The 121,896-nt window shown below is 43.6% G+C and overlaps 3 protein-coding genes across 5 annotated transcripts in view; 2 read left to right on the top strand and 1 right to left on the bottom strand.

Annotated features, from left to right (window-relative positions):
• Positions 1–7,438: 7,438 nt before the first annotated feature.
• Positions 7,439–56,318, top strand: LOC147886751 (pentatricopeptide repeat-containing protein At1g06140, mitochondrial-like). 3 transcript variants are annotated; one of them, XR_015543309.1, is made up of 3 exons: positions 7,439–7,481; positions 37,655–37,791; positions 37,903–38,444. XR_015543309.1 is itself a non-coding variant. In XM_087395512.1 (3 exons), exon 1 carries the CDS (start codon positions 7,712–7,714, stop codon positions 10,043–10,045), a length of 2,334 nt encoding a protein of 777 aa, XP_087251638.1. In that variant the 5' UTR covers positions 7,702–7,711; the 3' UTR covers positions 10,046–10,076; positions 37,655–37,791; positions 56,054–56,318. The 3 variants fall into 3 exon arrangements, 2 of the variants coding, with proteins under 2 accessions (XP_087251638.1, XP_087251637.1); XM_087395512.1 differs by lacking the exons at positions 7,439–7,481; positions 37,903–38,444 and adding exons at positions 7,702–10,076; positions 56,054–56,318; XM_087395511.1 differs by lacking the exon at positions 7,439–7,481 and adding an exon at positions 7,702–10,076.
• Positions 56,319–83,721: 27,403 nt separating this feature from the next.
• LOC147886750 (fruit protein pKIWI502-like) lies at positions 83,722–102,074 on the bottom strand. Its single transcript, XM_087395998.1, has 4 exons — positions 101,375–102,074; positions 101,013–101,268; positions 100,585–100,814; positions 83,722–84,204 (listed from the first exon to the last, which is right to left on the bottom strand). Exons 1-4 carry the CDS (start codon positions 101,756–101,758, stop codon positions 83,959–83,961), a joined length of 1,116 nt encoding a protein of 371 aa, XP_087252124.1. The 5' UTR covers positions 101,759–102,074; the 3' UTR covers positions 83,722–83,958.
• A 15,585-nt stretch (positions 102,075–117,659) lies between these two features.
• LOC147886749 (OBERON-like protein) overlaps positions 117,660–121,896 on the top strand; it is an 18,888-nt gene continuing 14,651 nt past the window's right edge. The window contains exons 1-2 of the mRNA XM_087395404.1: positions 117,660–117,762; positions 117,933–119,240. Coding sequence (XP_087251530.1) covers positions 118,064–119,240 — 1,177 coding nt within the window. The 5' untranslated portion in view covers positions 117,660–117,762; positions 117,933–118,063. The remainder of the gene's footprint in view (positions 117,763–117,932; positions 119,241–121,896) is intronic.

The raw sequence follows: 121,896 nt of genomic DNA, 5'->3' as shown, positions 1-121,896 counted from the left end.
GGTGGATCTACGAGGATTTAGCACCATGGAAGAAAGACTGAATTTACTGGGAATTATTAGACACTGCAAAGCCATGAGCCTTGTTTCATGTTGTTATAAAGAGTGGCCGCTTATACATCGACCCATATACTCATGTTTCCAAACCAGTTCCGTATTCAGTATATGGGGGCTTTTGTAATTTTTGAAGTTTTATTGTACCTTAGAGCCAGACATAGATGTCCTCTTCGGATATGGAGACCATCCTTAAGTCACTAGACAAGATTACAATGGGTGAGTGCCACATCTTGTATTTTGCTACTGCGATAGTCAATGATTTTGACATCCCATTTCCATACTGGTCGTTTTGGGGATGGTGAGTGGATTGATTTTTTAGATTCATGAGACCAAGGTCGATAGTCTCAGCAAAACAAGTTTTAAAGCATGGCCAAACAAGTGAGTTCTACCAAGGCGAATTCTAACAGAGCATGTCTTCACGGAATCCTTTCAGGCCAGAAGTTGATTTGAAGCCTTGGGATGGGGAGCTCTGTGGTATCTTAAAAGGAGAGAAGGGAATACTATGGGAGAAAAGGGTTCTCACTGCTTTTTGTAAAGGAAATAGGTAGAAAGGTGGTGCTATCCACCGTGAAGGGCTTCAATGCTGCAATAAAGATCGTGGTGCCGAATTTGTTCATCAAGTGAACTGGTGGAAATATCTTGGGCTCTTGGCTATGGAAATGTCTTGCTCCTCTTGTATGAAAATGACTTTCAACATAGATCCCACAACAAAAGGACAACTACACTTGAGGTTGCCAGCCTCCTCTACGCACACCTATAGATTGACTAAAGTAATGAGAAGACCCACGAATTAAATCGATCAACCTTCCCCTCTCTTGGCACACCCAGCTACTCTACATCCTCCTAGAATGCTCACAAAATGAGTCAGATCGTGGGAAAAAAATATCTACCCACTACCCCTAATGGTGCATCCACAACCTTTGAAAAGATGAGCAAAACCCACCCTTGGTACAAGTGCAACCACCTCTCTTCAATGCTGGTGCACCACAGGAGATGTGGTGTTTGACAAACTATATTTTTTAAGATATATCATCTTCTCAATTTAGTTTCTAGGCAATTTTTAGGTGATTCGGGTAGTTGGACCCAAGTTGTGTGATTTTTTGTATGTTTTTTTGGAATTTCTTGAAATTCCACATGGCACTCATCCATTCACATTCTATTTTGTTTCGAGGCAATTTTGAGGTGATTCGGGCAGTTGGACCTAAGTTGTGTGATTTTCTGTATGTTTTTTTGGAATTTCTTGAAATTCCACATGGCGCTCATCCATTCACATTCTATTGAATGAATATTAAATATTCATTCAAAAGAAAGTGTAAGAATGAGATTCAAGGTGTTCTCATAAACTAAGACTCTAGCACCAATAATAAACTTTAAGTATTCTAATAAACTAAAACTAAAGCAAATTTTTTCCTTCAAAACTCTAAGATCATAGACCCAAAAAAGAGCAAAATTATATTTCTCACAAGAGATTTAAGAAACTCTTTGTATTCATTCACATTCTTTTGAACGAATATTACATATTCATTCAAAAGAAAGTGCAAGAATAAAACTCTAAGTGTCCTAATAAACTAATCTCCTATAGGACTCTAAGATTATAGACACAAACAAAGACCAAAGGAACAAGAGATCTAAGGAACTCAACAAGGAGAACCTAGAACTCCCACAAACAAATTTCACCTTACTATTAGACCTTATAGATTGTTTTTGCAACCTTGGAGGGTCTTCCTTCTTTTCTTTTCCTTGTTTGATATCTTCTGCTCGACTAGACAACCAAGCGTGAGATAAGGTATATTGGTAGATTGTGAGCTTAAATATAAGGAAATAAGACCTATTCATATGGATAAATTTTATTCATGCGAATATGATTGGATGACGTGTCGATTTATGAAAAAACAGTGATGTGAACGCTTTTTTGCATGATTTTGTCTCCCCATCGAACCATTCGTCCGAATTTCTGGCTTTTTTTTAATCACGAATTTGAATTTTTCTACTTAGCTGAGGAGGAGGAGGTTGTGGAGAGGAGGCTAAGGATGGGACTAAGTATAGGTTTTTGGAGATTTTTGAAAGTTCCACCAAGGAAGGGAATGAGGAGATTGTGAGAATGTACCCTACATAACAATACTCCAATGATGCAATGGAGGCACCACTCAGTAAATGCAGATGATTTATGGAGTCAACCAAATTATTAGTAAACATGACAAAGCAATTCACATACATGAAGTGAAAGGATTGCAATCCTTCATTCTCATGTGGGAAGTACGATGCAAAAATACCCATAGCAATCAGATGAAAACATGGAGATAATCAATTCAAAAGATTTCTTGTTGAATATCGAAAAGGAGAATAAAAATTATCAACCAAAGAATACTCAAATTTTATTTTAGCCACAACAAGGTGAGTCAAGAGGATATGAATTTGTTAGAGATACTATAACTAAAGATATGGGAAAAGATGAGAAATCCTTTTCACCTTGCATATTTTGTGGTAGGAAGGGTGCTAAGACAAAGTTAAGAGAGTTTGTAACATCTGACAAAATCCAAGAGAGTCTTCTTGTTGCCATTTGGGCACCTAATTTGAAATCAAACTTGGATGACTTGCAAAGTGGCTGTATTCAAGGCACAAATGTTGCTCAAAGAGCGAGGGATGGAATGGGAATCCCTATCAAGTTCGCAGCTTTGTGGTATGAACCAAAACCTTCAAAGAGTATCCCAAAAAATAATACAGTAAAACAACTTTATGAGGGTTATTTGTAAAAGAAACGTGAATGGATAGCAAATCAAGAGGACTTTAGTGAAGACATAGTGAGCAACATTTTTCGTTGTTGGAAATCATGCATGATTTTAAAGAACTCCAAGTACATCTACTATAATTGCTACTTGAGAGGTTGATTGAGAGTTTCTCTCCACCTCTGTGTCCTTTCTTGGGTTTTTGTGGAGGGATTTTGGGAGTGAGGTTACTCTCCCACCTCCATTGTGATTTGTCACGAGTCATCTTGAATGGAATATACTATTGTTTCTTGGGAGAATTTTTTTAAATCACGATACTTGAGAGCAACTCTTAGAGTTGTATATAGCTCGCCCACACTCAAACCCTAATCCTCAACTATATTTGTGATCTAGTGCATGAATATGATCATTCCTTGGGAGCATGCCTTGTCTTACCTCTCATGATTCATATATGGTTCAACATGGTATCAGAGCCCAGATGTTCTTTCTATTGCTGGATGCCTGGATATTCTTTGTGTTCCCAGATGATCATTTGCCTGACAACAATTGATGCAATATCTTCTTGATTCTTGAGAATCTCTATCATCTCTTGCCTAATAGCAATTGATGCCCATATACTTAGATGCCCAGATGTTCTTTGTGTTCCTTGATGCTTGGATGTCCTTTGTGTTCCTGGATGATCATTTGCCTAACAACAATTGATGCAATTCCTTCTTGATTCCCGAGGATCTCTGTCATTCTTTGCCTAGCAGTAATTGATGCCTATATGTTTTTTGTGTTTTCGGGTGATCATTTGCCTAATAGCAATTGATCCAATTCCTTCATAATTCATATGTTAACTGATCCCTGATGAGAATCTTTGTTATCTTTTGTAGGAAGTCTCCTATATTGCTCGCAAGAGATGCTCACTTGGTAAGAAGAAGGAGACACTTTTGTTCTATGTTTTTTAAATCTCTATTTTGATTCATATCTTCTTACTATCCTTTGCAGGAAAGGTTAGCTCACTAATTATTTCGATACCCTTTGCTAGGAAAGCTCTATTCACTAATCGTTTTGACTCATATCCTCTTGTCTTGATGAGAAATTTGGCCATGGTGATACAAAATCTCATCATGGTGATATGCAAGCTTGCTATTATGATGAAAAATTTGCATGACCTTTCATGGATCTTTATGGCGCCACCTTGCATGGAGATTTATAGCGCCCGTTTTCATAAATCAGGCTATGGTGAAACATAAGTATGGAGATCCACAGCGCCACCTTACATGCTATGGTGAAACATAAATCAGGCTATGGTGAAACATAAGTATGGAGATTCATAGCTCCACCTTTCATGGGTGCAAGCCTTCATAGATTCGAGCCCACGCCCATCTTTGGGAGAATGCCTAATTTTCTTGGTTGATGTTTTGCGACATCAACTTCATGAATTCCACATGGGTTGCACCAAGTCTCAACTATGCCACCCTTCATGGATTTGAGCCCATGCTCATGCATCTCAAGTTCTACATTGGTATTCATGGATTTTTCATGAGTATGTAATGGAGTTATGGACAGCTAATCGATCACTATCCTAGGCCTGCTCAAAGAGCTAGTTCACACCATGAAACAGATGAAAAGCTTGGCTTCCTGCCATTGAGCTAAAGTGGAAATTCTATGCTTGCTATCATTGCTATGGGATTAAGTGGCTCATACATTCACCACATTGATGGCTTTGAAACTTCACATGAAGCTTGGGATCATCATCTCACAGTATTTGGTGCACAAGGAAAATGCTTCAAATATATCTTGCTTATTATGTTCCTTTACCTACAATTGGAAAAGGGAATGTGTTATTCCATGAAGAAAGAGAATCAAGCATTTCTTATGAAGAAGGACTACTTCAACAACAAGGCAAATCTGGCTAAAGGAAGAACTTCATCAGCAAATGAAGAAAATAAAGACTATGCTTTTTAAGCACTTTGTCTTTTGAATTTTTGTTTATCATCACTTGGTCAAATTTTGAGGTTCTCTGCCCGGAGTAGTACTCCAAAAAGAATATCATATGTTATGTCTTTTGTAAATCACCTCTGGTCACCATATGATGTAGACCATGTGATATGTGTTTTGACTATCCCATTTCTGTGAACCTCACACCCTTGGGAACCCTTGCTAGCATGAGATCCTAGCCATAGATTTATCCTTGACCACCATGAGATGGCATGAGAAAGTATGAGACTAGATGTATCCTTGACACTGCAAGAGGCAACCCCTTGAGGGGGGTTATGTTGGGATAAGTATGATCAAGGGCTTGCTCTATGGTGCATGTGTGCATCTAGGGGAGTCACATGTGTGTTTGTGTGTGTTGTAAAGGCACATCAAGTGCTATGATGTGTCTAGTGTGTGACCTAAGTGATGATGTAAGCCAAAGGCCCCCACATGTGAGGTTCCTTTGATTTAGGCCAGTCCCACTGATGTAGGGACTGATTCCCACTGATGTAGGGGCTGATTGCCACTGATGTAGGGAAGGTATTACCTTCTCCCCCTTTCTATAAGAGAGAGTCCTCTCTCTCACAATCCATAATAGAGAACTACCATTTTGTTTCATTGTGCTCTCACACCTCTTCCAAGATGCATCTATTCTATCCTACAGGATTCTACAAAAATGGGACTCTAAAGTATAGCGAGTGAGCAATGAATGACCAAAGAGTGTGAAATATAGGGAGCCATCAATGAATGAATAAATCAATGTTAACAATGGACAAGAGATGTGATGATAAGAAATACACCATTCATAACATCAAAGTGGTGCCCATCAAGTCTTAAGCTACAAATTGGGTTATGTAGAGGCTATCCACTTTTAAGCAACCTTGAGTTTTTCAAACTACATGGATGCTCCTATAATTATGGAGCTTAACAAAAAAAAAAGAGGCATTTCTTTCAAATGTAGTATTAATGTCTGAAGTGTATGATCTTACAAATAACATTGTGTTATTGAAACTACAGAGCTCTAGGAATTTTTTAGGAAATTCTTTCAAAGGCATTGTTGATGTCTAGAGCCTCATAAGACAAAGCCAGTGCTTTTAGATTGGCAGGATCGGCCATGTCGTCTCACAAGTTCGAGATCCATACTAGAAACAATATGGATTTGCAAGGACAAAATGTTTATCGAGATTATCCACTAGATTCACAAGTGCAAAACATAATGCTCCACCTACCTTCGAATGGGGTTCCTCATAATAATGTTTTCTCGGGCTGTTCCCTACAATTACGTCAGGGTACTGGGGTCATGGCCAATGTAAGCAACATTTTGGTGATAGGTTTAACAACATCCTTGGAATGCCCGCTCTTAGGAAATGGCTGAGGCAGGACCCAAATCCTTCTCTAGAGAGCGAACCGGTCAGCTCATCTTGTCACTTTAAAGCGCCTATGTATGCTATTGGTGATCTTCAATCACTCTCTTTATCGATGAGCCCAGGGTTGCAATCCGACACTCTCGTACTCCAACAAACTGTCGATATGCCCATTCCCATAGAATCAAGGAAAAGAAAATCAAGCAAGTTGGTTAGGAGTAGGGAACCCAATCCTCATAAATCGATTGATATTTTTGGGTAGTGCACTTCCCAATTTCGCGATGTGACAAGGTATGTTGAGGGTATGTTACAATGTATTTGCTTGCCAAACAGGCTTTATGCCTGCCAATGAAAAGATTGTCGTCTACTGTTAAAAAGAAAGCCAAGTAAAGCTAAAAACAAGAGGCAAATAGTTGCCATCAATTCATCCAACTTTTGTCCTGGGAGACTTTAATATTGATATGCTATAAACTTCTCAAAAGCAATTGTGACTAAAAAATCTCATGGAAGAGAATCATCTGCAATTAGTAAACAAAACCTCAACAGAAGCCATTCGTTTTCATATACTAGGATGGTCGCAAGGCATATGCAAATAAAGCCAATGCTAAACCTTGTCACCATGATCTTGTCAAGAATTGACAACAATGGCTAGTAGGATTTAATGATATATTGGGTCTAATTTGTGTCTATCGGTATTTGGACCCAAAGTTAGATTTTAACTTAGTTAGGAGTTCAAATGTATGTCGGGTGCAAAATGAGTTGTTCACAACACTAGTGGAGAGTATTTTCCACCCCTAGGAATAGAGTTAGGATTAGGACTTCTAGTGTTAAACCTGCCACATTAATCATTTTGCATTGATTGCCACCACTTAGTCCTACCAAAAGCAAAAAAAAAGGTGTATTTGAATTGTCAAGGCTTCTTCCTTGTAGAGAAGCTATGGAGATTTGCACAATGTAGTTCATGCATGCAGATTTGGGATGAGGGATGGGCTGCCTCGAACCGTTTGGTGATGGTTCGAGTTCAATGTTCTCTCACCCAATTGGAAGATAAATCAATGGAGCGTTGGGGCAAAATCGAGCCTGCAGATGATCACTTATAGGCGGTTAGTGGGTTATGAGTTGCTTCCTTAAACAACAAGTGGAAGCTGAGGAAAGAGTGCTAGGTGGTGGAAAGCAGGGATGCTTGGCTACTGGAAGGCTCACTTTCGACTCCTAAGTTTCTGTTTTGGGAACCTGCGTACTCTCGTTGGCAAGCGTTTATCTGCTCTTGAGGGAGCACGAAATGGTGTTGACGGGCTGCAGTTACGCTGTTTATGGCATACGTAAAGCTATCTTGCTCTCGTCATAAATTCCGCTCTCAGTAAACCAAAAGGTAGTGCCACAACCACTTATGGTCTCTCTTTAATCTCTACTGCTTGCTGACCTTGTGAACCTGCTGTACCTGCTGTTATGGGCTGCAGGCTGCAGAGCTGCCAAGTGGACACATGACAGTAGAGGAAACTACCTATTCAATTTGATAGGGATTTCATAATGAATAATCCATACTTTGTATGATGGAGTTGATGGTTGTAGTCATGTGGATGAGGCTTTGGTTAGTTCTGCATGATGAGTGTGGGTATGCCCAAATTTTTTTTCTTTTCCTGGTTCGCAGGTTGGTGCACTTTGTTGCATGGATCTGACTTATCTGTTGTGTTTGGTTTGTCTTCTTTAGCAAATTTTGAGCCCATTGGAGATTTGAAACAAATGTGCAAGAAATATTGGTCTGATGAGGCAGTTCAGGCTGTGAAGCTTACGCAACAGCAAAGGATCCCTAAATTGAGGGACTTCATCTTAAGTCTCTTGCATGAATGTGCCATAAAGAAAGACGTAGCAGCTGGCAGGAATGTGCATTCCATAATGGTCACTTGTGGGCTTGAATCGGATGCCTTTCTAGGGGACCATCTTATCCGCTTGTTTGCTTTAAGTGGGAGCTTGAATGAAGTAAACCAAGTGTTTTGCAAGATATTAAGTCCAACTGTATACACTTGGAATACAATCATTTTTGCACATGTCAAGCTAGGAGAAGGTGAAAGGGCCCTTCAGCTGTACGATGAAATGCAGCAGGTGGGCATCAAAGCAAATGGAATTACGTTTTCCTGTATTTTGAAAGCTTGTAGTAGCGTAGGAGCCTTACTGCAAGGGAGGGTGATACACGAGCAGGTCACTAGAAATGGGTTTCAATCAGATGTTGTCATTGGGAGCACCATTGTTGATATGTATGCCAAATGTGGGAGGTTAGTGGAAGCGCTTAGGGTGTTTTATTACCTACCAAATCGAAATGTAGTGACATGGGGTGCACTAATTGCTGGATTTGTTGAGCATGGGCATGGTGTCGCTGCCCTTGAACTTTTTGAAAGAATGCAGCTAGAGGGTATCCAGCCAAGTAGTTTTAGTTTTTCATGCATTTTGAAAGCATGTGGGAGCATCAGAGCCATAGTACAGGGCAGGTTGATACATGAATGGATTACTCAAAGTGGACTTGAGTCAAATGTGGTCATTGGGAGCACACTCATAGATATGTATGCCAAATGCAGTAGTTTAAGGGAGGCTTGGGAAGTATTCAATGAATTGCCGAATCGAAATGCTGTAACTTGGGGTGCAATGATTGCAGGCTATGTCCAGCATGGTCATGATCTCCTTGCTTTGGAATTGTTTGAGTGGATGAAGCAGGACGGAATGCCTCCAGATAAATTTGTATTTTCATGTGTTTTGAAAGCGTGTGGTAACATAGGAGCCATAGCGCAGGGCAGGCTGTTACACGATGAGAGTACCTGTTTTGGATTCCAAACAGATGCGGTCATAGGAAACACCCTTATTGACATGTATGCTAGATGTGGGAGCCTAGAGGAGGCACGTCGAGTATTTGATCGATTGCTGGCTCGGGATTCAGTATCATGGGGTGCAATGATTTCCGGATATGTGCAGCATGGTCACAGTTTTCCAGCCTTTGAGCTTTTTGATAATATGCTACGGGATGGCGTAAAGCCAGGTAAAGTTGTATTTTTGTGCATTTTGAAAGCCTGTGCCAGTATAGGAGCCTTAGGGCGGGGCAGGCTGACACATAGCCACGTATTCACATCCAGGCTTGAAAAAGATGTGGCATTGGGGACTGCACTTATTGATATGTATGGCAACTGCGGAAGCGTTGAAGATGCGCAAACAGTTTTTGGAAATTTGACAGATCGAAATATGGTCTCATGGGGTGCAATGATTGCAGGATATGCCCAACATGGTAACTGCAGGCTAGTGAGACAATGTCTCAAGGAAATGCAGCAGCAAGGTTTTCAGCCCAATGATGTCATATTCACTAGTATTCTCAATGCTTGCAGTCGCGCCGGCCTTTTGGATGATGGCCATCAGTATTTCAAATCAATGAGAGCAGAACATGGCATTTCACCAAGAATTGAGCACTATAGTTGCATGGTTGACCTCCTGGGCCGTGCAGGGTATTTCAGTGCAGCTGAAGATTTACTCCAAACAATGCCAATGTCACCTGGTTTTACACCATGGATGTCTTTGCTCTCTGGTTGTAGAACACACGGAAACATGGAACTAGGAGGTCGATGCTTTGAAGAACTAGTGAGATTGGATTCTAGTGATGCTTCTGGCTATGTCCTGATGAGCAGCATCTATGCTGATGGTGAGATTTGGGAGAAAGCTGATATACTACAAGACTGGAGAAGATGTTTAGGGGCATGGAAGAAACCTGGGATGGCCTGGTTTGAGGTCAACAAGATGCTACATGGGTTCATTGTGGAGAGTCATCTTACAGAAAGTAATCAGATCCATATTAAGTTAAAGAGGTTGAGTCGAGTTGCCAAGGATGATGGATATGTGCCACAGTTGAACTTTGTCTCAACGCCCATCTCAATATCACAACAAGCTTTCTTGACGTGACGTCTACTCCAAAAGAAAAGATGAAGATATTGTGAGTAAAGGGAGCTCTGCCCATTCTTTGTCTATGTTCCTTCAGGCTGTCCTGCATCTGAATTAGGTAATGATGTCCTTCACCTTCCAGGCCTCTTAAAGTTTTGCCAGGATATGCTCTCAAATTTTTGAGTTGCTATAGGCACCTGCTGCTGCGGCTGTTAACGGCCATGCTGTTGTGTTTAGCCAATAATCGTAGTTGAATGTTTTCGTTGGGACTATGATATTGGATTCAGTTTAACCTCATCTTGCTGGCACTTCACACTCCTTTTGCCCTTGAAATTGATGCAAGGGATCTTTTGCATGCTTTTGTTTTCCCTCAAATAGAGAAAGCTGGGGAAGTAGGGGATGCATTAAAGGGCAGACTCTGATCATTTAGTTCAAGACTAGCCAGATGAGTTGACCTTATAATTCATGGATGAAGTGAGGACAAGAAAGGATTATGAGGCAAGTGCATGAAGAAAGGAAATAAAGCGTATTTATTTAGGCAATAATGTTCATACACGGCCCAAATAGGGTGCACTATCTATGGTAGTAGGGAGGGGACCGATGTTCAACGGCGGGTGGTTTGGAATCGTAAGGGTCTATGTACACATGTTTGGGAATATGGGATGCCATGTTGTCCATAGAAAAGGCATTTGAGACACATTGCCGAAATCAGATATTTGTGGGAGTCCATCAAAACACAAAATTGCTTCTAGCTTAAGGCTTTGTAGTACGAGCATGCGCTTTCAAATGTCTAAACGTGACAGCTAGTATTGCTCATATTTATCCTCACAGCTGGCCACATTATAATCACTCAATTCTTTGGAGTTTGAGGGCTCTTTATTTTAGATGCTATGCAATGTTGGCCTCATCTACAACTGAGCATTGCCATCACACTATAGATAGACAAGTTCCATAGAATAGTTGGTATTTGATGAATGCAAGGATTCCAAGTAGACCATCTATAGATAGCCAAGTTCCATAAAATAGTTGGTACATTGATGAATGCAAGGACTCCATGTAGACCATCTATAGATAGCCAAGTTCCATAGAATAGTTGGCACGTTGATGAATGCAAAGACTCCAAGTAGACCATCTTGATGTCTAGGCCTCTTTGTTGCTAGATGCTTTGCAATGTTGGCCCTCCCAGACTACATGCCGGGATGATCACTAGAAGTTTCCTAGAGTTATAGGACAAATCCTTATCTCTTTTCTTTACTATATTACCATCACCCTCAAGCTTCTAAAGCAAACCTAATTCTGTGTGTTCATTTAATCTTTTTTGTTCTTTTTAATAAAATAATAATCAAAAGGAAGGGTAAGAATGTTGTCTTTCTTTTCATGGAACTTCTCTTGCAAAATAGACAAATGGTCCACGTGAGACTACTGTTTTGTGCTAGCATCCCTCTTGATATTGTTGAGTGATACATGGAGGAATACATTGCCTTCAATTTCCCTTTACCAGCCTGAAATAGATGAACAATTGCGTGGTAAGTCCAATCCTCAATCCCTTACAGTGTATTTTTCCCTCGTACTCTCAAAGATACAATTGGTAATCTCCTGCCAAGGATCCAAGTAAATTGGCCATTATAAGGCCTCCAAATGTGGAAACCCTCACTTGAGGATTTGAACTTTCCTCAGTTTCTTCCTTTGCATGTACAAAAATAAGGAAAGAACACATTCCTTTGTTAACTAGAGTGGAAAATTGTGAATGACTTACCATAGGAATAGATTTTCCTGATACTCCTACTGAAATGTTAATATCTCTACCCTTATGTTGAAGGGTTAGAAGTTCTTTGTGTAATCAATCCGTGGGTTAACTTGCTTATGCTAGGGTATCCTGAGAATCATGTCATCCCCTTGGATTGGAGCCAACATGAAAGTTAAATGATCCAACGAGAGGGTACACCTTTTCTTCTTGGCTCCTGAAAGCCCCAAATGCTTCCTGGGCCTCTCCTTGGTCTTCTGAGACTATCCCCAAGTTATGTGCCAACTCATGAGAAATGAGTTATGAGTAGCACCACTATTCAATAGAAAAAGAGTGGATTGATCCTTTACTTGACCCCAAGTTTTGAGCAACTCGAACATCAGTGTCACCTTCTTTTTGTGGAGTGTTGTTGACCTCTGGAGTCTTCTTGTTTTGGGCTGCCTCTTTGTTGTTGTTGGGGTTGGGTTTGGTGGCCTTCGGGCATTCATAGAAGTTGTGGCCTCGTTCGTCGCACTTAAAGCACCTTCCCTTGTAGTAGTACTTTTGCTCTTGTTGAGGAGAAGGGGATTGACTCCCCCCTTTTGTTCTCCTTCGAAGAGTCTTTCTGTAACTTTTTCTTGTCTTCGGGGTTGCGTTTGCTGGAGAAGAGTTGCTTCTTCTCCACTTTCAAAGCCACATTGTCCTCCAGGAATTAGGACTGTTGATCTCCACTTCATTCTGAATGGTATATCTTAGTCCACCATAGAACTTTCTTTGTTGTTCGTTTTATCCTTTCTACTGAATGCATGAAATTTCAACAAAGTATCCAAAAAACGAGTAACATACTAACTTTCTCTTCTTGTCGTTGGCAGATTATGTCCATTGCACCATCATGTCCCTCTTGAACTCTTTGGGCAAGAAGTGGTCTTGCAACTTGTTACGTCCACAAGTAGATCTGATCGGCTATTGGGTTCGCCAACCCTAAGCTAATCTGACAGAGATCTAGGGTCAGTGCAAGGTCCATCCCAGGGTTAAGACTAACCTAGGGCTGAGACCTAAGCTAGTAGATGAGGTCTAGATCACTAGGGATGAGCTTGCCTAGCTAGAATTGTGGCTAGACTTGGATGGAGTGCTCCCCAAGTAAGGCAAAGCCTAACTTGGCAGTCCTAAAGCACGCTTTAGGATAAAGGAGGCTAAGTATGACTAGAGCCACATAAAGTAGGATACCAAGCTATAAGTATAGGCTAGGGGCTCAGTTGAGGGGGTCCTGAGGATGCATTCCTCAGTGACCAGGACTTGTTGGCTAGAGGGTGGTCGTTAGGTTGAAGGGCTTGTGGCATGGGACACAAGTTTGGATCTTGAGGTTGGCTAGCTCTCGTATCCAGGTGGTTTAGACTTCTAGCTTGGGGGTGGCTCGAATGAGCCTACGGCTGGGAAGTGAGCTCCTAGCCCCAACCCGGAATGGCGGATGTTTGACCCGGACGGGTTGCTTGCAGGTTTGGCCTGTGTTGTGTTAGGGTTTCTAGTTATGGAGTTGACGTGGATACCCCGCTAGGGCTAGAGTTGAATAGACCTGGTTAGGGATTGTTTCGTAACTGCTTCGTGAAGCGCTTCCAGGTATGAGCCTATTGTCCAGTACTTGCCATGGCTGCCCACCAAAGTGAAGCATTGTCTTGTAGACGTAAGGCCGCAAATCGGAGTTTGGCCTTCTCTTCATACTTGTCTTCTTCAAAGAAGTATTGGAGATCTGGGATCCAGACCAGCAAGACTTCGGGCTGATAACTTGAAGAGCTTATCTCCAAGGGGTACTTTGTATTTAGCATATTTGAATCTCCTTGTGTGCCCGGCAGCAGTAGGCCTCCATATCACATGATGTGCATAAGCGCCTCTCCCTAGGTATGCGCTCTGCTCTGCTGTTCTCTATACGAAGTCTATGTGAAGAGACCTGAAGCTGCCCAATAGAGATCCTCAATGAGTGGGGTAAGTGGATCCGCGTGTACCCTGGCGGGTCAATGAAACCCTCCTCTGTGATATGTAAGCAGTGATCTCTGTAGAAGCTAAGCTTCACTGGGAGTTCGCTCGGTGCCAACCAAATCCGGAAAGTGTGTAACTGTAAGAGATTTTTACGGATCACCATCCAAGCCGTAATGGAAGGGAGGAAGTCTGTCCATGTGAAGTGCCAACCCGGCTAACCATCTCTCTGTAGTGCATACTGTTACGCTTCAATCTGATTTCTTCCTGTTTGTCGTCTAATCACGGGCACAGGCACTTGGTTTCTCCTCCCAGCCAACCTCATTGGTAGCAAGCTCACAGATCAATCTGATTACGTAAAAGCTCATGCTTGCATATTCCCAACGAGCCCCAAAACTCCCTAGATGAATCTAGTATGCCACATGTCATAATTGTAGGGTCCTTCCTTAATGCATTATTTACCCCTCTCTTGGGATATCTTCAAAACATTTGCCCCTAGGCACATTTAATGCATTAAAGTCCCTTAGCCTTAGATTCACCTAGTCTAGTGCCATGTCACCCACACCAAGGACCTTGACCTTTATTCCTTTTTGATCATTTACATGAAGCCCAAACAAATATAGTACAAACATTGATCCTTTAAAGGAAAATGCCGACTGACCCTTCCGAGGTCATGTTACCTCGACTTGAGCATAACATTCCTTCCCTCTTCAGCATCAGCGTCCTCGATGATAAAGTTTGGGAACACTCTCTGTAACTGGTATACGGATTCCCAGGTAGCTTCTGATAGAGGTAGACCATGCCATGCAACCAACACCGGGGGTATCTTCCGATTGCGTACTTGCATTGTTCCTCGGTCCAGGATTCCTGTTGGTTTGCGTCTTGCATTATCCTCTATCTCCTGAAACAAAACAACGCCTTCGATTAGTGAGTCACCTGTATGCAAAAATTTCTTTAAACGAGAAACATGAAACACTGGGTGCACCTTACAACCCTATGGCAATTCTAATTTATAGGCTACCGTATCTATTCTTTTTAGAATTAACCATGGCCCACAATATCGAGGTGATAACTTAGCACACTCTCCTACAGTCAAAGACTTGAAGTGTGAAGGAACTCTGAGAAAAACTTTTTCTCCTTCCTTCAGTTCTCTAGCGGATCGATTTTCATCGGCATACGCCTTAGCTCTATCCATAGCTTGGCGGATGTTAGCTCTCGCAAGTACTAGCATCTCCCGCATCTGAACCACAAAGTTTGCGGCACTAGGCACTTTCTGAGGTATTCTAACTATAGTTGGATTCGTTGGTCTATAACCATAGTTCAGCTCAAACGGACTGAACCCTGTAGAGGAATGTTTTCTATCATTGTAGGCAAACTCCAACAATGGCAACCACTTGTCCCATGTATGTTGCCTCAATGATACATATGCTCTAAGCATATCCTCTAAAATTTGGTTGATTCTTTCCGTCTGACCATCCGTCTCTGGATGATCCCCACTACTCATTCCCAACTCAGTCCTTAGTGTCTCAAATACCGCAGTCCAAAAATGACCGGTAAATTTGGCATCTCTGTCTGACACTATGGATTTGGGTAATCTATGCAAACGAAATATATGTCTAATAAACAAATCTGCCACTTGCGGGGCATTAACGGACTCTCTAGTTGGAATGAAGTGAGCCATCTTGGTAAGACGATCAACCACCACAAGGATAGAATCATATCCACCTTGTGTCGTAGGCAGCCCTACAATAAAGTCCATGGAAATGCTCTCCCACTTACTTAGTGGTATCTCCAAGGGCTGTAAAAGTCCGGGTGGCTTCACCCGTTCTGCCTTACTTACCTGACACGAAAAACGTGTCACATATTCATGAATATGCTTTTTCATCTTTGGCCAAAAGAAATCTCGCTTCACGAGATCATATGTCTTCTCGACTCCTGGATGTCCCGCACATGGGCTATCATGGCATTGTCGAATGACTCTCTGCCTGAGATCATTCTGATTAGGTACTAATACCTTGCCATTTCTTTTCAGCATACCATCCCTTATGGCATATCTTGCATAAGTTTGGCCTTTTCTGGATGCCAGGTCATCCTTTTCTTCGGGTTTTAATACATGAGCCTTAGGCCAAAGGCTTTGGACGAACTCGTCCACCTTTTGAGTTTCTCTAATCTCGGTCATTAGAGCACTCTCTAATACCGTGAAACTCATGTTATGCATAATGCATGACAACGCATCAACAACTTTATTATCCTTCCCTCTTCGGTACCGAATCGTCAAATTAAACTCCTACATGAGTTCTGCCCACCTAGCTTGGCGGCCTCTCAAGTCAGGTTGTTTACAAAAATGTTTCAGAGTATCATGATCAAAATCCAGATCTATCTAGGGATTTGGGGTCTGCTAAGGCTAGTGAGAGAAGAGTAGGATGGGATTTACGTGATTTTGATGACAGATCTCTCTCTTGCTTGAAGTCTTGGCAGAATAGGCTGGGAGGAAAAATCAGGGTGCTACTCCCGTGATACGTAAGAAAAGGCTAGTATAGAGACAAGGATGGTGACACCAATGCTCCAGCTACATTCATCATGCTTATGAACGATTTACTACGTCTGTATATCGGAAAGTTTGTAGTACACTTTATTGACGATATTCTGGTATTCAGTAAAAGTATTACTGAGCATCACGAACACTTAAGAATAGTGTTCAGTACTTTGAGAAAAGCCAGTCTTTATGTAAATAAAAAGAAAACTATACTGTGTATGGTAAGACTAGAATATTTAGGATTCATAATTACTCCTAAGGGGATAGAAATGGATCCAAAGAAAGTGGCTATGATACAGACTTGGCCAATCCCTCAGAGTTTAACCGCTTTGCGATCATTCTTGGGATTTGTCCAATTTTATTGAAGGCATATCAAAGGATATTCTGAAATAGTATCGCCATTGATTGATCTGACCTCAGATAAAGTATCTTTTATATGGGGATAGAATCAACAGGAAAGTTTTAACACCATAAAACAAGCGGTCGTCACAGGACCGGTGTTAAAAATAGTTGATCCCCAGAAACCGTTTTTCCTTGAAACCAATGCAAGTGGCATTGCGGTAGGAGCAGTTCTCCTCCAAGAGGGAAGGCCAGTAGCCTTTGAAAGCAAGAAGCTTTCTCCCTCTCAACGAAATTGGCCAACTCATGAATTAGAGTTGTATGTTGTTGTCCATGCTTTGAAAACATGGAGACATTATTTGTATGGATCAGAGTTTTATGTAGATGCCACATGTCATCCATATAGGGCCTTCCTGATGCAACATTTCACCCCTCTCTTGGGATGCATTTAATTCCTTGCCCCTAGGCACAATCTTTGCACTAGGCCCTTGGTCTCAGATCTATCTAGTCTGGTGCTATCAGCCCTCACCTAAGACCTTGACATTAATCCCTCCCGATCATTTACATAAAGCGCAAACACATATATTACAAAGATAGATCCATAAGGGAAATGTCGACTGATTCTTCTGAGGTCATGCTACCTCGGCTAGAGCGTAACATTCCTTCCCTCTTCAGACATCAGCGTCCTCGATGATAAAGTCTGGGAACACTCTCCGCAACTGATATACGGATTCCCAGGTAGCTTCGGATAGAGGCTGACCATGCCATGCAACCAACACCGTGGGTATCTTCCGATTTCGTATTTGCATTGTTCCTCGGTCCAGGATTCTTGTTGGTTTGCGCCTTGCAATATCCTCTATCTCCTGAAACAAAACCACACCTTCGATTAGTGAGTCACCAGTATGTAAAAATTTCTTTAAACGTGAAACATGAAAAACCGGATGCACCTTACACCCCTGTGGCAATTCTAATTTATAGGCTACACTGCCTATTCTCTTTAGAATTAACCACGGCCCACAGTATCGAGGTGATAACTTAGCACACTCTCCTGAAGTCAACGACTTCGAGTGCGAAGGAATTCTGAGAAAAACTTTTTCTCCTTCTTCAAATACTCTTATAGACCGATTTTCATCTGCATACACCTTGGCTCTATCCATAGCCTGGCGGATATTAGCTCTCGCAAGTGCTAGCATCTCCCGCATCTGAACTACAAAGTTCGCGGCACTAGGCACTTTCTGAGGTACTCCAACTATAGTCGGATTGGCTGGTCTATAACCATAGTTCAGTTCAAACGGACTGAACCCAGTAGATGAATGTTTCCTATCATTGTAGGCAAACTCCAACAATGGCAACCACTTGTCCCATGTATGTTGCCTCAATGACACATATGCCCTCAGCATATCCTCTAAAGTCTGGTTGACTCTCTCCGTCTGACCATCCGTCTCAGGATGATCCCCACTACTCATTCCCAACTCAGTCCTTAGTGTCTCAAATACCGCTGTCCAAAAATGACCGGTAAATCTAACATCTCTGTCTGACACTATGGATCTAGGCAATCCATGCAGACGAAATATATGTCTAATGAACAAATCCGCTACTTGCGGGGCACTAATAGACTCTCTAGTCGGAATGAAGTGAGCCATCTTGGTTAGACGATCAACCACCACAAGGATAGAATTATACCCTCCTTGTGTTGCAGGTAGCCCTACAATAAAATCCATGGAAATGCTCTCCCACTTACTTAGTGGTATTTCCAAGGGCTGTAAAAGTCCGGGTGGCTTCACCCGCTCGGCCTTACTTACCTGACACGAGAAACACCGTGTCACATATTCATGAATATGCTTTTATATCTTTGGCCAAAAGAAATCTCGCTTCACGAGATCATATGTCTTCTCGACACCTGGATGTCCCGCACACGGGCTATCATGGCATTGTCGAATGACTCTCTGCCTGAGATCATTCTGACCAGGTACTACAACCTTGCCATTTCTAACTAGCATACCATCCCTTATGGTATATCTTGCATAAGTTTGGCCTTTTCTGGATGCCAGGTCATCCTTTTCATTTTCCCCGGGTTTTAACACATGAGCCTTAGGCCATAAGCTCTGGACAAACTCGTCCACCTTTTGAGTTTCTCTGATCTCGGTCATTAGAGCACTCTCTAATACCGTGAAACTCAGGTTATGCATAATGCGAGACAACGCATCAGCTACCTTATTGTCTTTTCCTCTTCGGTACCGAATCGTTAAATTAAACTCCTGCATGAGCTCTGCCCACCTAGCTTGGCGGCCCCTCAAGTCAGGCTGTTTACAGAAATGTTTCAGAGTATCATGATCCACATCCACATAAAACTCTGAACCATACAGATAATGCCTCCATGTTTTCAAAGCATGGATAACACCATACAACTCCAATTCATGAGTTGGCCAATTCCTTTGAGAGGGAGAAAGCTTCTTGCTTTCAAAGGCTACTGGCCTTCCCTCTTGAAGGAGGACTGCTCCTACCGCAATGCCACTTGCATCGGTTTCTAGGAACAACGGTTTCTGGGGATCAACTATTTTTAACACCGGTCCTGAGACCACAGCTTGTTTTATGGTGTTAAAACTTTCTTGTTGATTCTGTCCCCAAACAAAAGGTACTTTATCTGAGGTCAGATCAGTCAATGGCGATACTATTCCGGAATATCCTTTGATATGCCTTCTATAAAACTGGACAAATCCCAAGAATGATCGCAACGCGGTCAGACTCTGAGGGATTGGCCAAGTTAGTATCGCAGCCACTTTCTTCGGATCCATTTCTACCCCCTGTGGAGTAATTATGAACCCTAAGTACTCAAGCCTAACCATACACAGTATAGTTTTCTTTTTATTCACGTAAAGACTGGCTTTCCTCAAAGTACTGAACACTATCCTTAAGTGTTCATGATGCTCAGTAACACTTTTACTGAATATTAGGATATCGTCAATAAAATGTACTACGAACTTTCCGATATACGGACGTAGTAAATCGTTCATAAGCATGACGAAGGTCGCTGGAGCATTGGTAAGTCCGAAAGGCATTACCAAAAACTCATAATGACCAAACCTGCTCCTGAAAGCGGTTTTATGCACATCCTCGGCTCTAATCCGGATCTGATGATAGCCGCACTTAAGATCTATCTTGCTGAAAATCACGGCTCCATGTAATGCATCTAGCAAATCATCAATCCGAGCCATCGGATACCTGTGCTTAACAGTGATATTATTCAATGCTCTGTAATCTATACAGAGGCGAAACGTATCATCCTTTTTCCTCTTTAATATCACTGGCGAAGCAAAAGGTGAGAAACTTGGTTGAATCTGCCCCAACTTGAGGTATTCTTCCAGTTGCCTACGCACCTCCGCTTCTTCAGTAAAACTCATTCTGTAGGGAGGTCTATTTACAGGTTCTGCCCCCGGGATCAGCTCAATCTTATGCTGAACTTTCCGCTCTGGAGGTAACCCATAAGGTAGTTCATCCCTAAAACATTCAGAGAACTCCTCTGTTATAAGATTAGCCAGCTTGGCCATCTCATCACTTTGCATAACATCAGTGCTAGCCGAAGACTCATCCACCGACTCTACCGACGCTGTGCAAAGGTATAAAAACTCTACTTGAGCCTTTCTGATTTCCATCACGGAAACCAACGGTCCCTGAGGTATATCTTTTTCACCTCGCAAGACATAAAGCACATCATTCATCTTGAATTGATATACGTGCTTTTTCCAATCAATGGCTGGATTCTTCCTAGAATGCCACGCCATTCCCAGGGCTATATCCGCATGAGCAAGCTTGGTCATTTCAAAATCAAGCTTCTCAGCATAGTCCTGAATCCGAAGCTCCAACTGGGTAACCCTTTGGTCCCATACTTCAGTTGAACTTCCATCTGCCATCCTGACTGTGTACGCATAGTCAGATGGACTTGTCTTTAGTTTCAGCCTCTTCACGAGCTTGGAGTTGATCACATTGTGAGTTGACGCCGAGTCAAACAACACAATGACATCATGGCTGGCCACTTGCCCTTTCATTTTAATTAACTCCGTATCATTGAAGGCTGTATACCCCGTTGCTGCGGGCTTAGATAGGATGTTATCAGGTGCACTCGTCACTAACTTAGCAACAGATACACATAACAAACAAGGTACTAACCTCTGAGAAGATCCCGCTAGCTGAATCTGCATCTCTTCCGCTCTGGGACTTCCCTGCATCTCCACGTCGCACTCTGAGATCACCATCTCAGCCATCCGACGATCTTTATTACGTGGACAATCTTTCCACTGATGAGGTTGAAGGCAACCAAAGCATAAGCCTTCTCTCCTCGCTTTTTCCCTTTGTTCTGGGTTCAAGGGAGACTTAGACCAAGCCCGGGCTGCCATTGGAGTTACTTTCCTCTTCACTCCAATGGTGGTACTTGGTTTAGGAGTTTCAGCCGGTCTCGCCTGCTTGGCTTGACCACTCGGCTGCGAACCACTCCCTCTACTAGCCCACTTCTTCTTAAACCCAGATTTCTTTGGATACCCATACTGGGTTCCGACCTGTGCAAACCCACTTGGCTTGCTGCCCTTGGCATCCTCGTAGTTCAGGGCTATAGCTATTGCATCATCTAGCGTGTTCGCGTACTTAGCCCGAACTTCCATTTTTATTCGATCATTCAATCCAAATATGAAATCTTTGACTTGGATTGATTGGGGCAGGGGTTCATCAATCTTCATTACACTCTCTCGAAACTTATCAGTGTATTCTGCCACTGATAAATTTCTCTGACGAAGGTTCCTATATTGATCCCAAGCTCGGGATGCCTCGTCAGGAGGTAAGAAGTGTTTCCTGAACTCTCTTTTAAACCCCTCCCAGGTAGTGGATGCTATGCCATCTTTTTGTTGTTTAATCCACCACCGATCCGCTGCCTCACTAAACATATGGGTGGCCTCGCGGATCTTTTTGATGTCATTTCTGATCTCACAAATGGCGAACGCCTCGTCCCATTTGTGTAACCAGGTCTCAATGACATCGGAGCTACGGTCGTTCATCCGACCAGAATACTTTTCCGGTCTGTAATTAGCAATATTTGGCACTTTAGCCTTCCTAGGCTCGACCGTATGGACACTAGACTCCAGTTCCATTGGAGCCTTTCCCTTCTCTTCTCGAGAAGGTCTAGCAGACATACTCTGTAACGCTCTCCTAAGTTCAGATTGCCCTGCATTGGCTTGTAATTGCTGTGCTAACAACTGTTGCAAGGCATCCTCCAGCAATGCAATCCTGCCAGATAAAGTATGAGCTGCTGGGCGCGATCCCTGCTGGGTCGGCCGGACTCCTGATTCACCAGGGTCCCTCCTGAAAGCCCCTTCTTCTGCTTCCATTCAAATCAATGGGTGTTTTGCTTTTTAAAAAAAAAAAAAATAAATTTTAAACACCCCTAAAACACTGTACTTACAAACTGACACAATTCCCTATACTAGGGAATACCTGCAATCTGACAACTATACTGACCAAGTATTTGACACAAGCATATATCACAATATACCCCAAACCACTTTCCCTGTACTAGGGAAATTCCTGCATCAAACTGACTTGAGCACACAAGCATAATCTGAAAGACAGTCCACAAAATTTATTTTTTTTCACTTCAGATTCCCTTCTGCTGTATAGCAATAAATGAACTGTAAATTGAAATTTTGCACAGAAAGAAAAAGAGCTGCTCCCTGGTGGTTCGCTCCTGCATAACAGCAAATGAAACAATCTTTTGCAATCTCTCTGGTCTCCGTTGATTCCGAGTTCCGCTAGCTATAACAAATGATAAGCTGTCGACTGCTTTGAATAGCTGCTAGATGACCTGAAGGCCTCAGCGTGATTTTTTTTAAAAAGCGGGGGACCCGTCAACCAAGCATCGTTGTCGAGTCACCCATACGACCATACCGTCGCCCGTACGTCGCCCATTGGTATGCTTGAGCTCCACGAGGTAATTCTACGCTCTTGCTATTCTCACTGTTCCGTCAGGGTTACGTGAACCTTGCTCTCCGTTCCTGTCGATGAATCTCCCAACCAACGGAGCGTAGGTTCGTTAGTGCCAACCTACCAGCTAACCCCCACGCCACCAACCTGTGCATCGACAGTTCTGGCCAAGCCCCCGGACGACGTGCATACTAGGTCCTTCACGAGCTCACACGACCTTCGGACGGATCCCTGCTCACGCGACGGCCAACACTAATCCTTGGGCAATTGTCGAACATCCCGCTTGTGAGCTCTTGCATGCGCCATCAACCCGTCACTGCTCGTCGACCAGCCAGCCTTCAATTTCGCCGCTCACGGGCCGCTGCATCCAATCGGTGTCTCCCCTGGGACTTTCCGCTGACCAGCGTCGATTCGTTTCTATCTTACGCTCTGCGACAGCTACGTGAACCAGCGTTCATCCATTCTCTCCTTCCCAACCTTGGGCTCTGATACCAACTGTCACCATCCTTGTCTCTATACTAGCCTTTTCTTACGTATCACGGGAGTAGCACCCTGATTTTTCCTCCCAGCCTATTCTGCCAAGACTTCCAAGCAAGAGAGAGATCTGTCATCAAAATCACGTAAATCCCATCCTACTCTTCTCTCACTAGCCTTAGCAGACCCCAAATCCCTAGATAGATCTAGATGCCACATGTCGTCCATATAGGGCCTTCCTGATGCAACATTTCACCCCTCTCTTGGGATGCATTTAATTCCTTGCCCCTAGGCACAATCTTTGCACTAGGCCCTTGGTCTCAGATCTATCTAGTCTGGTGCTATCAGCCCTCACCTAGGACCTTGACATTAATCCCTCCCGATCATTTACATAAAGCGCAAACACATATATTACAAAGATAGATCCATAAGGGAAATGTCGACTGATTCTTCCGAGGTCATGCTACCTCGGCTAGAGCGTAACAATTGGTAAGTCCAAAGGGCATTACCAAAAACTCATAATGTCCAAACCTGCTTCTAAAAGCGGTTTTATGCACATCCTCGGCTCTAATACGGATCTAATGGTAGCCACACTTAAGATCTAACTTACTGAAAATTACGGCCCCATGTAATGCATCTAGCAAATCATCGATCCGAGCCATTGGATACCTGTGCTTAATAGTGATATTATTCAATGCTCTGTAATCTATACAAAGGCAAAAAGTATAATCTTTCTTCTTCTTTAATATCACTGGCGAAGCAAAAGGTGAAAAACTTGGTTGAATTTACCCCAACTTGAGGTATTCTTCTAGTTGTCTTCGTACTTCCGCCTCTTCGGTAAAACTCAACCTATAGGGAGGTCTATTTACAGGTTCTGCCCTCAGGATTAGTTCAATCTTATGCTGAACATTCCGCTCTGGAGGTAACCCATAAGGTAGCTCATCCCTAAAACAAAAAGAGAACTCCTCTGTTATTTGATCAGCCAGCTTGGCCATCTCTCCATTTTGAGCAACATCAGTGCTAGCCGAAGAATCATCAACCGGCTCTACCGATGCTGTACAAAGAAACAAAAACTCTTCTTGAGCTTTTCGGATTTTCATCACAGAAACCAACGGTCCTTGAGGTATATCCCTCTCACCTCGTAAGACATACATCACATCATTCATCTTGAATTGATAAATGTGCTTTTTCCAATCTATGGCTGGATTCTTCCTAGAATGCCAAGCCTTACCCAGGGCTATGTCTGCATGAGCAAGATTAGTCATTTCAAAATCAAGCTTCTCCACATAGTCCTGAATTCGAAGCTCCAACTGGGTAACCCTTTGGTCCCATACTTCAGTTGAACTTCCATCTGCCATCCTGACTGTATATGCATAGTCAGATGGGCTAGTCTTTAGTTTCAGCCTCTTTACGAGCTTGGAGTTAATTACATTGTGCGTTGACGCTGAGTCAAACAACACAATGACCCGATGATTAGCTACTTGCCCTTTCATCTTAATTAACTCCGTATCATTAAAGGCTGTATACCCTGTTGCTGCGGGCTTTGACATGATATTATCAGGTGCACTAATTACTAACTTAGCAATAGACACACATAACAAAAAAGGTACTGATCTTTGAGAAGATCCTGCTAGCTGAATCTGTATCTGTTCTGCTCTGGGACTTCCCTCCATTTCCACGTCGCATTCTGAGACCATCATCTCAGCCATGCGACGATCTTTGTTCCGTGGACAATCTTTCCACTGATGAGGCTGAAGGCAACCAAAACACAAGCCTTCTCTCCTCGCTTTTTCCCTTTGCTCTGGGTTTAAAGAAGACTTCGACCAAGCCCGGGCTGCCATTGGTGTTACTTGTTCTGCTCTGGGGCTTCCCTCCATTTCCACGTCACATTCTGAGACCATCATCTCAGCCATCCGACGATCTTTGTTCCGTGGACAATCTTTCCACTGATGAGGCTGAAGGCAACCAAAACACAAGCCTTCTCTCCTCGCTTTTTCCCTTTGCTCTGGGTTTAAAGAGGACTTCGACCAAGCCCGGGCTGCCATTGGTGTTACTTTTCTTTTCATTCCAATGGTGGTACTTGATTTAGGAGTCTCAACTAGTTTCGCCTGCTTGGCTTGACCACTAGACTGTGAGGCACCCCCTTTACTAATCCACTTCTTCTTAAACCCAGTTTTCTTTGGGTACCCATACTGAGTCCCAACCTGCACAAACCCACTTGGTCTGTTCCCTTTTGCATCTTCATAGTTCAGGGCTATGGCAATTGCTTCATCTAGCGTGTTCGCATACTTAGCTCGAACTTCCATCTTTATCCGATCATTCAATCCAAAGATAAAATCTTTTACTTGGATTGACTGTGGTAGGGGTTCATCAACCTTCATTACACTTTCTCTAAACTTATCAGTGTATTCTGCCACGGATAAATTTCGCTGACGAAGGTTTCGATATGGGGATGCTTCGTCAGGAGGTAGGAAGTGTTTTCTAAATTCCTTTTTAAACCCCTCCCAGGTAGTGGTTCTACTCCATCTTTCTGCTGTTTTATCCACCACCTATCCGCTGCCTCATTAAACATATGGGTGGCCTCGCGGATTTTCTTCATATCATCCCTGATTTCACAAATGGCGAATGCCTCATCCCATTTGTGTAACTAGGTGTCAATGATATCGGAACTACGGTCTGACATCCGACCAGAATACTTTTCTGGCCTATAATTGGCAATATTAGGCACCTTAGCCCTCCTAGGCTCAACCGTACGAACACTGGACTCCGGTTTCATCGGAGATTTACCTTTCTCCTCACGAGATGGTCTGGCAGACATACTATGCACCATTTTTCTGAGTTCAGACTGCCCCACATTTGTTTGTAACTGCTGCGCTAAAATCTGTTGCAAGGCATCTTCTAACATTGCAATTCTGCTAGACAGTGTATGACCTGCTGGGCGCGACACCTGCGGGGTCGGCCGGACTCCCGACTCTACGGGATCCATCTTGGAAGCTTCTTCTTCCACTTCCATTTAGGTCAATGGGTGTTTTTTTTTTTTAAATAATAATAAATAAAACACCGATTAAAACTGTAATTACAAATCGAAAGTCCAACTTCCAAGTTTACAGCTGTAAACTTCAAATACTCAAGACAACAGCTATCCCAACAAGTACCAAGCTGCAAACCACGAATACTTTTCCCTATGCTAGGGAAATAACTGCAAATACCAAAAACTGTAACCTGAAAAAAACTTAAAATTTTCAGAACTTTAAGAAACTCGGTAGAGAGCCCCCCTGATCAGATTGCTCTTTTTACCCCTCTCCTGGGTTCAATATGAATTTCGTCTCTCAACTTCAGCCAAGAAATCCTGCGCCTCATAACCTCCTCTAAAATTAACGTGATCGTTTACCACGTTCGCAGGTCTTTCACCCAGCATCGCTATTCACTTCGAAGAGTCTCCACGAAACGCAGATATCGGATTAATTTCCCTGGTCCTAAGCTAGCTGCAGACTAGCGGGTGTCCAAAACTGCTTCACGCCTGTCTTCCGAGATTCCTACGTGACCCGTACGCTCCTGCAATATCTCGGAGTCCTGGTCCCGAATTCCTTTGCGTGATACCAGGTATGAACCTGCGATGACATCCAACTACCAAATGTCAGATTCCAACAGCTGCGCTGTTCATCCACGCTATATCGTCGTCCTGAAGGTAACCACCTGTAATCCTTGCATGATGCCAACGGACGAGACAGCTAAACCCGTGACCACCTAATAGCACACGTCGCTCGCCGTCACACGCCCAATACAACCTGTGCTCCCTTCATACGCAACTCGTATGAATCCCATCATCTAGCCTGAGCGCTCTGATACCAAATGTTACGCTCCAATCTGATTTCTTCCTGTTTGTTGTCAAATCACGGGCACGGGCACTTGGTTTCTCCTCCCAGCCAACCTCGTTGGTAGCAAGCTCACAGATCAATTTGATTATGTAAAAGCTCATGCTTGCATATTCTTAACGAGCCCCAAAACTCCCTAGATGAATCTAGTATGCCACATGTCATAATTGTAGGGTCCTTCCTTAATGCATTATTTACCCCTCTCTTGGGATATCTTTAAAACATTTGCCCCTAGGCACATTTAATGCATTAAAGTCCCTTAGCCTTAGATTCACCTAGTCTAGTGCCATGTCATCCACACCAAGGACCTTGACCTTTATTCCTTTTTGATCATTTACATGAAGCCCAAACAAATATAATACAAACATTGATTTTTAAAAGGAAAATGCCAACTGACCCTTCCGAGGTCATGTTACCTCAACTTGAGCGTAACACATACCAACATCTCTGGTCACCCCTTGCTGAAAGTGTCATAGAGAAAGACAATGCCAACCATGGCAGCCTCCTGTGTCCGGAAGGGTAGTCCCCATACTCTCTGACTCGGTATAGATATGTGATAACCTGAAATGCAGCATCCAGCTGTAGTGGAGATGATCCAAACTCAGCCTGTATGATCTGGTGAGGACATATGGCTTACTGCGAATCATCTGTGATAGCATGAGCACCTGTACTCGTGCCCACTCGATAGATCTGGCCCCCAACAAGGGCTGCCATACATGCCTGATGGGCGGACCAAGGAGTCAAACAGCAACCCCTTAGTCCGTGGATCCTCGAAGTGTGAATGAAAAGACTGCCTCTCGAGTTTGGCCAATGATGCATATCCTCTGCCCAAGCGTGCCTACATCGTGGGTCTCATAGTGAAGATGGGCCCGAAAAAGACAACCCCCAGATATGTGTATGATGAAACTATCTCCACAAGTGACCCATCAAATGTGAACCACTCCTGGCGCATGGCGGCTCGAGATGTATTAAAGATCATAACCTTGGTTTTACCCAGGTTGACCTTCAGGTCATGTGTGTCACAGAAATACTGGAGCGCATCTAGGTGTCTCTGAAGCCCCTCTGCAGAGGAAGACAGAAGAGCCATGTCATCTATGTATAGCAATATCCGGATCAACGTGCCAGTGAGAGATCAACCAGCCCCCCCCTGTGCCTGCATCACTGTCTTGGACTCGTCAATGTAAAGGCTAAACAGAGTGGGCGATAAAGGACACCCCAATTTGATCCCGATAGTGCTCATGATCTTGTCTGTCCATCCAGCCCCTGTCCAAACTCTGCTTGCAACCCTCTCATAAAGTGCCATGACAGCCCAAATAATCTCCTGGCTATACTCCAAATCCTGTAGGCAACGTATGAGACGGGCTCTCGGGACTGTGTCAAATGCTTTGCGGAAATCCACAAAGCAATAGTAGACCCTCTATTTCCGTGCCCTCGCCTCCTCGATGACACACCTGAGCGTGAGGATGTGATCCATAGTGCCATGATCACGTCGGAAACCAGCCTGTCCTACTGCTCTAAGCCCTCGACACTCCGCAACATGGCTGACCTCGGAATCAAGTACGGATGCATAGATCTTGGACATCACATGTCCAATCATAATGGTCCTGTAGTTCTCCGAGCTCATGAGTTAATAGTCCAGGTGCGTGGAAACCCTAAGCAGACAGCTTCATTAAAAAGCTTTGCTAAGATCAGGGCCAGGATATTGATCCCATATGCAATGAACTCAATGCATAGCCACTCATGATCTTTCGCTCGGCCATTATGAAGTTTCATTACAGCATCCCTCACACCCCCCACAGTGAAGAGAGTACAGGAAGTGGGGCGTGGCATATGTGAGAGGTTTGGGGCTGGCTGGTTTTGGATGTCATATAATGTGCGTGCATAATCATATCAGACATGAGTGTCAGTGAGTGGTGAGGGGGACCGTTTGTCACGGGGGCATGAAATTCTAAGTACTTTAATGTACTACAAGACTGTGACAACTTTGGTTTTAAAAGTCCAAGTGTGGGCTTAAGAATGTGTAATTAAATGCAGCATGGTGCTAGCACATAAGTGTAATTAATCCCTAGGCCCAAAGGCATTCCAAGGAATTAAAAGAGTGGTTGTTGGGAAATGATGACGTGGCATTTTTAATGAGCCCCCTAGAGAGCCATGTACCTTCAGTGGCCCCCCTAGAGTTCCAGGTGGCTCTAGTGCCTTCTACATGCTCCTTTGCCATTCCTGGATCTTCCTGGGCCTTCTAAACTTCACATGTGTGGTTTTCTCTCTCATCTTCTTCCTTTGTTGAGATTTTGGACTGGTTTTTCAGCCTCCTTCAGCTGAATTCCGTTTTTCATCATAACTCCTCACCCGTTTGGATTCCTCAACTTTCATTTGGATTCCTCGACTTTCCCTCTGCCTCCCCTTCGCAGTGATATGCTTTTCCCTCCATGCGTTTGGTAGAACGGGTAGAGCTGAGCACTCCTTTTGCTGGTTGAATTTGCAAAAGTGGCTTTTTCTGGACCTTTTTGCTTCTACAGCCTCTTGCGCCTCTCCTCTTGCAAGGCTACAGCTTTTTGTTGAAATTCGAGTGGTCCCACGTGCTGGTTGACTGGTTTTTCTCAGTTTTGGAGGACTTTCCGGCGATGAAACTTCTCCAAAACCTTTTCAATGCATTTCTCTCTGAAGCACGCTTCTTTTGAGCCCAAGAACTCCCACTTCTTCACGATAGGAGTGCTTCTTTTTGCATTTTTCAGTGGAATTCTTGCTGGTCGGTTCTTGTAAATGCTCTTTCTTCATGCCTTTGCACTCCTCTTTGGCTGAGAATGCAATTGGGCATTGGCTACTATGTCCTCTTGGCGATTGAGGACTTGGTTCGAGTTTTCAGGGCTTGGTGAGTTGTGATTTTGCTGCTGCAATTTCTTTTTGCCATAAGCTATTGGTTAGCCTCGTGTGCCGCCTCTTTCTTAGTTCACAGGTGCCGAGGCAGTGCTACATGAGTCATTCTTTGGTTGGGTACTTTGCTGATTTTATTTTGGAGCTTTGAAAAGCTTTGTGAATGCCATATGGAAACCACTCAAAGAGAGTGCAGCTAGGGTGCAGTGTGATTGCATCTGGACAGCCAATGAACTCGGAAAAGAGAGTGCCTTTAAAATAAAAGAGTGATATATTCCATTCAAACAAATCATACAACAGGTGGGAGAGAAAGTACTCTATCCCTAGCCTCAACAATGTGGCAAAAAAGCCATGGAGGTGGTCTAAAATGCCACGACATTCCAAAAGGGGTCAAGTGAAAAAATAAAGAGCAGTCCCATGTCCTCATGAAGGATATAAGTCTCCCACGAGCTGCCAAAGAGGTGCCTGTACACCGCTCCCACTGACTCCTAAGAGTGAAGATAATCTCTGCCCAAATGGAAGCGAGAGTGTCAGCCTCCTAAGAGAATGCCTTTGGATTGAGCCTATGGGTTAAGTGCACTTATGTGATGGTGTTCTATGCTTGAAAGCCTTGCCAAGGCTCAGTGAATTGGGGCTGCATGCTCAGTTGCAGGGAAGGTCTCCCAGATGCAACTTTTATCATTTCACTGTGAAATATAAAGAAATACCGAAAGGGGCACCACAGTGTTTGGGGCCGATCGGGTGCACTTGTCTATGTTTGTTGAGCAGGCGCATTCTAGCCTCCATCCCTTTTTTAGTGGTTTTGTTTGTGAACAAATGGGTAGATGCCAAATGGTGATCATGCAATGGTTAATGGTTGTGATATATGCTTTGTGAGTTGTAAATAAGTGTAAAGGTTTAGTTCCACTGCCCTCTGAGTGATTAGAGGCCGTTTTCACCGTCCCTCTAGGAATCTTCGCCAGAAGTCTTTAGAGTTGTTACTGAACATAATGTTCAATAGTTCCTCCTCGTTCCGACAGATGAAATCTAGTTTCTTCCTGCGTACCAGTCTATGATACTCGCGTAGCGTCTCTGGTTCGCTGAGAAGGCTGTTTTTTGCTTTGAATCTAAGCTGACGGCGTAAAGCCTTACACTCTTCATCGTACCATTTATTACAGGGTATGGTCCCGGGGGATGGTGGGCGAGTGGAGCGAGTTGTGTGAGGTAAAGCATGGAGGGCAGCCTTATGTAGTGAGCGGGTGATCAAGGGTCCTATAATAGGGGTATAAAGTCAATGTAATCAAGGAGTATATATAGGCGGTCAGAGTAGGTTGGTGAGTGGTCACGGTCAAAGTGGATATTATGATATGAGGAGTAAGAGCTCACTGGGGTGGGAGGTGCTGTGCAATGGTGGGGAGTGAAGATGCTAAAGAAAAGGTAAGTGTGATCAGCCCCTGGAGGGAGAGGTGCTACAGTGAAATCACTGGGGTGGGAGGTACTGTGCAATGGTGGGGAGTGAAGACGCTAAAGAAAAGGTAAGTGTGATCAGCCCCCGGAGGGAGAGGTGCTACAGTGAAATCAGTGATGCGTGTAGTGAAGGCAGGGGATCCCATGATGTGGGAAGCACGTGAAACCACCTGAAGTGGGCCATCTGTCGAGACCATTATAGATAATGAGATCATGCATCCTGCCAAGGTCTAGTAGAGCCTGCCCATAAGATGTGACTGGCCCTTGTTTGTCAGCTGAAACCCTGCATCCTCAAGGTCAACGTCTAGTAGTAAAATGGAATCATCCCCGAAGTCAAGAAGTGGTACCTGACGGACGCCTGTCCGCGTGTTGAAGTCTCCAACTAGGAGGACTTCTCCGCGGCTCGAGAAATCAACAATGGACTGATATAGGGCAGCTAATGGAGATGTCTCCGTCTCATCTCGGATATCTCTCACAAAGTGGGAGGTCTCGAGGGGGAAGTAGCATACTGTAACAAATAGATCCCGACTGTCCATGTGTCGAATTTGGATCCAAAGAAATCTGGAATAAGTATCTCTTTGCTCTATCGAGATGATCCCAGAGAGGGTGGATCTGTAGAGAATTGCTACCTCACCTGATCCACGTACCCCTCATGTGTCCCTAGTCTCATCTCTATAGGCAGACTTCCATGTGTAACCGTTGACTACTGGTAATGGGCACTTTGGACTCTGATGTGTCTCCGTATAAAAGACTATGTTTCGACATGTATAAGATTACGAGAAATTTGTTGGTTCTGACCATAAGGTACCATTATAGTTCCAAATGGTGCAAGATAGGGTCTTAGAGCTCTGAGTCTCATAGACCCCGCCCCCTATGCGGAAGGGGAGGGGGAGGTGCCCGACGAGGGCCTGTGAGAAGTCAACCATCCTGAACTACTGCCCAATTCCCCGCCTTACGTGCTTGATCGCACTACTGCAATAGGGAGCGCCTCTTCTCAATCTGTAGTGGGGTGAGGTCCTCATCCATGGAGTTCGCTGGTTGATCTCGTAGTGCTGACCTGTGTCGTAAAATCGAAAGTCGGGCCCGAGCATCATGGAACCATCGTATGATCAAGGGCTGCTCTCGGTTGGGGTCTCTCCCGCTCGACCCTGTGCTCAGCTACACCCAGAGTAGTGGCCACGAAAGCCATCGCATCTGACATCGGTGTAGTGTCAGTGCGTGGGATCCCACGAACTCTAATGTTGAGAGCCTTACTGGCTCTCTGCTGCTGCTCCATGAGAGTAGCCAAACTGTGGCCCTTGCGGGTTCCCGTTTAGCTACGTCGACCCATCTGGAAGTCTCCTCTATCATAGATTGCATACTCGCAATCTGCGCCTCTACTACCGGTGTACTGCCTATGACAGTACGAGTAGAGGAGAACTCCTCCCTGAGCTGACCTATGTCCTATCTCAATGCCCGGATGATATTGGCTTGCTCCTGGATATGACGAGCCTGCTCCTGAACCACTGTAGCCAAGTCCTGGGCAAACCTGGCCTCTGGGCATATCGTGTTAGCTCCACTTCCCTGACCCATATACTATATACCTCCATGAGTAAAGTCTCCCATCTGTCTGGTGGGTCAATGAGACCTTGTCCTAGTTAGAACTAAAAGGGCTGAGGTACAAATGTAGGGGGGTATGGAACAATGGAAGAAGGCTCTTATTAGAGCTTATGGCACATCTAAAGGGCAGCAGTTCATTGTCCTGTTTGGTATGGGGAGTTCGAAGATGCTATCTCTCCTAGTAATCATGTTATAAACTGTACAAACAAGTATATGCATAAACACTTTCCCCTCCCTATTTTTCCTCAGACAAGAGAAACCCTACGATCAATAATGAATAAATTGTGCACATTTTATATATATCTAGATGAATCTAGGAACATGCCCAAACTCATCCTCTTAAAGCACACAGTGCAGTTTCAATCTCATGATAATCATTCGCAAGATAGAAACCATAAACGCCATCACTCATAGCAGGGACAAGCTACTAATGACATCCCCACTGACGTCATCAGCACCCAACAGTGGGTTTAGACCATAGTATAAAATATGCTCTCACACATACAAATCCACACACCCACACATACGTGAGCATTCATTTATACAAAGCTCTTCGTACTGAGTTTCTATCGGCACTCCAGAGGTGAAGGGCAGACTCAACCATGACAAAGGCTAGCACTAAAGGAGAAGGCTAATCAAAAAGTAGTCCACATTCTCTTCATTCAAGCTACAACTGCTTGTGAAGACTACACGATTTCATTTTAGTCTCTCCCAAACGAGCAACTAAGCAAAAAATATGCTTAGACCAACTAGCTGATAGGACAACGCACTAGTTAAGATGAAAGAATTATTGCAATACCAGGAGGCTGCAACATTGACGAAAACTTCACAAGGTGAAATTTGCATGTCTGCTAATAAGGCAGAAGCATACATCTAGATGAATCCAGGAACATGCCCAAACTCATCCTCTAGAAACACATAGTGCACAATTTCTTACTTGCATCACTTTTTCTAAGTATTTCTCTTTCTAGCCCCAAGCTCTCACTCATCCACGCAAGAGGGGCTCCAAATTGCACCAAGGGCTCCATAACCAAGGGAGCAGAAGTGGAAGGGGAGTTTGAATCTGAGATTTGCTTATTTGTAGTATACTTTTGCATTGAAATTTTTGCTTTTTCAAGAGATCCGGTGCATGCAACTAATGTGGGATGAAGTTGTGATGATTATGCAGCCATCTTCCTAGCAGATTGAGGTGCCTAAAAAGTTCAGTTCCCAGTAGTTCCATCTTTTGAGTCATTCCTTGCATATAGCTCGACTTGAGCATTCTTATCCTGCAGTAGCGTCTATATCCTCTCTCAAGAGTTTGAGTCCAAGTTTGTAAGGTGCATTGCACCTTGGTCTTGTATCGCCATTTGAGCAATCAAAATCTATGAGCATCTTGAAAAAAGTCTATAAAAATGGTCTATAAATTCCTGTCCAAATTGTTAAAAAGCACAAAGTGGTTTCACTGGTATCTAAGCCTAGGCAGGTCCAGTACATTGTACTCTCTTGTTAAGTCCTTTTAATTTGTTCCCTATTGATTCAATCCACCATCATGGCAACTCATGGTCCTGATCTCCTCCTAACCTCCATGAATTGAGTTTCCTCTTGTCCAATATAGCCCGGAAAATTCAAGTTCTAGAAAGTTACCAGGTGGCAACTCACGAATCAGGGCCCCAATCCCAAGGAAGAGGCAATGTAGACATCCACAACTCCAACAAAAAGGGCAAGTCATCTTTTGCTTTCCCTAGAAAGTGGCTCTGAAATTCATCAGGTTGAGACAGAGGAGAACTTCATCTTCAGGTGTCCCATCTATTATGGGATCCACGGGCGCTTCTATTGTCTCTTCAGAGATAGCTATGGGACCCTGTCCTGATTTCTCTCCTATCCAGATTAGAGATGCTTGGCAGGATTCATCCACGAGGCAGCCGGGCACCGTGAGAGGATACTTCGATCGAGGAGATAGGAATAGTCTTCCACCTCAGCAGAGCCCTCCCAGAGCTCTATCATGGAGTTCTTTCAGCCTGATCTCTGGGACCCTCTCGAGACGAGACCCCGACATGACGGGGACTCAGAGCGAGTGACCCGACAGCTCAGACAGAGGATGGACGCGTAGATTACACTCAGGGATATCTCCACCATGTTTACCATCGGAGCCTGGCCGAGAGGGGTTACCGTAGCCCTTATTAGGCGCAGAGCTATGACCAGGAGACATCATAGGACCACACCCTTGAGTGGTCGACAGCACTCTATCGCCGATTTCCTGCATCCAGTGCCTCGTCCTCCCCCGATTTGATGAGGACGCTGATGTTGATGTGACTGACTGATTTGTAGCTCGCCCACCGACATGACTATGTTGTACTTAGTACTATCATTCTGCTTTATTTTTTTACATTACATTATGCATTGGTGTGGATGCTCGTTTAGTAGCTCCACCCTCACAGCTTGATTGTACCAGGGTTTCATAGTCTCATAGACGCATCGGTCTTCTGAAGACTTTAATAAACTTTCTTTCTTTCTTTTTTTTCTCTCTCACCATCCCCAAGATAGTATTTTTTGCAAGCATTAAAGACAAATGGATCCGCGACTTTTCGTACAACACAATAGGATGATTGACAATCAAAAGTGACACTGCAATGCATGATGGAAGGAAGATAGCCTTCACGAATAGAGACAGAGAGCCTTTATTTGTCAAGCCAAAAGAAGGTGGATATCACGCCCTAGAAAACATAGTAGTTTTGAATAATTCTTTCTATCTTAAATGGTGCGTTGCCCTACCAGCTAGATTTAGATTTAGATGCTCGTTGGGGAGAGACTAAAATGAAAATGTTTATAGACTTCACAAGCAGTTGTAGCTTGAATGAAGAAAGTTTGGACTACCTTTTGATTAGCCTTCTCCTTTAGTGCTAGCCTTCGTCGTGGCTGAGTCTGCCCTTCAACTCCGGAGTGCCGACAGAAACTCAGTACGAAGACTTTGTATAAATGGATGCTCAAGTATGTGTGGGTGTGTGGATTTGTATGTGTGAGAGCATATTTTTATACTATGGTCTACACCCACTGTTGGGCGCTGATGACATCAGTGGGGATGTAATAGTAGCTAGTCCCTGCTATGCATGATGGAGTTTATGGTTTTCAACCTCGTGAGTGACTATCATGAGATTGAAACTGCACTATGTTGTGTTTTTAGAGGATGAGTTTGGGAATGTTCCTGGATTCATCTAGGTATATGCTTCTGCCGTATTAGTGGACATGCAAATTTCACCTTGTGAAGTTTTCGTCCAAGTTGCGGCCTGCTGGTATTGTGATAATTCTTTCTATCTTAAATGGTGCGTTGCCCTACCAGCTAGATTTAGATTTAGATGCTCGTTGGGGAGAGACTAAAATGAAAATGTTTATAGACTTCACAAGCAGTTGTAGCTTGAATGAAGAGATTTTGGACTACCTTTTGATTAGCCTTCTCCTTTAGTGCTAGCCTTCATCATGGCTGAGTTTGCCCTTCACCTCCAGAGTGCCGACAGAAACTCAGTACGAAGACTTTGTATAAATGGATGCTCAAGTATGTGTGGGTGTGTGGATTTGTATGTGTGAGAGCATATTTTTATACTATGGTCTACACCCACTGTTGGGCGCTGATGACGTCAGTGGGGATGTCATAGTAGCTAGTCCCTGCTATGCATTATGGAGTTTATGGTTTTCAACCTTGTGAGTGACTATCATGAGATTGAAACTGCACTATGTTGTGTTTTTAGAGGATGAGTTTGGGAATGTTCCTGGATTCATCTAGGTATATGCTTCTGTCGTATTAGCGGACATGCAAATTTCACCTTGTGAAGTTTTCGTCCAAGTTGCGGCCTGCTGGTATTGTGATAATTCTTTCTATCTTAAATGGTGCGTTGCCCTACCAGCTAGATTTAGATTTAGATGCTCGTTGGGGAGAGACTAAAATGAAAATGTTTATAGACTTCACAAGCAGTTGTAGCTTGAATGAAGGGATTTTGGACTACCTTTTGATTAGCCTTCTCCTTTAGTGCTAGCCTTCGTCATGGCTGAGTCTGCCCTTCACCTCGGGAGTCCCGAGAGAAACTCAGTACGAAGACTTTGTATAAATGGATGCTGAAGTATGTGTGGGTGTGTGGATTTGTATGTGTGAGAGCATATTTTTATACTATGGTCTACACCCACTGTTGGGCACTGATGACGTCAATGGGGATGTCATAGTAGCTAGTCCCTGCTATGCATGATGGAGTTTATGGTTTTCAACCTTGTGAGTGACTATCATGAGATTGAAACTGCACTGACTATCATGAGATTGAAACTGCACTATGTTGTGTTTTTAGAGGATGAGTTTGGGAATGTTCCTGGATTCATCTAGGTATATTGAACTCCACACATGTATGTAAAGCCATGAAGTCGACACTACAGAAGCTTGGATCAAATACAACCTGAACTCCATAACAGAACATAAAGCAAAATATGACGCAACCAAGAGTGAACCAAACTATGTGTCTGATGAGACTAAGACCGTACACAGTGTAGCTCAGACACACAGTTCCCACACTCGTGCATGTATGCACCAGGGCAGACTCTGGTTCCCCCCCTCTGGTTATTTTGTTTTCTCGATTATTGCCCTTGTTTCTCAGCAATACTCAATGTGTAAGATGTTTATGTCAGTCTTGCAGAGGTATGTGGATTCTGGAATATAGGCTTGGTGCACGGATGGATTTTGTGTCTGTAAAATCTAGGACGACTCCTCCACTTGAATACAACATGTCACATTTCAAGAGACAATCCAGGGCATATCTTAAGTTCTCATTTTGCTAAGAGTTATGACACTTGTTGGTGGTCTGCAGATTGTTCTCACAGAAGCACAAGCTTAAGCAGAGCTGGCTTTTCCAAAAAGTGAGCTAGAGAATGATGGTGATCCTGCAAAAGCTACAACATTCGTGAAGAAGTAGCACAGCTTGAAGAATTGCTAGCATCATTTGAGGTTCGACATTCTCTCAATGTTCTCCCTGTGTTCTGTGGTGCTATCATGTATTACTGCCAAGTCCATCTGTCTGATCATGGTTATTTTGCACTTTGATTGCTGTTTTCAAAGTGAATCAGAAACTAGCTGTTGCAATCAGCTCAAGGTGGGGGCACTGGGCACCCATTTGAAAGGAGGCAAGATGAAAATCCCTTGCCTAGTCCCTCTATGCCATACGCCGGTGCATATGAAGTAGAGAAGCTATTGAGGCAGAGAACGTGCATATGTAAGCAGAAAAGGCACATATGGAAGCAGAGAAGGCACATATGGAAGTAAGGTGCTTTTGGCAACGATTTTGGGAACTTCAAGAGTCATGGACGCGACATTGGTGGTGATAGAGTTGTCTCCTATGGAGATAATTGGGGAGGAGCAAGACAATTTTGAGGGATGTCTGAATGCTATACTTGTGGAGAGGTGAGCATAATCAGATTTTTAGATAAAATGGAAACTCCTTTGAAGACTCCTTTTACACACTTTCTTATGTGCTTGAAACATGCACTTCAGAATCATGTTTCAGCCAGTTCTTCTCTTGCGCCTCTTCTACTTCTAGTGAAGTAAGTAGGCTATCAGTCTCAAACAAAGTATTGGGATAAGTGCTGCTTCAAGTTATTGATACACCTCTCCTGCTTCTGTTGTCTTGAGTATGTCGTCTCGAGCGAAGGGCAGAATAAGTCAGGATAACTATAGCAGTATTCTACTTACGTTTAAGTATTCCACTACACCAATCCTAAAGGTTTATCAATCAGATTGGTGGCACTAAAGGTTGTTGAGTTTTTTCATCTCAAGCATGCAAAGTTTCAGTTCGGAGGTTCATATGGGAAGGGAGCACATGGATATCTTGGATACTCTTCCATTATGCAAATATTGCCTCTCAACGGCCAACACTTAGACCTTCTATTTTAAGTCCTGTTAAGTCTTGTTGTGAAATAGGGTCCTGGTGTAATGATGATACTAAATTGGTTTAAACCGAATATAGAGGAAGAGTTTGGGCATGTTCTTGGACTCTCTCTCTCTCTCTCTCTCTCTCTCTCTCTCTCGTCACATGGAGAGCCCCCTCCACTCCCACTTGTACGGGTCCACTTTGACCGGACCCTTGATCCCATTTATGTGAATCATTTGGCACAGGAGCTCCCAGGTTTACTACTTGGTGACGAGGTTGACCTCACCCACGCATCAGACACCCTTGCCACAGTGGTCATGGATGCAGCCATCAAAGCTTTCCCTACAACTCGGTTTGGACGCGTTTCAGTGGGAAGGATGCCTCAGAACCCCTGGTATGATGACGAGTGCAGTGAGATGAGAGCTCACCTCACACGTGAGCAAGCCATTGGCCATTTGACACCACCTAAGGCATAGAGGATCTCACGATGGCTGACACGCCGCAAGCGTCGGGCTTTTCTCACCCATAGGATGGACGAGGTGATTAGTTCGTTCAAAGGAGGGGACCCTACCATCGGATTGGGGCTCCTATCGGAGGGGAAGCCGCCTATTCCTATCACAGACCTGGGTGTTTGGCACACGTACTCATGCTCTCTCTATGATGTTCCGATGCAGGCACCGCATGATATGTCCACTATGCCCAGGCCCGCCATTTGTCACTTGCTCACTGCACAAATGTACGGGCTGCACTCCGCCGGGTCCATAACTAGAGAACACAAGATCATGAGGGGCTACGAATGGAGCATTTCGCCCACGGGCATGCGATTTTAGCCCCGATCCTAGTGCAGATGTTCAACCACGCCATATGCCACAGCTTCCGACTCTCTTGGAGCACTACCACCATCGTCCCAATACACAAGGCAGGTGACCCCATGGACATTGGGAACTACTGCACTTTGGCCAAGATCTATGGATCAATACTAGAGAGAGAGATCAGCAGTCACACAGAGGCACATGGGCAGCGCTCTCTAGGGCAGGCAAGATTTTCGAGACAACATTCCACCCTATCATTGAGGAGGTGAGGTCGAGACGTCGGAAAGTCTATGCTTGCTTTGTAGACTTTCGGAAGGCTTTTGATACTGTCCCACGATCCCGCATGATTAGGAGACTACAAGAGATGCGGATTCTAGAGGTTTTGATTTGGGAGGTGATGAGCCTATACGAGTCCGTCAGGGGACGAGTTTGTGCCCCAGGAGGCCTATCATACTGGGTGGAGAGCACGATTGGGGTGAAGCAGGGATGCCCTCTCTCACCGACTCTCTTTGGGCTCTACATTGATGAGATCATATCCTTCATAGACCGTCTCCCAGGCGAGGGATCACCGTTGGTTGATTTGTTGGTGCCGATACTATTATATGCGGATGACATAGTCCTCTTGTCGTCTTCAGCAGAGGGATTACAGAGACATCTAGAGGCCCTCGAGGTGTTTTGCACAAAGAGAGACATGACAGTTAACCTTGGGAAGACCAAGGTTATGATTTTCAATACCTCACGCTGAGTGCTCCATCGACATAGCTTCACATACCGAGGTCAGCCAGTAGAGATTGTGCAGTCCTACATATACTTGGGTGTGGTTTTCATAGGGCCAGTTTTCACGATGATCCATGTTGCTTGAGCACGACTCACACGAGGACATGGTGCTTTGGCCCGACTAGAGCGACAATGTTTTCAAGCGCATTTTCAGGATCCACCCACAAAGTGCTCTCTTTTCGACACTAGTGTGAGGCCAATCGCCATGTATGCAGCACCTTTCTAGGGGTGTGATATTTCAGTAGCAGAGTGGAGAAGATTTGAGCGGTTACAGGTAATTATGGGATCTAGGATGATTCACAATAAGCCCTCAATCCCCCATCAGATAGTACAGGCAGAGTTTGCTATGACCCCTCTTCAGGTCGATGCCACCTTTCAGATAATGACATTCCTTTATAGAGTTTGGGACCTATCTCGTGTGAGACTACCGAGACTGGCATTGGAGTCCTCTATTCGACTGGTAGAGAGTGGGTTTAATACAACATGGTATGCACACGTCTCTGCATGGTTTGCCAGTCATGGCATTCAGATGGATGCACCTCCCGAGCTGATTCCACGAGATGAGATCAACCGCATCATACGGATAGACCTCCTTCAATTTCACACATTTCGGACTTTGGGGGGGGACCAGGAGTTCCCCACCAAGACTTAGCTCTACTATGACCATTTTTTGAGAGTATCGGAGGATGGTCGCATCATCAGACCCCAGTATCTTGAGGACAGAGGAGTCTCACACGCACTGAGGATTGCCATTGATGATTGGACAAATGCGAGTCTCTTCCCATCAGCTGAGGATTGAGGCAGGGAGAGCTGCAAGCATACCCAGAGCGCAGCGGACTTGTAGGTTATGCACGATGGGTCAAGTCGAGACCGAGGAGCACTTTCTCTGTGTGTGCCCGGCCTACTATGAGATCCGAGGGCGCTACCATTGTCTCTTTCAAGAGGGACACGGTTTTGGCCCAGTCTCACGACTGATCCACTTCCAGGACTAGGTGTGTATTCGACTCTACTTGATGGAGATGCGATGACACAGGGAGACACTCTTGCGACGGATCAGAGAGCAGCAGGATGTGACCACCACGTCACAGGACACTGAGGTAGGCCGAGCATTGAGCCAGGTCACTTGCTTCTATGCATTTGAGTCAGCTCCAGGGCACTCGGGGGTAGAGGAGGAGGAGCTAGCTGACATGAGAGATAGATGGGCCAGTAGCGAGAGCCAACATCCAGTCCACAGTGGCTTGTATGAGTTACATTGATTCCGCACTTTTGTCCCATATGCCCCGAGGCCTCCCGTGGACGTTAATATATCTTTCTTTCTTTCTCTCTCTCTCTCTCTCTCTCTCTCTCTCTCTCTCTACAATCCTACAAGCTGAAAGGAACTAAGCTATGGATAGCTGAGGAACTTACAAGAGCTCAATTGAAGGATAAAGCAACAGAATTAGCCAAAGTTAAGGCTGCCAGGAAAGATGGAAAATGGGTAGAGTACCGTGGAGGAATAGCACTCATTAAGGAATTCAAATCAAAACCAAAAGACTCTCAGTCTTAAAATGATGTATGGCCAATTATATGTATTTGTTAGGATAGAATCTAGGTACTTTAAATAATTGGAGCTGCTTTATGCACTCCTTGGGAGCTGCCATGTGCCCTCCATTTTTTTTGGGAGAAAAAACAGTGCTGATTATATTACTTCGAAAAAACAAGATACATGGGGTCAGTTTTGCAGCTGACGGGGCTGTGTTCACAAATCGGACGCAGCCCTAAGTGGAAACAAAAAGCTCTCTCTCACGGAGGGATCAGGCGGGTGTGAATAAACAGCCAGAGAGGCGGTGAATAGCGCCACTGAAGGCCCTGAGAAGTATGCTCGAAGAAGAGGCCCTGCGTATCCCAATCTCGGAGGAAACGTCTCCGCTTCTCCCGGCCAGCCCGGGAATCCCCCTGTATCTGGTCCCACTGGCCTCTGAGTGTGTGGATAATCTCGCTCTAGATGTCGGCCATGACCTGGGCAGTCGAAAGAGAGGTACCACCGAGGATCTGCGCGCAGCGCGAGGTCCAAATGTGCCATCCGACGATGCTGCTAATAATCTCCCAGACTGGCTGCCTCTCCTGAGATCCTGTGTCCGCCTCTGCCAAGTGCTGCGGGATGCCCTCAAGCAGCCCCCAAGTCCCCTGTGTGATAAGGAACATGGGGTCCTGCGGGCCTGCCTCGAACAACTGATGATAGCCAGGTGTGGTGCTGCACCAGCAGAACGCGCCCCAGGTGATCAAACCTAACTCCGGTGCTGCGCGAGTAAGGATCCCGAAGGCCCACCTCCACACGTCCTGGGCGCGAGTGCAGCTCCACAGGCAGTGCTTTGGTGACTCCTCGTCCTCATGACAAATCTGACAAAGTCCATCCTGACCAATCTGCCGCAACCAGCTCCCCACTAGAAGACCCTTGTGGGCGAGTAGCCAAAGGAAGTAGGAAATCTTCCGCGGCCGCCAGCTCTCCCACAAGGCCTTCCAGAAGGCCTGCAAAAATAGCCTGGAGATACCCTGAGCATACCAACTGGGCCGCTGGGTGGGCGGTCGGCTCTGCATCCTCCCGAGAACTCTCCTGCCCAATGTCGTGCTGTAAGCGAAGAAAGGGGTCGGCCCCTGGCCTGCCACAACCTCTGGCCATCTCCACTCACCTGGGTCCCAATCAAGCTCTGACAGGGCCCGCCCCTCCCAAAGCCAGAGGCGCCATAACTGCAGCTGATCCTGTTCTATACTAGGATCGATATGCCAAACCTTCCCTACGAGGCCTACGACACGAACCCTCTGCCACGAGAGAAGGGGGTCGATGAGCACACCCTCTCTCCTGAGTCGGCCGTCCCCCAAAACCGCGAAGAAGGATACAGAGGTGTCGTCCAGCCGGCCTGCAACCACCAGTGGGATGCCACGGGGGGTGAACTGTCCAAGCCAACGGGCATCACCAGGCATGAGGATCTGAATCTCGGGTGGAACCAACCAACCGGCAGGAATCGCTCCGTCTATCTCTGTGCGTCTCGCCTGAGCTCCACGGACACCTCCGGCTGCGGCTGCTAGAGCAACGGTCTCCAAGTGTCTGTAAGTGTCTCTCCAAACTCGAAGGGACCGGGCTGGCCCCCGCATCCAGCCGTCCCACGAGATATGTGACCTCTCCCCCAGCTGAAGGCCCAAGGTATCTCTGACCTGATCGTTCCAGATGAGCGGCTGGCGGTCGATCTCCTCCTGACTGCTAGGAGGGGACTGGAGGAGACTGAGACGGAGTCGCCTCCAAACCGTGAGAAGGCTACGAATGAGCGGGGAGCGGGGGTGAGTAAGCGGTGCAGAGGTGAAGATCCACCGGAGGGACGGTAGCCACTCTCCACCTCGGCGTGGGACACAAGAACTGATCCCCTGCTGAAGTAACATCTTCCATGTTTGCCCCCTTGGGGTCAAACCGCGGATAACTAACTTGCCCAGTAGGGCCTGACTCTGAAGCTCAGGATCAATGACCCCCAAGCCACCCTCAGCCTGCGGAAGAATGACTGTCTGCCAGGCTACCCTGGCTCTGGTATCTCTGAGACCATCCCCCCCAGACCACAGGAAATTCCGGACCATCCTCCTGAGCTGTGCCACGCAGGATCTCGAGAAGCACCAACAAGAGGCCACATACCAGGCCGTGGCCAGGAGAACCTGGTTGACTACAAGAGCAGGACCTGCAAGAGAGAGCTTAGCAGTGCTCCAGAAAGCCAGCTTCCGTCGTATGGAATCTAGCACCGGGAGAAACTGCTGAGCTGGCGTGATGTCTAGGCCAACCTGAAAGCCGAGATATCTAGTAGTTTGCCCCCGCGGGATCCACCTGAAACCCAAAAACCTCCCCCACTGTGAGCATGCCCCAGGGTTTGTGAGAAAACCAACTGATTTGTTCCAGTTGATTTTCGCACCGGCTGCCGAGCAGAAGACCTCTAAGGCCAGCCTCACCCTCTCCAGCATCATGTCATCATCCTGAACATACAGCGCTGTGTCATCTGCATACTCTCGATGAAGAGGCTGGTATTTCGGAATGAAGGCGTTGACGCTTTTGTGAGGGTTTGGAGGGGGAGGCGGGGTCATCCTGCCCGTTCTTCAAAACTTTTAGCAAAGGCGTGAGGCCTTTGGTGCCATGGACAAACGCTTTCTCGAGCCAACTCGAGATCTCTGAGGTAGTCATCCCGTAGAAGGCGCGAAGTTTTTGAGGAGTCCAGGCTCTGACATCCTGGGGGAGGGGCCACGACAGAGGGGGCCTGAGGATCACAATCAATCTGAAACGCTTGGCGGCGCATCGCCACCGCAGGCGCACGTCACCCTCGGACCACTGAGTCTCGAGAAGCTGTCCACCCGACGGGCCTATCCAGGAGCAAATTTGAGCGTGCGTCTGCTCTCTGAGAGCCTCCCAGACCGAGTCGTCTGTCCAAATCTCGGTGCCGTCGCTGAGAAAAGTGAAAGCAAAGCTGGGGCCATCCCTCGGGGCCAAGGCTGCGATCTTCCCATCCGCCCCTTTACGAAGTAAGAAGATATTGATGTCGAGGCAAGCTGGGAAAGTCCCGAGGTCGGCCACATCCAAATAATCCCAGGGACCGGACCTGTAGAAGTCGCGAGGAAGCTCTCTCTCCTGGAGCTGAGGCCCGCCAGAGTCTGCAACTGAGGGGGCCGGGATAGCAGACAAGGAAGACTGCTCCAGGGGTGGTGCAGTCTCAGGGTGCCCTGCCTGGGGTGAGGAAGGGGAAGGAGGGTGAGGGATAGGCGACTCAGACTCCACGGAAGCGACTAGCGGGGGGGCGGAGGTGGGGGAGTGGGGGCTGCACGCGGCTGAGAAACCACCGGTGAAGTTGACACTGCGGAAGAGCTGAGAGGGGCGGGGGAGGAGGGATGGGACTGGGGCTGGGACTGGGGCTGAGGAGGAAGAGGAGGGGGCTGAAGAGGAAGAGGCGGGGGTTGATGCTGCGGGACGGAAGAAGGGGACTGCGGCTGGGGTAGGGGCTGGGGCTGGGTGGAAGGGAGCTGGGGATCGGAAGAGAGGGGGACCTGAGGCTGCAGAGGGCGGGCTACAGACGAAGAAGAAGCTTTCCCAGGACCCTGGGGCGGCTGCCTGTCAGGTCTCTAAGGCGCTGCTGCAGGCTGGGTAACCTCTGCCTCCTTGCCTTTGTCAGAAGTCTTCTTATTCTTTCCTCTTTTTCTTCTGACCTCAGTCCAGCCGCCAGCCACCTCTGGACCGGACTCCGGCTGCCTCTGCTCTTCCTGACGTGGCTGCCTGGAGGGAGGGGGAGGGGGCCCGAGAGGAGCTGGAGAAGAGTGGACAAGCAGCAGCCAGGTGCCCAAAGCCGTGACACCTCAGGCACTGGCCTGGCTGTCCTGTGACTACCATGCTTTGAGTAATGCTGCCAGCATCTGTCACGATCTCAATCACTGCAGGGAGGGACGCAGGGTCTGCCACAGCCACACGGACTCTGGGAGCTCCTGCCGCAGCAACCGCGTCGACGAAAGTGTCATGCATCACCCAGCCAAAGTGGGAACCCAGGTCCTTGACTATCGGCCGCAACTCAGCAGCAAGGCCTGGAAAAACTAGCGTCACTGGGTGGCGAGGTATGCGGAAACTAGCATCAAAGTCCGCTGCGCTGAATCCTCGGTACCAAGGGACTATCATGATGATCTTTCCATCCACAGATGTGGGGGAACCAGCAATCAGATTGCTCGCAGCTTTCGCAGTGGAGAGTTTAAGCCAGAAGATGCCCCTTCCCATAAGGGCCACCTCCTCGATATGGCTGTCCTCTAGCATAAGAGTGGATTGAAGCCAATCCCTGATGGCTGGTCTGGAGGGAGAGTGTCCAATGACTCTGCCATAGACTGAAGTGTGGGCAAAGTCATTGGCAACCTGTTGTACCCGAGACGACTGTTGCTCTGTCAAGATCACGCGGTAGGCTTCTGGAGAGGGAGGGTCCGGCTGGGCCTCCGATTCCGGGCAGGGAGCCGCCATACCGCCAAGACAAACTGCGAGACCTCCGATGAGGAAGAGGCTGCCACCAAAAAAGGGGGGGGGGGAGTTAGACGAGGGATGGAGCCTGGGTGTGACGGAGGAGGATAAGGCAAGGCGAGGCGAGACGGGGTGGAAGAAGAGGAGGCGATGGCGAGGTGAGGCAAGGCGGCGGGTAAAGGCGGGGGGGCGAAGGCGGGGGCAAGGCGAGGGCGAAGGCGGGGGCAAGGCGAGGGCGAAGGCGGAGGCAATGGCGAGGCGAGGTGAGGGCAAGGGGTGAAGGCGAGGGCGGGGCAAAATGTGGCGAGGGCGGAGGGCGGCGGGCGGAGGTGAGGGCGAAGGGCGGAGGCGAGGGCGTGGTGGCGAGGGGCGCAAGGCGAGGGGCGAGGGGAGCGAGGCGAGAACGAGGGGTGCAAGGCGAGGGCGAGGGGCGAGGGGCGCAAGGCGAGGGCGTAAGGTGAGGCGGAGGAAGGTAGGGAGGTAGAGGCTACGGCGAGGGGCTCGCAGGAGCAGTGCATGCTTCTGGTTCGAGATCCCATGTGCCCTCCATAAGCTGTTGTATTGCATGGTTTTTCTATTGTCCCATAGACCTTTGGTCTCCCGTGGACGTTAATAGACTTTCTTTCTTTCTTTCTCTCTCTCTTCCCCCCCCCCCCCCCCCTCCCTGGCACCCCTCCTTGTGTGTGTGTATAGTCTTATCCCCGCCAACATTTCTACCGCTCTTGGTGAGCACACTTGTTGGTTATGGGAGTGACTTTTGTTGGGTGTATTGAGTTCGATCCCAGATCAAGGTCTAATGACCCCTGCCTTGTGGTCTAAAGTTAAAAATTCTTATTCATCTCTCTCTCTCTCTCTCTCTCTCTCTCTATATATATATATATATATATATAGAGAGAGAGAGAGAGAGAGAGAGATAGATAGATAGATACATACATACATACATATCTATCTATCTATCTATCTATCTATCTATCTATATGTATGTATATATGTGTATATATGTGGGTGTGTGTGTGTGTGTGTGTGTGTGTGTAAATATATAGATATATATATGTATGTATGTATGTATATATTTATGTATGTCTATACATATATAGACATGCATACACACACACACACACACACACACACACACACACATCCCTATACATTGTACAGGTGAATCATTAATGGCAATATATATATGTATAATATGAGACTTTTAATTATATGAGATTTATATGTATAATATAAATCTCTCTTAGATTGTGGAGGAAATTCTGAGTTATAAATTATATATCTATATATATATTTATACCATACATGTATGTATAAGTATATGTATGTATATGCATGTCTATGTAATTATATATATGTATGCATATATATATGTGTGTGTGTGTGTGTGTGTGTGCGCGTATACAAATATATTTATTGATATATATGTGTATACATACATACATACATATATATAATATATATATAAATATGCATATATATATATTTATATATACACACACACATAAATAATACATACATGTATATGTATATGTGTGTGCGTGCGTGCGTGTGTGTGTGTGTCTCTCTCTCTCTATCTATCTATCTATATCTATATATCTATATATATATAGATATATAGATATAGATAAATAGATAGATAGAGAGAGAGAGAGAGAGAGAGAGAGAGAGAGAGAGATGTATATGTATTACATATACGGATTCTTCTTCTCACACACACACACGCACAGAGTCATGACAAGAGAAATCACAAATGCGTGATTAGTGGATATTATAACATCATTATATATTATACACCAATGGTGTAACATTTATTTATATTTATGATGGACACTGATCGAATTGTTATGGCGGTGGATCATCTTAGTAGATAGGACTACGAGCTAGAGCCATTGCTTTAGACGGCATCAAATTTGGACATGTATCACTAATTCTATTAATAAAGATGTGCACCAACGTGTCTAGGTCCTAGGGGCAATAAGAAGGGAAGGGTGCATTAAGGTGCATTGAATGGTAGATGCATAGGCTAAGGGTAGGTGTAAATGGGAAGATGGAACTTGAGTGATCTCAATGGACATTAATGAAAGCGTATCACCCTTTCATTGTGAATCTCACATAGCATTCTCTCTACCGCATTGCATTCATCCGCATCTCTCTCATACCTTGGATGTAGGTCGAAAAGAGAAACAAGTACTCTCACTAGGGCGCTCTTCCCCCATTGGAGAGCCAATTGGCATTCAAATTCTGCATGCATTGCACACATTTGCATTCTTGAGAAATTTGCTTCCTCACATTTGGTATCAGAGCCGTGACGATCCACCACTGGGACGGAAGAGGGAGCGAAGGAGCGCATGTGAAAAGAGAAGGCATGTGTTGGAGCAGGGTGGAACGCGAGCAAGAGACTCCGGTTGTCAAGGAGTTATGACTCACCATTATGAAGAATGGATAGAGAATAAAGGATTTTCTTCTCCATGTAGAGCATCTTATAGGATGAATAGGACTGAAACAGAAGAGTTGGAAAAAGAAATTAATGATCTATAGTTTCTATAGACTAAGCAGTTCTCCATCATAAAATCATCTATGACCAAGGTCTACCTAGTTCAATAACACATTTGGGTGAGATAATATTTTTAGTAATGATGACCAGTTTGTTGAGAATATGTTTCAACTTCTTAAGTAGGTTATTATAAGAGATTTTAGCAGCGTGGTATTTAGAAGGGGATTGTGAACACAAAGAGATATTGAAGAGACACTGCAGTGGGACTTCTGCATTTGGAATATTCAGCATCAAGAGGAAATAGAACTTGAAGATGAGATTTAAGTTCAGTTTGAAAAGAGATCATATACTATCAAGAGAAGAATATTTGTCTCCAAGGCTTTGGCCTAGTGGTTTGAGTGTTGGGCTACCAACCCTTTGGTCATGGGTTCAAGTCTTGGTGGTTGGCGCATGGAGTCCTAGCTTGTGGTTGAGTGCGTGTGTGTGGTGTGTGTGAGTGCCACAACTGTGGATCCATTGCCCCACCGGTCCAAGACGGCATGCCCCTTGATAGCACGGGTGCGTGAGTGGTGTGCGTGTTTTAAAAAAGGGAAAAAAAAGAGAAGAATATTTGCAGATTATGAAGAGGCGATGCAAATGTACAAGTAAAAGAGAAAAGCGCACGCAAGAAAAAGAGACAAGAGAGGATCCAGAGGAGGACTTCCACCCATTCAAGCAGGAGGAAGTGTCGTTACAAGAGAAATCACTAATCTGTGATTAGTGGACATTAGAACATTATTATGTATTATACACCAATGATGTAACATGTATTTGTATTTATGATGGACACCGACTGAATTGTTATGGCAATGGATCATCTGAGTAGATGGGACTAGTCAAGCTAGAGCCATTGCTTCAGACGGCATCAAATTTGAACATGTAACACTAATTCTATTAATAAAGATGTGCACCCGACCAAATTTCTCAAGAATGCAAATGTGTGCAATGCATGCAGAATTTGAATTCCAATTTGCCCTCCAATGGGGGAAGAGCGCCCTCATGAGAGTACTTGTTTCTTTTTTTGACCTACATGCAAGGTGTGAGAGAGATGCAGATTAATGCAATGTGGTAGAGAGAATGCTACATGAGATTCACAATGAAAGGCTGATACCCTTTCATTTAATGTTTCTTGAGATCACTCAAGTTCCATCTTCCCATTTACACCTACCCTTAGCCTATGACCCATGCATCTACCATTCAATGCACCTCAATGCACCCTTCCCTTCTTATTGACCCTAGGACCTAGACACGTACACACACACACACACACACACATATATGAATATACATATATATTTATATATAAAAATTAAATATATATGTGTATATTTACATATACATACATACATACATATGTATGTATGTATGTGTGTGTGTGTATATATATATATTTATGTCTATATATGTATATGTATATCTATGTGTGTGTGTGTGTGTGTGTATAGATGTGTGTGTGTGTGTGTGTGTGTGTGTGTGGCTGTCCTTCGTAAGAATTGTAAGGCGATCAAATGCTTACATTTTGATATTGGAGAAGTCGTTCATTTACAATCTTTTTTGGAAACCCGACGACTTACTATGGACGATTTAATCCTAGTATCTCGCATGGATTCCAAATGACATTTTGATCTTCAAGTCTCTTGGCTTTTGTCGGGATTCGCTCTTTTTTATTTTTAAGCATTGTACTTCATGATGGGTTTTCACTTCTTTTGAGGTTTCCCATTCAGTAATATAAAGTATTACCAAGAAAAAAAAGTGAGTGTGTGTGTGTATGCTATATATTCTCAAGCCTATTTAGGAAGCATTCTACAGAAATAAACTATCCATTATCAAGGATTGTCTTTGCCTCACCATGTATACATGTGCTTTTGTAGATGAAGGATTTACTATGGGAATTTCAAAGCTTGGGGTGAAACCTTTGTCTTGTCAGAGTAGTGCCAAATTTAATGTCTCTCCAGCAAACAAGTGGTGAATAGAGGCTAAAGGGTTGTGTTCTTATGGGAATAATGCAGTAGTTGGTAGAATTGGGTCCTGGAATTCATGCAGGGTTAGTTCAATACAATTGATGATGTCGATGAATTTTTTGCAAAGAGTTTGCAAGTGCTTTTTGGTTTGTGAAAGCATTAGTAAGAACTACAAACAGTAATTGATGATCTTGATGATTTTTTGTGGTCCTTTTAGTATAATCCTAGTTAAGCAGCATATGGACTACGTACGATTTAAGATATGGAAACATCTAAAGGGTCACATCAAGATAATATGAAATCAAGGAAGCTCAAAATAAAGATCTGTGTTATGTAACAAATGCAAATCTTGAATATTTGTGGACAAGGTTCAAAGCATTAAAGAGAAGGTGGACAAGCTAACAACATGCCTACTATAGTTGAGATTGTAATTAACTTAGACAAGGAGTCGTGTCTATGGTCCTATTGATAAGATGCGTTGAAGGCTGGTACATATGTTGCAACAGTACGGAAAGTGGCAGCTCCTCTAATGTGGAGCTTGCACAGGGCTTGGAAGAGGCCTGGTTAAGTGCTGTTAGAGGCTGCTGCAGGGCACCCCTGTGGCCAGGAAGGAGAGAAAAGGGCTGCGAAGAGTAGGCTCAGAAGCATTATATAGAGCCGTACCAGGTTGGTTGGTTGGCTGATCCAGTCCGCCAATCTGGGACTGGGATACCAGCCTATAAAAGGGGAGCCGTTGGGGCTCATATCCGGTCTATTATCCATTTTGAGCAGCATTTCAGGAGCAGATTCTAGCAACAGATCAACCAGACTTGGGCCATCAGCTAGGAGGACTAGGAGCTGCAAGGAAGAGGCTGATTGCTGTAGACAAAGATCTCAGAAAGCTGACATTCAGGGGAGCAAGGAGGACGGAACAAAGGGGGAGCTTGGGCCTCACCATTGGCTGTGTTCTAGAGGTCAAGCAACCAGCACTGCCTTACTTTGGCTGTCTAGGAGGACAAGTTTGAAGGTGTGTTTGTGGGGCGCGGCGATGAGGCCCACCTAAGCTCACAAGGAGCACGAAGGCCGAGTGTTTTGGGAGTGCCATGGAGGTAGGAGAACAACTGTTGGTATTGTATAGGGGTTCACATCTATATAGCACTTTGCTACTAGAGGGTGAGACATTGGACATACTTTGTCTATTGTGTCCATCTTGGACGGAAAAATCATTTTGTTGTGGAATTTAGTGTTTTTGACATCACCATTTTGTTTGAATTAGGTAAAAACTCTTAAAATGACTTTTGAGTCACTAAATTTGAACATTTGGAGGGGGCAAATTACCAAAGCAGTTTTTGCCAAAAAGCACCGTGCAATAGGAAGTGATTTGGGGAGCCTCCGAATAATATTGCTTCGAGGTCCCAAATCGCTTCCTATTGTACAATGTTTTTTGGCACCCGTTTTGGTCGTTTTGGCCCCAGTGATTTTGTGGGTTTTTGCCTGCTCCAAACAAAATGGTGATATAAAAATCACTAAATTCTATGTTGTGCTAGAGAAAGCAATTGGAGACCCAAATCGGTTTCTATAGCACGATGCTTTTTGGCACTTGTTTTGGTCGTTTTAATCCCTCTGGGTGTTCAAATTTAGTAATTGAAAAGTCATTTTGGGAGTTTTTTTTGGAAAATGTGTTACATGATGATGTCAACATCTTTTATGATGACAAAAAAATGCTTCAATGTACATGTACGAGGAACCTTCGATTGAATGCTCGATGGGTTGAAGTTGTGTTTCTCACTCTAGAACTTGTTAATTATGAGCTAAGAAAACAAGAAAAGCATGGATTCCTTATAGGGTCCCTAGATGAGCTCTGTATTTTTCTAATGATAGTGCAAGGGACATGACAGAAGGAAAGTGAGGCTAGAGGGATGCAATGGATGTAGAAGTTGGAATTGAGAGAAAGCTAGGATTGTGGATAATAGGTGAGATAGCAGCTACATCAGTGTGCAGTGTTGAGTTAGGCACTAAAGCGGTCACCAACGCTAACGAAGTGGCTATTGATGATGACATAGTTGCAAGAGAGAACGGGATGTCCTCTTGACCTTTGTGAGATTCAAATGCTTGCTTGCCTTCTTTACTTGCTCTCCGCTTTGCACGTCTTCTTTCCCTTCAAAGTCTTGAGTTGGATATGATCACCACTGGGTCTTGTTGGTCCAAGTAACTGAGAACCTTGATGAAGTTGGTAGCTCTGGCAACTACTCCAATGGTTCACTTTGTGCTTAGCTTGAAAACTTCCGAAATTTTCGCAGGTTAACACTTTGGTCTCTCTTCACTCTCCTTAAGTATCTTTGGCTCTCTTACTTGCTCCCTCAAAGTTGTCATAACTGCTTGGCATAAGATTTCTATCCCCTAAGATCCTAGTACACCAGTCCAGGGTTGGGCCTCGCATATCCTATGATCTTTGATTGATTCTAGGGTTAAGATGTAGTATACCTAAGGTTGAGACCACAATTATTGTGGATGAGGTTTAGATATTGTGGATTGAGCTAGTCTGAGAAAGGCACGACTATTCTAGGATTAGTAGACCTAATTAGGGGAAAGCATGGCTTTAGATAAAGTAAAGCTACTTCATGCATACATTTTACATTTAGGGCTAAATGCTAAATGTAGCTAGTAGTAGGCCTATAAGAGTGAGCCAAGATCTTAGTATTTGACTACGAGCCAAGTTATCTCTGAGTGCTTTGGTTTTTGTCCACTTAGTAGCATAATCTGTAGCCACAATAATGTAGTTGTTTTGTGTATACTACACTACAATTTTGAAAGGACCCATGAAATATAGGCTCCATCTTTTAAATGCTTCCTAAGCACATATCGAACCTATTGGTGGTCATATTAGAGGTGACTTGACCGCTCGAAAAAATTTCTAGGCAGGACTATGGCGGACTACTCTATTTCGAGATGCCCAGGCTTAGTGTGTCAAGTGTCATATCTCTCAAAGAACAAGTCGCCTACTTCCACAAGAGTACATGTCTTCAGCAAAGCCACTTCATTGAGTACTATTGGTCGTTCATGTCATCATCTTAGTACTCCATTTGCTCCTTAGCGGTGGAGTCGACCACTAATAAAATTTTATGTACATTCCATGCTTTCAGGCGTAATTGCTTGTGTCTATCCTATGATATATGCTCAGGAAACGTGCCATGAGACAGGTACTGTATTAATTCATCATATTTTCTTATAAAAATCATCAACAATACGTATCTATTCCGAGCTTTAGTGCTGATGCCTTGGTTTCCATCTGAGGCAGATAAAGGTGACAGACAATCTATTTCTGAATGAGACTTTCCTAGTTTGTGAATGATTTTTAAATTGAACTCTTGAATAATAAGATTGACCTAATTAGATGTCCATGAAACACTGTTTTGGTGATTAAATGAACTAAGGCCTAATGATTCCAATGAGTGGATTCCCATAGCTTAGGCCCTTTTTTGGATTCATCATCTTTCATAGAAGTTTTTTCAAGGACTTTGCCAAAATTCCAACTCCCTTATATGAAATGTCCAAAAACCAAGTTCTTGTGGACCGAGCAGCTATCAACAGAGTTTCACGAACGAAAGAAACGAGCCACTGAGACACGATTCTCCGATAGCCTAGGTGGGATGTGATCTTCAATGTTCATGTGGATGCTTCTGGGTATGCTATTGGTATCATCTTGACCAAACTAGATGGTAAACTAGATTATTCGATTTATTATGCCATCCGATGAATGACACCACCCGAGTGCAATTATAGCACTGTTGAGTGAGAGGCAACTAAGAGATAGGATATTTGGCTAGGCATCCTTTCAATGTCTTTGATCTTGCCTCGCTCGGTCGAATCCCTTCTTTTTGGAAAATGGCATGGCCGAGTAGCATGCTAACTCATACTTGGGTTTAGAGAAATCCCTACTTGCCTGCACCTGTCAAAGGATTTTCCAAGGTAGACAAGATGCACGAAAACTACCGAGTAGTAAACACAAAAAGGATCCAACTAATTAGTAGTGAACTCCGTCGGATGATCTTAAAAGTTTTACCCCATAAATCTCTGAAAAGTGGATGGCACATTTCCTAGTCCAAATGGCATAACTTTAGTGGCACAAGCAACTCATTCTTATATAGAAGCAGTTTTGGATTGTTCTTCTAATGCACTAGAAATTTGGTTATATGGCCATTATAGCCATCCACGAGCAAGTAGATCTCGTGGCTTGAAAGGTAGTCAAGTATCCCATCTGTAAATGGAATCGGAAATGGGTTTGGTACTATTTGGGCATTCAACTTTCTGTAGTAAACACACACTCGCACTTTGCCATTCTTTTTGGTCACCACTACTATCAGAAACAAGTAGTCACTCCAATGAATCCATAGATGAATTTAACACGGATGAGCTGGTAAAGCTCTGCTTTCATGCACTTGGCTTAGTTCGGGTTCATCCTATGCCTTGCGGTACAAGTGGTATGTGAAGCTGGTAGATTTATGGGGGAACTCCTCTTCAATTGGTGTAACTCCATGCAAATACATCCTTCGATTGTAAAAGCATACTTTTAACAGTTGGGAGTTGGTCATCTTACCACAACTGTGGGCGGCTCCTTTGTAGTACCCAAATTAAGCTTCTGTGTTGATTCTAGGACCAAGTGCTCAGTACAAGTAGAGTAACGATCATCGGTGCGTTGGCTCAATCCCTTTCCCCAATTACATCTTTAGTTAAGGTAGTAGGGTGTAGATGCTATTTCAATAGTAAATTATACATTTCATGTCAATAGAGTTCTAATTTTTAAAATGATAATTTTTAAATCATAATATTATACAATTATCTATATATTTTAACGCTTTTATGTATAAATGATGTTTACCAAATTAATATATTTTTATAAATATATCATATTTTAATATGGCTTGATATATTATGGATGAGAAATTTTATACAATTATAAATATTTTTATATCTATATGTTTTAAATTTTATTTATGATTAATAGTATTAAATTTATAATTTTGTATGAGATAAAATAAAAAGTTTTAGTTTTAGTTTGAAATTGTCTTCATGGAAGCAAGTCAACTCTTTCAAGGTTTTGCATTTGCAAGAGGTTTGGTTTTTAAAGGTTTCCATATGCAAGAGGTTGAAAGAAAATTTTGTTATTTTCAACATCAATGTTTTGAAAGAAGTACTAGATCATCGATAAGACAATAGTATTTGAGTAACTCATGAATATTTATATTGCATGTGTTTCGCACACACTAACCCTGTGTCACTATACAGGATGAGAGGAGTGAGGGTGCACATTCACCACCACCACACTTTGAGCTAGATGACCCTCTAGATGAGGATCAAGGTATGGCGGACATGATGGTATCTTGTTTTAGAGAAATGACATCACATGGGGGAGAGATGTTTGAGTCTAAGACTGTGATGCGAGATTTGGCAATCAACATGCTTATATGATGGTGCCGGGATGACAAAACTACAAGCTTGGCTCTCTATCTTGAATTTGCAGGCAAAGTATGGCTGGTCAGATACAAGTGTGCTAGCGCAAATTGTTTTAATTGTTTTAATTTTAGTATCTCAGTCTTAAGGTTTCTTGGATATGCAAATTGTTTTAATTAGTATCTCTTTCTTAACATTTCTTGGATATGCAAACTGCATATCTCATTCTTAACGTTTCTTGGATATGCAAACTGCAGCTTAGGTTACTACATGCCTGCCCCAAATACCATGCTCAATTCCAGAGATGCAGAGAAGATGATGTTGGCAATGGCTGGGATGGATTGTGACACCATTCACACTTGCCGTGATGATTGTATTTTGTTTTATCATGAGTATGGAAATTTGGTTAATTATTTAAAGTGTGGGACATAGCACTATAGACAGGACTTGTAGGGTGACAAGATCCCAGTAAAGGTCTTGAGACATTTTTCCATCATCCCTAGAATAAAACACATGTTCAGAGGCCCAGACATTACGCAACTGATGACATGGCATGCTACACACCGGTCTACGATAACCAGTGATACTTTAAGATCTCTCTAGATTGTTATGCTTGAAGCATATAGACACCATGTGGACAACGTTTGCGAGGGAGCTACACAATTTACATCTTGGGCTTGCAATGGACGGTGTGAACACTTTCAAGTCATGCTCCACATCTTGGTGGACATGGCCCATAGTCTTGGTGAACTACGATATCCCATCATGGTTCTCAATAAAGAAGGGGCATCTCATGCTTGCCCTACTTGTGCCAAGGCACTATAAGGCCAAGAATATGGACGTGTACATGGCACCCTTGATCAAGGAGATACAAACCCTACGGAGAGGCATACGTGTCTTTGATGTTTCTATAGCTCTGAGGTATACCACAAACATTTCCATCAGGGGAATTTTGATGTAGACAATGCATGACTATCCAGGATATGGAGAGTGTACAGTTATGTACTTGTGTGTGCCTAATATTACTTTTATGATTTGTAGTGTGATATATGCATGTCTAATGATCTTTTTGTGCATGTAGGACTCAAAACAAGTGCGTACACAGATTGTTTTATTTGTGGTTCTAGTATGAATGCACAACAATCCAAACATACGAGAAAGCTAGTTTATGAAGGCCATGCGAAATACCTTCTGCTTAACCATCCTGGATGTGAAGGTCAACTTGATCCACCAGTGACTTGTAGGAAGGCAAGTGATTGGATTGGGGCTTGGAGAACTAGAGAGATGCCTCCTCCTAGTATGGAACGGATGTTGATCTTTCATGAGCTTTCATATGTTGGATCCCATGCATATCTTTAAGAATGTGGGGGCTTCCATTTAGGAACACTTAATTGGTATGACAAAGACACAAAGGGAGTGCGAGAAGAGACTTGTGCGAGATGGATAGGATGCCTCACTTGTGGCCCCAAGAGCATGCTCGTAGAACCCAAGAGTGTGGTTCTCCAACCCAAGAGGGTGGTGTAGAACCCAAGAGGGTGCTTCAAAAAATCAAGAGGGTGCTTCAAGAACCCAAGAGCTCCCTCTTAGAATTTTTATCTCGAAGGCACCTTGGATCCTTTCCAAGAGATAGTAGGCAAGAGTCAAGGCCGACATTGCATCTTTTCGGGCACTCGCGGGACACATGTGCTGCTTGAGAGGAGCGTTTTACAGAGGATGATAAGATTAGTGGCCTCAAGTCCCATGATTGGCACAAGGTCTTACATGTATTCTACATGTTAGTTTGAATGCTTACTAGAACTAAGATTGTGATGCTTTTGTGTAAATACGATCGTGATACATTGTTAAAACTCCTCTATTTCTTGGATAGTTTATCATCCCAATTATAGTGAAATGATACTTATCAGAAGATGCTAGAAAAGCTATCTACAAGATCAGTGGCATTGTGAGGTATGCTTACTATCATATCATCTTCATTATATTTCATTCAATTTGAAATGATCGATAGAAAGTATTGAATCTTACATGTGCATGTGAAATAGGTGGATCTTGTAAAAAGAGATCTTTGTATCGAGAATCGAGGGGGCTAAGGTGGACTCCATCGAAGTTGTATGCTTGCTTAAGAAACACTTTTCCTCAAGCATTATGACGACGACTGAGGTGCACGTGGTTGATGAGGTCGCTATGTTGCAAGAACCGTTCATAGTCGTTGGATGTTTTTCCTTGAACGGTCTATGAAAATCCGTTGAAGGGATTTGCAAGGCAAATAGCTAGACCTGAAGCAAGCATGGCAGATGGATGGCTTGTGCAGGAGTCATTAGTATACATCACAAAGTTTCTTGCATCCATGGATCCCGGTATGCCACCCGGTTGGAATATCAAGGATGATGATGGTGTCGTTGCCAAGGTGCCCTAAGGAAAAGGGAAAGAGAAAAAGATAAGTGCAAAGAAAATGGATAAATTCAACAAGTTTTGTATCCTCAATAGTCCCAAGATTCAAAAATGGATTAAGAGATATGAAGAGGCCAAAGCAGAAATAATAAATGAGAGGACAAGATTTAGAGTCATGCATAGGCAAAGGGAACCATATCCACGGGACCTTGCTCTTCTCCTCAAACACATGTCACGTGATTGGTTACAACAAGTTCTTCGGAAAGCCAAAGATGATGGAGAGGATATAACCAGTCAAGAGTGGGTGATTGGAGTTGGATGGATGCCATATGTAAGATTCTTACCTTTCTACTTAATTTGGGTATTTAATTATGGTCACAATCGCTACAGATGCATCCTCGTTTTTTTCATGATGTTCTTTTGTAGTAAAAAAAGTAAAGTACATTATGGTCACATGGACGACATTTTCGTGTGGAACGCATCAATTCAAAGAGAGTCACCTATGACTGTGGAGTCATGGTGGCTAACTTTGTACAAGATAGCCAAGCAAGTTGATGCAAATCACTCACTAGAAATGTTTCCTAATTAGGCACTTCCACAATTCTATAAGGTCCATCATATCTCAATTTCAAATTTCCTAGATGAGGTCCAAGCTTCGAATTGTACATCAGCACCAAATCACCTCTTTTAAACAATTGGAACTTTATATTCCTATTAATCCAAGCTTGTCTTCTTCTCTAAATGATCTAAAAAATATCAGAACTGATAATTTGATCCTCATCCAACTTCAATAATTGTTGAATTCTAAAATTTATGGATTCTTCGTGAGATAATTTATGTGCCATAGCAATTCTCAAGCTCCCCACAATAAACTCCATTGGGACAACTGCCTCTATGACATACACCAATATGAAAGGAGTCATACCCATGGTTACCTTGAAAGCTGTTCTAAAAGCCCAAAGATCTGAATCTAACTTCTAATGCCAATTCTTATAGTTAGATTATTATGGGACAATGACATCTATGAAGTTGATTTTAGACAATTTAGTATTTTCATTCTTATGTCAAATGGTTTAGAACTATCTATAATGGTATGAATGCTACGGTCAGGAGAGATAATAGTGGTTTCTTTGCCATTGACTCCACCAGACTTTGGACCAATGAAAGTGATACTCTTATTCTCCCGAGCATTGTGAATAGGTACATAATAATAAATTGATTAAAAGCTAATGTCTTCATTTTCAAATCATTACTCTATGACAGACCCGCAAGAAACTTTATAGATGATTATACAAGTCTTCATCATCAGTACCCTTAAATTTTTGGATTTTTACCTTGATGTTTTGTATGGCTTTGGACTTCTTTGCCCACTTTTTGGGATCTTCTACTTGATCAAATATGGTACACAGGTTGTCCACTCATAACCATGGTATCCACTTGATCATCTCCTCGAGTTAGGTAAACATGACGTCTAAAAGGAGGAACAGGGTCTTCATGTCTCTTAACATAGGTACGATCGAGAGGTCGGTCCCCATGTCGATAATGTACTATATGCCACTCGATGCCCAAATATGGCCTCTCATGACTATCTTCATGCATGAGTGGTCACCTACGATCAATTCTGAGTCACTTTATCAAAACATCCTCAGGCCTTAAATGTACTAGTCGGTCAAATGTTTCACCTTGAAACCCAATAGACCTTCTATCTAGATGAAGAGGAACTTGGCCAAATTCCCTTAGTTGCTGCACATCCACCACTTCTTTAACCACGCCTTTCTCGACTATGTCCTTTCAAAGGAATAGACGAGTACTGAAGAAGCCTTTCTCTGTCATTTTGTGTGTGCTAATGTTCATGTTGAGGGTCAACAAAGGAAACAACCAACTAATCCAAGTCCAAAATATCCATATATGAGTGCTCGAACTCCATCTACCATGACGAACCTTCATCTGCCGGTCTTCTGGAGCACCTCAGCCGATTACCAGTGGTTCATCCTTCTTGCTCTACATAGTAATCAAATCTCGCCCCTGGGGTAGTGAGGTTGAGTCTCTCTCCTCATGCTTTGTGCTCTTGTTGGGTATTGATTGTTTTGCCAACCTTCCTCAGGAACCCATTTCAGGCTCTAAAACACACTAGCTCGCATGGTTGGATGTAGCCTCGATGTAGATAATTTAGGTACTCTTCACTCCTAGCTGTATATCTTTGTCTTCTTTTTTAGTGTGCATCAAATATTAGCTTGGAGGTATTCTTATAGTAGCTCGCAACACCTAGTATTTGCTTTAATTCACTAGACTGTGCCACACGTCTGTATTGACTCAGTGGTATTACGTGTAGTAGCTCACAACACCCAGCAAATGCTTTGATTCAGCATGAACTATTTTCTCAATGGTTGTTCACTCAATCCTAGGCTTCCCAAACTCAATCCACTCAATTCCCACAACTAACACCTTGTCAATACTCAAATTCTATTGACCCTTCCCATGCAAGATCACCAAATGTTGATGGCCTTGTTTGCTCACTACCCATGATTAGCTACAGGTGCTCGTCACTCGGCGCTCCCAAACCTTTAACCCAAACCCGTGCTACGCTCGGGTGAAAAGTGAGTGCAACGCTCATATAAAGATGCTCGCTTTTGTAGTCCTTAGAGAGCTAGGTGTGCAAACATGCTTGGTAGTGTGCAAATAGATGCCAATAGTAATAACTCGGAGGTCGGAGAGGGCTATAGTAGGGGCAATCGGATGATGATGAGGGATTGAGCAAGTAACAATGAATGAAAACAATACAATAGTACAGAAAGGAAGCAATCCCACACTTGTATTATTGAAAATCTTTGCTATAAGAAGCCGCCTCAGCTTGATTTGAACACACATGACTAAGCAAACTCCTAACCTAGCAAGCCCAAGATATCACACACAACCGTCTATCTTTGAATATTTTGAATGCTCTGAGCCATCAGCTCGATTACAATGTACTCTGCTAAGAATAAATACTGGACCAACTTTTAGTACTGACACTCGATGGCTACTAGAGCACTGCTTACAATTGGTCCACCGTCTTTAGCTTAAGGTGCCTCTTCATCGAACTCAGGAACACTAGCTGCTACTATAGCTCCTTTGCTGCTCGAGAAGTTAACCAAAGATGTGCTCAGTCCACCAAGCCACCCGCCCTTATGTCTCTACCAATTTCTTTCCCGATAGCATTAGTCGCTTCTTCATTTGTCTACCCCACAAGTGCTTGGCTCTATGTTGGCCTAACTGAGGGCCAACTCTCTAGCTCCTCCTCCCTAGCTACTCGTTTCACCTGTCCCCTCACTTCTCCTCTCTATTGTATCTAGGCCAACCCATCAACGTAATTGCATATGAGAGAGAGATACAAAGATGAGATTATCGTCAATTCCCTAGCTACCTCTCCCATCTACTTGCCCCTCCCCAGTGCCACCCATCTTGCTCCTTCAGCCCCCTAAGTTAGTTGTGCTAGTTAAGTTATTGAGCTAGTTGAATTACGTCGATTCCATTACTTTAGTATGATTACTTTAACCTAGTTAGTAATATTATATGTTTAGCTTATTCAAAGTGTAATTAATGTGGCATCCTCAATCAATCAATGGCGGTCAACCTGCCCATGCTCACCAGATCACCGTCATCGCAGCACTATATAGTCCCCTTGCTTGCAGTTCATCCATGGCTTCCTCACAGTACCTCCCATACATTTCTTTGCTGCTACTATTCCTCCTCCACCCCTCCGTAGCTGCCCTCCTTCCCCCCTCTCCTCTCATTCTCCCCTACCACAATGGCCCCCTCCTGTGCTCCCCAGACAATCATTTTTCCCTCCACGTCTACCTCCTTCTGAAGCTACCACTGCGTGTGCAGGTTCGTTTGAGACATGATCCTATCCAAGATATCCCGGACAACTGCTCATGGATAAGAAGACGAGGGAAAATTTTTCCAAATTTCCTAGAGGATAGGCCCATTGAATATAATTCACCTTATTTCAAGACTCACAATTTTGGTCCAAAAAAAGAGGAATTTATTTAAAGAGGTGGGCTGATGTCCATGTGTTCCAATAATATAAGAGAGATCACATGCTAAGTGTGTGGAAGGCATGTGGAGGAGTGTCGAGTCAAGAGGAATCCTTCTAGAATTCCTATGTGGAATAAGGAGGATGTGGACATATGGAAAAGAGAGGGTCCCTATGGGCTCCATGTGGGGAGACTCTTGACTTTCTTAATATTCTAAGAAACTTGAGCATATTTTGATGGGACACATGGCAAGAGTAGCCAAAAAGGACATGGATGGTGACATACGAGCTTATGTGATTGATGGGGAAAGGAATCTACAGGCAGCAATTGTAAATGGGTGAAGGAGGGTGAGAAAATCTCTATAAAAGGAGCCCTCCTCTCCCTTGTTCAACATCTCTCCCACCATTAGGCCTCATGTTGCTGTAGCTCTAGTCTCCTCAAGCCTCTTCCATGAGCCTTCTCTCCCTCTTGTGTGGGGGTTAAAGGTCACTGTGCCTTTACCCCGGTTATGTACAATACATATATAAATGAATGAAAAAGAAGATTAGGGTGTTTTGCACCTACCAAAACTTGTGTGACTCTCTGTTTCTCTCTCTCCCTCTTCCGTTCTTGCTTCTGTTTAGAACACTTCTAAGTGGTATCAGAGCTCGGGTGATCTAACTGAGCGTGCGTGAATACCTAGAAGCTCAGCAGCTATGTGGGAGGAAGGAGAAGCTCTGTGGGAAGCTTTCTGGGTGACTTTACTTGCATCCGAGTGTGCAGAGACCTTAGAGAAACCTTTGGAAAAGTCACTTTGGTTTTGCGAAGTGGTTTTGAGAGCCTGTTATGTGTTTTTAAAGAAAAAGTCGTTTTTTGAGCTTTTCCCTGTTCCGTTCGATGACAGAGACTCCACATTGACTTGTAGAGGCAACTATTGCTTGCTTTTGGTGTCCACTTCACTTCAGGAGCTTGGAAACACCTTCATTCTTGAATCTGGGATCATTTCATTGGATTTTTGACTCAATGTATCAGTTTCTGTGTTTTTCTGCCCGGGTGTTGGAACTCAAGTTTGGAGCAACCATTTGCAGATCTGTCAGCTTCGGTGGACTCAGGAGGTCCTAAAACTTCTATGTTGCTCATCATTTGCACTCCGGTGGAGTTTACAAACAGCTCTGTTTCCAAAAACGTTTTTCAGTCCGTGTGTTGGATCCAGTGATTGAGACCACGGTTTCCAAAACCGTTTGTCCCATTGCATTTCGGACGCCTAAAAACCCCTACCTATCAGTTCTTGCGCGATTCGGTGGAGGATTTTCAGAGTTATAGATCTCTGTGTATTTGATTTTGTCTCTCTGTTATGCATTTTTCATTCAAGGTTTTGAAACCTTAGATTTATGCCACATGGCAGTGGATAAGTGTTGACTCCCATTTCTCACTCATCGGTTGGGATTTTGGAGTTCCGACAGAAGAGAGATTTTTGTAAATTTTCTTGCTGAGTCCGATTATGCAATGGCACCCATGTTTTGAGGCATCTCAGGTTCTATTTTCAGTAGCGGCCATTACCGTGGGACTATGATTTCTTGAGCATACCTTATGCAGATCACTCAGGTTGCAGAGTTTGAGCAGAGTGCGCTCATTCGTGGTGTGCATTGGGTTGTAGTGGATGATTTATAGGCCATTTGGATGCATTGCGGTCCTTATTGGATGCACTGATAGGCCCAAATTGCCTTGTGGGATGCTATTTTTTATGGACGCTTTGCACATGGATGCTATTTTATGCTGAGGGACAGCTTTGACACATTACAGGTGATGCACTGATAGTGCTATGCTCTCTTGGATGAGATATTATTAATGCATATGCCAGTGGACAGTGTTTATGCTTGAGTCATTTGGCACTTATTGGCATTTTGGATTGCCATTGCAGTTGGCATTTTCTTTTGGGCTAGATTTGCTCATATGGATGCATAGTATATGCACATGAGTCAAATGCATCTTTTGATGCTTTGAGCTTTGAGTTTTGGTGATATTTCACTCTATTGTGGCATACACATTTGGGTGCACCTAGTATTTGGTGTGATTCTCTCTTGCAGGTACTAGCATCTGGGATTTTGTTTCATTTGCATCATGGCATCCTCTTCCATGTCTGAAAAGGAGTTTTTCAGCATTAAAAAGTTTGATGGGACAAACTTTTCTTTGTGGAAAGAACAAATAAGGGATGTGCTTATTCAAAAGAAGCAGATTAAACCCTTGGCAGGGATTGAAGCTAAGCCTGCAAATATGTCTGAGGATGATTGGAATGAGTTGGATGCATTAGCAAAATCTACTATTAGACTTCATCTTGCAGAGTCAGTTTATTTCACAGTAGTAAATGAGTAGACTACGAAAGATTTGTGGAAGAAACTGTGTGCCACTTATGAAAAGGAAACTGCCTCTAATAAAGTTTATCTCATGAAGAGGTTGTTTGAGCTGCAGATGAAGGAAGGGGTCTCCATTGCTTTTCACTTGAATGAATTCAATATTATTTTCAACCAGCTTCAGGCTCAGAAGATGAATTTTGATGCGGAAACTAAGGCAATATTTCTCTTATGTTCATTGCCATCCTCATGGGATACCTTCCGTACAACTATCAGTAACTCTGCACCTAGTGGAGTATTGAAATTTGATGTTGTTGTGGGTAGCTTGTTGGCCGAGGAGATTAGACACAAGTCTATGGATGGCAACAAGCAGGATGCAGCCTTAAATGTGCAAAGGGGCATATCACAGTTCAGGGGGAAGTCCCAAGAAAGAGGGAAGTCTCGTAGCAAATCCAGGGCATGGAACATTGAGTGTTACTACTGTGGCAAGAAGGGCCATATGAAAAAGGATTGCTACTATCTAAAAAGAGAGAAAAAGGATAAGAAAAATAATGCAAATTGGGGTGCAAATCAAAAGGAACAGAGTCCAAGGGAGGACAAAGGAAAAGTGAAGATCGAGGAGATCAATGCAGTCACACATGATAGTGACAATGAAGTTCTCTTCATGTCTAGTTTATCTGCAGAGTTGCTTACGCATATTCCCAGGATTGGATTTTGGATTCTGGTGCTTCATTCCATGTTACTCCCCATAGGGAATGGTTCTCCACTTATGACAGTGGAAAGACAGGTTGTGTGCATCTTGGAAATGACTATGCATGTGACATAGTGGGAGTAGGTGACATAAAGTTTTCTTTTGCAAATGGGTTTGCATTTGTTTTGAAACATGTGAGACATGTGCCTGAGTTGACCAAGAGTCTTATTTCAGTGGGTCAGCTAGATGATTCTGGTTTTCACACCACTTTTGGCTTTCAGAGTTGGAAAATTCAGAAGGGCTCTATGCTTTTGGCCAGAGGTGCCAAGTGTGGGACTTTGTATCCCTTACATATATCAGGGGTATTTGATCATGTTGTTGCAATAACCGAGCAACCAAGCACTTCTTTGTGGCATTGTAGGTTGGGGCACATGAGCCAGAATGGAATGAAACTCTTATGTCGTTTGGGTTATGTACCGCATTTCAGTTTTTTTGATTTTGAATTTTGTGAGCACTATCTCTATGGGAAGCAGAATAAATCAGCCCATAAAAGAAGGGGAAAGAAAGAGTTTGAAAAGCTTGATTTGGTGCAATCATATGTATGTGGTCCCATGCCTACACGGTCATTAGGTGGGGCTGAATACTATGTGACATTCATTGATGATGCAACTAGGAAAGTGTGGGCTTATGCTATAGCTCGGAAGAGTGATGTGTTCCAGGTATTTCAAAAATGGCTGGCCTTGGTTGAGAATCAGTGAGGTAGAACGCTTAAATGCCTACGGACTGATAATGGTGGAGAGTATCTCTCTCATGACTTTCAGCATTTCTGTGATACACGTGGGATTAAGAGGGAGCTCACATCCCCTCGTACTCCAGAGCAAAATCCAGTTGCAGAAAAGATGAACCGTACCATTCAAGAAAGGTTGCAATGCATGCTTTCCAATGCAAGTCTTTTTGGTGGTTTTTGGGCTAAGGCAATGAAGACTGTAGTGCATGTGATCAATAGATCACCTAGTAAGAGTTTGGATGGTGGTATTCCTAAAGAGGCATGGAGTGGCAAGAAGCCCTCTTACTCTCATTTGCGTATATTTGGGTGTGAGGCATATGCACATGTGCCAAAAGAGCTTCAAAAGAAGCTAGATCCTAAGTCTAGGAAATGCATCTTTCTGGGTTACGGTGAAAGTGGAGAGATGGGCTATCGTCTCTGGGATCTAGAAGCAAAGAAAATCATACGCAGCCATGATGTAGTCTTCAATGAGAAGAAGATGCATAAGGCACCCATGAGGGATGTAGAAATGAGGAGAATCACTTTCCAGGATGTGAATCCACCTACATATGTTGATAGACAACAAGCTGTCCATGCACCAAATGTGCAAGAAGTGGTACCAGCAAGTACTCCCATAGGTATACAATCAAGGGTAGATGATGCATTTCCTAGATCCTAAGTCTAGGAAATGCATCTTTCTGGGTTACGGTGAAAGTGGAGAGATGGGCTATCGTCTCTGGGATCTAGAAGCAAAGAAAATCATACGTAGCCATGATGTAGTCTTCAATGAGAAGAAGATGCATAAGGCACCCATGAGGGATGTGGAAATGAGGAGAATCACTTTCCAGGATGTGAATCCACCTACATATGTTGATAGACAACAAGCTGTCCATGCACCAAATGTGCAAGAAGTGGTACCACCAAGTACTCCCATAGGTATACAATCAAGGGTAGATGATGGATCATCTATTGGTGGAAATGATGAGCCAAATGTGGCTGATATGCAGGTGGGAAAGCAAGCTGAAATGCCCTTGAAAAGATCATCTAGAGTGTCTAGACCGCCTGATAGGTTTGTTCCAAGGGTAGACTATGTGATGCTTACTGATTGCGGGGAGCCTTCTTGCTATAGAGAGGCTATGATGCGTGAGGATCAACGCAAGTGGGAGTATGCTATGCAATCAGAGATGAGTTCACTTATGAAGAATAAGGCTTGGGACTTGGTTTCTTTGCCACATGGAAAGAAAGCATTGCCATGTAAATGGGTCTACAAAACGAAGGTCACAGGTGATGATGTGCCTAGGTACAAGGCCCGTTTAGTCGCTAAAGGGTTTAAGCAAGAGAAGGGTGTGGACTTTGATGAGATATTCTCTCCGGTTGTGAAGATAACCACACTTAGATGCATGCTTGGACTAGTGGCATCAGAGGATATGGAGCTTATGCAGATGGATGTCAAGACAGCTTTCTTGCGTGGGGATTTTGCATGAGGAAATTTACATGGTGCAGCCGGAAGGCTTTGAAGAAAAGGGCAAAGAGCATTTAGTTTGCAAGCTGAAGAAGAGTCTCTATGGTCTTAAGCAAGCACCTAGAGAATGGTATCAGAAGTTTGATGCTTTCATTCGGTCCCAGGGATTTAGGAGTGAAATTGATCAGTGCCTCTACACTAAAAGGGCTAAGGATAATAGCCTGATAATCTTGGCACTATATTTGGATGATATGCTATTGGCTAGCAAGAATACTTATGAGCTAGATGCATTAAAGGCCAAGTTGCATGAGGCCTTTGATATGAGGGATTTGGGACTTGCAAGTCATATTCTTGGTATGCGCATCATGCGTGATCGGAGTAGGAAACTCCTTTGGCTTTCACAAAAAGAGTATGTTACAAAAGTATTGCAACGTTTCAATATGGAGGGGGGGAAGGCAGTGAATACTCCATGCCTCCATATGTGAAACTGAGTCATACAGATAGTCCCAAATCAGATGAGGAAAGGGCCATGATGGCCAAGGTTCCTCATGCATCAGTAGTTGGGAGTCTTATGTATGCTATGATAGCTACTAGACCAGACATTGCATTTGCAGTGGGAGTTGTAAGCCGGTATATGGCTAATCCAGGAAAGAGGCATTGGGAGGCAGTTAAGTGCATCATGAGGTACATGAAGGGTACCAAGGAGATGTGCATCTGCTTTGGTAGAGGAGACATGCGTGTACTTGGGTACATAGATTCAGACTATGCAGGGCATGTGGATAGTAGGAGATCCACTTATGGTTATGTGTTCACCTTTGCAGGTGCTGCAGTGTCGTGGATGTCTCGTGCACAGAAGTGCGTTGCTTTGTCTACCATAGAGGCTGAGTATGTTGCAGCCATAGAGGGTTGCAAGGAGGCTATATGGCTTGATCGGCTAGTGGGAGATTTGGGGATTCATACAGGTGTACCGACATTGCATAGTGATTCCATGAGTGCTATTCAACTAGCACGGAATCCGGTCTTTCATGCAAAGACCAAACACATTGAGGTCAGGTACCATTTCATCAGGGAAGTACTTGAGGACAAGCGCATAGAGCTTGTCAAGGTTCATACAAATGATAACCCTGCAAATATGCTGACGAAGAGTCTACCTAGTCAGCGGTTTGAGTATTGTCGTGTATTGATGGGCATTGGATAGTATGCTCATTGGTTGTTCTCCCTTAAAGGCACATTGTCCTTTAAGTGGGAGGTTGTGGGGGTTAAAGGTCACTGTGCCTTTACCCCGGTTATATACAATACTCAAACACATATATAAATGAATGAAAAAGAAGATTAGGGTGTTCTGCACCCACCAAAACTTGTGTGGCTCTCTGTTTCTCTCTCTCCCTCTTCCGTTCTTGCTTCCTTGAGAGCACTCTCATCTTGTAGATATTCTCTCATGTAGACTCTTGAGTCCATCTCTCTCTAGTTTATTCTCTCTCTATGAGCAGTCTTGGAGATTCTGCTCCCTCTTGTACGTATGAAACCTCTTCTTCTCCCTTGTGTTTATAGTATTTTGAGTTGCGTTGGAGTGGAGTCTCACTCTATTGGTAATGAAGGTCACTTCAGGTTCTCTCTCTTGAGTCTCTTCCCTTTTTCCATTGTTTTCTCTTCCAAAGTGCTCAAAAGTGTTGTCTATTTGGCCACTCATTGCGCGTACATCGTTTATCTATTTTCCAAGCCACAAAAGGAGCTCTTTTTTCCCTCCTAGGCAACCTCTATGGGACTTGGATTGTTGATGAAGCCTCTGAGCCATACTCACTTGCTGTGAGTTAGCATGAGAGCCATGTCTAGTTCTAGACTATCATTGCACAGTCCGATGACCATCACTGTCATGTTTTGTTCTTGGTCCATTCTAGTAGGCACTCACTCTTCCTCCATGGGGGGTTTTAGGAAATGGAGTCAGGTTGAGTCAATTTTGGTGAGTCCTAGTGTGAGTTTTATAGTAATAGGTGTTTAGGAGTGCCATGTGTCATATTGGGAGTTATCCCCTATACATTTGGTACTTAGTGTGTGTGTTCCTATCCTATAAAGGCATTGTACTTTCACTTGTCAAATAAATCAAGCCTCAAGCCTCTTTTGGTTATATAAGTACTTTCCTTTGGTTGATCATTTCTTTCTAGCATTTCGTTCCCATTTCCATTATGTTTGCTATCTAGTCTAGTCTTTCATATCTTAGCCTAGACTACCTCCCATCTAGTTCCAACAACCTTTTCTGGATTTACTGCAATTCCATCTACGGATATTAGGTGGCCAGAAGCCGTCTGCTATGCACTGCGATTGCACACTTCATTGGGTTGAGGCTGAATGATACCTCCCTGCAACATTGGAAACATAATGGCAAATGCTCCAGATATTTCACTAGATCACTGAAGATGCTCAAATCATCTAGGAAAATTCTCATGAAGTCAATGAGGTATGACCCAAAAATTTCTAGCATTGTTCCCTGGAATGCCAATGGAGCATTCCGCAAATTGAACCACATTATTGTGCACATGTAGACACCCCATGCTATGATGAAGGCTATCTTGGGTTGATATCATGGTGCCATGTGGATTTGTTTGTAGCCACTAAATCCATCCAAGAAACAATAGACCTCATTTCCTGTAACATCATCCACGATGGAGTCCATGTATGGTAAGGAAAAAGCATCCAACATCGTAGCTACATTCAACTTGTAGTAGTCGACACAAATGCGCAGTGTCTTGTTCCTCTTGTGGGCACTATGACTATTGGTGAGATCCATTCTAGATTATTGATCGGTGCAATGAATCCAACTTCCATAAGTCTCTCTAGTTCCGCTTTCACTAACTTTCCCACATGCGAATTCATGCGATATCTTTGCATTTTGAAAGATGTCGCATCTTTCTTGAGATTTATGTAGTGCTAGTAAAATAGTGCTAGTAAAATTTAGGATCTAATCCCTGTAATCAAAGTATTCCCATGCAAACACATTTGTGAATTCCCTTAGGAGCTTGATCAAAGCTTCCCAAAATTCATGCTCCAAGAGAGAGCTAATTTCCACTAGTTTTGATGTACCATCTGAACTCAAGAAAATTGAATCCAGAGTTCTTCTTGTACCCGTGTCATTCGATTCATTCGTTCTTCAAATTGATGTTCTTGCTTCAAGAACTTCTCAAAGATCCATGTCTTTTGGTGGAGTTTCTACCCAATCTTTTGATTTTGCGGAACAACACTTGCTGTTCTTGCAAAATTTTGTGAAAGCATGTATTGCGTAGAAATTTCATCTACGTCCACTAGATAGAACAGTACCAAATCTGGGTTTGCTTTTAGGAATTCTTCCTCTCATCATCTAGACCATATAACATATTGACAATTTTTGCTACCACTAGCCGCACGAACTCTCTAGTGTTGGTGTCATTCCTATTGATACTTTGACCTCTTTTTGCCACGTCGCAGTGTCAGTCTGTTGCACTCCCAATTCTGTTTCACTTTTTCTTGTCTTATCCAGGGTCTTCCCAATAAGAATGTGTACTCCAGAATAGGGCTTCTGTGTTCAGCACCACAAAAGACATTACAAAGCAGATCTCAACCACCTCCATGACTACCAATTTTAAAATGCCTAGAGGTCGCACCCACCTTTGATCAGCCATGCGGACAAGGAATGGGATTCGCTCCCATTCTAGCCATCCTCTTTCTTGACATGTCTTTAGTGTGACAATGTTAACCCTTGAGCTCCCTCGATGATAACTTGTTTGAATAATATTCCCTATGCCTTAGCAATGATGACCGAGACTCTCATATGTGTCAATGGGCTTGGTGCAACTGGTGTTATGTATGGTTGAAGTGACTGCACTTCTAGAATTTGTGACCCTTTGGCTATGGATTGCAAAAGCTATTTGTGAAATTGTGATACAAGATTTAGTAACTTACCCAATGAAATTTGAATGGGTGCTTCTAGAATTGATTCCACTCCCGTTCCTTGCTTTCCATGAAATTGTGGTACAAGATTTAGTAACTTACCCAATGAAATTTGAATGGGTGCTTTCCTTCTTTTGAGGTTGTTCCTCCACTAGTGCCTTGCTTATCGTGGATAACTTAAGGCTGCTATGCAGTGGCATGGTTGATTTGTTTTCCAAGACCACATATGGTTCTAGTGCTATGACTTCCTCCGCAAATTAAACTTTGTGATTAATCATGGGCTTTTCCTTCATCACTGTTGTGGGTGTTTGTGAAACATCTTCTTTGATCCATTCCATCACTTGGCGGCACACCTCCTCTTGCATCGGCCATTAAGGCCTTCTACTTTGCTCGTGCACTTTGCAACTTCGTGCCTACTTTGGTGATTATGTTTATCTCAAGAATAGTATTGTTGACATCTTCAATTTACACCATCGACATGCTGGGCATTTTTCTTACCATATTTTGGCATTTCGCTTTCTGTCTATCATACTCCTGGGCTTCGGGACATTCACTTCTCCAATGTCCTTCTATGAGACAAAGCATACAAGTTTTTGGTCAGTTCATCCATCTATTATTTCCACCTCCTTGTCTGCAACCATGGCCTCCATCTCGGCCACTTGCAAAGCCGCCTCTGAACAAGGGTGATTGCTTCATCTCATTACTTCCTTGTGGATGAGCAAATGATGCTCCTGGATACTTCTCTAATGGGGTAGGCCATTTCGGCTAGCCTAAGTCTCTTTGGCCTCTTCCATTATAGTGGCAATTATTGGTGATATCTGTGTTGGTCATACAGAATGCACACCATTTGCATGCTTTGTGGCTAAGTGACCTATATTATGATAATTCGCACACCAAAGTTCTTTCAATGATTTTGCGGATGCAGTGTCCCCAGGTGATAATAAGCTCCCTCTCCCTCCTTTGAGGATTTGAGGCTCTTTTTCTCTTCTTCACCATCAAAATCCTCACTATTGTCCTCCTTAGCACTTTCATCCGAACTTTCCTTTCAAGATCGTTGTCACTGTGCTTCTTTGCTTTGCTCAGTCTCTTCTTTCCTTTACTTAGATGATTTGCAGGTCTGCGACTCTTCCATGCAGTGACGTACCAGCCAAAATTGCTTGATTAATCACATTGGTAAGGGTTGTGTTTACTCTGTCCACTATTGCTAACACCATCGGAGGTCTCGTGACAACCCAAAGTGTGCGTTGCTTTTCAAATTTTATGTGCGTGAGGGTGAATAACTATAATTAAGGCAAAAAGGTCTTGTTAAGGCCAAAAAGATTACCTACCTATGAGCGTCAAGCAACGTGCCTATTCTAGATGTCGAAGCAATGTGCTTATTCTAATACATATAACAATGGAAATGTCTGTTAGCACCCTATTTAATACATATAAAAATGGAAATGTATGTTAGCACACTATTGTAGATATATTATACTTGAGCTTTATGTTAAGGATAGGCTAGAGGATAGAACGTATTAGTCTAATTTTTAGCCCCATTCAAATTTTTAGGGATTTTTGTATGGAGATGTCTGTCAGGATAGGCTAGAGGATAGGACTTACTATTCTAATTTTTACCCCCATTCATAGTTTAAAGGATTTGGTGACCTAGATATTTAAACCCAATTCCTCTTTGGGCATTCCTGCTCAAGAACATGCCATTGCCCAAAGATAGCCCGAAGATTGCATGATATTGTATGTGGACACTACAGAGGACTTCTTTTGGCACTTTTACTATTGCAGTTGGCAGATTCCTTTTCAAACTCTTCTATTTTTGTCAAGGTAGTTTTGGCCCTTCTACTATTACACTTGTTGCTCCTCCAGATGATAAAAAGAAGTTTGACAAGCAGAATGCTTTGGCATTATCTGTTATTGCCACTACCATGAAGATAAATATTGTCACAAATATCAAGACATATGGGACATGCTTGTCAACATGTACCACCTGAAGAATTGAAAATCTGCATTCATCATTGTTTTTGCTATAGTTTGCTCATTCTTGGAATATCTTTGGGTCCAAATGACAGAGCATTGAAAAGTGGCGTTGAAAATTTTAATTTGTATCTGTGTTAGCATTTACGTTTGCACTTCATGATATTTTATATCAAAATATAATATTAGACTATGATTTGACATAAAGTATTGATTCTTAATGAGTATACCAATGTTAATACCAAATACTATTCCGACATTGGCATTCCCAAAAAAATTCAAAAAGCCTTTTACAAGGCCTCCCAAAGTTATCATGAACTAAAATTGTAATCTTTTGAAAGATAAAAATATTGAAAACATCCATTTAAAGTTTAATTTGTATAGTAATGGCCAATCGATAAATGAATTGTCATCATGCTAATATAACTACAAGAGACACCCTTACCATGATAGTTTAGTCAAGAAATAACGTGTACATTAAGGGTTGCATCATTAGCTATGTCCATCATCCCAAATAAATCTATATCTAGCTATAGCCCGATACCACCCATAGCATCAGGATCTATACAACTTAAAACCTCCTCTAATGGCGATGATGATGTTAGAGATGCACTAGCTATGGTCTCCTTGAAAGATAATGAATGTTAATCACCATCGTCTTCTGCACAATCTGACGCATCAACTAGAAAAATCAACATCATCGTATCCACATTGTACCCTCTTGCGTATTGAGGGAGAGTGTTGAGATTAGTGATTAGAAGGGTATAAATCTACATCAACGTGATTGGTTGATGTGAATTATGGATGGTAATTGGATCAGGTGATGGACTAGACTTGGAAGCCTATAGGATAGGTGAAACATTTTTGTTGACAAGGTGCCTTGTTATTGTAAGATTCAAAATCAATGCAATCTTTTTGTGCTTGTCTCATCTTGTATTTCTGGTCTTCCTCATCTTGTCCCTTATCCGGCATTGTGTCTCTAGATATCTCCTCTCTCACCTCCATGCTGACCCATGAGAGTGATTAGAAGTATGCCAAGGATGAGTTATACATTGTAGCATCCTCCTAAAGGGTGCACTCATCTCATTATTATGATGACTTATATTGGGGAAGAATGGGGCTCAATGTCTCATTCTTCCCCATATTGTTCTAAAAAATTTCTGGAGTGTCTATACCCCATGCCTGTATCGACATCTATACCAATTTCAAATTCGTTGGAAACAATGAAAGTGCCATTATACCAACATGTTTGCAACACTCTCATTGATGTGTGTATTGATGTTCTCACATTTAAAAAAGGATCGAACTTTTCTAAATTTCCATTAAATGTGTGTCGTAAAGGGACCGATATCTAGGCAATGGTGCTCATAACACATGTAAAAAGGATTGGTTTCCAAGCATTCAACCAATCAATGCAAATACATCTAGTGTACTAACAATGCTACTCATGCCATAACCAGTGCCACATGGAAAATCTTAGTTTATGAGGGATATTTGGTACATTTCAAAGCTGAAGATTTGATTTCAATTAGTACCAATACCAAAAGAAACTTGGTTGTGGCTTTTCCTAATGATAAAGGCAAGATTAAAGGCCCTTCCAAGAACTACAAGAGCAAGTTGCCACAGGTATGGTATGCATAAATAGGTGCTTTACAAGCTTAATGCAAAGCCCATAGTGCAACCAGCAGTTTCAAGCACAACTACCATCTAATGGAGCAATTTAGCATTTTAGGTTTGGTTATGTGAATTGCTAATGCCTCCAAATTTTTGAAGAAGCATGATGTAATAGAGCAATTTCCCTTTATTGAGTAGCCCACATCCATTTTGTTTAAGGGTTGCATTCTTGTGCAAGTTTCAATGGATGGATTTCAATGTCTTATACTCCATGAAAAATGAAAAAGCAGCCAAAGGAATCACACTCACATGGGGATGGACAGGTGTATGCTCAAGCACAAGAAACTTTCAAATTTGTTATGTGTAAAACCGGGAGATGTCTAACAAACATCGAGATCACCACTATGCTAGAGTGCTTTAGCCATTGCATGGAATCTAGTGTTTCATGCATGTTCTCTCTCTCTCTCTCTCTCTCTCTCTCTCTCTCTCTCTCTCTCGCTCGCTCGCTCTGGTTTCCTTTGCTTGTGTAGCCACAAGCATTGCAGCATGAGCCATTGTGAATAAGGCACCATTTTCAGAGATTTTGTCTCATTGCATATGAATTTGTGCCTCCATTGAGTCTTTTTCCTCACCCCAGGTTTGACTAAAATCTGGGGCCTAACGTGGTGCTAATGTTTGCATAGCTCAATAACTCGTTTCCACTAATTGCTAGACCGCTCCTCTTCGCCTTTCCATGAGGTCTAGAGGTACACTGCTTGCCCATTAGTGTTGGACAAATCCTATCACCGCTTGCCTGCATGGTTTTTAAGTCGTGAGACAACCCAAGAGGAACCCAAGTTACCTATTGAGACAACCCAAGTAACCTATTAGCCTGAGGGCCTTGGCTTAGCTTGAGATGTGACCTCACCGCTCTTCTTGGACTTGCTCTGGAATGCCATTGGCCAGAAGTGCACCTGCACTGTGAGCTTCTTCTTCAAAAACGTATTCTTTGTAAAGCCTCTGCTATGCTAACAAGCATAGCTGGTCCTTGAGGTTTAGGATCAATACATGGAGGAGATTGTACAAGCCATGGTTGAATGGCTCTGTCATAGCAACAGGCCATTGCTTTGGTCCCCACGAGGAAATCCCTGGGATCTACCACTCTTCCTTGCATCGGTTGGTTTGGGACTCTGGTGGCCAAGGGTAGATGCCTCGGATGTCTACTGGTGCATCATTAGGACGACTTTGTTGGGCATCCATCCAATCCCTCATTACCAGACCAATTCCTATGTTTGAAAATAGGAATTGTATCTATAAATTACATTATTTCGTGGCATCATCCATTTTTCATATGACAATAGACACAAGGTCGTCCTAAGTTCATAATAGGTACCAAGCTCCATCAATGTAGTCCCTAGTAATTGCTCTACTAAACGTAATAGCTGGGAAAAATAGGAGGGTGATTGCTCCAGTGTCAAGGTGACATATTTACGAGACACTAAGCAATCTCACCTTACGTTGCTTCAAAAGCATCTATCTGTTTATCTGCCATGTCCAAAATTGCCAAACTAAATGCAAATCTAGCCCACTTATAAGCCGAAACTTCCCTAAATCGCTCATCCAAGAATGCTTATTCAAGCCAGATGAAATGTGCAGGGAGTTCGAACCGTTCTTTGTTTGGTTTATACAAAGGCCGTAGGGGGGCGGGGGGCGACAGGGTTGACTTCTACGAGTGCCTATACTTCCTCCAACGGACGTACCGAGCTAACTTGTTCATCTGCACCTTCCCTGTCCTACTCTTTTGTGTTATATTCCCCAAATTTGTGGCCTCAAAGTCTAGCTATGTGATTGGAGCTCGAGATCCAATAAAAGGAGGGTCTGGACCAGTATGTGATTGGAGCATGTGATTGGAGCTCGAGATCCAATAAAAGGAGGGTCTGGACTATGGTCTAGTCCTCAATTTCCGTTACCACATTGGCTGAACGTTCTGCTTCTTTCGCCAAGTTGTCACCTCCAATCATCTCGAGAACCATTGTTGCTGCACTATATTATCCGGGTTGAGGGACGAGGCACCTTGTTCCAGCACTCACGGCTGGACCACCTTGTCCAATGGCGTCCTCGTTCTTCTCTAGATCCTTTCTTTTTGGAGGCACACCTAGGTGCTCTGCAAGCTGGTCAAGAGCCTGGATAGTGCCTGGATTTATTTGAGGGTTGTCACTTGTTGTTGAAGCGTCTCATTCAGCTCCCACCTGGTCTGTAGCAACTCAGCATTGACATTACTAAGAGACTTTAATCTCTACTTGTGGTGCACCATGAGTTGCCGTTGAGATGCAATTGTCTTATGTGTACTATTTAAGCACCCATTGCTTCGTTGTACTAATGCAAGGTAATGCAATAAGACCGCATGGTTGGCCAGGAGATTCCTCTGTGTAATCAACGTGTGACCGAGCTTCTCATCTATCCTCCTTTGCCGCTCCTCTAGAAGCTATACAAGCTCATCATAAAGTCTAAAAGTTCCCTATGGTAGCAGTTATCTTCCTGTCGTTCATAGAGCAAAACTTATGGCGAAACCCAAATAGCAGCAATATTTGTGCTGCCTTAAGCCTAGTCTCTTTTAGTTGCTGCCAATTGTTGGCAATGACTATGTCTACAACTGCAATGTCTTCAGAGTGAAATAGAGGGTGAATACCCTCACCTGGTAGCACATGTCATGAAGGGTAGCCGTTTTGCATTTGTCTATTGACATAGCCACTAACCGTCTCCTTTACCACAGACCTCTCATACATCAGTACCCTCCCAAACACCACCAATACCACCCCCATTGTAAAGGTCCCAAGACCACCCATACAACTCTTGTACCCTTACCATACAAAATTAGGAACAATGCTAGGAATAGATGCAATCCACACACACAGGTAAGAGTAGATGCAGGTACCCGAGAATTGTTGCAATGGAAATGTTGATGCTAACTAATGAGAATTGTACCCGAGAATTGTTGCAATGGAAATGTTGATGCTAACAAATAGTTTCGTAGGTCACATGCTTTTAGCATACTCATGGTTTCTCACATAGAGCACGGTTCATGCCTTACCAACACCATTTTGTTGGGGAGTATGAGGATAGAGTGTTGATTTTCAATGCCCTTCTCTTTATAGAATTAAATAGATTTTAGTAAGCTATATTCTTCTCCTTTACCTGATATGAGAGATTTAACATGCTTGCTAGTTTGGTTTTCAACCATGAAAATGAATCCCTTAAAGTACTTAAGGGTCTTAAACCACTCCTTCAAAATTACACCATATCTTCCTAGAATAGTCATCTATGAATGTCAAAACGTAAACTTATCTCCTAGTGATTTGAAGTTTAGAGGTCTACATAGGTCAGAGTGTTTCAACTCAAGGATATATTTTTTGCTTGAGCCTTCATCAAGAGTTTGTACAATTGTGCTTTCCCATTGTAAATTCTTTGCAAATCATTTTCTGTTAACAAAGATGAGGTGAGCCATTCACAAGATCTTTACAATCATGCCCAAGCTTTGCATGCTCAAATGGCCAAACCTTTCATGCTACATAATTTCTTTCCTGCTTAATTGAGACATGTAGGCCTTACAGTCAAGTATAATTTATATAGGCCTTTTTTCTCAATTCCCTAGCTATGGTTTTAAAATCATCAGCCTTGTCTTGGATTAGACATTCCCTTTCATAAAATTCCACCTTCTTAATATGTTTAGTAATGGCATTAACAAATAGAAGGTTTTTCTTCAGACCTAAAACATGTAAGACGTTATTTTATGTCTCATATGTCCTTATTGAACATTCGTATTAGTGTATTACTAGTGCCCTTGATTTGGTGAAGTTGGAGTCTCCTAGTTGTACATAGTCACTGTCCAAGTGAAAAAACCTTTCCTTGTGCTAAGTAAAGTGAATGGAGGCTTTGGAGTCAATGATCTATGACTCATCATCTTGGGCAGACTTATTTGGTTTTGAGATAGCTAAGGCTTTCTGAAAATTTACTTGTCTAGAGCATGGCTACATTAGCGGTATCTTTACCACTAGGTTTAGGCCCGCGTTCAGCCAATCTATCATTTCCTTTCTATATTTGAAAGAAAAGTGGCCAAGCTTCCCATAGTTAAAGCAAGGTCCTTTCTTTTTCATGTCATTCTTTTCATGATGATCATTTTTATCATGTTGACACTGAGAAGTAGAGTTTTCCTTTGTTTAGAGCTGAATTGGGGTTTCTGAGTATGTCTTTTATTTTAGTAGTAAAGGTTGTATCGTATTGAGCGTGTTGGCTCCTATCATAACTCCCATAATTCTTTCTTGGACGTTTTTCAATTCCATGAATAATACCCCAATACTTTCAAGCTTTGAGAATATTCTCAAGCATGTTATAGTTGGTTTCATCCAACCTAGCACTCTTTGGAAGGGAACCTTCATTGGTCTGACTCTCGTGCCTTCGCTGGTGTATCACACAAACTATCTGAATGCAATTTGTGCTTTAGTAGGGCAGATTGACCAAATGAAAGTAATGACACCTAAGCAATGACTGATACATTCTAATTGAAGCACAACCGAACTAGATACCAAATAGAAATAAGGCTTAAACCCTACCCTTTTCGACCAGGAATGATGACAATGCTCCTATCGAACCCAAACAACCTCCAAGCAGCTGGTGCTCTCCTCTTAATGTGAAAATCTCTTGGCTCTCGTAAGCCCTTCTATTACATGAGGGTGGCTCGCAATGACGAGGATCAACAGGATCCACTTAATGTGTATTGTCCTTCTCTGTGAAAATAAAAGAATCAACCAAAGGATCAACGAATCAATGAACCAAGGTATATAAATGTATGAGGAGGATAAAGCAAATAGACACAAATCCTTCCAAATTCCAAGGGATTTCTGTCTATTCACAAAAATAAAGTATTTCCGTCAACGGAACTAGTATGTAACCCGTGCTATGCTACGGATGTAGACTTTCACACACAAACAATAGGAACTCCTACCAGTTTTTAAGTATCGAATTCAGATATATGTAAAAGTTAACAAAAGTTGAAGAGGCTCTCCAATCGAATTCGATTGACCAGCTCCTCCTCCGAATTTTGCCTCCATCCCCCCCACCGTCGATCCCCCTTCCATAGTCTCCATCACCACTGTTTTTGCTCTTCTCTCTACCCCTTGCTTTAGATGTGGTAGCTCTGCGCATCCTTGCTGTTGACGGTTACAACATAGATATGTCAAATACAATGGCTAACATACGTTGAATTTTGCATAAGTTGCCTATCGCACGTTGGACAAATCCAGACCAAATCAACATCAGTTTGAAATAAGATGCATTCCATTAGCAGACATGAGATTGAAACAAGATGCATTCCATTACCAGACATATCCTGAAACGTGCTCTCTTTTTCCTCCTCTTCCCTGCTTTCATTTCTTCCTCTCCCTCGAAGGTTATGCAGGTCTGGATAGATAACCATTTGCGTCGGGCCTCCTCTGTCATAAATCCTCCTGCCGCAAATCCTCCCACCGCATGGCTTTTTAGGAAGCAGAACGTTGATGAATTGATGTCGCAAGGGCACCTCCTTGGAAACCCAACAAATGTCTAAAGGGAGAACAGCAAAAAACCTTGGTTCAAAACAAAAGAGCGGATCCTATGACCAAGCAATCAATTGAACCATTTTCCACATCAATTACAAACTAATGATTTTTCTAGATGAATCATTGTGATCCAAATCCTATGAGCAGCATACAACGATTCGTGTGACAATCAATCCTCCTCGAGCAGCAATCATATCCATCCACGACCTCATCCTACACAAATCATCCATTTTCTACCCGCAATCACTCGCTCTGTGCAGCGTCGTCTCCACTGTTGCAACGCCATGTTGAAAATTCTTAATCCATTTTGCAATCTACTCAGTCTAGCCGCTTTGAATAAAGTTCTGGCATCGCACATTACATCCTTTGCTGGCAATTGTTCTTTCGTCAAAGAGGGGACTGACCCTTGCAGGCTTGTATATTCAGTGGCACATAAAAGGAAGCACGCATAGCATTGTTTGAAGCTATGAGCCACTGGCACTCACCACCCTTCTTCCTTCGCTTGCTCCAACAAAATTCCTCCTATGCCATCTTTTCAGCTACCACAATATCCGTGTCTCCTCCATTTCATCCCAAGCCACGACGCATTCCTCGGAAGCTATCATTTCCTGCACAAACGTCTTTAGCGTCGAAAATGCTGACCTCCAACCTTCTTGTTCATCCCCTCGTATTTGGTGGGGGCTTTTGGTATGCAGCAAAGACTGTGGAAAGTGGATGACGGCAAGGGGAGGTAAGGGTGAGGGAGGGGGATGGACGGCGAGGGAGTCTGGTAAATTGGGAGAAAAGAAGGGAGGAGGTAGGGGGACAAAGAGAAGGTGAAGCTGGAGCTGCTGCTGCTGCTACAGCCGTGTGAAGGAGGAGCGCATAGCTTCGAAGCCAGCCTAGACCATGAACTACAAGATGATAACGAAGAAGATGAGAGCGAGGAGGGTGAGCACCACAAAGAGGAGCGAACGAATGGTTCCCTCTGAGGGCCATAGCCGACAGAAATTACAGCTCTCGAGTCAAGCAGCCACTCCATATCTCCATGGCACATGCCAATTTCTTGAATCACGGCGATGGAGAGATCTTTTGATCTTGAGCTTCCTGTAGCACCAATCCTGTCACCCAGAAACGCTTTGATTTTCTTGACCATTGGATACCTTGTGGCCAAGTCAGGCGACGCACAAGATAGAAGATAGCTCCTAGAGCGAGCCATGGATGTCTATCTCCAGACGGCATTCTACAAAATTTTCAGAAACAAAGGTAAGATCTATCTATCTGCAGCTATGGTTGTTCCCTTTGCCCTCTTTTATCTACCTCAAGGTTTCACCAATCAGGCTTTTGCCTTGCTCTGCACAGTTCTCTTTTGACATCTTCTCTATGCCTTGATTCTTTTTGTTGTCAGCCCCTTCTGATGAGCAGGTCTCTGAAAAATTTCGCTTTAATTGCTTTGTGTTGTGAGTCGATTGTTCTATGTTTTCAAGATCCCAGGTGACGTTGCCGCAGTTAGTCGTTCGCCGCTTCACCGTTTACGTCATATGTAGATGGACTGTGGTTTGCCCTTTGAGCTTTGCCTTACACAGGTCTTGTTTGATTGTTTCCTTGCAGGTGCAAACTATCCCTACCAATTCGTCTGTTTATTGTTACGTCAAATGGAATTCCCTTTTTGTACAGATTAGGGGAAAAGCCTTCTGACTCTGCCGATGCACTCTACCTAAGAAATCCGCTTTCACCCGCTTCTAATTTGCTGCTTCAATCTGTGTTCCGCAATGGCTCAGGATTCCAAGCTTTTGCCTGCTTTGTCTTCTATGCAACTTTCGCAGAGGCTCTCTCTTTTCTTGAGTCTGATAGAGGTAGTCTTCAAGAGACTCTAATAGTCCCGCACAGAATTTGAGTGGTGGTCTACCTTCAACCTGTGATCTGATACCATGAAAGAAAAGAGGAGACCAGAGGCTTTCTAGACTGCAGTGCCCGCCACACACAGGTAAGAATAGATGCGCACACGTGAATTGCTGCAATGGATATGCCCACCTTGGCTATTGAACCCTATATATAGCAAAACCATAACTGATGAGGTGTGGAGGTGAGGAAGGACAAGCTTCCCGGAGGCTCCTCACAGCTTCAGCCCGATCCTATGTGACACTAACACAGTTTGCCCAATCAGAATGCATCAGACAAGGTGCAAGTATTATTTGATTGGCTGTCCTATGGTGAGTGAGTGTCTGACATGTGGCAAGGCCCCAAATGGAATGGTGGCATGTGGCAACCATTTCCTTCATCAATGATGGATGTGTTATGTGGGGGCTTGCCAATCATGTGGCCCCTTAAAATCTCTAACCCCTGTCATGACATAAGATCATGGAGATCCTGACCTAGCTACCACTCTTTTTAACCTTTTATTTATCCAAACCCGAAATTACACCAGGGTAATTTAGAGGACTAAGTCCAACCCCAAAATTAGGGCTCTCCATTGTATCCTATAGAGTTGAAATGGTTCCCGCACAAACCCCTTCGCTAGCCCTACCACCTGAACACAGGATGGACCCAGAAGACACTCAAATCTAGGCTATCATTGAAAAGGTAGTACAGATGCAGTGAACAGCGTGAGCTTGTCTTTAAAAAAACTGAAACACTGGCCAAAGTTGTGATTTTTCGAACTTATTTTCTGAACGTGGAAATACAATAAGAATAACATTTAATAAAGCGCAAACTCAAAGTTTAGAAATGATATGAAAATACAAAAACTAAAAGACTCATCTTGAATAAATTGAGAAAAACCAATTTCAACTGTATACATTTAAATTTGCACAATATCATATATCTAAATAATCAGGAACATGCCCAAACTCATCCTCTAAAAACACATCCTCTAAATTTGCATAATATCATGAAGAAAACTTTCATTAAGTCAACAATGCTTCGCCCTCATGATATAGTTCTCTTTTGCGTAATGTTCTAATATCGCTCTTTCAAGGCCGGCCTTGTCCCACGGCAAGATAATGTTTGCATAAAGAAGGAAAACACTTCTAGACTTCCCATCTTATAATCTGCTTCTCTGAAATGCCTGCATCGGCAAGGAGTTGTCCAACTTCATCTCTCGAACCTTGATCTACACAAACTACTACAGCTGTAGTGTCTGGATCATACTCAATGTCATCTTCATCCCAAAGTGAGGTAAAGGACCCCACATGCCCATTCCACTCCTTGCCAGATGTTCTTTGAACTGCTGGGCGCACCTTCAGCTTCTTATTTTCCCATTTCTCAAAGAGATCCTGCAAGAAACAGCAGTGAGTCTTTGAAAAAAAGAAGAGAAACAGCAGTGTCTCTCTCTCTCTCTCTCTCTCTCTCTCTCTCTCTCTCTCTCAATCTATCTATCTATCTTGCACATGCACACACATACACAGTCATCAACTTGACAAGAAATGAACTCTGTATTTTTACATCTCGATATTAGACGAAATGTACACAGCATGCCCATTGCAGCGTTCTGCTTTCTCTGATCTAAATTATGCACCCGAATATTTGCAAAACATGCTTAATGTGCAAGAAGTATCATTGAAGAAAGTTGCAGCCCCTCTTCTCAGCCCGGCCCTCCTGTCAGCCCCCTTGCTCTCAGCTCCTCTTCCTCTTCTCAGCCCCCTCCTCTAGGCTCTCAGCCCCTCTTCCCTCTTCTCAGCTCACTCCTCTCAGCTACCCTCAAGGCTCAGCTCCTCCTCTTCCCCTTTCTCTTTCGCATTTCTCTCCCTTTCCCCCTTGCTTTGCTGCAAATTTTCCAGCCCCTCTCCTCCGTTTTGTTTCCCGTTGCCCTATCTCCTCACAGCCCTCCCTTAGCCTGGCCCTCCTCTCAGCCCCTCCTCTAGGCTCTCAGCCCCTCTTCCTCTTCTCAGCTCTTCCCTACTCAACTCTTTGGTTTCCCAACAATCTCTCTCTCTCTCTCTCTCTCTCTCTCTCTCTCTCTCTCGCTCGCTCGCTCGCTCTCATCGTACCTGATGTACAGTCCCACCATACCTGCCATACGGTCCCGTTGTACTTGCCATAAAAGCCCCGTATAGTCCCGTCATACCTGCCTCTCAGTACATTGTTAGCCTCTCTGTACAGTCGTCAGCTTCTCCACACAGTCCTGTCGTATCTGCTGTACAGTCCCGTTAGTCGTACCTCTGTCAGACATTCTCTCCCCATAGTACGTCTCCATATGCATTGACACGCTAGAAGAACTTGTAAAAGAAGCTATGTCAACAGAAGACATACATGGGAGTCAAGCAAGGCTGATTGAAGCAATCTCGGGGACTATCGACTGCATTTCAAAGTAACATGGGAGTCAAGCAAGGCTGCCCACTCTCACCCACTTTATTTGGGATATGCATTGACAGGCTAGAAGAACTTGTAAAAGAAGCTATGTCAACAGAAGACATACAAGGCCCCAAAATAGGAGTGTGGGTAATATTGTTACTGCTATATGCAGATGATATAGTTCTTTTTGCATATGATCCCGACCACATGCACAAACTATTACAGATATTGAAGACCTTTTGTCTAGAGAGCGGGCTGCAGGTAAATGTCAACAAAACCAAAATGATGGCAGTGTGTACCATTCAGCCTTTACATCCCCCAGACATTATATTCGATGGACAGCCCCTCGAATATGTCAATACTTTTAAATACCTAGGAATTGATATTCCAGCAGATCATAGATGGTGGCAATGTGTCCAAAGAAGACTAGACACAGGCTGGGGCAAATATTATCACTTTGAAAATGACTGCAGGCACACCGACACTCGCAATTGGAAGATTCGGAACATTTTGTTTGATGCATATGTGGTTCAAACAGTACTCTATGGAGTGGAAGTATGGGGAGGCAGCATTCCCCCATCGACATGGAATGAGATCGAAAAAATGCAGAAGGCTTTCTTACGCCGCCACTTAGGTGTAAAGGCAACTACTCCATACTCGGTGCTACTATTAGAAACAGGCAGGAGACCTATCGAGTTCCATGCTTTGGTTAGAGTACTGCAATACTTAGTGGAGGTACAACAAATGCAAACAGATAGATTACCTCACAGGGCATGGATGGCCAGCATGAAACTTCAAAAGAACCATAAGAGTAAGATCATTTGCACAGGATGGGGGACAGATAGAAGGAAGTGGTTCAGCAGATGGAATGTAGACTCATACCTGACTATGCCACCCGCAAGAATTGATATCCAAGAGTTTCAGATGTCCCTACTGAGCACTCTACAGACTCAATGGCTAACAACAAAGAAGAGGGTGAAGCTGGAGTATTACCAAGATCACATCAACCCCACATGTTGGTCCACATATATGACAAAAGAGGCCCCTGCTCAGGCATACATTAGCACTTCCATCCCCTTGCTCTATTGCAGAAATATTGCTAGATTCCGGACTAGATCTCACATGCTTGCAATTGAGAAGGGAGCGTGGTTGAATCTTCCGCGACATGCCAGAATATGCAGATTTTGTGACTCTCAAACAGTGGAGACAGAGGCACATATAGCTCTGCAGTGTCCCAGTTATGCACACATTACGGAGGACTACCGGAAGTTACTCGGAGACTCCACACAGTTAACATCAGTCCTTTCCACTGCCTCGCCGGCAGCATTAGGATCTTTTGTTACCCGCCTCTTTTTGTACCGTCAAGAACTTGAAAATTCTTGACCCCTCCACACTGGAGGAGACTTTTCTTGTACACCATTCGGGTCCCATGGGTCGTTTTCGGCCCCCCGTGGACGATAATAATTTCTACTTCTACTTCTACTTCCATAGAGTCCTTTCCCTTTCCCTCACCCAAGGCTGAGCTGAGCCCTTTGGCTTAGCTTGGGGGTTAGCGTCAACAAAAGGGCACATCAAAGTTTGCACAGGCCATTATGGAACTCTCGAAGATGAAGACCTTCGCCTCTACACTGATTAGAAAGCCCTCCTACTCTCACGTTGCAGCCTGTATATCAACACCCAGCCCCTATGCATTGCACTACAAGCAGAGGATTGGATCTGATCCATAAGAGAAAATATACTTTCTACAGCAAGTGAGAGACTCAAGCTTATGGTTGCAGCTCTTGGAAGAAAGGTGAAGGAGATGGAGAGCAAAGGCAATCAAGAAATTATTGCAAAGGTTATGGAAAAATACAACACATCTCCAGTAATGCCAATAGTTGTCTCCACGGTTGAAGAAATGATCACCACTCAAGTAAGCTCAGCCAAGAAAGAGATGGCTATTCTAACCAACAACAAAATCAACAAAGCAGATCTATATACGGAGGTAAAAGAGCAGGAAGCTATAGCAAAAAACAAGAAGAGAATGTGCATAGGGGGGATGCCAGAGGATTGTATGGGCTATCCTGCAGATGATCTTACGGAGGGATACATAGTAGAAGAGAAGATCACAAGTCTCAAGGAGATACCACAAATAGAATGGGATGAAATGGACATTAGTTGGATCTCTCAAAAGGGAACACAAGTACAAGTTGAGTTCACAGAGAGGGCAGGTAGAGTCAAGATTCTCCGACAGACAAACAAATTGAAAGGCACATGGGTGTGGATATCTGAGGAGCTTACCCCGAATCAGCTCAAACAAAGGAATATTGAACTTACTAAAGTGAAGGATGCACGCAAAGATGGAAAATGGGCAGTATATAGGGATGGACAAGCCTTGATCCGTGATTTCAAATCTAAACCCAAAGACTCTCAGTCTTAAACTGATGTTGCTCAAGCCGTTTTTCTTTTCTAAGATAAAACTAGTAGCTACTTATGCATCTAAATAAACTGGGGCTGAGCTGATATACTTCCCCAAAGACTCTCAGTCTCTAATTGATGTTGATGATTTTGGTGTGTGTTTTTTTTGTCCCATAGACCCGCAAGGTCTCCTGTGGATGTTAATATATCATTCTTTCTTTCTTTCTTCAGTTACCCTGAAGACTCAGCCCCCCTCCTCTCCCCCTCTCTCTTTCACATTTCTCTCCCTCTCTCTCTTGTTTTGCTGCAAACTTTCCAGCCCTTCGCTTCCTTTTACTGCATATTTTTGCAGCTCCCTACGTCTTCCTCCCCCCCTCTCTTTTATCCTCATCATCGACTTCTTCAATATCCACATAGCATTGACACCGACCATAAGACTCCTTGGTGGGAGGACATTGATTCCCTTATGAAGTAAGGCAAGGCAAAAGGATGAGCTGGAACTGCCACTTTTGTAAAGCAAAGAGTGAGGCATAGACTGAGTGAGGCTCAACGCATCTATTGGAAAAGTCACCTCCCCATCTCTAAGCCCCCAGATGAGGAGAGCATGGGGGAGGTGTACTTGGGGGTGCCACATAGGCAGCACATTGGCTGCCGTGTGGGCAGTATACAAACACAAAAAGGAAAGAACAAGATGGGGCTTGTGCTGCCTACCATGTGGGCAGCACTCGGGAGAAGGTACCTATCAAGGTGGAGCCACCATGCTGGACAGAAGATGTATGGATTTGCAATGTGTCGGTCTGGAACTGGCTGGAGAAGATCTGTACAAAAATCAATGCTGACATCAGCAGTACGGATGACAGGGGCAAGCAGTTGATGTCAGCGGCAAGCAGTACGGATCTGTACGGCACATTTATGAGAAGATGTGATTGCGTGGAACAGTCCCGGGAGCTTGCAAGATATGTATGGGGCATATGCGCCTGTTGTACAGGTGCCTGCAAGGACTTATATTGAGCTGCAGCAGAGTTCTTGGAGCAGGAGCAGGACGAGACAGAAGGCGGGACTGATGGTGCTGAAAGGTGCCTGTTCGGATCAGAGTTAGGCCAGGGAAATGGCCTGGAGCAGGTTGGTACAGGGGCACGAAAGCCATGGCCATTGGCCGCCTGCTACCTGGCCAAGTGGGACCTGCGAGGTATAAAAAAGAGTGCCTGCCAGGTCGGTTAAAAGACCAAGGGGGTGTGATTGGCTGGGTCGGTCCATGTAGACCCCAATTCGCCATTTTGGGGGCCCCTATAAGAGGGAGCCATTGGAGGCTTACGATTCATCCATCAGAGCAACTCTCCAGGGATCCAAAGGAGGAGTAGATTGGAGCTACAAGGAGCCTGACTAAAGGACCAGATCAGGGACAAAGGAGGTGGTTTTTGGTAGCAAACAAAGAGCCCACAGAGATCATCACCCTTGGCTGTCTTCCAGGGCAGCAAGGAGTACAGCAGTCAGAAGGATCTTGGGCCTCACCATTGCCTGCACATCAGGGCAGCAAGGAGGTCAAGTCTTCTAGGCGTTCACTGCCTCATAGGTGGCTGTCTAGGAGGGATAGCTTGGAGGTGTGTTTGTAGGGCATGGCAACGAGGCCCACCTAAGCTCATAGGGAGCACGCAGGCCGAGTGGTTTTAGAGTGACACGGAGGTAGGAGAACAATTGTTCGTTGCGGCACAAGGATCCACATCTAGGTAGCGCTTTGCTACAAATGCATGAGACACTGGGCATACATTTTGTATTGAGTATGGTGTGGATGGAAATATAAGTTTTAATGGTTCTGCATCTCTCATGTGTTGAGGGGGACATGGGAGATTTCAACGGGCAAAACGTTAAAGGCTCAACTGACCGTGACTCCAACCAGAGCGAGTGCACCGGCGGTGAGTATACCGGCAAATGCTATTTTAGTAAGAGCCTGCAAACGCGTGATGTAGAGACCTTGGCCATTATTGTTGGCACCACGCCAGTTGCAGTGCTTCCTCGCATTCAGACGGAGGACACTTCCTTCGAGGCATGCACCACATTGAGGGACAGGTATGAGTTGAACAACAAAGCAAGGATTCTTGACTGCAAGACAAAGCTCTATGGCATGAGCATGGCTGAAGGAAATTTGGTACAGGATCACATCACCGAGATGAAGGTGGTGAGGGATCAGCTAAAAGCAGTTGGGCAAAGGATGGATTCGACCGAGATGGCTAAACTATTCCGAGGGGCTACAATAGCTTCGTGACCATGATGATTACAGGACGGAGGATGGCACAGTTACATTTGAGGAGCTGGTACCATTGCTTTTGCAAAAAGAGGCTCGAGAGAAGAAATAGGACGATGGATCTGGTAGTGGTGAGGACAAAGCCCCTATAGCTCAGGACGGGAGCAAAGGCAAGGGAAAGGGTAAGCCTAGCAAAGGCAAGCCCAAGAAGGACAAATCTGATGATTAAGAGGGATGAAGGAAACAAGAAGAGGAAAAAGAAGTGCTCCTATTGTGATAAGCCATAGATATATATATATATATATATATATATATATATATACCTTTGTAAGACTAGAATATGTCCAATCATACAAATTTAGATTTTTTGTTGTTCTAAAGTCCGAAAATCTAACAGAAAATAAAGAGAAAACGAAAGAGAAGACAAAAGAAGGAACAAAAACTTTTTTGAAAAACAAAAGGAAGACATACTTAGCAAGCAAAGCAACACTTATGTCATGTCGTCATCAGTCCCAAGCATAAGCAGCTATACTGGGTTTCTAAAGACCTGTGGAACCTAGTGCTTACGAAAATACATCAAATAAACAAAAGAGAAAGAAAACCAAAAATAAAGAAGGAAGAAGGTGACTAAGCAAAAATAAACAAGCAAATCAAGAAACAAAATCTCCCAAAAAATAAGCCAGGTCATTTTACGAAGGACCGCAGAAAGAAGAAGGCGGATCAAAAGAACAAGTGATGTAGCCCCGGTGTCACAATGAGGATGTCTGACATTAAGAGATGGTTAGATGTGGAGTCACACACTTTTGTGAAGGTGAAAGACTGTGATGAGCACTTGGATTCATCTAGGCCATTGGCTGGTATTATTGACACGAGGGAGGATTTCTTGATAGGACCTATGAATTCAAAGTTAGATGGATGCCGTGGGTTAAGAGGGGGACATTACAGGACTCCATATGGAAGCTATGGTTAGATGAGATGAGGAATCAGGCAATTTTGTGAAGGTGAAGGACAGTGATGAGTGCTTGGATTCATCTAGGCACTTGGCTGGTATTATTGACACGAGGGAGGATTTTTTGATAGGACCAGAGTCACATGGATGCCGTGGGTTAGACGGGGACATTACAAGACTACACATAGAAGCTGACGGTCCAGCTAATCTGGACATTTTCTTGAGAATTAATTTCTGGAGATTGCTGTTTGATTGCAGACCTTGCTAGATGGACAGCCGCTTGAAACAAACCCTTAGAGCATGGTGCCTGGAAGACTCTCCAGGCTATTCACCTGTCATGAGGGGTGTCATGTGCACGGATTGGTATCTGACGTGTACTAGTTACACAGAACTAGCTCAGGTTAGCCTGGGGAGGCTTAGAGCTAGGTAGGCTTGATTCTCGGGTTGAGTGGCAAGGGTACGAACTATTTATAGGTCTTCGCTATTTTTGGCACCAGGGCCCGAGTCTATAAAAGAGGCCCAGGGGGTTCAGTTCTCAGTGTGCAGTTGGGAGCAAGTCTCGTTCCCAGGTGCTAGGTCTGATCCTGGATTGTGTCGCGGACGCGCGCCTGCATCTTAGCGTAGCCCAAGGCCCAGTGGCAGATCCAGGGCTTCACAGCGCCACCTGGTGGTATGGGACACCAGGCTGGTTTGGATCTGATTGGGAGTTCGTGCCAGTAGCTCAGCTCGTGGCTCGGAGGGGACATCTTCTGATTCGGGATCTTATCCCGTAGATGTCACGGTTGGGTGGTGAGCAGCCTGCTCAGTTCTGATGTTGTGTGTGGTTATTTTGCAGATCAGGGGATTCAGGAGTGCTGGGACGTGTCAGTTGGTATCAGAGCCAACTCCTGAGGTAGGAATTTCTGATGCGAGAATTTTGACGGATTTATCTTCCAGGTATGCCCTAAAATTCGAGATTTCCTGCTGCGTTTTTGCTGTCTACCTGGGGTAGAAGGGGTGAAGAAATATCTGGAAAAGGAAGAAGAAGAGGAGTGAAATAGAATCGAAATTTCTGAAGGCTACGGAGAGAAGTTTTGAGGGAGGAGAAGGAGAGCAGAAAAGAAGGAGAGAAGTGCAGGAAATAGACAGCCAGGGAGTAGGGGATCCGGAGCTTAGGAAGGGGCGCTGTAGGCGAGGCAGTGTGGCGGGACAGCCTGTGTAAAAGGCTGTCCACAGCCAGCGCAGCAGGCTGTCCACAGCCTGCGCCTAGGGCTGCGTGCAGCCTGCGCTGAAACAGGGTGTTTTTTTCGAAAAAAAAGCACCCCTCCAAAGTTGGAGGGGCTCAGGTGCTTTTTTCGAAAAAGCACCCCTCCAAAGCTGGAGGGGCTTAGCCTTTTTTGGAAGCCTAGCTTCCAAATCAGGCAGCCCTGCACCCTATATAGGTGGGGGCTGGGTGCTAGGCTACCCACAAGCAGCCCCAAGATTCGAGCAGTTACCTCGAGTTTCGTGCCAGCCAGCCTCGCCCTTCAGCCTGCGCCCTGTTTCGATCAGCTCCCCTGCATCAGTCCTTGCCTGCGTCAGCCCTGCACAGCTCCCAAAGCTTCCGTACCAGCTCGTAAAGCCCCAGCGACAGCCGTACAGCCTGTACGGACTGTCCTGCCTGCTTCTGTACCAGCTGCTGTACCGAACAGCAGCTGCGCCAGCATCTGCAGCTACCGTACGGCCTGCGTCAGCAGCCGTACAGGCCACGTCAGCAGTCCGCACAGCTCCTATTGCAGCCTGCGCATCCGGTTAGTAGGTTCGGGGAGGCACCAGGACTCGTGGTCTTCCGATTTACCAGATTTCAGCATCTCCTTCCGTCAGCTTCATCTGGGACGGTTTTCTTCTGTTCCATCTCCCTCCGTGCTTCGTTTCAGTCAGTTATTTCTCTCCGTTTGTAATCAAAACAGATTTCAGCCATGTCTGATGCTCCAAATCCCGAGTTCACTATGGGAGAGCAGGAATTAGATTACACTCCAGTGGGAGAGGATGATCAGGGTCTCTATGACGACCTGATAACTAAGAAAGCCTTCGGTGAGTTCACGACTGCTCTTGATGGTAAATTTGAGCAGGTCAATGCTAATCAATCGGGGTTGACACAGCAACTCCAAGGGATACAAGCAACTTTGACTCTTCTGGCTAGCACGGTTCAGGCACTCACGCATGTGGATGCCATGGCCTCCGTGCTAGGCCCGAATATCACTCCGGATCCCTTTCCAGGTGACCAAAAATCAAGAACAAAGGAGGTGGTTGACACTTGGTTACACAAGTGGCAAGAACATTTCCAATTTCACCCCTATCCAGACGAGAAGAAAATTCAGCTTGCAGCAGGGTTTATGTCAGGTAAAGCCTTGCTTTGGTGGAAAGAACTTCAGCCTAAGCCTGATACTTGGACAGAATTTTAGGGTATCTTCAGGAAGGAGTTCCTGAAGAAGGAAGATGACTACGATATCGTCGGCAAGCTCAAGGCCCTCTATATGTCAAAATTGAATTTAACTTTTGAAGTTTATCTTCAAAGATTTAGGGATCTGCAAACCAGGGCCACTAAAATGGATCCTGTAACCTTGTTAGGTTTTTTCGTGGATGGTTTGCCAGACTCCTATAAGTTACAGATTAAGAATAACAAGTGCACAACATTGCAGGAGGCCATGACATATGCGCGCATATATGATGATACCATGGCCAGTACCAAGGCAACCACAGTTACCGAGACGAGCGGAAAGAACAAACGCAAGTTCTTTCAGCATGCAACTGGTATTGGGGAGACGAAGTCTACGGACAACGCCTCCAGGAAAAGCTTAACTCCTGCGAAGAATGGTAAGGCCCGTTTCCTTCGCACTCTCAGGCTCAAGAAAGAGGGCCGGTGTTTTTATTGCGAGGAGCGGGGCCACACGAAGAATAAGTGTCCTAAGCGGAAGAACCAAAAATTGGTGCTAGGACCGAAGCTCGAGGCGGGTCCACGCACCGCAGCCAAGGGAGCCAACCAGGTTACGATGACAGGTATTTCAGTAAATGTCATTACCTGCCCCCTTTCTTGCAATTGTACCTTTAATACTTTGTTGTTTGGTTCCCATGATCTTTTCCGAGTTTATGGAGCAGTTAGGGACCAACAGGTTCACATTCTCTTTGATCCGGGCAGCTCTCACAATTTTGTTAATTACAAATTTGTGCAGAAGATGGGGCTGTCCACAGTACCTAGCGACCACACCTACGAGGTGCAGCTTCCAGCCGGGAAGCAGTTTTGGGATCGCAAGGTTGAAGCGCTTCCCATCCGGATTCAAGCCTACACGGGAGCTCTCACATGTTATGTTATGCATCTAGAGCATGTAGACTTGCTGATCGGGATAGAGTGGTTTAAAACCCACAATATCCAGATTGGATGGACGGAGCATACGCTTTCTTTTGTAGACAAGGACACCCAATTTTGTATTCAGTGTGATAAGATTCCCCCTTCTCAGGAACCTATTGTATCTGCGATGCAGCTTCGGAATATATTAAACAATTCTCATTATGATGTCTATCAGTGTGTTTTGATTCCACTTTCTTCATTTGTTGTTTCGGTCATTAACAAGAATGAATTAAGTGTGTTTGAACACCGAGAATTGAGAATGTTGTTAGATAATTATAAAGACGTATTCCCAGCTCAACTGCCGGAAGGTTTACCTCCAGAAAGGGCAGTAGATCATCGCATAGACTTAGTCCCAGGGGCTCAACCTATCAGTGTACCACCTTATAGGATGAGCCAGGTAGAGGAGGACGAGTTAGCTACCCAGCTTCAGGATTACCTGAATATGGGCTATATCTGCCCAAGTAAATCACCTTGGGGTGCACCTGTCCTCTTAAGAAAGAAGAAAGATTCTTCTTGGAGAATGTGTATAGATTATAAACGATTAAATAAAGTTACGATTAAGAACCGCTATCCTTTACCTCGTTCTGATGATTTGATAGACCGTTTGGCCGGAGCGAAGTATTTCACTAAGATTGATTTGCGCACGGGTTATCACCAAATCCGTATCTATGCTAAACACATAGATAGGACCGCATTCCGGACTAGGTATGGTCATTACGAGTTCCTCGTATTACCTTTTGGTTTGACCAATGCTCCTGCTACTTTTCAGCAGATGATGAACGATTTGTTCAGAGATTATCTGGGCAAATTTGTTGTCGTGTTCTTAGATGATATCTTGGTATATAGTAAAACGCTTGAGGATCATATAGGACACCTCCGGGTCGTCTTACTTGTTCTAAGACAGCATAAGCTTTATGCCAAGATGAGTAAATGTGACTTCTTTATGAAGGAGATCATTTACTTAGGACACAAGATTTCTTCTGAAGGTATTAGCATTGATCTGGATCGTATCCAGAAGGTTTTAGAATGGCCTATCCCTCAGACTGTGAAACAACTTCGTTCTTTCCTAGGATTTACGGTATTTCTTCGGAAGTCAGTGCGTGATTATTCACATATCACGGCACCCTTGACCAACATATTGAAAGGTCGTGGACGCAAGTCTACTCAGCCGATCTCTTGGAATGATGCAATGAACAAGGCTTTTGAAACCTTGAAGTTTTCTATCAAGGAAGCACCCGTTCTTGCATTACCCGATCCTACCCGGCCTTATGTTTTAGAGGCCGATGCGAGTGATTATGCGATTGGGGCAGCTCTATTCCAAGAGGGCAGACCTGTAGCTTTTGAGAGTAAGAAGCTAGACGACACCCAGTATCGTTGGCCCACACTTGAGAAGGAACTTTATGCTGTAGTGTATGCTCTCAAGGTTTGGAGACACTACTTGTTTGGTTCAAAGTTCCTTGTATTGACTGATCACCAGTCAATTAAGTATGTGTGTGATGGATCAGAATTGAGAGGAAGGAAAGCTAGATGGGCAGAGCTAATGCAGGATTTTGATTTCGAAATACGTTATCGTAAGGGTTCGTTGAATAGTGTGGCGGATGCCTTAAGTCGAGTTAAGTTTGTAAATGCTTTGTCATTTACGGAAATATCCTCAGACCTATTTCAATCCTTGAGAGGGCTATATGCAACTGATAGTCATTTCAGTTCTTATTGGCAGAGAGTCCAGGATGGGAGCTCCATGGTTGACCAGGACTCAGGGATTGTGCCACCTAGGATACAGGCGGCGGGAGGTCAGTGGATGATTAGGAACGGCTTGCTGTTCCGAAATGAAAAGATTTGTGTGCCTGATGTTCTGGACCTTAAATCCAAGATTCTCTGGGAGTGTCATGATGCTCCTAGTGCGGGACATCCAGGTATACATAGGACTCTGTCTCTTGTGAAGCATACCTTTTATTGGCCTAAGATGCGTGCATTTATAGAGAACTATGTAGTAGGTTGCCGGGTTTGTCAGGTTACTAAGGCTGAACGCCTTAGAAGCGCGGGCTTATTACAGCCTTTACAGATTGCGGGTAATAAATGGGAAAGTATTTCCATGGATTTTATTACTGGTTTGCCTCGAACGCGCAAGGGTCATGACTCTATTTGGGTCATAGTCGACCGTTTGACAAAAATGGCTAGATTCTTACCTACAAGAACAACTATTTCAGCTGTTCAGTTGGCTCACGAGTTTGTGGACCATTTGTTCAAGCTGTATGGTTTGCCATCTGACATAGTCAGTGACAGGGACTCAAAGTTTACAAGTAACTTCTGGACACTTGTATTTGAGAAGTTGGAAACTACTCTAAGTATGAGTTCCTCGGATCATGCACAATCTGATGGCAGTACAGAAAAGGTCAACCAGTTGGTTGAAGACATGCTTCGGGCATATGTATCTAAGAGACAGTCTTCATGGGAAGATTATCTACCCATGATTGAATTTGCTTACAACAGTGCAAAGCATTCTAGTACAGGTTATAGTCCTTTTATGCTTATGTACGGGTTTCAACCTAAGTCACCAGTTATGGTAGGATTAACAGGGATTCAAAATGATGCTGCTAAGAACTTCTTGCAAGACATGCAGGAAATGTTGCAGTTTGCCAAAGAGTCTATTAGAAGTGCCCAAGATCGGGACAGATTTTATGCTAATAGACATCGTTCACCCAGAGAGTTCTCTGAAGGAACGATGGTATATTTGAGAATTCCTAAGGAATCCAAGAGCCTAAGTACTGGTTTGGTTCCGAAATTATCCCCCAGATACTGTGGCCCATTCAAGGTCATCAAAAGAATTGGACCAGTTGCATATCGACTAGAATTGCCTCCTGATGTTAAAGTACATCCAGTCTTTCATGTCAGTAGACTGAAAGAAGTATTGGGTGCAGATGATCAACTTGTTTCTCCTCATGAGATTATAGAAGTTACAGATTTGACTTTTATTCCTCACGAACCTGAATCTATTCTTGAATTCCGTGAAAGACAGATTCGAAATCGTACTATCACGGAATACAAGATTAAGTGGAAGGATCGTGTTGAGGAGGATGCAACATGGGAGACATTACAAAACCTCCAAAAACATTTCCCGATTTCTTAGCGAACTCAGGAGTGAGTTCTTAGAGGAGGGGGAGTATGTCATGTGCACGGATTGGTATCTGACGTGTACTAGTTACACAAAACTAGCTCAGGTTAGCCTGGGGAGGCTTAGAGCTAGGCAGGCTTGATTCTCGGGTTGAGTGGCAAGGGTACGAACTATTTATAGGTCTTCGCTATTTTTGGCGCCGGGGCCCGAGTCTATAAAAGAGGCCCAGGGGGTTCAGTTCTCAGTGTGCAGTTGGGAGCAAGTCTCGTTCCCAGGTGCTAGGTCTGATCCTGGATTGTGTCGCGGACGCGCGCCTGCATCTTAGCGTAGCCCAAGGCCCAGTGGCAGATCCAGAGCTTCACAGCGCCACCTGGTGGTATGGGACACCAAGCTGGTTTGGATCTGATTGGGAGTTCGTGCCAGTAGCTCAGCTCGTGGCTCGGAGGGGACATCTTCTGATTCGGGATCTTATCCCGTAGATGTCACGGTTGGGTGGTGAGCAGCCTGCTCAGTTCTGATGTTGTGTGTGGTTATTTTGCAGATCAGGGGTTTCAGGAGTGCTGGGATGTGTCAAGGGGGACAACTGGAAGATATGGACAACTGGATTGCTCAAGTTCGACAATGGGAACGTGACTTGAAGGAGGTGGTGTCATCTGGTGCTACCAATCATGGACTTGTGTACCACGGCGGGTTTGAATGAGCAGAAGCCACTGGTTGAAACACCAAGAATCAACATAGATACCACAATGGTCCAGAGGGCTTTGACATCGGAGCTGATGGATCATCTTCATCGATGCTGGGATCACGCCAAGAGGGGTGTTGGAAAAGTCACCTTCCCATCCGTAAGCCCCCATATGAGTGTGGGGGAGGTGTACTTGGGGGTGATGTGGCTGCCACATGGGCAGCATAATTGCTGCCATGTGGGCAGCATACAAACACCATTGTATACTGCCCACATGGCAAGGTGGAGCCACCATGGTAGACTGATGATGTACAGATTTGCCACGTGTAGACTGGGATTGACTGTGGAGAAAATCTGCACATGAGGATGCTGACGTCAGCAGTATGGATAACAGGGGCAAGCCGTACGGATCTGTACGGCACGTTTATGAGAAGCTCTTATTGTGTGGCATGGCTGGAACAGTCCCGGGACCCTAGAGAAGACATGTATGGGGGCCAGGGCAGATGCGTCTGTTGTACGGGTGTCTGCAAGGACTTGTATAGAGCTGCAGTAGGAACCTACTCCAAGGATGAGGACCAGACAGAAGGCAAGACTGATGGTGCTGAAAGACACCTATTTTGAGCAAAGTCTAGGCCAGGCAAATGGCCTCGGGGCAGGGACAAGAAAGCCAATGGCTGCCTGCCACGTGGCCAGGCAGGACCTGCAAGGCCTCAAAAACAGTGCCCCTCAGGTCGGTTTATAGACCTGAGGGACACTGATGGTGCTTGACAGAGCTGAGGGACATTGAGGGTTCTTGGAGCAGGACCAGGACCAGGACCAGACTGAAGGCAGAATTGATGGTACTGAAAGGCACCTGTTTGGAGCAAAGTTTAGGCTAGGGAAATGGCCTGGAGCAGGTCGAAGCCGGGGCAGGAAAGCTTGGTCCAATGGATGCCCTATACATTGAATGCCCATCCATCAGAGTAACTCTTCAGGGATCCAAAGAAGGAGCAGATAAGAGCTACAAGGAGCCTACCTCAGGGACAAAGGGGTTGGCTGTTGGTAGCAGACAAAGAGCCCGCAGAGATCATCAACATTGGCTGTCTTCCAGGTGACTTTAAAATGGATGGCAATCAGCAATCAAAGATAGATTCCATTTAGAGAAATAAAACTTGGGACATTGTTGGGGAGCCACAGAAGAGGAAAGTCATCGACATCAACTGAATATATAAGGCTAAGTATACTCTGATGGCACTCTGGATAGGCAAAAGAGTATGCTCAAGATGAGCTTCTGGATATTGATAAGACTTTTGCTCCCACAGCCCACATGACAACCATTCGGATGTTGTCGTCTTTGGCAGCCACATCATGGATAGCCACTATTGTCGATTGGCATGAAGTCCACATTTCTCAACGGGGAGTTAGAGGAGGTATATGCTGAGCATCCTCCACTCTCTGAGGTTAAGGGGAAGACGTTGGCACGTAAGTTGAAGAAGGCATCGTACGTGCTGAAACAAGACCCAAGAGCTTGGTATTATAAGATTGATCAATTCTTCACCACTATTTGGCTTAGTTGGAGCTCTTCAAATGCCAACCTCTACACATTGGTGCAAGATGGCTTATATCAATGAGAATCATCTTAGTGGCATAAGAGCTATACAAGTCATGCTTCTAGGATGAGTTTGAGATGAGAGATCTGGAAAGCTTCATTACTAGAGGACAGCTTGGGATCTGTCTCAACCAGCAAAGGTATTGCTTGGAGCTTTTGGAAAGATTCCAAATGACAAACAGCAATCCAGCACAGCAATTACTTCGATGGATCCAGTGAGCAAGCTGTCAAGAGATGATCCTTCCCCCTTGGTTGATGGAACTCTTTATCATCATTTGGTGGAATGCCTTCTTTATCTTACCAATCTACACCCATATATTTCTTTTGCAGTTGAGTCTTTGTGCAGGCCTCTCTTTGTGACCCCTAATGAGAAGCTGGCTTGAGCTGCCTGTATCAAGTGTTGATATGCTCACAAAAAAGCCACCTTCCTATCTTCACTGATCAGAATTGATCCAAAATGCCATTGTGCAGTGCAAGTCAGAATTTAGCCAATGATGTCATGAGCGAGGTGATGGCCCAAAGTTGTGACATGCATATGATGGGAGGAGTGAAGGGAACTAGAAGCATGGTCTTATCCACGATATTTGAAGTGAAGAAAACTATAGCCCATAATATTAGGATACCAACACTATAAAACAGAATTCTATACAAAAACTTTGGCGTCTCCACATACAACTGTGCTTGTGTGGTTAGTCACAGTAGGCAATTTATATCATAAGCGTGGTTGGAAGGGTGCTATTAGCAACCGAGGAGGGCCAACGCTTTACAAAAGAGTGGAAGAATAAGAGTACGAGACACAAGCGCTAAGCATCTGGTGAGAATCATGGCACGCCAAGCTTCCTATCAAACCAATAATCAAGGAAAGTTTGAACACTCCAACCAAATGCATTTCAATGGTGACTTCTTTGACCACTTAGGCACAGGTGCCCTGTTATGGGCCATGAGCAAACCCTGCCCATAGTCCTTTCTTTCTATTTTTCCTTGCTCTTTGATGTCTGTACATGGGACGTGGTAAGATCATATACCTTGTAAAGTAGAAGGGAAGGCTCTGGAGCACAGTAGAATAGACGAATATCTTCACGCATACCCAAGTTTAGACTGCCTACATCTGCATCCTTTGCCTCAACGATAGCTTTTGCAACTGATATGCCCTTTCCTGAGGTAAAGAGAAGGACTGTAGGAAAGCCAGTTAAAAATAAGATCGGTCGTAAATCCAAACCAGACTTGTCGAAAGGCCCAATTTCCACCTCGTCACCTGCACCAAGGTCAGTCAACCAGAATTCTCTTCAAGGAAGGTCGCGAGGCTTGACGTAATCTGAGCAGGGTGCATTAAGAAAAGTGAATATTTCAAAAAAAACTAAGCTCCACGAACTACGTCAAAACGAAGCACAGCTGCGAGGCGTTCAAGGGCAATGCAGTAATTGGGCCGTTGCAGCAATACATCTACACGCACCTGCTTTCAAATTGAAGAGCGTAGGAGTATCTGCTTGGAAGGCGAGAAGCTCAAGCGGAGCTATGACGGACAAAAAGTACTGGGGCTGCTTCGTCTGGCCCGCAGGAATGTCTCCCCGCATTTTGTACACAACAGGGTCATTCATTTTGTGAGAGAAAGGCGAGCAGGCCACTGCCACTTTCACAATCTCCCCGCCATTAATTTTCACTTGCGCTAGTTGTCCAGGAGCTGTGTATGCATTCTGTAAGGAAACCATCTGCGCGCACAAAACGATTGATATCATCTCTCTCTCTCTCTCTCTCTCTCTCTCTCTCTCTCTCTCCATCTATCTATCTATGTTTCTTTCTTTATTGGGTTGGTACCTCTCGGGAAATTTCGGTTTCCACTATGATCTTTCGAATTCCGGGAGCTACATCTTGCACGGTGGTGACTGTGGAGAGATGCCAATCCTGTTCCCCGCCCGTCTTTAGCTCCCGTATTGTGAAAGGTCGCGCGTCAATCTCCTCCTGCTTTATCTGGAGCCTCATCTCCTGAAATTTCTCGTCATCCACTTTTGGAGCCACGGCAAGAGCCGCAGGGGACGTGCCTTCTGCTAGAGCTTGAACGCAGCTACGAGCGGGGAACTGCAAGGCCACGAACCCCTCTCTGTGTTTACCCACAAAACTCTGCAAGGAAGGGAAATTACTTCGTTTGCAGAGATGCCCAACGTCAAGGGAAGCGAAAGCTGAGTGGGCAGGCAAAGCCATGTTGAGCAACTGAGCAAAATTTCAATGGAAGGATTGCTGAGCCGAAAGCAGCTAGGTAGGCATGTGCTGCTTCGAAATGGAGCTATGTTGTGACATCTGCAAAGATGGTTGAAGTTTGGCAAACACAGACGATGATGCTTGTGCTCTTCTCCTGGTTGAGCTCAAGGGTGACTATTACTCTTACGCAGAAAAAGCATTCTACCTTAGCTTCCAAGATGATGATGAGTTGCTACACCGGATAACGTTGAAGAGGCCTATCCTATCGCACCCAACCTTTGCGTGCTCTAGCTATTAGGGGTCAAAAATGTGAGTCATGAGAATGGTGATCCACTCTCCATCTACTCTCGCGGAGGGCCTCGGCACCATCGTGAGAATTCAACCAAATCATAGTTGTTTTAATAAATTGTGATGAAAATTGGATCACCCCAATGAACCATCGGATGGGCTAGTGGATAGCACTCTGAGCTAAGGTAGAGAAGGTTGCAGGTTTGATACCCACCTGTGGGTAGTCGAAGGAATAGCTTTGAAAGCCCCTCCTTATGCTCTTTGCCATCATCAATCGATGGCCCAGAGTAGGCAGCCGTTGATCAGCATAAACGGTGTTGTCATCACTTGGCGAGGACACACCACCAGATACTCGTCCATGGGAGAGGAGCAATGGGCAATGTGTAACATAAGTAGTGAGTATAAGTACTCATGAGCACTGCCCCCAATTGGTTCCGTCAAAGGAAAACAATTGTCAAGATGAATGAATGATTAGTTTGCAACACCTGTGATCGAAGCCCGTGTATAGGAAAGTTCGAATGATTTGTAAACTCCGTGAGAGAGAGAGAGAGAGAGTTCTTAAGAAAAGAAAGTGTGTGTGAGTGAGTGAGTGTGTGTGTGAGAGAGAGAGAAATAACCAAAATAGAAGGGGCCACATGGCGAAAAATGGTGTGGGACACTTTTTTAAGAAAAGTGTAACGATAGCTCTGCCTGGAAAGTAGTGCTAACAAATAAAGTAGACATGAAAAAAAGAAGCATTCATAGCAAGCAATTGCGCATGGCCCACATGGTGTAGTAGAGGTAAGTTTTCTATTGGTGAGTGTAGGGCTCAAACCCCTTATCATCACATGGATGGGCAGGGTATGAATAGGGGGTTGAGGCTGCCCATGCTCATATGTGCCCCCCCTTTTTGCAGGCCAAACGAAATTTCCAATGTGGCAGCGGCCATGTCAAGGCACGCCCTATTGACCACACTTGGGCAGTTTGGTGTGTACACAACCTCAACCCAACTCAAGCACTATTCTAGCGCATAGTATTGATGGGAAGGGTATGAGTAGGGAGTTGAGGCTACCCTTACTCACAGGCGCCCTCTCCTTATGCTAGTCAAACAAAATTTCCAATGTGGTGGCCACATGAGGGCACAGCCCTTTTGACCACACTTGTGCGGTTGGTGTGCACACAGCCTCACCCACGTGAGGGCACACCCCTTTTGACCACACTTGTGCAGTTGGTGTGTACAAAGCCTCAACCAAAATTTAGCTTGAATTTTGATACACTAGCAAACTATCCACCATATCGGGCCACACGATCACGATCAAAATGCATGCTCTCATGTTGAAGGCAACCATACTAAGCTAAACTAGCCTAGGACTAACTCTCGTGTGAATATGCTCTTAAGGGGACACCTAGCTATTTATCTAGCTATCTATCTATCTAATATATATTAGCATAAAAAATAGAATGCAATCCTAACACACGTCAAAAAAGTCCTTTCTCGTAGGGGTTGCTTAATGGATGCATTGAGCCCAATTTGAGCACTATTCTAGCTTAATGAAGCAAAGGTAGCATTGAGTTCAACTTAGTGAAGATCAATTTAGCAAGAAGTTAGGCTAGGCAATCCCTAGACTAGAGTAGAATACCCAATGGAAACCAACTATTGCACAAAGTTGATAAAATGTTCCTTTTTACTTGGGAAAGAATGACTTATGTGTTGGACTCAACAGTGGCACGTGATGGGCTGCCAATGGACAGAATAGGAAATGCCTTATTGAGATTTAGCTTGAGTAAGAGACTTAGCTATTTAAAACCCAAACTAATTTATCAGTGTATGTACAAATGTGGGAAAACACGATTTTAAGGCTGGTTGTAGAATTACAACTATGTATTGGGATTACGCCATTGCAATGGGTGACACATGGCAGCTTGTTGTTGAACACATTATTGTGTAGGGGATTAATCCCAACATGCCACATGGCATACCCAACGAAGGAAGGTAGGGATATAGGATATTTAGTCCTAAAGGTTGTCTTTGGTTCATCCCTTCTTTCATCACGATTTGGTGATAACCAGATCTCATATCAATCTTTGTAAAGAGCTTAATACCCTTCAATTCATCCAACTTAGTCATCCATTCTAGATATACGAAACCTATTCTTTACAGTTATTTTATTAAGGTCTTTGTAATCAATACACACCAATTGACTGGTGAAGCAAAAGGAGATTGACTATGGTAAATTCTCTATCTAGATGCTCCTTAATTTGCCTTGCCACCTCATCTCTTTCAGCCCTTAAGAGCCCTCATTTATTCATTTTGACAGTGGGTTAAGAACAATTGGATGGTCTATATGCCTCTTGGGAGGTAGGTGTTGAAAAAGTCAATAAAAACATTAGCGTATTGATGCATGTCTTGTCCTCCACAACAATTCCATTGCATCATCTATATTTGGCGAGTTGAATAGCATTAAATCCACATAATACCCTTTAGGTCTCTTGCCAACTTCTTGGTAAAATGAATGTCTTCTTAGGGGATAGAACTCCAATAGAGTTATTTGCATGAAGAAACTTCATATTCATGTTGTGCAAATCCATTGAAAACTCCCAAAAACTTCAACAATTCACAACCTTACACAATGTCAAGGGTCCCCATATCAGGGACAAACAAATCTCCAATAAAAGAATAATCTTTTGAAAGTTGTATTTGAGTGGCTTGACACATTGATTATTGATGGAATGCTCACCAATATCCACCTCAACTCTAAGACCATGCTCCAATGTTGTTGGATGTAACCTTACTTCTTGAATTGATCAAATTGTGGGTGCTCCCACTATCTACCTTGAATTGATCAAATTGTGGGTGCTCCCACTATCTACCAATATGTAGACAGGTCTGTTGTTGATATAACCCTTCAGCCTAGTTTGTGCAGCTTTAGAAGCCATTAAAGCATCTAGAGAAGCACTATATAGAACTGATTCATCCTCTACACAAGAATTTCCCTCTTTAGTCTTTGTTATCATAGAAAAAGTCATTAATAATTTCTAGAAACCATTGTTGGCAAGCTCTTTGGCTCTTTGAATGGTAGTTACCATTTGACATTAAGTCCCCCAAGCAAAACCACCTAGGCTAAATAGAGAAGAAGTCACTTCATCACCATCTTTTTCTTCATTCACACAATCATAAAATTATGAGTCTCATCGGTTCATCAAAAACTGTCTCATCATCAATCTCTAGTATCATGCCGATCATTGCCCCGAACTTGGCCTTGCATACACTTCTATGCTAGAAAGTCCATTTTTCTCCACAAAGAAGATGTCGGTTCTTCTTTTTTGTCCCCACAATACGAGCCTAAGATAGTTGATTAATCACCTTCCCTTTTTATCAGTCATGTCATCCTTTGAAGGAGGCTTGAATGAGGGCTTTACATTCTCAGCCTTGTAGGTCTTAGTATGGCCCAAATTACTACCATATATAGTAGGATACCTAGGAATACAAGGGGTTCTTAAACAAATAACTGGCCTTTTGTCATTTGAAGTGTTGACTTGGTTGATCAGTATCAATGTTCTTCTCCTTCATGTTGTACTTGGGCTTGCATCACTTCTATGCTACAGAGTCCACTTTTCGCCACAAAGAAGATGCCCGTTCTTCTTTTGTGTCCCCACAATATGAGCCTAAGATAGTTGATTAACCACCTTCTCTTTTTATCAGTCATGTCATCCTTTGAAGGAGGCTTGAATGAGGGCTTTACATCCTCATCCTTGTAGGTCTTGGTATGGCCCAAATTACTACCATATATAGTAGGATACCTAGGAATACAAGGGGTTCTTAAAGAAATAATTGGCCTTTTGTCATTTGAAGTGTTGACTTGGTTGATCAATATCAATGTTCTTCTCCTTCATGTTGTACTTAGGCTCATATAGTTCAACCCATTGTATGGCCTCTTTGAGAATGCTTGGCCTTTGGGCTGAAACATCTAAGGCAATACTAGAGTGTAGACCATGAATAAATCTGAGCATTCTGATTTTGTCATCAATACCATGGGTAAAATAAGAGAATTTCCATAACTGTCTTACATAATTGGTCCAGGGCAAAAAGAGATACGAAAGTTTGAAACATTTCCCTTTTCTACTCATCTCAAGTATTAATTATTGCACCTTCTAAAATCACCCCAAGTTCTTATGGCGAGCAAAGTATTCAAGATGAAGTGCAACAAATCAAAATTTCCCCTTATCCCCTTTTGGGTAAGTGAGAAAAGGTCCTCCATTTTACTTATCCATTCCTCTAACTCACTGGGTGAACTAGACTCTCCTTTAAACTTGGAAAGAATCATCTTTAACATTATGCCTTGATGTGAGTCTCCCTTTGACTATGAGGATGTCCCAATTGTACATATGGTGGAAAGTGAGAGATGACCTAAGATTATAAGGAAGCCCTTTATACTCATTAAGTCTCTGAGGTAGAGCCTTAGTTTCAATACTGGAGCTTTAACTTTTTGTGATGAGATTCTCTCTATGAGTTGAATCCCCAAAAATATGGTGAACCTGTGTTTTATATGCCATGTAACCCTCAGATTCAGTTCTATGCACTAGTTCATCATTAGAATCAAAATCCCTTCATGTATTTGACTTTTCTTAAGGTAATGAAACCCTTTATTCATTTTACAACCCTAGATCGATTCTCTAATCATTAAGGTTGAGTTCATACATCAAATCCTTAAATTTTGTGAGCATAGGATCTAAACAATTCCCTCACAATTCCTAATTGATTACTCTTGACATGATTTGTTATGATCTTGACTGCAGCCTCAATAATAACAAATTTGTTGGCCTTAGGCACTTTGAATAGAACCTCCAACCTACCAATACAGGTCAATGCCCATCGAAAGCTTTTGTTTCTCCGATTGGAGGAGAACGAGACTGTTCCCGACTTCCTTGATTATTGGCAGGGATGAAAATTGATTAAAATAGTTTGATCAATACCAAATATCCACTTGAATAGATGAAACTATAGTAGAAGTAGATACCTAGTTGAGGAACAGCTGTTGGAGCTCTTTTAACCTAAAAATTGTAGGTGATTATACAAAAACCAATTGGTAGAATACTTTTTATACGACAAAAGGTGAAGTTCTCATGACAAATTCAGTCCATAGTAGGTGTGGGGAAGGTGCGAGGAGCAAGGGTTTCCTACTCTAATAAAAAAAGTTGGAAATGAAGCAACAGTTCAAGGAGAACATGAACCTGAACGAGATTGCAACAACATGAATGAGATACAACACTAAGGTAGCCATAAAGATAAAACCTTAGGATGGGGACCCTAACTAGGGTCAAGACGTGTGTGGTGACTAATTCACCAACAACCTGAACCTCTAACTAAGGTCGCACTTTATCAAATTTGGTCAAAACTTTAGCTTTTGTAGATAATTCCTAGCATCAAGACACAAGTAGCAAAAAATACATCTACAAACAAAATTTTGTAGCGATTACTAGTGTTTTGCATGTAGGAAGCCACCCTGAATGCAATGGTGTAAGAAAATCTAAACTATGATAACTTTAAACTTTCAAGTAGATTCTATAACTCCACTAGAACATATCATATTTTAACAAGTGAGTAGTACCATTGACCTACACAACACACCTTATCCAAAGGACAACTAACTATAGCAAACTAACCAAGTAAGTAGCCTTGTTATACTTAAACCCTTCAAACGAGGGAGAAACAATTGGCAAAATTTTGGTGATAACTCAATAGAGAACGTTGCCAACTAGAGAATCATGGTATACCTCTATTCGAGACGTATCACAATGAGAGACCCTTGGGTTTAATGAAGCTACATTTATTAGAATCAATATGGGATTAAAATAAGTGGTGAAAGTGGAGTGTCATGCTAAATATGTCACCACCTCAGAATGCGATCAATGGTCCAATAGCTAAGTTTGACATCCTCAGTTAAAGTGAGGATGAGTTACAGGTAGATTTCACAGTGATCACATGCTATCAAGATTCTAGATAGATTTTTCTAGCCTCTTTACACAAGCTTCCCTGATCTCTCTCAATTCCACCTCTCACTGCCCTACTTAGCCCAAAGATGGTGAAGATTTTGGATGGTTTCACATTTAACAAGGAACCCTTTGACTCATTCCTGTACACTTGATAGAAGAAATGGAGGGATAGAGTGAATCAAGCATTGATTGCCTCTTAAGTATGACTACTCTAATGTAACCAATACAAATAAGAAATTTTGCATCTGGAAAGAGAAGGTATTTGTTTGGATGAGATTATAGTACTCATGCTATGGCATCTTCATCTTTGATTGTGTGATGCTAGAAATTGAAAGGCATGGAGTCACACTATCTTACCTTGACAAAGCTTTAACAAAGATGCCCAATAATGTCCTAGTTGACTACCTATAACCTATGGTGGCCAATCAACAATCAAGGAGGATTGCAAAGCCCCAAGGAGGATGGACGTTGAACGAGCTAGACCCTTTGACATCGACAATCAAGGAGGATTGTAATAGTTGTTCATAGAGTTTGTCATACATGTGCCAAACACATTCAATCATCCATCATTGAAAGTTTGTTGGGTGTCTTGTGCTACCCAATGTAGAACTTTTAATTTGATTACATATTGATCCAAGTACTATGCCTTCAAGGAGTATGGAAGTTGAATGAGGATTGCAATAGCCACAAGGAGGATGGAAGTTAAATGAACCAGAACCTTTTTAATGAGGATTGCAATAGCCACAAGGAGGATGGAAGTTGACTGAGCCAGACCCTTTTTAATGAGAACTTATACTTTAGATTTTTTTGGTCTTGATTATTGTGATGCATTAGAAGTATTCCATTACTGGTTAGGATGGTTTGTACCCATTTTTGTTGGATCTTTTGTAAATAATGACTTCATGGGTCACTCTTTTGATGCTCTATATCTTGTCATTGAGGTACTTTCTTTAGCATATTCCATGTTCCATTAACTATTGCAACCTTTGTTGTGGTTGGGGCATAGTTGGTTTCCTTGATGCATTTTTTAGGGTCTATGCCCAATTTAATCAAGTGTTTATATAGATTGGGTATAAATATGGATTGAAACACTCGTTATGATCTAGCTTTTTCTTTAGTAAGTCGATGTCTTGTCGGGTTGCAATTCGATTGAGGGATTTTGTTTGGAGTCATCTTTGACCTTCATTGTTGATCAGTACTAGCTTGAGCTTCTTATGGTTTCCATGTCGTTGGTGATGCTTCATCACTAATTCTCACAAATGGTGTATATATTTGATAGATTCTAGTGTAATTTGATAACTTTTTCTTGAGTTTGGTGAGCTTCCTCTAAAGTTTTGTATCTCGTTTTCTTATTCTCCCCAACATGAAGTAAGTTTGTTCATTTGATCCTAATCCTACCAAGCTACGCGATCTATTATTGCCAAGCATCCTAGCATTAATTTATTATTTTATTTCCTCTTGGAAGCCATTTATGATGCTTGACTTTTTCTATTTGTTCTCTTTCTTAAGTGGGTCGGGAATCAGCTTTGTATGTAATAGGGATTTGGATTGTTCCATAGTTATATCTATTCTGGGGAATCAATGTGGAGGAAGGATTGAGTAGCTCATCCATGTCTGGCATCCATTTCTAAGATATGTCAAATCTAGTAATTTATGTATCATTTTTGTGTAGTAGTATTGATGTATACTTTAAGAGTTTGACCAGCAAAGATGTTCACGAGTATCAAAACCTAGATTCACCAGATTGGAGATATTTGTGTTGGATCCCTCAAGTGAAATCATTACAATCACACCCACATTTCACCATGTATCTTTTGTTAGGTTTAGATCAATGTTGGTAGCTGACTACACAGTCACCGGTACCCTTTTGGCTCTTTTCTTTCTCTTTTGTTGTTTGTCTCCTTTCTTCTTCTTTTGTTTTTTGCCTTTTCTTTAACTATCCATTTTGCATATCACATTGATAAGTGCTACTTTTGAATATACTGTTGGTATATGGTCCTCTTTACTATTTAATGCATTTGGTATTTTGTAGGTGTCAACCTATGCAAGTTGGATTCAGAATTGGCTCCACTTGTGCCACCTCTATTTTTGCAACCTTACTTTTTTAATTCTATCTTTATCCATTCTTGATTGCTTCAATCATCATTGCAACATTGTATATTTTTTCTTATTTTTTTGCAAGTATAATGATCCACTTGCTCTTGAATTTCTTTATGCAACCCTTTGACAAATCTTGGAATTAACCATTATTGTACTATCATGGTATCATGATTATTTTTAATTACTTTTGGAAATGTTTATTCTCAATACTATTGGATGATCTTTCATGATTTCTCGAGCTTGTGGATGACACTTTGGCTGAGATCCAACATTATATTGGATGATGTAAATTATCGGCCATAAATTTTATGTCCCCACGTCCAAATTGAGGTATTAATAAAATCGTTGTCCTATGAGAGCTTGCAAGAATATTTTTCAAATAATCTTTCTCTAGCTTGCAAGAATATATTCAAATAATCTTTCTCTGGCCTTGATTGCCTAGTAGCCATCTTTGCTTGAACAAGGCAATAAATTCACCTAGGTCAATCCTGCATGAGAATTTTGGCATGAAGGCAAGGGGATAGTGTCCATATGCAAGTTATTTTGGGGTTAACTTCAACTTTGGCATTGTGTGTTCATGTCCACATATGGGGGGTAGTTGCTTGGGACTAGGTTTCTTATTGTGGGTTCTTAAGCTTATTGCTCTAGTATGGACTTTGTCTTTTGCGAGTATGGGTGGAGTTACATGACTTGGGTCTTGATGGAAGATCTTTGAAATATTTCACGCAACAAACTTTACAGCTGTGTTCATGCAATATTTGGTAGCTTCACACCTTCTTGTGTTGTCTCTCACTATGTCTAGACTTGATCCTAAGTGGCTATATGGGATAGCGAGGGTTCATTCTAAATTCGAGGTCAACTCCTAATTATGTTTTTTTGGGTGGATTATTTTGTGCATGTGGTGCACTTGAATGATATTTAGGATTGACTTCAAAAATGTGGCATTTGATGGGCTAAAGAGATTGGTGGACTGATAAGTCTAGACCAAGCTATGAGGAAAACTATAGCTAAAATTGATACAATGATTTGGAAAACAAATGATGTATAAAATGATGGATAATGGAATGGGAAAATCCCCATAAACTTGAACCTTTAATGTGTGAAAGGTTGGTTTAGAAAAGGTTCAATTTGGTCTCCAAATGGCCAAATTATGACCTCTTGAATAAAGTTCAAATTTGACCTTTTTTTTTTAAAGGTCCCCCTTTGATTGATTGATTGATTTTTATTTTATTTATTTATTTGAATTGATATGAATTCACTATCTATGGTTAACTTTAACTTATTATAGTTGTTTTTATTAACCTTGGTTAGTTTGGATTATCTAGTTATATTAACAATGTTTAAGTAAATATAACTATTAACTATAGTTAAATCTAGATAATTGTAGCTAGTATGACCTAACTAGGTTAAGTATTTTAGTTTGTTTTTAGGTTGGCTAGCAGAGCATGAGGGGGTTGGAGGTGGGGGGAGGGGAGTTGTTGTCAGCAGGGCTACCTTGGGGAGTGTAATGCGAGGGATGGGGAGTAAAGGGTGGGATAGGATATAAAGGAGTGGGGGGTGTCAAGAGGGTGGATTGCAATGACAAGGGACATGGGGGAGGCAATAGGAGGGGCTAAAGGGGGCAAAGGGAAGGGGGGGAGGATAGGAGGGGCAAGGGGAGATCGAGGACATGCAAAGGGGGAGGACAGGAGGGGTGAGGGGAGATCAAGGACATGCAAGGGATATCCTTTACATCTCATTGTGGGTTTTCCACTGTACTTTGTATGTGCTCCAAGAGATCGAGGACATGCAAGGAGGATTTGGGGGCTAAAGAGAGGATGCGGGAATGGGGATGAGGGCTATGCAAGAGGGGGCATAGGGAAGGGCAAGGGTGGGATCAAGGGCTCATAGGATTTAGGGAGGATTGAGGGGTTATAGGATTGGGGGCAGACCGAGGAGGGGGGGATTACAAGGGGGGTGGAAGGAGTAGGGAGCACCATGAGGGGGGGCGGGGGATGGAGAAGCAAGAAAAAGAGGGGATGGTGAATGAGGTGATGGAGGGGGAATTGTTGGAGGAGGAGGAGATGATGGAGGTAGCAATTGGATGGTAGAGGAAATGGTGCAGGGAAATTGTGGAGGGAGTGGTAGAGGAAACAATGAAGGATGGGTGTAGGAAGGTATTGATGAAGAAGGTGGTGAATGAAATGGACATGGTTTTGGAAATGGGGTGATGATGAGATGGAGAAAATGGAGTAAGTGGTGGAAGAGATGTACCCACTCCCCACATGAAAATTCTTAGTTGACATTGCTCTCTTATGAGAGTGGAGAGCACACTAGATCTGGTTGAAACCCTCTCTACTCCACTTTTTGCATTATAGATACATCAATCCTCAATCCATACAATATTCAAATTCAACTTCTCCACCACACAAAATTCTAGTGGGTGAAAAGGTAACTATCTAGCTGCTTCCATCTTCTAGATAGAAATCTTTGAATCTATAGGATGAGGAGAGGAAATGGTAAAACAAAGGCAAGCAAGTGATAACCTGTACAATTGAGGGGATTATGATTACAACCCACAATTGCAAAAAACAAATTATGATAGGATGGGTGATGTAATCACCAAGGGTGTTGAAGCAACCTTGCATCTAAGCTAGCAATGGTATCCAAAAATTGGCTACCAAATATGCTAGTATCCAAGCTTGCAATGTGAAATAGCTCAATCGGGATGCAAATAGGATAAGCTTTTTCTTCATGTGCCTTATGAATAAAGCATTAGAATGGTTTATATATCTCAAACCAAACCTACTTGAGCAAGCTCAACCTTGGTAACCTCTTTACCCCATAAGAGACTTGGCATGGTATCCTGTGTGCAATAGTAACCACCCCAACACTGAATGTCCATACCTTAGTATTGTGGCAAATGTGTCACATATGGAAATCATGATACCATAAGTTGTAGGGTAAACCCAAGGGATAGAATAATAGGAATTAAAGTGTTCACATGCATATGACATAGTACAAGCCCACCCAACCTCAATAAGGTCCAATAGGGGGAATGGGAATGTTCAAACTCCCTCATGGCACACCCATGCTAAACGCACTATTGTCACCTCAAGTCCTATAAATACAAATAGCCATAAGCTCTTGTACAATAATTGATGAATGATGAATGGGGAATTATTCTAGAGGAGATGGCCAACCCAGAGGAGCTGATGTTGTATTACATAAGAGCTAACTTAGGTACACACATTCCTTTATATGTGATGTGCATCGCATAGAGAAATAATAAGAAACTACGCATTGCTTTAGGCATGCTAGGCCCCTTTAGGTGGCCAATTTCCCCTTAAAATACCAAGACGTGTCTTCCAACTTCCTTGCCGAGAATGTGGGGTCCAGCCACCTTACCCTCAAGCACAAGGTGCCGAGTAGACCTTCACATCACAAATCAACCCTATACTACACTTAGAATCCTTGCAATGGAAATGGAGAATTGAACCAAGGACCTAAACATCATTACCAATAGTAGTTGGCACGATAGAAGGACTCCAAGGAGGATGATGGATCCATGTCTTTGGATAGGAGTTGGCTAATGCCTACTCGACCCTAAAAAAGGATATCAACAAGAAAAGAAAGAATGCTAAATTTGAAAAAGATAAGGCCAATAAAGGACAAAATCATGGTTCAGCCTCCATTTCTTCACAAACATGCTTGCCAAATTAAAGACATAGAAGAAAGTATTATTGAGATTACATGAGAAAAAGAAGGAGGTAGACTTTTAAGGAAACAAAGGATTCTAAACCATTTAAAAGCTTCACCTCTAGATATTGAATCAATTAGAGAAGACTTTGAAACTTGCAAATCTTGAATTTGTGGGAGCAAGGTCTCCAGTATAAGGTCATTGCGTCTTGACACCAATGACTATGACTAGCTCTCCAAGTCAAGGAGTAGAAGGCATAACATCTTTGGAACACATTAATACTACAAGGCTAATAGTGCAGGGCTAGTTGGCATTTTGAGCACATAAATCCTAATCATCTCAAGCAATGGGTTGAAGGAAAAAGGAACTAGCTTTGATAACCTTAGCTAGTCCTAAGAAGAACTCCGTGCCTATCATCTCACGATTATTGCCCTTTGAAAGAGGATTCCCACAATGCCACCAATTCCTTGGAATTAAAAACATTTAATAAGATTTTATTCTATCCTTAAGGAGCTTGTGAGTGTTGCGCTTGATGGAGGTATTGGCCCTAATGTGATTTCAACATATCCTTAAGGAGCTGAGAGGAACTAAAAATTTTACATCCTTAAGGAGCTAAAAAGTTTGCATCCCTTTGAATTTTGAAAAATGGCAGAAGTGTGCAAAATTCCATCCCAAAGAGTGACAAAAGTGTGGGACCGTGGGTCCATATTTGACATTCTATTTCTATTTCCAAAGATGTTGGAGTTTCTTCTAAGAATCGTAAGCACCAATTGATTCTAAAATGGAATAGTGGAGTGAAGTAGACTCTTGTTTCCTAAGGGTTGGGATTTTGGTTTTTTCTAAGAATAGTAAGCACCAATTGATTCCAAAATGGAATAGTGGAGTGAAGTAGACTCAGAAAGTGACGAATGGCATTACTTGTTTCCTAAGGTTTGGGACTTTTGTTTCATGCAAAGTGGCGCTTATGAATCAATAAGTGTGTAATCTGAATAAAATCATCCTATAACTCGATCTTTTTTTATCAAAAATCATGATCGAATCCCCTATTAGTTTAGGATCTAAGGAGGGCCTTATATCTTTCAAAACTTGAATAAAGGGCTAAGAAAGCTAGTTAATTGAAATTGTAGGAGGTAAAAGAAATCATAAGATAAATCAACATGAGAGTGAAAGGCCACTCTTCGTTTTGTTTGTACAAGTGTGACTAGATTATTAAGCATTAACATGCACATCTTGAAGGAATGCACCAAAGCTTGGTGGCTAGGTGTTGCCTTAGGTTCTAACGTCACACAAATGGGCTGTGGAAAAATACATATGATTTTTTGTGCTTGTGAGGGATTACAGGATCATGGTCTCATTTTTGGGTCAAAGTTACTTGACCTCTATAATCAGTGATCTTTCTGGGGAGCTAAGTTATGGTCAACATTTTGCTCAATCTATGAAGTCAAGACCTCATCACCAATCTCTATCTCAAGTTTTAATAGTTAGAATTGAAGATAAGAGATGGTGATGTAGTAATGGAGCATTTGAACAAGATGAAGGTTTATAGGATAGGCTAACGATGGAAGATACAAAATTTGTTGAAAGGACTTAAATAAGCTATTTATCTTGTTGATCCAAGAAGATGATTGATGGGAATGAACATGGAAAGACTACGTGGATGGACCATTAATTGCAAATTAATGGTGTAAAACCATAATGCAATGCACAACATGGCACATTTTAATTACAAAGTATGGACTTTAATGGTGTAAACAATGCAATGCACAACATGGCAAGAATATCTAGATGGAGCACTACTGGCAAAGTATGCACTTCATGTAAAGCCATCATGCAACACACAACCTAGTGGCTCATAATCCAACCCTACACAATAATGGAATCAAAACTGGTAATAACCTTAGTCCATTGCAAAGAAAAAACCATTGATCAATATCACAAAGGCAAGAAGCAATATTGTGCATAGTTGGAAAAGGCAAAATATGCTTCATAAGGTTAAAAGCAAGGTGAGAGACATCACACAAGACATGTTGCACAGTGGAAGGAGGACCCATAAATTTAAGACAGAGGTGAGACGTCACACAAGACATGATGTACAATGGGAAGGGGGCCCATGGATGTAACAAAAACAATGTAGAGTGGTTGGGCACATTAGTCCAAGGCTATTAATTGATCCACTTTGTTGCTAAGGAGTTTGAACAAGACATTTGGATAGTGGAATTCAGTGCATCATAGCACACGCATTTGTTGCGAGAAAGGGTGGTAGAATACCCTAGTCATGCAGATGTTAGACATGTGATAACAGTTCATTTACCAAAGGGTGAAATGAAATTAGTATGTAATAATTATTTATGCCTAGTCTTGCAATGAATATTTTGGTCCAAAGAATCATTTTCTGGCATTTGGAAACAATGGGGTATCCATGCAGACTTTCCTTGCTAAAACTCACCGACGCTTGTACTACTACCCTTGAACTAGTGTTCACGAAAACCCGAGTTAGTGTCAGGTAAATGAAAGAATTTTGATTTTGACTTGAAGAAAAAAAAGGTTGGAGGTCACAAAACAAACCTTCATGTTTTTGCAAATATCTTTGACCTATTAACCACAGACAAAAGGAGAACACGTGGCAGCTTGGAGGACAGGAGAAGAGCCACGTGTCACCTAGAGAATTGCTTAGACGTTTCACCTTTCATTTCTTGGAATGCTAGCTAGGATCTCCCATGGAGAGTCGACCGAGGAGTGAGCAACCCTGAAAAGAGTGGCTGGAACATCCTCTAGAGAGCACAACTCCACAAGGTGTCGTTGATCTTCAAGCTTGCCCACCTTTTGTTTAGCGCTTCCTCTCGGATCTCCTTTAATTATGGCTTCAGTGCCACTACTTCACCTCCCCCTCTAAAGACCTCATGATCAAAGTCGTCCCTATTTCGTGAAATGGCCATCAATGGGGTCACTCGCATAATAAAAATCAGAATGACAAGGATTCGCCACCTCCGAATCCAGAAAGGGGCAGGGAAAAGCGAGTCGAGAGAATGGAAAACCTCTCTGAGACAGTGTGAAAATCTGGATGACAAGGAGTGGAAGCATGTAACATGAAGAATAGAAGGTAGCAAGCAAGTACACAATTCGGCTTCATTCACTTTTTTACCCTTCTCCACTTCTCTCCCCCTCTCCTCTCCCACCACCAAGACTGTCTCCAGCCATTATCTGTAGATGTGAAGAGGCCGATTGGTTGGAAGTTTTTCTGCTATGTCCACAGCGACATCAAACTTTGGCCTTTCAAGATCATTCTAGCAGTGCGACATCGAGGAAGAAGTTGGCTTCTGGCACAGGGCTTTGTTTGTGTTGCTTACAATTGTTACAAAATCCACGAAAATCACTTATAGAAGAGATTGCAACCCATGTTGTAAACCATGACATGCAATTTATGGTAGCATTGGTAGGGAGCGAGGTGTGAAGATCATCAATCTTGGCCATTCATGAAATCGGAGAAAACAATGAAATGGAACATCATTATTCCATCATGTGACAACATGATTGATCGACTTGATATGGCAAACTATGAAAACTAGCAACATGCAATTGGAGTGCATTCCTGCTACACAAAATCAACTATCACTACCAAAGACATACACACACGCACATACACACATTGCAAAAACACAGACATGCGCACAATGTTGGGATTGGTGAGTCATCACCCCCACTCAAAGGGCATGCTGGTGAGTCACAACCCTATGGCCATTGAAGTCAACCCCTGTGCCACGTGTGAGGAGGGGGTTGGGTGAGGGATTTGACTGTTGTCCAAGCCTTTAACTGTAGACTGTAGTCTTTTGTGCAAAAGTAAAAGGTAGCTTCAGCCCTCGGGATCGGAGCCATCGCCATTTCACCATTCCGGGCTCTGGATTCTGCATTTCTTCAGTTTCTCCGGATTCTTCCCCTTCATCTCACATCTTCGTCGCCCTATTTCGTGGTTTGCCTTGCCCCTTTTCGTTTCCTGCTTGTTTTGCTTTGCAAATTTTGCCGTGATCGCATATTTCCTTAGCCCCGATTGCCAAGACACAACAGAATTTTGCGGGATCTGTCCTAACCACTGCGCTGCAATCTTTTCTTGCTTTCTGCAGGTGATTTCCTACCTGGCAGGTTTCACGCCAGCGAATCGCTTTTGGAAGCCATAAATGTCTGGGTTCCTGAGTTTGTACGAGCCACGGGATTGAAGGCGAGCATCGGTCGCTTTCTACAGTAAGGATTTGCCGTATCGTGACGGGATTTCTATGAAGAGGTCTAGGTCATTTGCGGAAGGTCAGGATAGCATGGGCAATTCATCAGCAGGTTTGCCACCCTTACCTCATCGAGGGAGTGCGTCGATGGCATTGATGTGCGTGCCGCAAACCTCTTTATCTTTTGCATCCTCGGAGGCGCCTCCCCCCGATCTGCAGAAAGGGGCTCCTGCACTAGAGCAGGTGCGGGAATCCCCGTCTGAAAGTGCCAGTTCAAGGGAAACCTGGCCTACGGAGCACACAGGAGAACATGATCGGAAAGGAAGTCAGCAAGCACAGGAACTGAAGAAAGATGACGAATTTGTGAGGCCAGAGCAGACCGTGGTGCATCGAGTGGGCAGTTTTCATCGCCTCAGGCTGAAGGATGTCGCATGCGATCCCATTGAAGAAGTTGCAGCACGGATGCATGAACAGCCTGATGAATTATCTGAAGATCTCAAGGCAGAACTCCGCGAAATTTTGAATGGGACAGGAGGAATTCAACAGAGGGAAGAGTTTGCACTGTTACAGAAACAGCTTCTTAGCAGGAAGGATCTTTCCCCAGAGTCATTGACACGGGCAAACAGGACTCAGCTAGAGATACTTGTTGCTACAAAAACAGGAATACAGGCTTTTCTCCACCCAGACATTTCTGTAACACAAAGCGTCTTGATTGAAGTCTTTTTCTGCAAAAGATGCCGGAACATGGCATGCCAAAGTCAGCTACCTGGGGATGAATGCACGTGTGAGGTTTGCAACACGAAGAATGGTTTTTGTAATGCATGCATGTGCACAATATGCAGCAAGTTTGACTTCGACGTTAATACTTGTAGGTGGATCGGCTGTGATTTTTGTTCTCACTGGACACATACAGATTGTGCCATACGTGTGGGCCAAATAGCCATGGGTCCTCTATTGAAGGGAGCTGGTTCAGAGATGCTTTTCAAATGCAGAGCATGCAGATGCACATCAGAATTACTAGGATGGGTAAAGGATGTGTTCCGCACCTGTGCTGGTGACTGGGAAAAGGGGGAGCTAATGAAAGAATTTGATTCTGTGCGACGCATATTCCATGGGAGTGAAGACTCAAAGGGCAGAAAATTATTTTGGAAATCAGTAGAGCTGCTTGAGAAGCTGAAGAATGGAGTGGACGAAAGCATGGTGCACAAGGAAATGCAACACTTTTTTCAAGGTGTGATAATTGGGCTTTGTCCTGCATGTGGTAGTCTTACCATGTTTGTCCTGTCTACTGTCAGACTGCTCTGCACCAACTCAGCATGAAGATTTTTGCACAAATGAATCATTGTGTGGGGTACAGGGACGTGTGTGCATGTGTGATCATATATTTATGCAAGGGGCTGCATTAATTGTCGGGCACTAAGGCCCTTTACACAGCAAAGAGTGCCTGCCCATCATAACTGGGGGGAGCCAATCAGGATGTTCCATTGGTGTGGATGGGCACCCCCCCCTTTACACACTGCAAAAATTTAGGGGAGTCCAAAAGCTGAGTCAGCTGCCACCTCGTGCCCATGATAAGAGATTTCTTGGGCAGGCAACTTGGGCTGCCCAAGTTTGGGCACCCATTTTTCAACCAATCAGATTGAAGTAGAGGATCATTTCCCATTAAATGCTCCCTTTTTATAAGGATTCTTGCTCGGGCAGTGTGTAACCCCCCCTGGCCCATGCCCATTCAAGACTCTCCAAAGCTTTTCTTGGCTGCCCACATGTTGGGCATTTCTGGGGCACCCTTTGGCTGTGTGTAACCACCCTAATGATATCATCGGAATGTCATTCTAGGTAGTCCCTGCTAGCATGATGCACCTTTGGGGTTACTATCATGGGGTTAAAACTCATTTTTCGTTCGCTTCTTGTAGACATACTCGCGCAAGTACAACATACATACATGCTTTATGTATGTATGCATTTAAGCACGTTTGTGTGTGTGTGTGTGTGAGAGAGAGAGAGAGAGAGAGAGAGAGAGAGAGAGATGTATCCATTTAGGGGGATGGGTGGGTGCGTGCATGCGTGTGTGTGTGTGTGTGTGAGAGAGAGAGAGAGAGAGAGAGAGAGAGAGAGAGAGAGATTTGCCTTACCTGTAGTCGCTCAAATTTCTTCCACTCAGTCTTCGGTAGATCACATCCCCAGAAGGGTGCTGCATACATGGCAGTCGGTCGCACGAGTGTGTTGAAGAGCCAGCTCTTTGTCGGTGGGTCTTGGAAGTGTGCCTAGAAGCATTGTCTCTCTAGTTGGGCCAAAGCACTCCGCCCTTGTGTGAGTCATGCTTGGGCTGCATGTGTCATCGTGAAAAGGGGTCCCGTGGAGACTGCTCCTAAATACGTGTAGGACAGCACTAACTCCACTGGCTCACCACGGTAAGTAAAGCTGAGTCGATGAGCCACGACATGTGAGGTGTTGAGGACCATAACCTTGGTCTTCCCAAGGTTTATGTCATCAGCGTATAGTAATATTTGTATCATGAGATCAGCCAGTAGTGACCCCTTGCCTCCTAGGTGGTCTATGAAAGATGTGGTCTCATCAATGTAAGGCCCGAGAGTGGACAGCCATGCTTCACTCCGATCGTGCAACCGCTCAGCAGCCAATCCTTTTGTCAACAGATCTGCTGGATTGTCATCAGTGTGAACTTTCACAAGCTGAAGTTGCTTGTTCTCAAGCACCTCCCTGATAAAATGATACTTCACGTCGATGTGCTTCGTCTTTGCATGAAAAACAGGATTTCGTGCCAACTGTATGGCACTCTGACTGTCACAATGCAACAATGGAGTATCACTAGAGTAGACCAAATCTGCCACTAGCCGAGATAGCCATATAGCTTCCTTGCACGCCTCAGTGGCTGCAATATATTCAGCTTCTGTAGTAGACAAAGCAACGCATTGCTGCATTCTAGATACCCACGACACTGCACCTCCAGTGAAAGTGAAAACATAGCCGGTAGTAGACTTCCGGGTATCAGGGTGATCGGCATAATCAGAGTCTGTATAACCCTGCACTTTTGCATCTTGACTGCCGAAACATATACACAAGTCCTGTGTACCCTTTAGGTATCTCATGACACCTTTCACTGCATTCCAATGCTTATTGCCAGGTTTAGCCATGTATCTGCTAACCACTCCCACTGCAAACGCAATATCGGGCCTGGTTGCAACCATAGCATACATGAGACTGCCACAAGCTGATGCATACGGAATCTTTGACATCTCAGCTCTCTCAGCATCTGTCTGAGGGCTGTCCAAAGCGCTGATTTTCACATAAGGAGGTAATGGAGTACCAATACTCTTCCCCCCCTCCATGTGAAATCTCTGCAAGACCTTGCCAATGTATTCCTTCTGAGATAAGTATAGCAACCGCTTTTCCCTATCCCGAAGTATGCGCATACCCAATATATGGTTGGCATCACCAAGATCCTTCATATCAAAGGTCTGGTGCAATTTCTTTTTCAAGGCATTCATTTCCTTATGAGATTTTCCAGCAATTAACATGTCATCCACATACAAAATGAGGATAAGTAAACTGCCATCTGAAGCTTTCTTGGTATATAAGCAGTGATCAATGTCACTTCTCCTGTAACCCTGGGTTCGCATGAATGTATCAAACTTATGATACCATTCCCTGGGTGCCTGCTTTAGACCATAAAGACTTTTCTTCAGTCTGCATACAAGCTTCTCTTTGCCCTTCACTGTAAAACCCTCTGGCTGCTGCATAAAAATTTCCTCATGTAAATCACCATGAAGAAATGCTGTTTTGACATCCATTTGGACCAAATCCATATCTGCATGTGCAACCAATGCTAATACAGTTCTGAGTGTTGTCATCTTGACAACGGGAGAGAA

The sequence above is a fragment of the Dipteris shenzhenensis genome, chromosome 24 (genome assembly GCF_047967505.1).
Source record: "Dipteris shenzhenensis isolate YYH24624 ecotype China chromosome 24, Dip_SZ_1.0, whole genome shotgun sequence".
NCBI lineage: Eukaryota > Viridiplantae > Streptophyta > Polypodiopsida > Gleicheniales > Dipteridaceae > Dipteris > Dipteris shenzhenensis.
The sequence above is the reverse complement of the archived record's forward strand: the minus strand, read 5'-3'. Positions and strand labels throughout refer to the sequence as shown.

Excerpts from the sequence above, each read along its gene's own strand:
- LOC147886751 (XM_087395512.1), top strand. The coding sequence starts at position 7,712 with ATGATGAGTGTGGGTATGCCCAAATTTTTTTTCTTTTCCTGGTTCGCA.
- LOC147886750 (XM_087395998.1), bottom strand. The coding sequence starts at position 101,758 with ATGGCTTTGCCTGCCCACTCAGCTTTCGCTTCCCTTGACGTTGGGCAT. Across the intron at positions 100,815-101,012 it reads GCTCTTCAATTTGAAAGCAG|GTGACGAGGTGGAAATTGGG; the intron begins GTGCGTGTAGAT and ends ACCTTGGTGCAG. Across the intron at positions 84,205-100,584 it reads CTTCCCTTCTACTTTACAAG|GATCTCTTTGAGAAATGGGA; the intron begins GTATATGATCTT and ends TGTTTCTTGCAG.